At 40.2% G+C, this 124,955-nt stretch overlaps 1 protein-coding gene across 5 annotated transcripts; it reads left to right on the forward strand.

Annotated features, from left to right (window-relative positions):
- Window positions 1-29,773: 29,773 nt before the first annotated feature.
- dachd (dachshund d) lies at window positions 29,774-120,480 on the forward strand. Of its 5 annotated transcripts, none has more exons than XM_018702757.2 (11): window positions 29,774-30,612; window positions 76,827-76,942; window positions 83,367-83,519; window positions 96,736-96,908; window positions 97,047-97,182; window positions 97,340-97,471; window positions 110,187-110,332; window positions 112,422-112,569; window positions 113,218-113,376; window positions 114,764-114,832; window positions 118,865-120,480. In XM_018702757.2, exons 1-11 carry the CDS (start codon window positions 30,056-30,058, stop codon window positions 118,900-118,902), a joined length of 1,827 nt encoding a protein of 608 aa, XP_018558273.2. In that variant the 5' UTR covers window positions 29,774-30,055; the 3' UTR covers window positions 118,903-120,480. The 5 variants fall into 5 exon arrangements, with proteins under 5 accessions (XP_018558273.2, XP_050928246.1, XP_050928270.1 ...); XM_051072289.1 differs by having other exon boundaries at window positions 29,775-30,612; window positions 96,736-96,907; window positions 97,037-97,182; XM_051072303.1 differs by having other exon boundaries at window positions 29,776-30,612; window positions 113,218-113,361.
- Window positions 120,481-124,955: the final 4,475 nt, after the last annotated feature.

Consider the following 124,955-nt stretch of genomic DNA (forward strand, 5'->3'; position numbering starts at 1 on the left):
TAAAGTTTTATCATTTTGTTGGACAGGTTTGTGAAATTGAACTGGTTGTAATCTGTTTGATTTGGACAACTGCATTCATGACGAAGCTACTGACAGTTATTGTCTAGAAGTGTAAACGACACTCCTCATATAGTGCAGGCTTTGTGTGCTTCCAAAGCAAATTCAATACACCAGCTCAGTTTGCCTACATAGCCATTGAAATTGTGTGTGGCTATAGATTATGAAGTTAACCATTAATTTCCCAATCATTTTGGTTAAAGTGTAGCTATTTATCAACTATCTAACATATTTTGTAGCCTTCTTCCTGTGACAAACTGAATCTCTGCTTCATTTGTCAAACTTCTCTCTGATTTTTAATGGGGCCTATTAATTTAGCAGAGAAATCTGTCCCTTTCTGAACACAGCGTTGAAAGCTGCTGAACAGCTGTCCCAGCTCTGGAGAATCATATGGAAGAATGCATTATCGGCCTTGTTTGAATATTCCCTTAGATTTGGAATAATCAGGCAGCTATTCAGCAGCGAGTTGGCCACGCACAGATGCCAAAGCACAGCTGAGGGGAGCACAACGGTGTAATGCCGGCGAAACGCACACAAAACCAACAGCATGAAAAACGTGAATAATGCAGGTGTACTTTATTTCTGTATGGTGTATTTATCATACATAATAGCAGAGACACTTTCTTTTAGTCACTTTCATCTTCCCTTTTTTCTTTCTTTTTTGCCTTGTTCAAGGTGATCTTAGCTTTGCATATGGCTGATTAATCTTATTGCACAGTAGCTAACATTGATCACAGAAATGATTAGAAATGCATTAGTCAGCAGACTGTTTGGAGTGGTTGGGTTTAAGTGCTAGTGCCAAGCCATTTTCCATAGGTGTCCATGTTTTTAATTTTGTTATATAGAATTTTGCAAATGGATGCATGCATGCCGCCCAAATACAGCATCAAAGCTTTAATGCTTACAGACATAATTTAATCTCCTAGATGGCAGGCCTGATGGACTGTGTAGAGAAGGCATCCCTGCTAAATTCATTATGCTAAAAGTTGCTAGATCTCACTAGCTGATGAGAGAGAGACAGAGTAGCATAACCTGAGTTTGTAGTTTGTACTGTATAAGAAATCTTGGCTCTGCATTGCAGTGTTGATGAAAGCAGCCTCTCCGCTGTCAGGGTGTTTGCACTTTTTTTTTTTCCCCAGAGTGCTTTCACCAAGTTAATAATGGTACCAAAATAATGTAACCATAAGAGGCTATTATTCGATACTTACTTCTAGCACTGTTTTTCTTGGCACGAGTCAAACTAAGCATAGTAACCCAGTGCTCAATCACAGCCACTGACCACACCAAACACTGTGTTAGTAAAGTGTTAATGTGTTTAAAATGTGACACTGCCACCTAGTGAATCAATTTAAGATGACCTGTTGTTGCACAACTTGAATTGGACATTAAGAAGTACAAGCAATTAGGGCACCCATTTGCTTTGGGTCCAGTGCAGTTACTTAATCACTACAAAATAAGACAATACTCTGCCTTCATCCACACTTTTTGCAGCCCCTGTTCATTTTCCCTGACCTCCTCCTGACTCATGGCTCAGATGCCTCCTTTACTCATCAAACAAAGACTTTCTTTATTCGCAAAATTTATTTTCTTCTGATTTCAGAGGTCATGGAAGTTCAAGTTCACTCTAGATGCCTTTTAGTTTTTATATTTACTGTTCTTTGGTATGTTTTGGTGTATTAGAACTCCCATACCAAGGCTACATTACAATGACAGTTTGCAGAGCTCATAATAATGGCTGAATGTAAGTAGAAAAATAATAATTTAAATCATTTTTTCAAGAGTTACAAGTCAGGAGCCTGTGGTCAGAACACCATAAAGAATTGACTGACATAATATAGCATATTAAAAGTGACAAAATTAGAATAAAAAAAGAGTAATCTATCATGCTGCTTAAATAAATTGGTTTGTACAATTTTCTAAACAATAAAATGTGCATGATTACTTAGCAGAAGGACACCTTTACAATTAAAAAGCATGGCATCCTTTCAACAGCAGAGGTGCAACTCATAAGGGTCCCACCAAGACAACTCTTGCCACATGTTCAACACTCCCCATTAAAAACCTGGGGAAATTAATGAGCTTCCATTGGCACCCTCACAACAAAGGGATCTATAAAGCAGCCTTAATGTTCTCAGGGAAACTTTACTCTTCAGTAGTTCCCAATCAACCGGTAGCAGCAGATTTTGTTTTATTTCCCTTGTAACCTACGGGAGCTGAAAATGCTACTCACTGCAACTTTACATAAATGTTATCCTTGATTGAAACTGTTTTACGCTCATTCTTAATCAAAGATTTGTCGATAATTAACCATGTTGGGTTGTCAAAGTCTAATGATGTATAAATATACCAGTATATTTTTAAATAACAGCTGAGCAGTGTGCTTTCAAAAATCCATAAACCTGTAAAATATTGCAGAACAACATTTATTTCTTATTCATTCACAGTTCTACCAAAAGGGTTATGAAAAATATCATAAATGCTGTACATGGAGAACAAAACTCTCTCATGTTGTGAGCGTTGACTTGTACTTTCTACCTGCTTGTACACAATTAAGAACACTTAGGAATCAAAGAGCGCAGAGGTTTGCAGAAAGGTATTAATTAGAACTTTATTTATGCAGATGCTTTGTAAATTTGCATAAAAAGCAATTCCACAGATGGGTTTATGGCAGTAATGACTGTTCCAGTCTGCAATAAAACATCTGCTTAATCACAACAGAGACAGTCAATGGCTGCTGTGAAAACAGGCTGTCCAAGTACATCTCAAAGAAAGTACTGAGGTGAAGAGCCAGTGTGGACAGGTTATAGGAAAATATAGTAAAGAGATTTAGGGAAAAACCTGTTCAAAAGCAGCCTTAGTTAAAAGAGGCGCTCTTTTCCCAAACATTTGCCGGTGGTACTTTGAGTGCTCTGATGTTGAGAAAAATACCCTTATCGTGTTGGCAGAACAATCCACTTACTGTGTCTGAGAGAAGAGAGAATTTTGTTCCAAGTCAAGCCAAGTCTTTGTCTGTGTGTGCCAACTATTTTGAAAATATTCCACTTTGTGTCTTTTTAATCTATGAGAGCCACACACAGATACGAGAATGTGCACAAACACACACACACACACACACACACACACACACACACACACACACACACACACACACACACACACACACACACATACATACACACAGAAGTGTGGCTGCAAGGTCACTCCAAGTATTGATAAATCACCCAGCTGTGATTCCCTCCTGACAGCTCAAACTAACATCAAGCTGGATGGGGGAGAACAAAAGACCATCAAGCGGCCCTTTTCCTGACACTTTTATTCAATCACGGCCAGATTGCTTACGACAGCACCAGCAGCTGTTTCGTCTTCATCTTTCCCCATTTGATAAAGCGTGTCAAGTCATATTTCTGTAAGTACTTCACCTCACCCCATACTGTGCAGATCCGCAGCGATTCGGCATATGCACATTCCACATGAGGGGATCGTCAAATGGGTCAGGGAGTAATGACACCCCTCTGAAGGTCGCAGCACACTGGCGTGGGGGGTGGGAGCAGGTACGTGGGTGGGTGGGTGGGTGTTGAGAGGGGTGGGGGGGTTGGCGACAAAGCAACAAGCTGAAGGTCAAAGATAAGAACAGCCTCAGAGATATCTAAGATAGCCAGCAGAAATTAAACAATGAGGGAAAGGCAGTAGGGCTTTGATTGTGTGATTGTGTTGTTTAAGGGAGAAGTGGGGGTTGTTGGTGCTCTGGATTGTTATTTTGGGATCACCATCCCATTTGGAGTTCTTCTGTTGACGTCGTTCCCCATGGGATGGAGGTCGGTGATAGGACAGTGAAATATTGCAGATGCCTATTGTTTGTTTGTGATCAGACATCAGCCCAAACAGAAATGAGATTTCCATTTCGCAGCTGCCTTTTAATGTTAACATTTAGATTGCTTGAACAGGCCCCGATTTCCTGTGCAAGTGTCTGATAACAATTACAGGTGTTTCAGTTTATTGTAGAGAGGATGAATGCTGTATTTGAAAATAATGACCGCATCCAGGGATGAAGTACTCAGAACAGCCTAGCTCTGACTATTTTCATACAACTATTTGAGGTCATTAATTCTCGCAAGCACTATAGCTAAGGACACCTGCTTTATTTAGCGATAACTTGTGCAAGCTTTCACTGGCTGCTTTTAAACTAAATATTCATTAGTTAAAAGAATGAAACACTTACACTTTGTATTTTTATAAAGATAATTAACAAGGTTCTGTTTAAAAGCAATATAACAAATTACCTTCACATATGTTTTCAGGCATGTAAGCAGACTATATGGTTCCAAGGATGGCAATGTTGGTTTACTGACTTTTCCCTGACTTTTGGTTTTGAATGAAATATATAAACAACCACTGGATTGATTGCCATAAAATTTAGTACAGAAGAGAAGAATGAGCACAAACATTTTCGTCATCCTTTAACCTGTTATTTATCACCAAACCAAATACCTGCGAAACTAATGACATACCCATCAGCCTTTTGCTTAATGCTAATAAGCACTAAACTAAGGTGGTGAACATGGTAAATAGTATACTTACCAAATATAAGCATGTTAGCGTTGCTGGTGAGAGTGCTGATGTTGCATGTGGTGCAGCCTTAAAAAGCTGCTAGAGCGGCTGTAGATTACTCATTTGTTGAAGGGTAGGCGAAGGGAGAGAGTTATCTTTTGCTCTCTTTCATTTTTTTGCTTTCTCTTTTTGTTCCTCTTGGTGATTTTCAAAAACTTCATAAAAATATTCTGAATAAAAAATGTAGCCACCGACATGTATGTCTTCCACTTTCACTTATCTCAAACAGAAATAGCTTTGCCTGACTGGAAAATTTAGCATGCATCAAACTTCCATCATACATCATTAGAACAAGAGTCACACCACCAGAACCTGTACTGTAGCTCTTGAAAACTGTGTCACGGGGAGGATACAGTAACACAGCTGTTCAAGTCACACGCCTTATAGCACTTAATCTGAAATATGTCTAAGGATCACCTCTTCAGCATCTTTGGTCTGAGAAAAATTAGATCTTCTAAGTCAGGTGCTATTTTGGCCTGTGTGAATGGCTGCTAGTTCTGTGGAAAAAGAGACATTTAAAATGGGGCAGCTCACTCCACTCAGACTTGGCCTGGCTCCCAGGAATGCAGTTAGCTAGCATACAATCACTGCCTATTCACGATGGTACAGCTGCTGTGGACATATGTTCCCCACCAAAGGAGGAGGACATCAACCAGGCACACCTTGAACAGGTTAGCAGATGAATGGCGTTCAGTCCTTTGACAGTCTGCCCTCGTCTCATTGTATTTTCCCTTGCTCAACAAATAAGTTCCTCTCTGGTGTGGCCTAAACTTTTCCCATTCATTCATCCATGACAAACTCAGGGCATAAAACATGATAGCAACGATATTATTTTTGTAATTGTGTGTTGGATAAGGTAAATAAAAATCAGAAATCAGTGACATGGCTCAATTATTTTGGTGCTATAGAAGGACAATGATTCTCAAGGAACCATAATATGGAATATTAATAGCAAAACTGCATACAAAGACTTTTTTCCTAGCCCTCAGCAAATGACCAAAATGTGAGAGAAAAGATTACATTTATTCATGGCTGTCTTTCATCAAGAAGCTTAAAACCTAAACTTTGAATGTAACCCCAAATTATATGCATATTGAGCTGACCTCTTTCACCCTTTTTCTTAAAGCCATAGAGGAGGTGTGATATGCAAAAACCCACAGATCCTTCAGCTCATCATTTAGACGATTTCAGCACTTTTGGTTTTCCAGCCGTCCAAGGGTGATCACGTCAGTCACTAATAGATAAAGAAGGGGCTACTCCATTAGCATGGAGGTCATATGTGTAATGTAAAAATTCCCAAGTCTGGCTGTCTTTGCAATCGGAGAAAAAAAAACAAAGCGACTTACACTTGAAATTGACTTGATGCAATGTCAAACACTTCAAATCTTGAGACAGACAGAGCATTAGATAACTGCAATCCATTCGCACATTATCCATTGTTAACAGTCGTGCTTTTGTCACCCATCTCTCCAGCTATGACCTATTAGCTTTAGTGAAGTGCTCTGAGGCCACAGAGCCATGTGAAGGTTGTTCACCCATCCAGCATTGCCATTTACAGGAGAGAGACCCCAGAGCCGAGCTGCAGCAGCTCTCTAATGACTCTATCAGCTACACTGATGGGAGCAAATGGCACCCAGAGATTTCAACACATTCCCTGAGCATGCATTACATTTGCTCTCCATATTTTCGTTATTGTGTTGTAATGGTAATGCATAAGTATGCATGTAAGGACATTGTAAAACACTTGACACTACACCCTTGCAATATCAGATTTTTTGTCAGGGCCCTCCCATACACACACAAATACACACACACACACACACACACACACACACACACACACACACACACACACACACACACACACACACCCCAGTGTTCATCTAGAGTAAATATAGTATGATATCACTGCCAACTTAAGTTACAAACACATTTTTAACTGATCTGTTAGCTCTTTAACCTAAATACAGCCTTGTTCTAATTATTGTGATTTCCAAGGGAAGCAGGGTTGATCTTGCACCTCAATCCAACAATTACAGGAAACTATGTGTAAGATAAAAACAGAATATGTGGTTCCCTTTGTGAGAGATGGTGCGAAGTCACAGGAGTATTCATTAAGGCCTTTGTGTCCTGTTTGAAATAGTGCTGTTAAAGGCTTTAGCTGTGGGCATCTCTCTGGAAGAGATATAATGATCCTCCAATTAGAGACAGAATCATGAGACCTGTTTATTAGTCCTAATTCATCTCCTCATTGTGCTGAGCATATCAAATACCACAGAGGAAAAAAAATCAACAATTTGCCCACCATAATTACAGATCTATTAATAGTTTCACAACAATGACAAGCAAAGCTATTCACATCATTTTCTACTGTCAAGAACAATACAGCAGCACTGTCAATGTATCCATTAAAGCCTACATTTATACCAGCTCAGTGACATCTTGCATTTCAAAGATGACTCTGAGCCTCTTCAGATAAATTACACTTTTTCATTAACAAGAATGGTTTTGGTATTATTAATTCTAAATGGATTTTCAGACACCCCTCTACATTTGTAGCTTATCATACAATAGCAGGCTTTTGTGGCTGTAAAGGTATTTTCCATTAAGATGAAAAAAGAAAACTGCAACGCATTGTTGAGGTTTCTGTTTCAGGAGTCTACTGGTAAAAAGGATACAACGTAGCAACACGATGAATGAAAATCCATATACCCAGCTTGAAATACAAAAGTTAACATTTCACAAAGCTCAAGACATGTTAAAATCTTTGATGAAGATTGTTGTCCCACCTCCTTGAACAACCCTGATCCTTGTGTGAAATCATGCCAGCGATTTAGCACATGTTCCTCAGATTGCAGCTACAAGGGCAAAAAATTCATTTCAAACATGAGCCAAATTTCACCATCTTTTTCGAAGTATTTTTTTTCCTTCAAGTTTTTTTGCAACCTTTGATTAAAAAAGCAAAATCAATATTGACTCTCAGAGTGGGAGCACAGTTTATCCTAACTAGACACTAGACCTACAACTTAATACAACTGATAATCAAAGAAAACCTAACTGGTCCACCTTATTATCAGTGATTATCCAACTAAAGGTTGATTGTAACATTACTCATGATGGATTTAGAGGGCAGTGGGTTGTGGTTCAGTGTTTGACTATTTGAGCATTAGGTTTAAGTAATATTCTGTGCCTACTAAGGTTAAGTACATACTACATGTCCCCTATAATGACTTCATATAAGAATGTTGTTTGTCTTTTTGTGCAATTTCAATTGCTGTACTTCATCAGCTGTAAAGCTAAAAACAAACAAACAAACAAAAAAAATTACAACAACTTAATATAATTTCAGTTCATACAGCAGCAACCTGAAGTGTCGTGTTACTGTAATTTTGGATGGCATTTTCTTTTACCATGATAGACTCATCCTGCAGGACAAGTAATGTACTGTAGCCATAGTATTGTCCAACTGTAAATAAGTGATCATATTAGCAAGGGTTGGTAAGTCTACTGGTGGTGAAACTATTCGTATGTGTTCATATGCAGTGAAATTTTGTTACATTGATCATTGCATAAATTGTGTATGGGTGGTTTTGTGTTTAAATAGTACAAACATAGCACGGGTTGTGAGATAAATTGTTCAGAATTTGCTTAATAAGTTTAAGTGTTACTGTTTGTTGACCAGGATTTGAAACGTTTGCATATATATATTTTTTGACCACTATGGCGTTTGACGTCAGCGAGCAATCAGCTGCCGTCACGCACGCAAACGCAGCGTAGGAAGAATACGTAGGGATTGTTTTTAGCGAAGGTTAGCTAAGATAGCGTCCGGCTAAAAAACGTTTTAACTAAGTAAGCACATGCTAATGTTAGTCTGAGGTTGACTAAAGGCTAAAGTCAAAAGCCAGCTAACTTAGAGGTAACAGGTAGACTACTGTGTCGCAGATGTATTACTGGGTGGATAAAGATAATCTGCTGTTGTGACCGGGCTAACACTCCATACCTAATTACGCAATAGTTCCCACACCTGTTAAAGTTCATTAAGTTGTCAAACCTGAGTAAGCACTCTGTAAACCTAAAATATTGTAATTTTTCAGGTGACGGCTTGTATCCTATTTGACTTCCACAAAGACTTAACTCTCCCACTCATGGTTTGGTGAAAGTTTACAGACTCTGAAAACTGCAACAGCCACAAAGGAAAGCAAAACGGCCCACGGCAAAATGAATAAGGAGGACCTGCTACACCACAACTGTGAAACATTCTGGTATGTAGGTGATATACGTCTTTTCACCTTTTAATTTTTTGCCTTGTACATCACAGATTAGAAAAGGCTTCATTATACTAATTTTAGGGAACAGGACAGCTTCTGCTTGTTAAATGTAGGCCTACTGGTTTTGCTGAAAGCTTCGTCAGGATAATATGATGCACAGAAGATGTGATAAAACACTGGCCAAATTCGAATACATTTTATAGTCGAAATATTTTACAATCACTGTCCAGAAACAGTATAATGCCACCCGGCACCAAGACCCAAGCCTATAAATCCTAACGTGGTGAAACTTTACAATACTGCATTTTTGTTGAGATTATGCCAGTGAAGTGTTGATTCACCTTTATGGCTCATGATACTTAACTGGATGACTCACTTCGATTTTTACTGCATGAGTTGTCATGACTTTATCATCAGCCCCCTCACTTCATCACAGGTACTGTGGAGAAAGTCACTGATTTCTTGGTTTAGACAAAGTTTATCTGCATAAAAATTATTGAGAGTGACAATAATCACCACATGGCAAGGCTGTCTGGCAACCTGTTAGTGGTAATAGTACAGCACCATGTTACTGGTAAAACCTTATGACATTGTGCCTTTACAACTTTATATTTGATAATGAATCAAATAATTTAGAATTATGTTAAACTCAAATTAAACTCTCTGCATCCATATGGCAACAAGGGTCTATGTCATCTGCCTGTATTCACTTGGAACTTCTGTTAAGAACATTTTTTAAACATAGGTTTGCAACCCTATTGAATTAAGTTGTGGGAAAATTATTTAGAAAGCACATTTTATAATATTTTATTAGCGTAATTTCTGAAGTCATTCTTTGAAGGCAGTTTGTCATATCCACCTCTAAACTGGAGAAATTGTAACATAAGTCAAATGGGGTGGAGAAGAGTACTTGACTACTGGCTTTATATTTATTTTTGACTGGTCAGTGCTACTAAGTAAAGCAGTTTGTTTTTTCCAAAATATATTTTATTCCCATGTGTCTAAACATCCTGTAATGTATCCTGTGTTAAGTGATTCTGTTGAGGTTCTGTTTACATTCTGTTAATGTGTTTTGGGGGACAGGTTAGAATGCTCATCAGAGTGGATTTAATGTTGGCAAAGTGAATGAAAATACAGCTACAACTAGGTATATGTGCATGATATGGGTAATACTAATAACCTAATGGGACAACATGCTTTGAACTTGCAGTGTTTGGGATTCTGTGAGCAATGTGGCTGCTATGCCTTGTCGGTACACTCCATCCTCTCCTCCTGGTTTGGGATTGCTGGCAAGCTGCTCTGAACCCCAAAATGATGACAAGTCGACCTCAAGTCAAGGTAACACTCATTATCAGATAAAATAAGTTCATTGTTTTTAATGTTATAAAGCAGATTTGATACTGTGTTGAGCTCTGTCATACACATTTAATGTTTTCTGAAGAAGAATCTTTGCTGTCTCTATGACAAATAGTTCAGCTGATGACAGTAGAAGCAGAGACTGCTGCAGGCTTTAGGGGAAAAAAAATGTGTGGACTGCACCAGCACATCACTTACACATGGTGCAGGCTTTCTCCTGAACTCCATCATATTACCAGCCAGAATGAGGCCACTATGTTGGCACAGCAGAGAAAATGTGGGGTCGTCTTACTAGTAAAGTTGAACCTGGCCCAGCTCTTGCCACAACACAGTGTAACTTGAACAGGGAAATTCTAAAGTTTACCTTGGGATCAAGTTGTAAAATCAAGTCTTGTAGTATTATAAACCACTGTGTGGTGGCATATGATAAGCCTTCAAACTCATTGAGCTACTGTACAGCTCAAATCGGGCATCCTGGATTATATTTCCTTTCCACTTGCACTTTATAAAACAGTGCTGTTAACAGTTTGGATGCCCACCAACTCTGAAACCAGATTATGTCACAAATTTCCAGGAACAATTACAGTTCGTGTTTGTGAATGGTTTGCTATTTATATTAGCTTGTACAAAGCCATTTTCCTTACAGAAAGATCTTAAATTTGACCCAGCGGAAATCCTGTATCTTGTTTCATTTGTTAACGGTGGTGGTGTTCAATGTCACATTTTACAGACAGGTTGACCCGTTAGGTGCACCTCTATATAACTTTTCCATAAGGCTGTGGGAATTGTGGGATCAAATATTGCCAATAATGTCACCTGTAATATTATAAATATAGTGTCAGCATAAACACATTAAAGTAAACAGCCTTTTCAGTTCTTCTATTCTTGTCATGTTTTCATGACATTCTACTGCGGTAGAACACAGATGAGATGATGAGATGTGTAATATATGTAAAATACCCAGCAAACAGCCTTGTGGATAAGTAGATTAGTTAGATAAGCTTTAAACTTTATTTTACAAAGCACCTTAACTTATATTCAGTATTGTAGTGGTGTTTTATGGATTCATAACATGGTTCAGTCATAAAAGTTAATTATTAATTGTTAAGGTTGATTATTCTCACTTATTCTCACAATATGCCCACTATAAATGTGTTGGGGTAAATATTATAAGACAAATGCTGATACAGAGAGACCATGTGTTTACCAGGCATCTAAGTGAGATAGACTGAAGCCCTGCTGTCTGTTGGGACAGGGCAGCTCTACTTTGGACAAATTAATCTCCAGTAAAGATGACTTAGATCAACTTTGAAAAACACTAAGATGAAAACCCATAAAATGATTACGAACGGCGGCCAGAATGACAAGTATTATCAACAAAAATTAATCAGGTGCATCTTTTCATGAACTCAATTAATAATGTGCAACAACGGGGTCTTTTTTCCCTGGAATGAAAATTAATTAGCAGGGGAAGGTCACTCGGAGATGCTGACATCACTCATCAGGCCGCTGTGGCAGTTCTAATTATTTGTCTTCCAGGCTTGACTGATCAAAAATTATTGCCATACCTGAGCAACATTTAGAAAAAAAGCTTTGTTTAAAGCGCTTTTAATTAGACCTGCTATTTGATTAATGCCGTGTAAGCGCTCAGGATCGGCCCTCTTATCAGCATTTCTGACAAGTTTGCTGGGTATTGTTGTGTGAAAGACGTTTTACTGACGCTAACCGACTGTTTAGTATCTAATTCGTTCACTTTAGTTGCAATTAAAAAGCTATTTACTGTCGGAGCACTTGTTGATATTAATATAGATGTTGTAAACTTTGACAAAGCGGTGTATAGATACTTGAAATAAATGTGGCATTAAGTGATAATAAGTAACTAAACTTGCATTATGTGGATACTAATAATCTGCAGTATCACACACTAACACAGTGTTGTTATGAATTGTGCAATGATCACCCAAGTTGCTCCCTGCACATTCTTAGAGAGTGTGGCTCTAAGGTCCCACAATTTATTGCGTTGTCGTCAGCTATAATTAATAACAAAAGACAAAGGTCACACTAAGCCAACATGATTACCTAACCCCTGCCTGATAACATATCTAGGCCCCTTGGTCACATAGAGAGAAGACTTGTCAGAAAGCTGTATTATGATCAAGCCTTTATCAAGCTCTTGCGTTTTTCCACAGAGTTATTGTGTTGACTCGTTGCCTGAACTATCTTCAACCCTTACTACATCAATTCACATTACCTGCAAATTAGCAAAGTTCTACTTTCAAGCTCACAGTACATTTGATCCAAATAGACTCTAAATGCCATTTCTGTTCCTATTAACCTACGGATCGGTGTGGCAGATATTTTCATGAGGTTGCTGGGGAAAAAACACGAGGCTAATGGCTTGGTTGTGACAGCGCTATTCATGATGATTTATGATTCTGTGTTTAAGTTGATTACTCCACTGCTGACTCGGAATACTATTTCAATTAGTGCACTGAAGGTCACTCCACGAAATCCCTCCATAATCTATTCCTATTAACACTAATGCGCCGAGTATCCATATCTGTTCACCCTTGTTGATTCAAATCATCCCCACTCCTAACGGCCAGCTTGTTTACTAGTTTACTGGTTCGGACGTATCCTAGATGGTAATTTTCTCTCCTCCGTGTATCATTAATGTCTTCAGTCTTGACACATAGCTAGGAGGGACATCTCAATAGAGCTTGGGTGCATTTTTATGGCTTTTATTATTTCTAATTTGTTTTACAGATCAAGTGATATTTATGCTGAATGAAATTGATCCTGAAAGCCCTATAGGCAAACGTGGTAATATTGTGAGGTTAGAAAGCAACAACGTCCTATTACTTGTCATCATGAGAACCAAAATAGCCTAGGCGTGATCAAAATTTTAGAGGTTTAAATTAATTTTACATCACTTTCATTCATACTCCCACTCACCCATGCAGAGGAGGAAATTAGCTACCTGTATTTAATCTAATATGTTCCCACTGTAAGCGCTGGTGGACATGATAGACTTAATCAGTTCACACTGAATCAAAAAGCACACCAGACAGCACTTAGCGAGGAACAATGTATTAAGTTTCAAAGACAGGGTCTATGAGCATACTTTATTTTACAGGAGACTCTTACAGTACAAATAGGCTAACCATCTGATGTAGTTGCTTTAATTGCAACTGAAGATATAAATCAGAAATTGGCAACTAATTTAACACTAAAGGTTTATTGCATATTTGCCCATAAACTTTTAAGTTTCTAGTTGTTAGGTTCAGCAGCAAAACATTTTATTACATTTTAAACAAACAGACAAAAATCTGTAATGAAAAAGGTTAGAGGTTTAACAGCTCTTATCAGGCACAACAGGCCTGTAGGCCTGAGGACAGGAAACATCCTTTTTTTGAGAGAAGGGTAAAAGTGCTGACATTGTCAACAGTTGATGAGACTCTATCCAAGGGATAGGTGAAAACACTTGGGCACAGTGACATCAATTTTCAAGATGATTTAACTCCATGCTCCTGTGTTGGAGGAAAGAAACTTCAGACCCCTGATTTACCTCCGATGACAGCCACGCGGCCCCCGAAACAATGTTTCCAAGGCTACTAGCGAATGACGAGTGGTCACGTCTGTACAGCCGTCCCCATTGGTTTGATTTATGTGACCGGGATCCAATAAAAATGGCAATCAAATCAACCCAGCCACTTTACAGGTAGAGGGCTGTCTGATTGAGTTGTCGAAGGCATGGCTGAGGCTCAGAATGATTATGCCAGGAAACGGAGAAGGGTCCATCTCTCCGCACCCAACAAGGACACCATACATCTCCCCATGCAGCTTTCCTACTCCACTGTGAAATGTATCCAAAATAACTGCACACCTACTGCTTGCCTGCCTCCCCTCTCTGAAGGTTATTTGTCGTCTGAAGGACTCTCCCTGTCAGCGTATGATGAATACCATGTACACAGACAAGAGCAGCGTCAGGTCCAGGATTAGCCGGAAAACTCACTGATCTGTGAATAACCTAAAAAAGAGGAGCTGAAGATTAGCAATGATGCTTTTAGGAATGATCCATCAAACTCAACTACCTCAGTCACTCAAATGAATCATCTCACTTGATTCTTTAACCCAGGAGAAGTACGAGTGACTGCCGCACTACCTGCAGGTCACGGAGATCATTTTGAGGATGTTTATTAAATCAGTGCTATCAATTTTCTTACTGATCATCTTTTATCTGTCCTGTCCTTGGGGATGAGTCAAGCACACAATGATGTTAAAGGTTGCGGTATTCAACTTATGGCTTACCCATTCAACCTCCAGAGCTCTGCTGGCAATATTGAATTACAGCCATTGCCACAACATACAAATTGATACCTGAAATATGTGCCATATTGAGAGGGCCTGTCACTAAAGTTAAGTCACTTCTGTTAACAAAGCTACTGTACAAAGCAGAACAAAAAATGAGCAAACAATAATTGTGAACTATTTGCCTTGGCTTTGAACTAATGACAGTTTAGGCAGGCCTGTTTACTGTGCATGAGGAAGCACACATTCAGGAAGTAAATTGGATCAAAGTACAAGCAGCTGCTTAAGTACTTACTCGCTTCGATAAGCAGAGTGAAATCACCATCATTGTTGCATTAGAGTGACTTGCTTCAGTCACCGCCAGGAAAGGAGACAGGAAGAGGAGAGGGGAGCTGATAGTGTACCAGCTCCATGTGTCATGAAGGAGCCACTGGCTTACAGCCAACCTGAGAGAGAACAATTGAACATCATTGTGGAGTCTTTTTGTGTTGGAAACACAATCACCTTGTTAGAGAACAGAATGCATTGTACAACAGGTACAAACACATCCTCTGGAATAATAGCCAAGCACATTCAATTTAGCCAAATCAGTCTGCACATTTCAAGACATACATTTGTGAATGTGTTTTTTTTTTCCTTTGGCTCTAGCAATTACTACATTTTTATTTCACTGCAAAGTCACCTACAGCAAAAGTCACTGGGATACAAATTAGAACACAGAATAAGTATATATTATAATAATCAAACAAGCAAGTGCTATCACAGATGAAACCAAGGTCCTATCAATATTTTCTTTTTAAGGGTTAAGGCAGAGAGTGAAAACAAAAATCATCTGATTCAGAGAATCTGAAATGATCATCTGAAGTTTCCACTGAACTCTGAAGACCTTTCCTCTCCAGCCACACACGGAAAGTTCAAGGATTGAGCAAGTCAGTTGAACTAACATGCCATGGAACAGGAAATAGCCATTCATTGATTTTGTGTGTGTCCAGAAAGATCAATTTTATTCTTCCTTTGTTTTCAGACTACAATGCACTAAAGCTCCTGCAGCAGCAGGATGTGTTTCGTACAAGCACAGTCCAAATGAAGCTATAAATCAAGTGTTGGAGCAGAAACACATAATGTCATCCCCCATAGGCCGCGTACTGTACACCACCTCACCTCAAACTCTTCCGTTCTGCTTTCATTCTGTCTGTACAAACAGTCTGACAGTGTCTGGCAAGCTAATTAATATGATTGTCAAAATATCAAAACACTATAAAAAAAAAAACTGTTCAGAAGACTGTTCAGATTCACTACATTTTGGATCTGCAGGTGTCCTCTTACTCTTAACTCTTCAAGAAGTCATGTTTAGATTACAATGTATTGCATTCGCTTGTTTATGATCCTTCTGTTATACAGTTTGCTGATTAAGTGTACGTGTGCACGCGCACATGTGCGTGTCTGAATGAACTGACACTTCTTTAATTGTATTGCTCTTGTGCTATCTTAGTAGCTGGAGTTAACTCATAAAAGTGAAGTCTCAAGCAGATTCCCAGCGTCTGCCTATTTAAGATTCATAGAAAAGACCATCCACCCCAATCAATATCTACTTGAGATTTAAGTTGCATTATGTGTCCCCTTCACAGGCATGATTTAAAACATCAGCACAAAGTATTCTTAATTTTATTGCCTGCCGTAAATTAAAATTAATGATGCTGACATCCACAATTAACAATGAAAAATGCAGATTCTTATAATTACTTTAGCAGTAATATTGTTTTCAGCCCAGGCTCAAGGTGCTCCTCATATGCTCCTCAACATTCAGTAAAACACAAAAAGACAGCTTCATTACATTTTATTTGCTATAGGAAACAAAAAAAGGGTCTAACAAAAATCCACAGCTCATTTGGGAATATCTCGCCATGCATAATTAAGCAAATTTGATTGGAATTAAGCATGACTTCTTTTGGTTGGGTTTTAATGAATGCAAATCAGGCATCTACATCCCTAAGATTAATTTCAGCCAATTAAAAAACAAAGCTTGTTGGAAAGTGTAAAAGTGTTCAAAGCAGGGCAGCAAAGCAGTTTCTCTCTCCCTCTCCCGTTCCCTCTCTCTCTCTCCTCATCTCATCTTCATAACTTGCACTCAGGAGAATCCCCCCCTCAACTTTGATCATTAGCATGAAGTTACAGGCAAACAGTATGAATTCAAATGTGGCTGAAATGCCCTGCCAAGATCCTTATACCTTTTTAATCTCAAAGTTGTACCCCTTAATAGTTTCTTTACACAATTATTTTTAGAATACATTGTATTTGAGTTTTAACACTGGCTGGACAATAAGGATATGTTTTAGTCAGAAAGTTACTTAAATATAAATCTATATATATTCAAGTACTGATACAATGTGCTGGTTTCTCACTTGTGATGCAAAGGCAAACTTGAGAGCGTTAAATATGTCATTGTTCTGGGTTTTGACAGGACAAAATATGACAATTATTCTGCATTAGTTTGCCCACAATAATGTTAGCACAACCTGAAATCAACCTTTATCAGTGTTCAAGAGCATTCAATCCATCTGACTTAAGCACTCAGGAGATCTCATCGTGGTATTTTCCATGTGAAGGCACCATTGCACACCAGACCAGTGACAAATAACACAGCTCACACCAATAACAAATGTCAGTGTCAGGCAGTGTTTGTGGCTTATGTAGGTGTTAGTCTCATTATGACAGCCTTACATTACCCTCCGTCTTCAATGTTATGCTGTTTTTGCACCTATCAATGCTGCGCACAACAGCACTGAGTAAATCCTGATTATTTGGAGAGTCAGACGTAAACGCTAATGATTGAGGGCAAGCAGGCACCTTCAGGCTAATGCTAATCTGCCTGCACATTGCTCGGAGAACGGCGTGTACATTGATTTGATCTCTCACATCAAAAGACAAACAGTGGTGCAAGTCAGCACTTCCCCAGTCAATGTCATTCCTTGAAGTGATTCCCCCACACGTGCATCTTCATGGGCTCGCGGAGGGAGGGAGGGAATAGAGAATTAGGCAATCAGATCTATTGGCATTTCTTTAAAGGAGATTCATGGTGAGAGGAAAGGGTAAAAGTGAGGAAAAGTGTTTCCCCGTTCACCTGCTAGCCTGAGCCAGTTCTGTAATGCTTGCTGTGTTTAGATTGCATTAATCCCTCTGTCTCTACCTGTTACAGAGCTTTCATTAATGTTGTCTTTTAACATCAAGTCCCCTGCAGAGTGGGGAATAAGTTGAGAGTGCTCAGAACTCTGCAGAAAGTTCAAAGCGCCACAAGAAACCCTTTATGTGTTCCCTTAATCATTCAAAAGCCCATCCTAGTATGCCACTTGCGTAGCTCCTCCATATGACGAGAAGAATTAATATTTGGCCTCTGATGCATTCTTTTTGAAAGAATAAAGGAATGTGAAGGAAAAGCATTATCTATTCAAGGAGCACAGGGAATACTCTGACTGTGTCTCAGTTCTGTTGTAGCTGCTGCGTCTCATTTTGTCTATCACAGATCACAGGGCTGCAGACTGGTATGTTTCTGAGGGAGAATGGAGAGTGGGAAATTGTACTGTTTTATTAGAACCCTGTGGGAGAGTTTTGTAGAGGCAAGCATGCCATTGAGCCTATTTGCATCATGCTAGCAGTGAATAGATATGATAATATTGTGATATTTTGGAATCACTCCCACAAAAGTGGTTTATGTGATGATTTTTCTGCGGTGAGAGGCTTTGGCCCCTTCCTGATATCAGAGGGATAAGCCCACACAGCTGTTTGTATATTAATTTTTTTTCCCTAAAACATTACAGATCTATACTGTTAGACTTTAACTGATAATCACCAATCCAGTCAGAAAGACTTGCCAAAATATAAGAAGAAGAAGAAGAAGAAGAATCATTATTTTGCCAGTGTTCTCTATCATTTGTTCTATTTCACTTCTTAGTATTTCTTGTCTGTTAGTTCTCCCCGTGTTAATGTATTAACTCTGATGCCTTAGGCTTTTCATTTCATTCAGTAAAGCCTCATTGCTATAGAGTTGGCCTTATGCTTACTTTATGCACCAAGGACCACACATTCAAGTTCACTAGAGCAGACCTATGCGCCTTTTGAAACATTTGGACCGCGTTATTATGAAAGTATAGTGTTCGTACATTTGTAACTGCAATTGCAACTCAGCCATCAGTGTAAAATTTGCTATTCTAAGTTTCCTGAATGCAACCAGACAGAGAGAGCGGGAAAAATGTGTGTACCCTTTATTTTCACACATAATAACACAACAGAGATTATTATTCAGGGGGTAAAACCAGTGAATGGCTATTCAGTACATTTGTTTCAGATTGTCCTAGTAGAAAAAACTGAGAACTGGAAAAATTTTCACAAAGCCTTTAAACATTCTTTGCATTCAGTGGTGGCTTTTAAAAGCATTTTAATTAATTTTCATTAGATTGCATTGAACTATTTAAAAAGAGGGTACTGTCTGCAAGGTGTAGGGCTAAATTGCATGGAGTGAAGAGATGTTACTGAGAGATGGGAAGCCCAAGGGACAAGCAGGAGGACAATGCTGTCTCTTGGGAGAATTTTATGCTGCTGAAGTGAATTTGAATGCATAAAGGAGAACTCCGGTAAAAAGGAAAGGGGGGTACAGCAAAGCCTCTGTTCTCCTGGTCCCTTGTGTGGGAAAAGAGGCAGATTACGCTATGTTTTTTTTTTTTCTTTAACTCTGGCCCTATTCTCAATTACCAATTTTTGCATTTTAAAGTCTGTAATTTGTGAGTACATTTGCTCAACAATTGCATATTTTACCCCCACTCATCACCCTGTAAGTGTCAAACGTGTTGCTCTTCAATGGTAGTCCATTTATTTCTAATGAAAGAATCCATTACCACTGCACAAATCTGTTACAGATGCATTGCATTGCAGTAAAAGTGTTCAGCACAGATTTATTGCTTCCACTAAAGAAGTTACATGTTTCCGCCTAGTTAGTTCGTTTTTCTGCCTCTCTGTCGGCTAGATATCTCAAAACCTCAACAGATTCGCACAAAACTTGGTAGACAGATGGGTTTTGGGCCAAGAAGTGATGGAATCATATTCTGGTAGTGCTCTGGATGTAGGATTTTTGATAGAGGACTCCCTTATGTTAGCTGTAAAACTTGAACCTGACTAGATCTTGGTAATTTGTTTTCAATGTCAGAAATTAAAATGTTAATGTTAGAATTGCAAGAGGTTTCCACTGTCTGTGTGCCTCACAGTTATACATATGCCCTGATTATATATGTCTAAACTGAACTAAATAGTTTTCTGTGACAGCTTAAGTAAAAAACACAACATTACACTACACGGCAAAAAAACAAAAAAGAATGCAACGTATTCGTATCAGCACATTTTCCTGCTCAGGCAGGCAACGCCCCGCACATTCTCCCTTCTTAGTTTTCCTGTTTGGTCTGCCCTCCTTACTTTGTCCCTTATCTGAGCATCATTCATTCCTCCTCCGTGATCCTGCACTTGGCTGTGGTCTGCGTGGCTTGGCACCCTCCCATTCCTCCTCTACCACACTAAAGACACTGCTCTGCACTGTTCTTTGTCTTCAGCTAAACACAGAGGGGATGGGGTGTGTGAAAGCATTACTTTTTTGATATGCAGCAGCCTCACCTGTTTGCATTGCACCTTGCTATAAGAATGCAGCTTATAGTGCGTAACATAATACTTTAAGGTAAAAAATGATGTGCAAAACAATATTTAGATTCTATGTTAACTTTTTCTTTCTTCATAAATAAACTGTGTGACCTTTGTGGGCATTTGCAGTATCTCTCAAAGTTTAGTCAGTGGGCCCTAATTGGTCTTTGAGCCAAGGATCTCAGAGTAAATAAGGAATGGTTATGTTTTACACTATACAGTATGACTTACATGCTTTGCTTGGATGACAGTACAGTAGATAAAATTCAATACTGTATCAGCAACAGAGATAATAATTTTGTAAACAAAATCAGATGACTTTGAGGTCCATGACCTGAAAACATCTGAGAGACAGGCAGCGTCATGTAACAGTATGTTTTAAGCATGAACTAGATTGCAGTTGATGTGTTCTGTGTTCCTGTAGAGGTCACTGTTGTGTGGTACCTTTGTGTCACATTGGGACATTATCAGCAGCCCTAATGCCTTCCTTTATGGAGTCAGAAGCAAGTACTGTGACATTGAAATAGACTAAGGCAATGTGAGCAGGAGGAGGATTACAAACTTATTTTTTTTTTTGCCAAGCCATAATGTCTAGTACAAACAGCATTGTTTTAAAAGGAAAAGTTTGTTGGTGCCTAATCTGTACAGTGATGAACAGTAATTATTTTTTATGCCAGTGTTAATCATGCTGTACCAGTAGTAAGTTAATTTGGACCAAATAAAAAATCTTATGTACATATGTCTGAAGCCATCTTAGAATTGTAGGATTATTTTCTCTCTGGAAGAAACACATTATGTTAATCACAAAATCCCCATATTTGTGTATCTTCGGGATGATTGTAGCAAGCAATTATGACTGGGCTTTATTACCAAGAACACAAATGAGATACTATGAATGAGTTCATCCCAAGCATTTGTATTTGCCATTTAATTCTAAAATCCTTGTTTATTAAACTCCAGTTGCACATATGAATCAACTCTTTGGCATTAATCATGAAGTACAAGGGCCCAGATGGTACAATCTTAGCCAAGCTTGAATTAATATGAAAGGTTGAATCGCTGCTGCATTGAGATCCTCTCAAGGATCTTTGAAGAATGACATGAATAATCATTGTTGTTGGATGCATAGTTTATTAAGTCAGCAGAGCATAGTGACCTACTGCAAACTGAGAGATATTATAGCACACGGTGCTGCCCTGCCAAGACTTTTTGATGTATTGCAGCTTTGATACTAAAATGAAGAATGGCTTCTTGTACTAACTTGTAATATAAAATTTTAGTATCTTATCATGCACCGTAATATCAGTATCATATGGTGATCATGATAAATAAACATAATCATGACCACGTGACACACTAGCAATGGCTACACGTCACTGATTCCTTTCATTTTTACAGCCTTTTAATGCTGTTGAACTGGTGAGCAGTTTGCGTTAAGCCTAATTTGCCTGTTGGTATTCATGTTAATGATAAAATGGTCTGATATCCTGGATTGGCATCGTTGCTGATACTGACAGACATGAACGATCCATATTAAAGTGCTAGTGAGTAGCAGGTGAATATAGTGGAGCATTTAGCCGCTAAAAAGCCAAATATTTCCCTCGGTAGTTGGTAGAGACCAAAAACAGAGCTAAAAGAAGAGTGAATATTTGTCAAGTGGTCTGTCACTGCTGAATGTGTAAACAAGTAACTTTTTGCTAATAGGCTAGCCATATCAGCTTCAAAGGTGGCCAAAGAATCTGTTATTGGGTTTAAATCATCAAATCATCAATAAAAACATTACAATTAAAATTTACACATACCTGATCTAATCTCCTACAATAGGTAGTGGAGTTACACCTTCATGTTATCTTAGACACAGAAAAATATTTTCAATTTGCTCCACAGAGTAAGGAATACAGATTTTAAGTAAATTCATAGATCTTGATATGCAGTCATTAATTGATCAATAGTAACAAAGAAAACAGATTAATGTTTGAAATATAAGTCAACACAAGGTCAACCTAACACTTTTCATCTGTTCTAGTCATTGTATTATACTTGATTTTAAGGAGAAGTCCTCAAACCTCAACGAGCAGGTTGTTTGTCCCTATGACGACCGCCGGTTTCAAACAGGAAACAGTGTTCTCCTGCATCAAGTGTTATGTGTTTTGTCAACCTATCCATCCACTCAAATCTCCTCCAAGTGTGGAATTTGTTGCTCTTTAAGCTACGCTTCTGTCATAATTATAATAGCCGCTAGAGGTTGCATAACAATAAAATGTAACTATGGGTTGTAATAAGCTGCTGGCACAGATGACCAATGGGGTTGTTTTTCAATGGGGTCTTGTTTTTAAATGTCTCATATGTAATGTTACCATGACCAACTCCATGTATCTTATATCAATATAATTCAGTAATGATAAGAGGAAGAGGAAAATGAGGAGAAGAACTAGTACAGAATAGAATAACAAACAAAGGGGTCACATGGCAAAGCTGATGTTTCTACTATGTTCTGTAAATGACATTAAATTACACCTGAACATATCGAAACCTGTGCAGGTTTATGATTTATTAGATGAATATAAATCCTGTCACTGCTCATTATAACACACTATATAATCCTGTTTCTTTTCTTCTGTACCAAACAGTCCTCCGCTTTGCTTTAGCCTCACACTTAATGTATTCCATCTTAGCTGACTTCTTGATTCCAAAGGACATTGCATCTCATTTCTTGTCACTTGTCTCCTAAATTCCTAAAGGTACAATTAGCATTTTGTTTGACGAAATGTTGAAAGGTTCATAGATTGATATTTGCAAAAATGTAGCAGGGTGTTTTTTTCCAAATGCAAATTCTGACATTTATTAACTTTTATTACAGATACTGTGTTTATGGATTGTAAAACTCTGCATAGATTTAATGGGAATAAAGTAAAATTACAATGTTTAAACACAATCAGTATGGCAAACCAGCAAGTGTGTAATTTAGTGTTGTGTGGCAATGAAATGTTTTACGGGCCTTGATTTATGTCCTGTGCATGGCATTTCTAATGAGAGAGACCAACATTGCAGTGTGCCTGTGTTCCAGGAAACTACATTTACAGCAGATCTTTTTTCTCAAGAGTGTTTTTCCCCTGTGAAATAATGTCAGCACTTTCCCACCTTCAAAGTCCTTTTGTTTCCAGATCTATTAACAATTCTAATTGTACAGGAACACTTGTTAAGTAAGGCTGGCAAATAAAGCAGGAAACGCATTATTTCCTTTTAGTGCAGATTAAAGGTACAGCTATGCTGGGTTGAAACACATTAATGAGGTTTTAAATAAAAATGCTGGCAGGGAATTTACACTGCTGACTGGTTTAACTGCAGTAAGCAGTTGATTTTCCTTGATGTTAAAGGGGAACATTATTTCACCCACTAATGAAAAATACATCTTTCCACCCTCCTATCTGTTAATTAACATGTTTGTGTTAAGGGATTTTCAAAAAGGAATACAATCGCTTTCAATCTGATTAAAGTAAGTGATACATAATAGGAAGGTTGTTTTCCTTAGGTCCTTCTGTTAATTGAATAGCTTTGTATGACTTGGAATGTTTTTCCTAGTCACAACAATTCGCCTGGACCTAGCTGCTCGGGATGCCCCTATCTTAATTACGGATCGTTTTCCAAATGTGGTTCAATTTCCTCAGCAGGACAGTTTCTGTTAACTGCTATTTTTAAGGCCAATAACAACGTCAAAGCCAGGGATGATTAAAGCAATTAAAGTTTCCCTTTGTTTTCTAAGCACAGTGAGATAGGCCTGCCTGTTTGTACAGCATTTATTAAACATTTACTAAATGGAATTGAATCTGTCATCGATGAAGTTTTCCGAGACAATTACCTTTTAGCATGGCAAACACAGTTTCTCTCAGCTAACGTCTCACAGCTTATGGCTGTGATTAGCCATTTGATTTCATCAAGCCAAACTAAAATCCTCCAGCAGAGAGAGGGAGAGTGTGTGTGTGAGAGAGAGAGAGGGGTTTAAATATAATTTTACCATCGGAATTTCTCAATTAGCATACCACATTTTCTCCATTAGATAAACTGCCTTTAGAGAGCTGACTGGTTTAATCTGTTTAATGTCCGTGTAAACTATAATCTCCTGATTCTAAAAAGAAATCCCTTAAGGACATCATTCGCATACACTCTTCATAAGTCAGTTTTTGAAAGACATGATCGAGTGCAGCTTTTAAAGTAGGACTGGGTTGTTGTGCCTATCATGCTTTTCTTTTCTGTGGTGTATGGATTGTGCAAGTTGTGGTTTCACTTACTTGCATTTAGCTAATCATTAGTACTAACGCTTTTACAAGCTTGTCCTTGCTTTACTGTCACTAGACGTAGTTGCTACATTTAAGATTGTTGCAGTAGTGCATAGGTTTGTGTGGGTAGTCAGTCTTCCACTTACTGTTTCTACAAGTGTCATGGCAACAGCCTGTTGTCCCTGAAGTCATATGTTACATTAAGTCACTCCTCTTGAAAGACGGCAGTTGCTGTTTTCTGAGAGATAATTTGAAAGAGATATAACCACGTGACATGATACATGAATCAAACTTTGATCTCAGATTGAATCAGAAGTGTATCAGGCTGTTTTTACATGTACATTACTGCCAGTCAGTGCAGCACAGAGCTGTTATGGATATAGAAATCAGGATTTGTTGTTATCCTATTGAACGATGAGCAGAGAGAAATCATGTGTGTTTACATGCATATCATTGCCTTCCATCATACACTGCAGGCTGTATGAATTAGGGCCCGCAAACACAGCCTCATTCTCCTTGCATCACGCCAAGAGTCACTCCATTGATTACCCTTCCCCGCTCCCAGGAAATGGCTCATGCATCTCGTGTACATTATAACAAATGTTCTCTTTGCATTACAATTGAATTGTGATTGTTATGTTCAATCAATGGGGAAAGGTCACGGGATCGCTCCTGCCAGCGCTTTAATGGAGAAGTCGATGAGGATTCATTTTAATCACTGCGGCTGTGGCAGAATGAGCACAACACTGAGAGACTGTCAATGGCCCGGTAATTACCGCTGTTTATACAGGTTTCTGCTTTAGCAATTTAGATATCCACAAATCTCTCTGTTTCTTGCACCCCAGTTATATTGGAAGCTGCGTGGCATCAAATGAAGTACTGTAGGATGTGGGCCGTGACTACTCTAATTGTGGAACTATCGGTGAAGGCTGGCTCTTTGAAAATGAAGTGAGCTCTATTTGCTCCTCTTTTGAGCAGTTATATTACCAGAAAGCTGTTATTTTACATACTCTGTGTGAAGGAGCATTCTATTAATCCTAGTCCTGCCTTTTGCACTTGTATCAAGAGGTGGAAGATTGTGCATGGACTTTACGCATATTTACACTGCATGTCTCTACTGTAAGTGCTCAAATAGCTGTTCATTCTGAATTATCTCTCGCGTTATCTTAATTTAATTGCATAATGTCATTACTCTGGAAGAAATTGTGATTCTATATAAAGCTGAGAAGCTCAACAACAGAACTGATGTAGACTACATTTCGTAGAATTCTCACTCAATCTGGCATTCTGTCTTCCTTTTTTGACTTTTCTAACTTTGTTTTTGTTGTGTCTTTGGTCTGTTTGGTAAGCATGTGTTGTTCTAAATATGCCTTATACAAACTTGACTTGCACTTTATGCATAAAAGTTTGGTCAGAAGTACTTGAGGTATGTGTAAACAACTGCAAAGCAAAAAGTTAAGTTAAATCTGTTTATTCTCCTTAAATCATTTGGTCTGTAAAATGTCAGAAGATGATCAAAAACACCCATCAAATGTTTCCAGATTCCAAGGTGGTTTCAGATGTTTTTTTTAAAGTCCAAATTCCAAAATATTCAATTTACAGTGATAGGAAAACAAACAAATAAAAATCAACAAAAAACAAACAAAAATGAATCATCAGAATCATCGTGTACTTATGTTTAGAGTTTTTGCATGAAAAATGATTTATCAGCTGTCTCAACTGTAATGTCGACTGTGACAGTATCACATTTTGCCTAAGTTAGTGGTCTTAGACTCAGTAATGTAACAGCAAGAGGAAGCCTATAGCTTTATTATGAAGACATTGATGTAACCATCGAAGTGTAGAATATTACACCTTCGCACACCCTCTACCATCAGAGTGCTCTCTGACATCACCCTTTTACCCCAAATGGCATGTTTGTGTTGGATGGTGTCTAAGGATAGATGGGGTCAAGGCAGTGTAACCTTGGAGAAACAAATATTCATGATCAATAACTGCTTTATTCCAAGCATCTAAATGATTCGTATGTCTAAAGCTGCTTCTCTCCCCTGTATTTGCCCATGCAGAAAAACAGTTTGAAGATTTATGCGTACTAGGTAAAAGGACATTTTAAAAGACTACACAGTATCACTGCTTTCAAATGTCATGTAATCATAGGTTAGAGGAGAGTGCTGGGCACAGAGAGCTAAGTGATGTTACAGATAATGAATTGCCTCTGAAATATAATACATCGTGAGTATGATTCTTTGTTCCAAGCTCTGTACACCAACTCTGTACAATTAAAGTTATTTATCTCTCTCGTTTTTTAAGTTCATCAATTATATTGTGATACACTTAATGTCCATAAGAGGATGATGTATGATTGGTCTAATTATTTCTTATTCACCATGCTTTCTAAAGCATATCAATTTTGTTAATACCATGTAATTAAAACACGTCAGTGCGCTACAAGTTGCTGGCTGTATTAATGACTATGAAAATTATTTTAATTAAATAGCCAATTATAGAAAAATCCTAACCATGAGAATTGACATTTAAATGAATTCAATTTAAATTGCTTTTCAACATTGTTTTATCAAAGCTTTATGGGGTGAATAAATTATTACATCAAACAATATACTGTGTCATTGATCATACACAAGTCTTGTCCCATATCTATACATTTTCAAACACTCTCCTGATGCCATACATCATACTGGGTGATTACATTTTGACATAGTCATTTGTTTACCGCAATCTCATCCACATGTACTGTACTTCTGTGTACTTTTAGGAAAATTCTTAACTGTTTATGTGACTTAGTTTAGTCACGCTGGAAACTTCATTCACGATACTTATTTCCAACTATTTTTGCAAGGATAGTTTTAAACTGCTGATACTAAGTTCCACTCTGCTTAAAGGAAATATACCACACATTTTTGTCACAAGTAAACAGTTTCTCTAGTACTTTGTTTCCTTCCACAACAGGTTCCCACACATTAATTTTACATGCAGTAATAATTTAGCATTTGTGCAGATTTATATCAACAAAGTATTGTGGTGTTAAGGACTGTGCTAGTATACGGAGTTCATTTTTGTGTTGCGCTGTGTTTTCATAACTGGGGTCAAACAGATGCAGCCCACCCAGTCTGTTGAAAGGCCTCTGTATCTAAAACATCATACATATCCTGTGGTGCCTTTTAATACCTATTAGGCTGCTCAAGCTCACATATTTTCCTTTTTCCCCCCCTACATAATGTTAATGAAAGTCATTTTTCAGACATTACAAGCACAATGATTTGCAGTTAACCCATGCAAACAAGAGAAATAGTGGGCAAACTGTTGTGACATTCATTGTATATAATGAAATCTTAATATGGTGCATATTTAAGTGAAAGGTTAGCAACATAAAGGGCAAATGGATTGCCTGGCAATGAATTTTAAGCAGCTATTGATTTTACACTACAAGCTACCTCTTTCCCTGAATGATAATTTTGAAGTGGCACACTGCTTATCTTAAAGCTGATCTGACACAACAGGACAACAGGAATACACAGAATATTAGGGCAAGTGCAGACTGTGATAAGCAACCCTGTTCTTGATGAGTTATGGTTTCATATGTATGTCTCCAGACCCACTGGATAATTGGAAATCTGCTGAAATGAGCTCTACCAAGTTGGTTTACAGAAAGTAAAAACCCTTACATTTGTGCTCACTCCCAACTAATTTTAAAACATTGCTGCACTTTCTGCAAAACAAAAGTCCAGTTGTGGTTTTCTGTCATGCCTTGAATAACTCATAAAAGCTGAGGATTGTTTAGTGGTCCTTTCTAACAAAAGGAAAAAAAGTCCTAATTTTAATAAGGTGCATTCTGTTAATGAATTGTCTGATGTAGAATAATTCTGTTGCATATTTACATACTGTAGAGTTACACCAGCTGATTGATTTGTCAAAAAAAAAAAAAAATAAATGCACTGGACTTCATGATGTGCCACAGTGGTTTAATATAAGTGTAAACTCTACAACAGCTGAGCTGCACATGGACTTGACCCTTGACACTGTGCTGCACTTCCTCCCTCCCTGCCTTTATCCTTCTTTCCTCTATTGTCTGAGATTGAAATTGAGGGAAAGTTTGAGAGTTCACATTCCACCTGCCTTAAGCTTGGTTCAGTACTCAGCATCATAAAATAGTATAACCCTTGAACAAGCTGGTGATCTGTCTGGAGGTTGCACAATGTGTTTACCATGTCTAACGTTTCACATCACTGTGCAAGACACCCAAAAAGTAAACAGTCACTATTTTTTATGGTCAGTGTGTGTGTCTAGTATTTGCCAGTTTTTTCACACCACACCACTCAAATTCTTAAATGTTATTGGCTCTGGCAATATGAAGGTTTTGGTTTCTCTCAGGTAGTGCCCTTTTATCTACAGTAAATTGGGAGTTCATTAGCAATTTGAATGCCTGAGGACACATTGTTTGACATGTTCACCTGTAATTCTTACATAATAAAATAATAGTTATCTCGGGTATTAAACTTGAACTGGACATAATAAGTGGAGAACAACTATTGATATGAAGTACTGCACATGTAGTATGATATAAGTGTGTATGTGTGTGTAGATTGCCGTGTATACATACAGTATACACGGCAATCTAAATAGTGTCTTGCCATCTCCACTTTCGACTTTCACAGATAATGTGTACCTTGAACAGTGAGTCATAATGGCATACTCAGAAATATGACAAATATTTCATTATTAATACCAGAATCTGAAAAAAATACAAGTTTTAAAAATGTTTTAAACAGTAGCAACATGTAAACAACACAAAGTGCAAAGGTTTTTCTGAACGTTTTGATGCTTAGTGATAATCTTAACTGTTATTAACTCTTAACACTGGTGCAGGGGATTTGCATACTGTTGGGTAGCAGGTGAAACCTGTATGGCTGTTGAAGTGCAGTTATAGCCAGAAATAGCTAGTAACTGAAATTTCAGATGTACACAGTGACTGCATGTCGTTTTTGACCACAGGAAGGAAACAAAAAACAATCCAAAAAAAACAAACAAACAAAAAAAAAAAACATATGCAGATTGTTTTAAAAACCTATTATGATCTGATATATCCGGATTTCTCATGTGTGGAATAAACAATGAATCTTAACAGACCTGAAACATTTCAGTAGTAGCCAGTACCCAGTTATCTGTTCTTCAAAGGCTTTCACTGTCCCCTAGCTCCTCCCTCTCTGTACCGTGTGACAACAACAACTCATCCACAGAGCGGAGCTGCACTTTTCAGCTCATTTTCCTCCTGTCATTCCTCCTCCTATCTTTGATCATTGTCCCGCCGCTCAGCCCCCCCAAAAACCCTCACTCAGCACGCCTTTTTTCGGCAGCTCTTTTTACTTCCCAACTTATCTGAGGAGCGAAACTCTCGTGGATTCTTTCATTTAGGGGTGTCTCGACAGGCTGGGTTTTATACTTTGAACTTCGGCTACTTCTCTTCCCCTCCTGTAGGTGACCATGGCCGTACCGGCTGCTCTGATCCCACCAACTCCTCTGGTCCCACCGCCTCCGATCTCGACTCCCTCCGCTACGACGTCCCCGCCGTCGACAACTTCATCACCATCTCCATCCCTGGCCCCCCCATCCGGACCCGGACAGAACCTGTTCAGATCAGAGCTCCTCGCCACCAGCAGCCCGGGCATCCCGACCCCGACCGCGGCTCTACCCCCCAGCAAACCCGTGTACTCGACCCCGTCGCCTGTTGAAAACATACCGCAAAACAATGAGTGCAAGATGGTCGAGTTGCGCGGTGCCAAAGTGGCCTCTTTCACCGTGGACGGCTGCGAGCTCATCTGCCTTCCTCAGGCTTTCGACCTGTTCCTGAAGCACCTGGTCGGCGGACTGCACACGGTCTACACCAAGCTGAAGCGGCTGGAGATCACGCCGGTGGTGTGCAATGTGGAGCAGGTCCGCATCCTCAGAGGGCTCGGCGCCATCCAACCCGGGGTGAACCGCTGTAAACTCATCTCCAGAAAAGACTTCGAGACTCTGTACAACGACTGCACCAATGCAAGGTTAGTGGAGAGCTGTGTACGGCATTTTGATTTAAATGTCTTTACGGACAGCCGTGCGTAAAGGCGCAGGAGCAAGAGAGGGGGAGACATTTTCCCTTTATTAAACAAGTGGTTCAAGCGACACGATTAACTTATCAGTCGAATATCCTAATCGATTGTTACAGCGTGTGTAGGTGTGTGAATCGTGATCGTGTATGCCGAACTCCATCCAAACATTCAAGTAACGTGCTGCTAGTTCTCTTGTTGGACGGGAAGAGGCCAGCGCGCAACATCAGTGAAAAAGTTCAGTGAAAGTTTTTAACACGTGCAGGGCAAAGCTGTGCCATGATGGATAGCCTGTCTGCCTCTGAACAAATGAATCGATAATGCAGGCTACCCCTCTGCTCAGTTTCACAATGCTGTTGAATAAACTTCAGGTGTAGAGCTGCCTCTGCAAGAGAATTTCAGAAAGAGGAGCCTTGACATCTTTTAGGTGCCACGTTTTAATGTAAATCCTCTTTAATTTAACTCCCAGCTCAAATTTAATTTAAAATTACTGAAATTAAAGTAGGTTATAACTTATTATATGTCCTTGCTACAGGGGCAAAATGATGCCAGTTGTGATCAGTTTGATTTTTAGAAAGTAAACAAGACAAACCCAGATTATCAGGATTAGTTAGACGACATTTAATATTTTTTGTATAAATAGTTGTTTCCTCTGTATGATAGCCAGTACATTTCTTACAATATACTTATGGTTCCTGTTGAAAGAGTGTGCATGAAGCCAGTTTATCACACTGTAAATGCAAGGGATAATTTTCACGCACACACACACACACCCTCTCACACACACACGAGACATACACACACGAGAGTGTACCTTAATCAGACAGCCTAAATTTCTAACAAGGAAGTTAATACACAGTGAGTGAGGTAAACAACTACACATGTAGAAATTGATGCATTTCCCCATATTACTAAATCATATATTTTGAGCTTTATATATTTTAATATGGCATGATTTAAGTGGGGATCAATATTTGATTAAAAGCCATTTTTACTGTTCTGTTGCTCCTAGCTTTGATGTATCACTCTGTCTCACAGGATGGTTCAGCCTGGTCAAATTTACCATCTTACCTGTCACTATGATTGATTCCATATTGATCTCCTACCCAGAAATGAGCTGGAAATGCAAATATGATGGAAAGGCTCACATCAGTGGGGAATAACAATAAACACTTTGAGCCTCAGTTTAAAAGCATACATTATTTTTGGAAAAATTATAGTGTGAGATTAGCTTTAATTCAGACTTTTAGGAGCACATTTAAGTATTACAGGCATGTGAAAAAAAAACACACACTAATGCAGACACACACACACTGAAATTGCTGTGCAAACATAATTTTTATGTACAGTTTTGTGTAATTAAGATCCATATGTATGATGAGGTTGAACACATTTTGACTCTCAAAGCCTGGTGTTATATTACAAAATAAAGTAACTCAAGACATTTTGAAGAAACCGAGAGAAAAAATTTGATCACATTTTTCGTCATGTAGTTCATTTATTTAAATTTTCAGCGGCTTACACTTTTTAAACACAGTTCAGAACAGTCAGCCTCACACATCTCCATGCAGTATTTGGAACATGAACATGCTGCCGTTTCCATATTTCCATTCCAGTAGCAATCGTCTCGACAACTCACCTATGCACTTTGGTGCTTAAGCATCATTTACATAAAGCATCAAGGGAGCAGAACACCCCCCCCACCACCACCACCCTTTCCATAGAGAGAAACATACTGTGTGGTGATCCTCCTCTCAAGCCAGGCGTGGGGCTTCAGGTGACAAAGTATGTGGTTGAACTCTCCGGGTTGTCAATGGGGGGATGGCCAGCGATGGGGTTAAAGGATAATGCAGTGCCTCGCGTCGCTTTAATGACGCTAAAGTGCTGGGCTATTACGGGCACATGGACAGGACTGTAATTGTCTCTGAAAGCAGCCAGGTTCTCCCGGTGCTGGGCTGAAATCAATCACTCAGACCCGGCCTGCCCGCCTGCCTGCCCCATTTGGAGAATTACATCATGGAACAGTGAGGCATCCGCTGGATAAAAGGCTTCTGTTACTTAGAAAGAGTTGATTTTATTTGCTGGGATGTGTGCTTTGCTCCGTCTGTCATTGAATTGCTGCTGACAAAATGATCAGTCTGAGGAAACAGGACACAGGTTGCCCTGTAGGTGAAAACAAGTTCCCTCTCCTAAGTCGATGTTCCGTTTTGGACCGATTTCTGTAAGATAAAAAGTGTCTGAGTTCACCGGTTAACTCGCTCAGGTTACACAACAACAGCCTGCTGCCTGAGATAGTTTAGCTTTTCATCTTGCCCCATTACCACAATGTCACTACTCTTTTTATACAGTGGCAGAGTAGTAACAATGAAGTGAATAATACTCCTGTACAATGGGTCTTACTATTTCACATGCTGTTTTTTCCCCTCCCACGGTCTATTGTGTTAAAACAACACTACTCTCATTTTGCACACAGTGTGAATGTGAATAGCATCACAGAGCACTGCTGCATCCCGCTGTTTTAGTTTTGATGTGGACACAAACAAGCTCCAACCAAATTGTTCCCAACGATGCTTACTTTAGCATAACACTAAATGGACAACAGAGTTTTTCAGAATTGTAATGTTGGATTTTTTTTTTTTTGTATTTTAGTGAGAGTTTCAGAAATGAGAATTTATGATGAAAATTTCCTTCTACATAATTAAACAGTTTGTGTTTGAGCTATGTGTACTTTGACTAATAAGGACATAACATACTTTAGTAATTATTGTTAATCTTTAACGATACTAGGAATATAGTCATTCTCGACCCCTTCATTTTCTTAAGGACTCTCATGCCAGATTAGCAGTGTTCGCTCTTGCTCCCATACAGATCCAGGTTCAGTAATCTCCCCTACATTATGACTCTGGCCCTCCAGGAGCCCTCCAGGAGCCCTCTGTTCCAGCTACTTGTTTTCCTTTTCATTTTCCCTGCGGTGGGATGGAAAAGGTTCTTATTGCTGTGTGACACTTGAACTCTCTGAAAGGTTATTATAACACGGGGGGCGGTGCAGAGATATCGCATATCTCTCATTGGTCTGCTTTGTGAAGGCAGGCTATCCGATGCTGGGGCGCAGAAATGCAGCAGTTAATTGACAATCATTGTCTACCCCTGAAGGTTAACCACACGCCCCAGACAATGTCCCACCACTGGGAATGGGACGGCTTTTCACTTACATGCCCTTCTTAAATAGATTTTCCCCGGCTCGTTTCAGTCAAACAGATCTGACTCTGAAATGTTACGAGTGACAGGTCGCAGTGAAACGACTTTTTCTTTAACAAATATATTTAATTGATACTGAAATGACAGCAAGTGTTATGAGAGCTATCACCTCTCTTGTTCTTACTTCAAGAGTGTTTATGCCTAAACACACATATTTGCAAATGACGGTAATTGTTTTGTTTAGCGCTCAGTGTGAGCTGCCACTGAGGGTGCCAGCTTGTCTCTCTCCCTCCTCTCCTCTGCTGAGCTCTCTTATAATATATTTGTTTTCTACAAGGCACGGATGTGTTTACAGGTACTCAGGGGAGATTTCTGGATTCCATTCAAATCATTCCCAGTCAGAGTGGGTGCTAAGATACCCGTCACCCAGCAACCACATCCAAGAGGGAGCTTGGGCGATAATAACTTCAAAAACAGAGTGACAGATGCCTGATTAGAGAGAGAGAGGGAGAGAGAGAGACAGAGAGTAAGACTGAGAGAGAGAGGGTGAGAGAGAGATAATGGTATACAAAGCTGTTTAAAATCCAAATCTATTCAAGTACTTTCTTGAAAGTCAAATTGGCCTTCATTTTGTGTGTTGTTTCTTTATTGAAGTAAAAAAAAGCATTTAAAGTTCTCTCTCTCTCTCTCTTTTTTTTTTTTTTAACATTTTTAATCCTTCAGTGGGGCTCTGCTAAATTTGATTAGGTACAGTACATGTGCTCAAGTCAACTGTGCAGTTGGCAGATGGCGGCAAGGTGTTTTTTAGCAAACAAATAGTCTCCTTGAAAATCAGAATTGCTTTATTGACTTGACATTCGCTCAGCTGGAACAAGTGCAAATTAAAACATTTTTGTAGGAAAATCCACAGACTAGCTCTGTTGACAAAAGTAACATTAATTTTCTTCATTTCTTCTAAGATCATATTTTGGTAGCTTACAGTGAAGCTGAGCCAAGACCGTTGAAACCTCAGATTTTACTTGTTAAAGAGGCTTTGTTTGACACTGTCTAATGTCATTTGTGGATTTAGAGGCTATTTGCATGGCAAAGAGGCCTGTATTGTTAATTTGCCTGTCGGATGCATTAGTTGTCCAAGCTTCTATCTTATTTGCATGCCTTTACTGGATCGGCAACAGCAATTGAATTACCAATTAATTCTTCTACAAAAATGAAATGGTTTAAAATTGACATCAGGTCTTTCCATATTGATCAGTATATCAAAATGACCTATTTTAACTGTGTTCACCAACCATAAAGGAGTATTAGGTTTGATTTTATAGACAACAGACTTATGCTGTTTAAAATATATCTGTCAATATGACTTATCTAGCATGTTAAACTAGATTTGTTAACAGTGATTTTACCTTATGATTCTGCACTTGAGACTGATTACCTGACAGAGCAGCAATAGATTTTGGGTCACTCTGATTTCTGTTCTCCTTTTTCCCCAGCCAGAATTCCCCAGCTTGTCTTTACTCACGGGCTCCTTCACATTACAGCGCATTTAGGGAGCACAGCAAAAGTCACTGACGTTCGTACCAGGACGTTAAATGCTACTGACAGAAGTTAGAGGGAGCAGATGAGATTTCCTGATTGGAGAAGGAATGCAGGCCCTTGCCTGGCTCTGTCTAATATGGTCACATAGAGAAATTGATTTTCTTCAGAAATTAATTAATTTTTCATATAGCCCAAAGCTGGAGTTTAAAAAAGAGTGCACACTTGCTGGTTTCCTATTTTCCCCCTTTTTTAAAGAATTATTGCCTAATCATATTAATACTTTTGCCCCAAGGATGAAAAGATAATTGTACAAATGCATTTGGAAATATGTATCACTGAGTATTTATGATTAAATTATGCAAATAACTCCGCTCCCATCCTTCGTGGGCCCAGATTGTCTAATTAGGATTGATATGGCGAATAGATGTTGGGGAATCTGAATACAAGCATGTCCAAAGAGCAGAAAATTGAAAATGACAAGGCTGGAATCCTTAAAAAGTGTGTAGGCTTTTTTTCCCCCTTCCCTCTCTGTCTAATTCAGCGTAGCTGTATCAGGAGTTAATTTTCCCTGGCTTCATTTCTCGTCTGAGCTGACAGGAAAAGGAATCCATCAGGGAAGCAATCTCAGATGGGATTCCACAAATTTCCTCCACTTGTTTTTTGTCCCCCTCTTCATTTTCATGGAGGCTATCAGGGATGAATCTTCTCCTGAGTAAACATGCAGATGTTATTTCTTCATTGTCAGTGTTTTTGAAGCTCTCTACTCAATATGAAGGACTCCTCCTTAATAATTGAAGTATATTGAAGAAAGGAATGTCATCCAACAATAAGTCCTTTGTACTTCTGGAATTTCAGTGAAGTAACGCATATCATATAATCTAACTTTTTAAAAACATTTTTTACTCAAAGTTTGGGAACACTCTCTGCAGATACACCTTCCTTTATATAAAGAAAATATCATGTTTTTCAAATGACATCTGGTGTTAAGTTAGGAGTGAGCTGTTATTTTTAAATGGCAGGTGATTGCAGAGTAGATGCATGCAAAGACTCCATTTTTGTTAGCATTAAAAACTTTGATACCAAAGTAGTCAAATATATTAATATTATTTCAAAACTTCAGTTTATTGTAGTGTATTCTTGTTTATTAAAGCCCACACTAGAAATGTGCTGCTCAAATACAGACAGACAGACAGACACACTGTACACTGACACTAGTTTGAGCCAACAGTTACATGTAATTTAACAACCGCCTTGTTCCTTGCTGGGCTCAGTGGTACATCAAAGAAACGTAACCAGGGAGGAAATGACATCGGTTTCCACTCTCTCTTCTTCTGTTGTTAGCTTCAGATGAACAGCACAGCACAGGAACGGCTCCAGTGCCTCCAACAGTATCTATTAAAGGGCTGATTGTTATCTAATCTTTACCTGGCGCTAGCTGGAAAAGCCCTGAAGCTAATGACACTTGAGACTAGCAGCACATTCTGTGGTGGTTCAAAGCAGCTGCTCAGTCAATACCTTCTGATGAAAAACTAAGAAAATGGCCCCACAGCTATTTATGTGAAGTCTGAATTCACTTAGACACCAGAAACATTTTATGCAGTCAATTTGTTGCATTGAATTATAACTAACAATGTGCATAAAGTGAGCTCCTGTTGAGCCAGCAGGCTAGACACGAAGCTGCTCTTGTGTCTGCTTTTGAATTTTAGAGACTCTGGTGCACAGTTCTGGCATCACATAGTTTGTAGAAAGAAATTAAAATCTAAACGAAAAATATAAATTGAAGTTGAATTAAACCCAAATTAGTGAATAATTGTGATGACAAGTGATTATTTTAGCTTATTTTATTTCAGAAACACGTTTCTTTGGTCTAATACCAGTTTCCACAAATGGCAAATTTCCAAGCTAGACTCTTCTTACATTTATAGGTTATATCTAAAGGACTAGTTTTGGTGGCAGCATTGGACAGTGATCAGCAGATTGTTCCAGATCTGTCTTTCAAATGCTGAAAAAAAAAAAAAAAAATCACTATAACTTAATGCTAAATCTGCCCAATCAAAATTCAGTCATTAATCCTGAGGTCATTGTCAACTGAATATTTCTTAAATTAGAAAGTGAAGAATAAAGTAAGAAGTTATAATGTTCCTTCAGTCAAATTTAAAAAAAAACTTTTTAACAACATTATCTTGGATGTATGTTCAGGTTCCAAAAAAATAAAAATAAATAAATAAAAAAAATACAAATGTTAAAGACAAAAAGATCTTCTGTGCTGTGTATGAATGTATTATTTGCACGGTAGCTTTGATTTTTAATACAGAGTCATTTCAGGTGTCAGCAGTTCAAAGTGAACTAGGCAGCTCGTTCGCTGTACTGTAAAACGATAAGGTCTGCAATTCTGGCTTTTATCCATGGAGATAGCCACACCCAGAGCTGCTTCCTGACGGCATTGCACACCTGTAGAGGTTATGAGCGGGGTATCAATATCACCAGGTCAACACATTTTCATCTAACACTGACATCTCTCTTTGCCTTTCACGCTGCCTCTCTGCCTCTGTCTCTCTCCCTCTAAGCCTAGTGAGAATATCGGTGGGAGTCTTTATTGGTTGCAGCGCTTGGGTTTCTCTCCTCGTAGACTCAAATGTCACCGTCTCCCTGATGTTTCTTTAAAATCGCCTGTGCCACCACTTGCTGTGGCGCCCGGCTATTATTACCCTCCTCTTAAAGAGTGACAGTTGGGTCCTCAGAGACATGACACAAACCTCTGTGGATGGAGCTGTAGTGCTGTGTCAAGCCAATGCTCCTAGCCAATCAGATAGCACGAAACAGACCTCTCTACACCTGGTATGCTATGAGGTTAGCAGAAATAAATCAGGAGTACATGCGGTTCAGTTTCATAGTTTGAAGTGAATGCTGGTTGCCTCTGCTTAAAGAAATCATAGGATCATATTGTCAGATGTAAAAAAATCAGTCAACAGAAAAATAAAGTTTGTGTGATAGGAATCACTTTAACTTAAATCTTTAAACTCTGCACTGACCATGCATGTGCTAATGCCTTGAAAGCAATGTGTTCTAACAGTAACTTGTGTACGTTCCTAGTAATTTCACACTAGTGCAGAAAATACAGCGAGACATGTTCACTATGGGAACAAACATGGTTATGATAATAAAGCAGCCCTTGGCTGAAATGGTCTGTCTACATACATTAATCCCATGTAACTTTCACATTAGGAGTGTGTGAGTGTGTTTCCTTGTGTGCGAGTGTGTGTTAGATGCTCAATGAGAAAGAGAGAGCATGTGTGTGTGATGAGAGAGAGAGAGGGAGAGGGAGAGTGTGAAAGAGAGAGAGAGAGAGGGAGAGACACCCTTGCACAACTTCACATATGAATGGTCTTGTGTGAAAAGGGGGATGAATTGAGTCAAGCTGACATAGCATGCCAATAAGCTTTGTCTCATTTCCAATGCCGTATTCATTTGTGCCACAGAGAGATTTATTGCATGATTGACAATTATGAGAGGGTGACCTAGTTCTTTGTGATGGAACAAAAATGGTTTTCATCAGTTGCCTTTGCTGTCTTTTGCATTGTGTGTGTGTATGTGACGGTCCCTGGTAAAGAATAGGGATAGCCTCCATGCAATGAGATACTTTTTCCCCCCTCCAACTATTGAAACTCATGCATTTTTCTAGTAATGGCTTCATATATTTTGCATAGAATCACATCATCCACCATGTCTGTTCCACAGCAGAAAAAATGAATTTCCTACCCCATTAAGCAATGTGAGCTGTCCAAATGGATCACGTTAAAGTGACATTTTTACGAATACTCTTCAATCTCTAACTTTGGTGTAGAAATAAAAAGAAAAGGAAGTAATTTTGCTGTGTGTGAATATATAGATTTTCTACAGCTTTTCACAGCTTACTGTACTATATTATCAGCTGTGTTATTGTTGCTACTTGATCGCCCAAATCACAAATACACTCATGCTTTTACTGTTGTATCTGTCAGTAAAGGGCTTCATTTGAGCCATACATTTCCTGATACCTTTATTCCTTTATGGTTCATTCTACCTGTCTATTAGCTGTGTGTTTGTCAGTGTGTGGTTGTGTGTGTGTGTGTGTGTGGTTGTGTGTGTGTGTGTGTGTGTGTGTGTGTGAGTGTGAGTGCGTGCGCCCAGTCAAGCTTAGATTACTACGACTGTGAGGAGGAAGTCTCTGCTCCTCCTGGGACTCCTGCTTGACTGGCCCCACAAATGATACAAGCCAGGGTTTAGTTGAGAGTTAATATCCTGCAAAATTGTCCTGCACAGCCTCGGCAGAATGTGGATGATTAAATGACACAAGCATATCAAAAACATTTTTCTCAGACTAGTGGCTGTTAAGTGTCGCGCCGGTGCAGCCCGTCTCCCAAGGTTACCATTAAAAAGAAAGGAATATTCAGTGGGAAATGGGTGTCATTGAGCTTTGATTGTATGTGCGTGTGGTTGTGTGTACCTGTATGAGTGTGTGTGCGTGCATACTTTAGATGTTTTGTCTAACGCCCTGTTTGAGTGGTAATAATATCTCAATAGGATTTCAGGGTCTCATTGAGAGGTTTGGTAGAAGGTTGAGAGGACATATGCTAATTGTGCCTGAGAAGACTCGTCTCTCAGAAACATATCCCACTAGACTTTTCCTTGTACACTGGATGCCAGACTTCCCCCAGTGACAAAAAAAGGCTTGAGGCTCCAAGCGATCCATTTTATCCTTTCTTTTTCAAAGGATGCAATGCTTTGTTTTAACCTCCGCAGGAAAGGAGATGAAAGGCAGTGTAATAAAGCCAAAAGGTCTTTCTGTAGTTATCAAATGGCCTTTCACTCCTGACCTTTAAGATGCCACAGTAGGAACTGGAGACAATGCTAGAAATACAGATCGGATTGCAGAGATCAAACGCCTCTTTGTATAGTTTACTTGTATGGAGAAGAAAGAACAACCTTTCACAGCTCATCATTTGAACATAGGGAAAATAAAAACCAGAAAATATTTGGAAAAGAATGAACTGTCTTGTCAGCACCTGCACAGATCAAACACTTAAAAAGTTAAAGCAATGCAGCATCGGATACATCAGGGTTCTGAGGCATTTCTTTATTTCTTCCTTAATCAGATATGCTCTTGCCACAGCAATGAGCTTTGTATGAGGGCATTCATAACCATCTGGGAATAGGCTATTGAGTGTGTTTGTGTGTGTGTTTGTATGCGTGTAAACATACATTTACAGTGCTCTTTGCAATGCTCTTTATATTATATATCATTGGTGTATAATAGAACCTTTTTACACACCTGTGACATTTGCCTTTCCTGTTGCTGCATGTCAAGTAAGTTACACTTCTATCCAGAGATCACTTGGTTTATGTTGAGTTTCAAAGCTGTATTATTTGTAGTCTCAAATCTTAAAGCCTCAAGTTACACATAAAATGATTTTGCATTAATACGGCTTGCTGCAGCACAATTTATAGTTAAGGGTTACATGTGTGATGGGAGAGGTTCATGATCAGGTTATTCAAAATGAAAAGCTGCAGCACTGTAATGACAGTGGCCTACAGTACTCAGCAGTCCTTGTTTTCAATCACATCCATAGACGGGCTGAATACAGAGACCGCTAATCATGCTCTTAACTGTAGAATGTTATCAGGATGCAGGATGGCACCCAGCATTCCTGTCATTCTCAACATTCTAGAGAGCGGCACTTGCACTTTGTGCGTGGAGTGTCAGTGCCTGTGGACCCTGAAGGGCTCAGTGTGAGAGGCCCTGTCGGGGCGCTGCAGGGCCAGGCCTGTTGACAGTTCCTTGGCACTGTTGTCTCAGCAGGAAGACATCAGTTGGAGCAACAGAGAGTCTGTGGATGAAGGCCGTCTGGTCAGCAGAGAGAATGGAGTTGGAGAAGATTAGGCTTCACCCACGGGTCATTGTGTTCCCAGAGCAGGCCCAAGCCCATCGGCCTCAGTATTGTTAAAGGGAAAGGTCAGGTCCAACGACCAGGCTAAGCCTATTAAACAACCCGCACCGCTTCTTCCTTGAAACCTGACTGTGCTTTCCTTTAACTACCGAGTAGGGGGAAAAATCAGCTTTGAACAGCTGAGGTCGGCCATATACTGATGTGAACTGGAGACCACAGCTAATTGAAAAGAATATTACTGTATACTCATATGAAAGCATTGCAATCATGCTTATGTATAACACCAGACAGCTATTTCATATTGCATGTTTCATTTTTTTTACGTACGGCTAATTGTTTTACAGAGCCCTCCAGTTGGTATGCTGTACGGTATGTGCGCTAGGCTGCCAGAGGTTTGCTCTGACAGATCCTACCAGTGTCGAACAAATCCTCACATTTATATCCGCTCAGTACTAAATGCTTATGTACCGCATTCATAAGGTCGTCTGAGCCCCAACACACTCCCATAAGTCTCCTTTAGCTGTAGTGATGGCTGGTGTCAGGGATGTCTGCTGAATGAAAGGAAACACAGGCAGATAGCGTTTGATCCGTGATGGAGATGAGTCCACATAGGAGTAGAGCTAGTGATTAATAATGGTGCATCTGGGTAAAAAGGATGTCATCCCCTGGACGTCTAATGAAAGCTCTTGAACATATCTGGGAGAGGCGATATGTTGACAGTGGATGATGCAAATGAGGCTAAATGTGAGAGGAAACCTGAAATGAATCACCCTGCTGTCTCTGTGGCGTTTGTGTGAGCGTGCACGCACGCGTGTGTATGTGCCCCGACTAGCAGCCAGCCGTTTACGCCGTACAAAGCTCGGTGTGACACTCTCCCTCCTTTGTCTCAAACTGCTAACTGTATTTAATTTCACATCTTATCGGGCCGGGCTTTGTCTGTCTGTGAGTCTCTGCACAGTGGAGGCGACCCCCGGAGATAAACTCTGTCAGGCTCTGGGGTGATTTATTAAATTCTGATTTCTGTGAAGGACTTTAATGTCGAGGGGGTGGGAAGAGCGGGAGGGTGGACGGGGTGTTGGCGGGGGGGCGGGGGAGTGGTGTGGGGGAGAAAATATGTCGCAGGTGTCTCTGCCAGCTCCGGGCACTGTTCTCTCTCCATTACCAGCATTGTTAGGTATAGAGAGGCAGGAGAAAAGAGAGAAGTAGGAATCTATGCTGAATTTCCTGTCTTTGTTGTGGCAGTGGGCTTGTTTTTTCCCTCTGTTCCAGGCCAGAACAGCAGTATCAAATCACACTTGTTTGGACTGGAGATAGCGAATGGAGTGTGGAACGCAGGTCAGTTTCATTGAAGGCTGGACCCAGCTCGGGTTATATTTTCATGCTAATCTTCCTCATGACACCTGAATGGGGCTCTAACCCTCTATCCAAATCTATTAGGGAAAATCCTTTGACCCTATCGGCCTCCTTATCCCCCCTGATATTTGAATGAAGCCTGATGTCAAGAATTGTGTAACATTTTTTGACGAGTGCAGCAGATTTTATGGGCAGCTATTACAGCCTATCTGGACCCAGTCCTTCATTTTAAAATATTTTCTTAAGCACACCTCGCAGGTCAATTGTGACTGTGCTGAAGCTCAACATGTTAATTTTAATATGATTTTATTCATCTCAAATGCATCAGCTCCTCCCCCTTGAAATCTATTTTACATTTCTCTTTCATATCACCTTAATCTAAATTGATGTGTTATCATACATGGATCTCAGAGGAGAGGATCAAATAATGACTGTCAGTGGTGCATGGTGAACTGTGTTTTTGAACGTAATTTGGTCCTCTACATTATAAAATACGCTTTAAAGCTAAGTCACAAGGTGCTTTTCATATGACCCTTCCCTTTTTGAGAATTGTTTTTTAAACAGAGAACAGAGCTGTAAAAGTGATGTGTTGCCTCCTCTGATATCTGTGAAGCAGTTTGATCAAAAGGTAATATTGGTGAGGGGGCTTTGCTGGTTCTTGTCTCCTGCACGTTGCTTCCCAAAGGGCTCTTTTCTCTGTGACACCTCGATTCTCCAAAGCGATGAGTGGATGATAAAGAGTTGTGGATTCCATATATTTATTTATTGCTCGTATTGAAGAAGTTAATAGAAGACTGTGGGCTGTGATGCGTGAAGGGCTGCATGGGACAGGACTTCTTGTCTTAGATGCAGAACTATAGAAAGCCAGGCTGAACGCATACATCAAACCACACAGACGTGCGCGTGCACAACCACCCACGCACACACACACACACACACACACACACACACACACACAGATGCTCTATATCAAATAGTTTACCCCCTCTCTTTTTTTTTCCCTTCCCATTTCTCTTTACAAACCAGGGCGTCTTCCACTCTTGGGGTAGCTATTAAATCAAACCTCGAAGATGAGTTTGCAAAGGCAGAAACTCTCAACAATCCTACTTGTTCCTCTGCAGAACTAAACACCCAGAGCTCAGTAGCCCCCCAAAAAATAGCTCAACAAGATCAGTTTAAACACACTTTCTGCCTCGCAGAAGCAGAGTTTGTTTGACCTAGTATGCAAACCCTGGTTAGCAGGTTTGATTGAGTGGGGCCGGGGATCTTAGGGCCGGCTCCTCTGATACCTACGTCTCCCTGTCTCCATTGTTCTCTGCAAGTCAGCATCTTTTGTCTTTGCCACTGATTTGTCTTTTGATCTGTGCAAGTGATTTATCTGCATGGAATCGTTTTTCTCTCTGTTCCCCCTCAGGAAATTTGGAATGAGGCTGGCCTAACCTTGCCAGGGCCAAACAAAGCCCGAGAGCTGATCTCATGTATTTTGATGCTGTTTGTGAAAACGACACACACACACACAGCTCAGACTTTGAGAGAGATGAAAAAACAGAGAGAAAAAAGCACCCTGATGGTGTCTGTTGTTTTGTGTTTTTCCTCCAACAGATGTAAGTACCTCGAGCACAATTTCCATTTGGAAGTGACATGTTTTTCAAACTCGAAATTATTAAATGGTTGTAAGTGGAATTAAGTGGATACTTTTCATGCAGGCTACTAGACCACTGTGTACAGAGACCCTCTGGGAGCGCAAACTCCTGCTCACTGTGGCTGAGATCACCAGGTAGAGCTGATGGAATGGGGACCTTGATGTCTTCTGACTGCAACAGTTTTCCCTCTGTTTGCCTGGTTAAAAAACGCCAGAGGTTCGGGGGATCGGAGTTGACAACCCTGAGGGGATTGGAGCTGTTTGCCTTGTGTGCTTTTTTTTCCACCCGCCCTCATGTGCAGCTGTTATAGCCTCCTCCCTCCTCCTACCAGCTGCCAGAGAGAGAAAGAGACACACACACACACACATATAAAGAAAGAGAGAGAAAGGGAAAGAGAGCCTTAGTGCAAGGGAAGGGTAGGAGGGAGGCGGGGGGAGTAAACACAACCACTCAACACCTGCTGCCCGGTGAAGAGAAAAGGTGTGTGTGAGAGAGTGGGGAGAGGGGGGGAGACAGAGATAGGTGGTTAGGGAGAGGAGACATGAGTACAAAAGCCTCAGAATGTGTTAATGTGGGAGTGAGGACTGTGAAAAAACAAAGATTAGAGGAGAGACAGGTGGGGGATATGCAGGTAGGCTACAGTATCACACTCAAAACCTTTGGTATTCTAAATGCTCCCTCATGCACAAGGTCTGGTTATCTTTAGTTGTAATCTTTGAAAATATAAATAGGTATCTTTGTTCCAAAGGCAGGCGTCTCATTGCTCCAGATGTTTACGTGCTTTGATCAACATTGTTTTGGGGTTGAGGCCCAGCGTGTTTGTCTGAGATCTCCTAGAGAGGAAACTTTTCCTCAGCAACGCTAATTATTTTTCCATCACCGCTCCGTCACCAGTGAGAACTCGTGTCCACTTCGCCTTTCAGGCAGCAAATAGAGCACGTAACACTAGGAAAGGATAATGCTGTTGTGAGAGTGTTTGCACAATTAATGTTGCAAAGATAGCTTTCATTTTTCAACAATTTCCTTGTGAATTTAACAAATACTATGGCGTGATACCATTCAGACATCAATGATAAGATCGGCACTGAAAGTTTGTGCATGCGAAGGTATTTGATTCCTGTCCAAAATATGCATATGCATTTAAATCAAATGGAGTAAGCAATCTTTTTAATCAGCCATTTTCTCTGTATCAGAGAACTGCAGAGTTCCCCTCTGTTCCATTTGGGACTGAATTGTCAATTGGCTGACATTATCTAAACAAGAAATATTAAAACTAATTAAAGAAATGTCTCTGTAAAATCTTGATAAGGCTGAGGTTATTTTTTTTTTCTTTCTTTCTCTCTCTCTCTCCAACTGCTGCACTGTGCTCTGTTAGGAGACTTGCCACAGGCTTGTCTGTGCAGAGGAAGTTATGAAACTCCTACTGCCATATCATTTGCACAAGGAAGTTTCAGCCTGTTCCTCTGGCTCTGTTGACTGGAGTCCATAAAACAGCTTTATTAAAAATGACACCATTCCATGTATTTGCTCAGTGGCCGCTCATCTAGATTAGGTCACATGTTGCTGTGTAGTGTGGCCAACAATAGCCAGAGTTTATGACAGATAGCAGCTGTCTGGGCTGACTGCGTTGTGATAACATATTGCATACTGTACATCTCTAAATCTGCTGCCTTCTCATCGAGATAATCTGCTTCTGTTTTCAACAGAAAACTGTCTCGACCACAATTCAAAAGCAAGTCAGTGCTGTTCCAATTTCCTGTAACCAACTGCACGATAGTAAATCATGAAGCTGAAGTGACACGGCAAACGCTGTACAACTCAACAGAATTTGAGGCTTGTTCTGCAGAAATTGATGTAACACTGTTACTCTGTATTGCTCAAGCTGAATACTTGAGTTAAATACTTCAATGAGGAAATGGCTGCATATTTCTCAACCAAAGCACAGTTTCATCTTGATAAAAGGCCTAAAATCTGTACCATCATGATAACACAAAGCATAACATCAGTTGTCTGCAATGTATGTCTGTGTGCGTTTACAGGAGTGCTTGTGTGTGCATGCCCATGGATGTATAACACAACACCACAGAGGGAACACAGAAAGCGGGGTGGGGGGGGGGGGGTGGTGAGCATTCAGAATTATGTTATGGCTGCCTCCTGTTTAGCTTTTCCCAGAGCCCCAGGCGACTGGAAAGCATCAAGGACACCTGGGTGCGACTTTATTAAAGTATGAAATGAGAGGTCAGTGACGCGACGGTCCCACACATGACATCCTGCTGCTGGCCCTTTCTTCCCTACCGCCTCCCCTCAGCCCAGGGCTCTGATGACTCCTCTATGAAAGTCTGTTTCATTAATCCCCCTGAGGGACCCCTCAACTGCTCTTTCTGCCGCTGATACAAATTTAATTCCTGATAGGTCTGTTAGATGGAAGCCGCGTCTATCAAGGCTTTTAATTAATGTGGCACTACTCTCGGTGTATCGCAGTGTTTATCTGAAATTCATGACCAGGGCGAGGACGGACGGGATTGTTCAAAGATGGCTTGTTTTCCCTTTTTGGTTGAAATGTGAATTTTAATTAGACACGGTTGTTACTCTGAGGGGTTGTAAAAGGGGGCTCTGTGCTTGTTACAAGGAGGCATGTGTGTGCATTGTGTGTGTGCAAGGTAATGGCAGGCTTTATCTATTCACTTACTGTCACACCTTTCCAAGGTGTTTATTTTTCCTTATTAATGCTCCAGTATTTTGAAGGAAAACAATGTTGTGAATAGGTTCAGGAAACTACCTACAAAAGTGCAAGTGACTAAATTCTTTGGGCTTCACTGTAAATCCAGAGTCTGACAATGGGCTGGCCCGACAACTGTTTGTATTGGCAGGCTATTTCCAGCCTAATAGCTGTACAGTATCATTGTCAGCCTCTTATCATGGCAGGCACAGCCCTTTCTGACACACTGACACCTCAATGGTGTATGTGTTTGTGTATCTTTGTTTGCATGCATACATCTCTGTCTGCAAATTATATCAATGTTTATGCATAGTTTTTATTTATGTATATATTTATGTCAAGCTGTTTGTCTAGGAAGAGGATTGAAATGACGAGTCTCCATAACTCCCTTTATTTAAAATTTTCCCCTTTTTAGCTGGCTTGCCCCTGAGTGTGTGAGGGAAAGTGTCACAGAGAGAGGGGAGAGACCGTGAAAAGCCCATCTCTAGCTGTATCCTTACTCTCTAATAGCGGGTATGGTGCCTTGAGATGGTTCTGATGGAAGATTATCATTTGCGCAGCACACTTGTTAGTACCATCCTTATCCCTGAGTCTCGTTCGTGCTGAGGCTAATTTGTATGCTGTCCTTAATGGTTGTGTTTGGGTTAGTTCTGAGTAGCACAAAGCCTTTAATTGTGAGGTTTAACATTTTGCAATTAAAATCTCCCCTCATTGCTCTGAGGAATGAATGAGCCGTCTTTGATGTGCTTTAATCAGCCAAGATGTATTGTAGTTTAAGAAGCATAAAGATGCCAGATACATTTCTGATTTTAAATTGACACACTCTTCCACCTTTGAAGATGATAGTTTTTTTTTCTCCCCGCTGGCTTAAAGCAGCGAAAGCTCAGTCCCTTGAACCCCACTCTCAGATTCTGGGGCACAGATCTCTATCTCCCATTCTAAAGTGGCCAAACAGGATTAGGAAAAGGAGCGCTTCTATTTTACCAGGACCAAGGAAGCATACACAATGATTCACCAGAGCTTGACTAAAGATCTTAGATGCACACTGTGACTGTATCAGCTGTTATTTTCTCACCTGTTAGCAGGGCTTTTAGACATCCTCTGTGAGACATGCTGATGCGATCAAAAGAACATTTTTAAAAAGCATACTCCAATACAAATTGTTATTTAGATGTTTCGATTTTCTTTCTGTGGTTTTTTTTTTTTATTGCTAATTTCTGTTGCGCCATTAGCAAGTGCTGGAGAATGTAGATTATTGTGCCTCTCTCCAGAGGTATCCTTGTTTTGCTGTATTGTTGTTGAACAAAAAACCTCATTAAGATCAGAGGGAAAAAGAAAAATATTCTTATTGGAGAAAAAGAGGTGGCAGTTTGATGAAGGCTGATTGGGAGCATCTGGAGGCTGTTTTCAGAGGACGTACCCCGAGTGAGCAACCCTGGCATTTAAGAACGGCCTGCTCCTAGAAACTAAAAATCTCCCAGCAAGCAAATTAACGGGAGCAGGGATTTGGTAATAATGGAGGTTCTCGGCTTTTGTTTCACCGTGACAGATGGACAGTGTGTGCTCAAATTGAATTTGGCTTTAATTGCATTGTGGCGTTTATAATTTATCTGCTCCACAGATTTTGTTTACAGGTTTATGGGGTCTTGAAATGCGTGTTTGTTCTCTTTCCCTCTCTTCTACTTTTCCTCTCTTTTCTCTCCCTCATTCTGTGTGTGTGCGTGCGTGTCTGTGTGTACGTGTCGGCCAGATCCTTTTTCATCCTCCACTACAGCAGGATAAAGGACACTGTAATTCTCTGAGAGTGTGGTGTTCATTACCGTAGCAGTTTGCCCTCCAGGGTGAATGTGTTCAATAAGCGAGATTGTCTTTTTTCCAATATACACTTAAACGGTATAAGATTGCAAATGTAAGCTTCGTAGTGCCCGTCTGCTCCAATGCTCAATGTTCAAATCATTTGGATCACTTGGATAGGTGAACACAATATAATCAAATATCTCTCCTTTTGAATAACTCCTGCCCATCCACACAAGGACATGCGTGATAGCAGGACATACACTGGCAGGCACATGCACACACACAAATATATATATATGTGTGTGTGTGTGTGTGTGTGTGTGTGTGTATATGTGTATATATATATGTGCCCACATTTATCCAAAGAGAAAAGAGCCCACTTGACTTATTTTCTCCTGGGTCCCTGTGTAATTCTACATATATCGAAGTGCTTCTGTATCCAGGTGGGCTGCTTGGTTGCTTCTTCTCTTTCATGCAAATAGGGGCAGATTCTCGAGAAGCTGAAAAGCTTGTTTGTGTTTCTTCAGAAGAAGACTAAACATAATATATCCAGTCTGACATACTAAGCTCGACAAGCTACTCTGCAATACAGTGATTACTCAAATCTCATTCTCGACATGAATATAAAGCCAGTACTTTGTCTCATTAATTTGTGCAGTATTTTAGCTTTCTTCTTTTTTCTTTGTACAGACCTCCTGCCGCATCTCGCAGTGGTGATAAAGATTATATGCTTGTCTCCTGCTCCATCTAGCTCTTCTCTCCTCTCCTTATCCTAGCCTCTGCCACCCTCTAATTGATGCACCCCTGCCAATTTACACTTCAGCCCTGGCTCTGACCCCTATTAACTACCTGGCCTCACTCTCCCAGGGAAAGCACTGCGTTCAGGGAGAATCCTCCACCCCCAATCAACTCCTCTTAAGACTGCCGCTAAACACATTTTCATACTCAGCCAGCGAGAGAGAACTCCACTTCACACTCTGGCCAACTTTTATCTGGATGAGTGAAAAGGATAAGCCAAGCTGTGCTTTTTCCCTAAACGCATGGTGTCCCACACCACAGCAGTTTATCATGGGCAAGCCTCAGGGTCATTTGACAGAGGTTATTTATTTATTTATTTTTTCCCCTGTCCTCAGATTACTGTCCTAGTAACACTGCACCAGCCACTTGTCATTGTCTGTTTTTCACTTGTCCTAGATCGGGAGTATTTTGAGGAATGTCCGCTCTGTTCTCTGTACCTGTCCCAGAAGTCAGCCCATGTGGGTTGTGAGAAAGAAAGAGAAAGTGATCTGTGTGCTTCAACATCATTCGAGCGCCTGTGTCTCTATCAGCTATGGCTTATTTGTGGTGGGCTTAGCCTGGCATTCCTACTCTGCGTTTCACTTGACCTGATGTTATGTCATCACGATCGTTCTCCAGGGGTCCAGACTCTGTGCTGATTAAAGGACAGCAGATAATCATGTGTGTGTGCTTGTGTATGTGTGTGTGTGTGTGTGTGTGTGTGAGCTGCTGATTGTCTATGTTTATATTTAGATAATATGGCCAACTGAAGTGGACATATTTAGAATAGGAATTGCTGGGATGGGGACACTTTCACAGGGGTTAGTCACGTAGTTACATTTTTGCAGCAGACATGGTATGTGTACAAGGTAATGAAGTAGGGAATCATTCTGTGTTCTTGATTAACAGTAATCACAAAGCAACTGAAGCGTGAAAAATGAATTTGTTTCTTGCAATGCAGAACAGTTTCAGAACACACACAGCAAACTTATTAATTATACAACGCTGTTGAGCAAGCAGAATAATATTTTTAAATGCTGTCATGTTTTGTCTGCTTAATTGTAAGGTATTGCACATGGTTTCTTCCCATTAAAGTTGAAGAGAGAAAGAAAATCCGGCAGTTAGTTTTAGCCCCCCCACGCCCCCACCACCACCACCACCACCCCCCAGCTCCACTGAGTAGCATTGCGGCTGTTTAGCCACTTTTCTCTGGGCAAATTGTTTTTGTGACCCATGGAATGTTAGAGGAAATGCTTCTTTCTCATTGGCGGTCCCCCGGGTGTGGAGGCCATGGCCCCTGTCATCGGCCCCAGTGCACACACAGACACACACGCGCGCCGACACACACGCGCAAACAGGATCACTCTTTGCTGGAGGAAAGCAATCCACCACAGGAGAGGGACCTCCAAGCCTTTTTATAGCACCAATACTCCACCCCTCCACCCCAGACTCCCAGACGTGACATCACAACAATCAGAGATCATTTTCATGGGTATCATCATAACCACACATGCACACCAAGATACTCACAGTCTCTCTCTTGATTTCTTTCTGCATTGTTATTTACCCTCCTCCTCTCTTTATTTTTGTTTCGCCTTCAGCTTGTGCACAGAGTAATCATTAGTTAACCCTTGCTTTTCAGACCAGATAGCGTTAATTTTTTTTTTTCAACTCCCTGAAAGAGAAGTTAAAACGTAATCATGAACAGTCCCAATTCGAAAAGGATTTCCCTAGAATGATGAATGAAATATGCTCCTCAGATCAATTAAGTGTTTACAGCCTGTAAGAATAAGCAGCACAATAGAGAAGCTGTCTCTTCTGGACCCCGGAGGCTACCGTAGCAATGTTTCATTAAGTGCACTCACTCCTGTGGCCCCCTATAAACACACATTAATTAAGGCACACAGAAACACAGTCTCTGAGCTTGCACTATGGTAATGATGATATGACCCCAAAAGGAGAGGTGCACCAGGGGTCAGGGAATAAAAGCAGGGAGCGTTTAATGCCAGAGCTTGGCTGATCTGCAGAAACACGGTCTTAACTGGTCCAATTCAAATTAGGCCAAGATTTGCTTAATTGGCTAATTTAGATGTGCATGAATGTAGATTCATTTCCAGCAGTGAGTATGGCCAGGGTGTGTTTTCCCCTCCCATAAAAATAATGATGAGGGTCAAGATGACAATTTTCTCTATGTCAGCAGTCATCACCTGATACAATAATTCCTATGTACAGACAAAACAGCCTAATATTAATAACTTAATAGTCTGTGTCGTATTTTCATTATTAAATTTAGAGAAGTTTATTATGCACTGTTAGATTGCCAATAATAATTAATAATCACATAAACACCATACTGATCTCTCATACTTAATAAAGAGGATCTGAACATATGTCCTCTGACATGCTACCATGTGAGATTGAGGATTTCCTGAACTGGAGAGCTTAATTTTAAACCTCAGTACAAAACATACCTTGTAGACATTCTGCAACTGACCTAAGTTCAGTCCTTACTCATCTCTCAAATCATTTTAGTTTCAATAGCAGTCACCTCCCATAGACAGTTTAGGTAGATTTGTCAGTGGCAAATGGGTGTCATCAATATGATTCCAAACATTGACATTTTCTTTGGTGGGCTAAGTGGAAAGTCCCATCCCATCCTCTCAAGATCTGCAGCTAGAGGCCAGGGGGCTGGTATCCATCTTCGTAACAGTGACTATGTTGGAGGAGGAGGTGAAGGAAGAGGAGGCGAAGAGATGGAGGGGAGGGAGGCAGCATGTCAATGAGCCTGCCCAGTGTCACTGAGCACCACACAGAACAGCCATCTGGAGAATCAAAGACTCCTACCATCTGGCTGCCTCACCCACTCTCTACCCCCACAGAATAAGAATCAACCAGATAGTACTTTGCCGTAACACTCCTTGGCCTTTTGCAGAAAAAAGTCAGGTAAAACTGCATTCAAGTAAAGAAAAAAAAAAAAAAAAAAAAAAAAAAAAAAAAAAAAAAAGAAGGAGAAAAACACGCCTGTCGACATTTTAAAACATGGTTAAAGAAAACAGGTTTTTGATTTCCTGTGTGTACACCTCACTTTTCTTGTGGGAGAGGGGATGTAAGATAGCATTGACCCTCATTCGTCAAGCCATCATATGTTAAAATCAGACTTTAAAATGAACATATGCTCATTCTACGCCAAACCTGATATTTACTAATTCTGTCTTTGTTTCACGGTTTAAATCAGTCTCACATCTGCTCAGAAAACACATGTTCACTTTTCAGATCTGTAGTATATGTTTGAATAATGCATAGAAAAGTTGTGGAATAACAATATTTAAGATTATCCTCATGCTTTATAACAAAAAATGACCTCATCTTTTTCCTAATCATATTTCATCATTTGGATCATTTGACTGTAGAGTCTTTCCTCTTTTCAGTGATACTTTTGTCTTTGATTCTTTGCAGATATAAGAGATGTCTAAGTCTTTAGTGAAACTTGAAGTTCTGCTTAAGGAGCTAGAAACTGTAACATAACTAAAACTTAAAACTTAAAGGAGTCCTTCAACATTGAACCAGTCTTGCTGAGTGGGCCTTCAAAGGCTTGATTTAAATTATGTATGCTCTGTAAGTATGTATTTGGCAGGAAAGAGCGGGGTGAGGAGGAGGGATGAACGCTGAAAAGTCGTCAGCCATATTCCAAAATGCCATTTCCGTGTTGCTGAGGTACCATTGTTTACAGGGCTTTGATGGAGAGGTGCCCTGATCGCCACTAGCTGTTTCTCTCCCTCTCTCTTTTTCTTCCCCCTCTTAGTTTGAGAGAAATCTCCTGACGCTGTAAAATGGGCAATGATGACATATGTGGATGCAGGCCTGTTCATATCTTTGTGGGGCCTTTAGGGAAATAAATATCTGAGAACATTCAGTGAAATGAAGCTCACTCAATAAATCACCATGACACAATAAACACTTCTGGCACATGAACACCCCCCTACCCACCATCCCCTGGTGCCCAGCCCCCTCACACACATACACACAAACACGCACACATATGTACGCACACACTCTCCTCTCAGACACCACCTACCTCTCCCCGCCTCTTCTTGTGCTACCAAATGGTGCCTCCCCACAGGCCAGTAAATCAAATCCCAGCACAAATACAGTGGGAATTTATTTGGAATGGGCTTTTGTTCTCTTTAACGCCTGATTGTTAGGCCGACTAGGTCGCATGATAAATTTTGAGCAGGTTGTTTCTGTGCAATAGCTGTGTGTTTGTTGCCCCTTGTACCAAACATGAATCATACTGCCTTTAAACTCCACTCCTTTGACCATTTACACCCAGTGTAGATAATAGTTATTTAGCTGGAGAAACACAAAGGAAATTGCCTCACAAAATCTATTTTTCCCCCAATATTGTCACTCAGTGGGTCTCTACAGTAGATGGTGATGCTTTATGTCAGTCATCAAGTGTCTGTCCATACACCTGTTTTCATGTACATTTTCAATTTGCACTTTAAAAATGGAGAGAAATGCTTTGAAAAAAAAAAACAACTGTCAAAATGTCGTAAGCAGTTTTTATGCTCTGCTGAGGTGGAAAAGTTGGTGTATTGATAAAAGCAAAATATAAAATTGCTAAGGAAACAAGCTAAGTGAATTAATCGTGATGTACATGAGGCATGTGACTCAAACATCCACCAAAGCTTCCACTTCACTTAAGAGACAAAAAAAAACCCTGTGGCAGATGAAAACATCAGATCTGGGTGGAGCAATGAGGAGACTGTAACCTTCTGTTAAACAGAAAAGCCATATTTGCATTTTGTTTTCCACATTGCTTTTGTTTGTTGTCTTGAGGTTTCACTGGTGCTGTTTTAATTACATCATCTGGTTGCGCTCTCTTCTTCAGGAGTAGCGTAATGGCACCCAAATGGAGAATTAGTGCCATCAGTTGTTTGATGCGCTCAAATGATAATATTTGCAAAACAGTAGTGAATTGAAATGCATGTTTATTTGGCTTGAATGTTTGTTTAAAACTCTTTGCAAACTCATCTGTAGACACAAGAAACATTTTGGTTTAACTAGTCAAAAGAACAATATTGCACATTTTAGTGTACTGTATAACTTTTTTATAAAATGAATTAGCGAATGGAAGAAGAAAAAGACTGCTGGGGTGTTAACAGACAGGCCTGACACCTCCTGAGTGACACTGTGAGAGGGATGGAGGACTCAGCTTTTCCCTTTGCTCATAGACACCCAGTCAGTCTCATGTGGCAGCCGGTGTTTATGCAGAAGTAATATAAGCATTAATGTAACAGGCTAATTGGTTTATCAGTGTTTGCTATGGTAACCCACATAGAAACAGCCCCTTAAACAATTATATTTTTAAACTGCTGGCCAGGATATATTTTGCTTTATCTATGGGCACCGTGGATATGATTGCTCACTGTTATAAATGGCACATAGTTAGTACACGGAGAGAAAGACATTGTTTACACTAGGCCTCATGCGGTGAATCTGTCCAGTGTAAGGTAATCTGCAGTAATAAGCTCCATTTGTTTTGTTTAGCTTTTAAGCTGAGGGAGAGAGGAAGGGAGAGGGGAGAGCGAAAAAAAAAATCTCATTTCAAATCCTACCCACCTTCTTATCTCTATTTGTTCAGTTGTTTTTAATGCCACATACTGAAAGAATTTCAATGGCTGTTTTGCCATGAAGTCATTTGTTATCCTTCAGCGGGCTTTCGTCTCCCTATTGTGTGACAGCCCCCGAGTGCTTGAATCCTCCAGATGGAGCAGGTCAGACACACACAGACTCACTCACTTACATGCAGAAAGACACACACACACACACACACACTCACTCACTCACACACACAAACATGCACGCTCTCTCACAGGCAGGTTCACACACTTTCTTTTCAGTGGTTGACATAGATCTACTTGGATTGTGACATATACGGAAATGATAATGTCATTTTTAGCAATTTGTCTTTCTCCCACTTTTCTGTTAGTTGGAAATGTGGCTGTTAAGAGCTGCCTGGCAGTTGTACAGCCCATGTCATGTTTACAAACAGTCCAAATGAAAATGTTTCACAACAGTATTCTCATTTTACACATATTGTCAGTTGGCCTGTTACTCACTTACAGATTTTCCCTCCAAAAATTTGTGGATGCCTCACAGAACAGATGCATCTGCTTTGTCTTATTTGGCAATTACACTCATCTAAGGAGTTATGCCCAAAAAGCAAAACACAATGAATGCGAAAGTCTTTATTCTGGAGATGAAACACATTATGCTTCCTCTCTCTTACTTAGTTAGTAAGTTATACTTTCTGAAAAATAGGTTTCTTTTATCATTATACTGACTTTTTCTCTTGTTTGTGTCCCCTTTTATCTCTTTTTCCATGTGGTGTCCTGCTCCTTTCCTGTTTGGATCTTCTGATGCACAGGTTAGTAGTCCTTATGCTACCAATTGTAAAGTACACCTAGCTACACCTACACTTAATTCTCTGATACATTATTATTTTTTATTTTATGTTTTAAAGAAATTATTAAACATATAGTACACATATTATCTGTCACGTAATTTTTAAACTGACAACCTTTTCCATATGTTCTAATTTTCACTGTGTAATATAACACATATTCTCTGCAAGAGACAGATGGCATGTACATGTGCAGTTTCAGTTTTTTCTGCATTAGAGAGAGTGTAAATCAGGGTTACAGGAAAATGTATAATAACATTTTGTGCATAACAAACAACAGGTGCAATTCAGTCATTCACTTAGATTTGCCAGTGATGGCAATAAAGGTAAGAGTAGGTTCCATAACAAGTAGAACGTAATAACCCTAACAGCCATCCTTAAATGATTTGATTGACTCATGCTAGACCTCATCGCTCTATTTTAAACCTAATGGAGTCTGGGTATAATTTGACCAAGCCTTGATTGACAGCCCCTTTCTCTATCTCAACAGTAACCCCTGACGATGTACATTAGAGTCGGATTAAAGCAAGGTGCTAACGCATATTAAAAAATTAAGCCAAGCCAGTGGACTGGCAAAGCTCCCTTTTTTCTCCCCCGTTTTTTTTTTTCCCCCCTCTGTTCCATGCAACTCCTTTTGGACGGTCCAGCATTAAAATTTCAATGGAATCAAGTAGTGATAGGGACTTGTTAATACAGCTGCAAGTTGCCCTTGTGAAAGAAATCAAATGACACAGTGCAGCAGGCCACAGTGAAGAGACTGATAGGACATTATACTGCTTACACAGAGCCAAAGAGCCTTGCAAAAAGGAGGCAAGGATATAACATCACATACAACAATGTAGCCTTCATAACTAGGTGCTTAATTTGTCAAAATGCCTCACTTTTGTCTAGGGCATATTTTACAGTGCCTCAAGCCCTTGGCATATTTAAGAGGACCATAGTAGTTTTTCCTGCGGCAGGATACCAGGCTTATTGTACTGCTTCAGCTGCTGTAAATAGTAGTAAATCTTTAGTGTTGCATTTATTCTAGCATGACACCAAAGCCTCCCACTCAAAATGATTTAATGTAACTTATTTGATTCTGCTTCCCTTCATTTGGGGATTTTGTGAAGAGTCTGGTTTGAAGACAATGTACTAACAAAAGATTGTTTTAACAGCTGCATGTCTTTGATTACACGCTTCTTTGAAGTATCACTTTAACTTAGCCTTTGAACTTGGATAGAGATCAGAAATGAATCTAGCTTCTTTTTGATGTAAGAGGAGGGGATTTTATTGTTGAAATGTTCATAAACTGCTTCCAACCGTTTAGAGAACAAGCTCAGTGTTGATTTTTAAATTGAGGCAGGAGAAGGGGAGGGAGGCACAGGGTTTGAAGAGAGGAAAAGAGGGAGGGTGCTGGTCTTATGTTCATGTGCACCCAATGACAAGGAAAGGAAAACAACGGCTTTTATTTTCCTCTATAGAGGAGTGTTCTCAGATACAGTCTTCAAGTTACTCCAAAGTCTCAAGACCCGCATTTGCTAGTGTGGCTCATTAGGACAATATGCCATCCATATGTTTCACTAAATGATCGTTATATCAGTTTTCCCACTTGTAAAAGCATTGTACGTGCACAGAATCTGAAGAGTTAAACCTTCCTCCAACAGTTATACTTAATCTGCTTGTTGCTTTTGACAGCAGTAATAATGTGCATTTGAGGTACTGTGTTGTTTTGGACAAAACTCAAATTCTATTAAGGGATTAAGTAATTGAACACTAATCTAAAGGACTTGAGGTTTCTCTTCTTTGGTAATGCCTTTAATCTTGGCACAGTTTTAGAAAAGGCAGTGAAGTACTGAGTCACAGAGGGAAAAGCAGATTAGTTCAATTTCATGTATTTTAGGGGAGAACTACACTAGCTTAGATGGATTACTGTTGAATCACTGAAATGAAATGTAATGACGCAAATATTTATTTGCATAAACATGCGGCTGTGTCAACTTCGTCTTTGTGTATTAACGACAAAAACTGAATCATGGGAATTATGTGTAGTGTCTGTCTTAACACTAGCCACAGTAATGTAATATTTTGTTAAAAAATTAAATGAAGTTTGCTGAATTTGGATCATGAAATCCCCAAACTATAAATTTCACACAATACCAAATTTAGAAATATAATACACTATCAGCTGTAGGCCATTGTATCTTTTTTTTTTTCATCATTTCCAAATTAATCATGCTCCAGATCCACTCCTATTGTTCAATTTTACTGTTACCAGTAACAATAAAGAGACAAAAGTTGAAGAAATTGCTTGCCCTACATCTGTCATTGTCATTGAAAGACTGGCCATAATACTTTATTTATATTCTGCTCTGGAGATATGTGGTTTCTGTTGTAAATGTTCATTGATTCAAGGGCAGACAAATATACCCCCAACACCCTACATGACCCACATAGAGCAGTATTGCAGTCCACCATCCATTAAAATAACATGATAGATACAAATAAACTATACTCTATGTTTCGTTACCCTTGTAGTTAACTCAAATTACATTTTGAATGTCGTCCATTCAATCTCTTCTCGTCTTTTGTGCTTTCTTTGATATAAATAGACAGACATTCAGGGGTCTGAAGAGTGGAAGTTAGAAGAATAAAAAAGGAAGAGGAAATTTAGATATTTTTAAATGATGTCCTACATTTTGTCAGCTAAAATCAGGATATTGCCTGAGCGGGGAGAAGCCATGTTCTTCAGTTGTCAAAAGGCAGTAAGTAATGATTAAAATAGCAGTGTGAAACGCGGGGAGATTAAAGTGATGCTAATGATAAGTGAGAGAAGAAAAGGGCAAGCTATATTTTAATTCCTGGGAGAATGGTTAATGACTTCTATTGCCTGAGATTAAACTAAACCTGTCTCATCAGCTTTTTCTGCTCGCTGAGGAAAAAAAGCCCCCTGCACTTTAATTTATTAAACTCTTTTAAGGAAGCACATTGATCTACATAGGTTAAACTTTCAAAATTTGGGCAAAAAGACGCCCCATAAAGCTGTCATGCAGGGCAAAGCTGTTGAGTTGCTCAAGGCACACTATAAAGAATTCATTATCTCCAAACTGCCACATTTAATCAGAAAATATCAATTATTTAAAAGGGGAGGTTTGCTCCTGTTTAGAACATCAGGTTTTACTGACACACTGGATTATACTGACACACTGAATATATTTTTCTGTTGTCACTGCAGTGATGCTGTAGACTTTTACATTTTCCACACCCTTTTTTTTAATACCTTTGGCTGAGTAAATGTGTATTTGGCCACTGTAAAGGGGTCCATGTAATCACATCAACAGTGTAATATCATCCAACAAGTAAAATATTTATCTCCTGTTTTCAGCTTGCTGGAAGGACTAAGACTTGTGCTGTGAACATTTTTCGCATGGCATTAACACAGAAGCACTGGTGACCTCTGTAATGAAATGTATGGTACTGTTGACATGGCATTACAGCGATTCAACACTGTTCATTAATCTTTGTTTTGCTAGAACCCTTCTGGCATGTCCTTCGCCAAGGTGCGGAGCAATGCCAGAAATTGTAAGGCTCACCACATATTTCTGATGGCAATTAGCATGCATTCCAATCCACTGAGCCCCTCACATAACAGCCCAATCCTTACAGCGGCCAGAGTCTTTATCAGCACCCGGGTGATAGGAGTCATTGAACATTCTGCTGACAGCAGATTATTTTTGTTTTTATACAGATGTCAGGCTTGAGTAGGTGGTGTTTTCCACTCTTACTGTGGGACTATGGGCCCCCTTAGACTCTTATCATTCGCAGAGGACAGAGCAATACAAAGTTTTTACCTTTTCTCTCCCTTTCTCCTAGTGCCCTATTCGTCTCTTCCTGCATCTTCCCTTATCTTAACCTCTGTCATTTCAGGTCTAGAAATAGGTCTGATATTTAAAGCACTGATAAAGAGTAACTGTCATCCCTTAGAGGACAAATAACAACACTCCACCGGCGCTGAATCCTGTGTGCCTCTGAATTCTCAGTGGATCTGTCAGCAGGAAGCAGGCATACAATTAATAAGCCTTTTACCTCTAATATCACAGTTCTGCCAAATGGGGAAAAATTCATACAGATATAAGGGATCATTTCTATGAGGAGAGGAAGCCTGTTTTCAAAGTGCAAACTGATGGCCCGCGTATTGTCGTAGTAGCCATGATTCTGATCGATATCATCAATGGCTACTGCTGCCGTGCAGAATTTGATCCAGGAGTCTCATGCTAATGTTCACGGCTGTGTCAGATACAATGTAATCTCTTCTTTTGAATCAATGAGATTTTTTTATGGTCTCATCGCTTTTCCAATGGAGGTGGTAACACTATTCTTGAATCCCATAATCTGTAGCACTAAAAAAAAAGCTTTGAACAGGTTAACAGCTGAGTGAACACTTTAATCAACATTTCAATTGTACAAACTTGATAAAGGCCAGTTTTCTCACCAGTCTCAAGATATAAACTATAGAGTAGATTTGTGCCTCTACAGGGTTCATGGCACTGCGCACAACCGTTAGGTTTTCTTTTGACAAATTAAAATTTTTCTTTTGACTGTTAACAACTTAAATCTCTTATATTTGCCTGGAGTCAGAGGAAAATGTCTCTGTATTATTTTGTTGACATATTCAGGATGAAATGATTTTTCTGCCCCCCACCCTCCTTGTTGTGTGAAGTAATATCTCTGTGTTTCTGGGGACACATTACAATAATGCATTAAGAAATCACATTAATAATGCACATATTTTGTCACATATTTATAACTATCCCCCAGACATCAACATGTCACAGTTGTTGTTAGATCCCCTTTGGTTTCAATTAAAATCTCGCTGAGGCAATAAAAATAGCCAATTAAATTGGAGCAGGCTCTTCAGAGGTACAATTGGTCTGATTAGATTAACCTTGAACATCAATTAGGGTTAAAAATAAGCTTAAATGTATATTAATAACTGCCCACTATATTTGATGCTAAACTATGCTACAGTTGTACCACTCATTTCCCCTGTATTGATTCTGTAAGTGACATTATTTTCACTTGATTAGCCTGAATTATCATTTATTATCTCTCATGCTTATTTGTAGCTTAATTATTTAGACCAGTATTTTTTTTATAGCACTCTCGTTGTGAAACATTGAGACTTCATTATCTAATTACAGGAGTGTGTTTCCAAGTTACAATAGACAATAGAGATGTAATGATGTATAACAGGCATCATTTTACATATCAATCAACACAAGTCTCTAAAGCAGGGTCACAATCAAGCTTTTACAGCTGTACAACTTCTCTCTCAGTCACTTATTCTCTCCTCTTTCACTCTCTGTCACACAAATGCGTAGAGATACACACTCGCTTGTCTTTAATGGCTGTGGTGTGTCAAGCTTTTCTCACCACCACTGCCTGGCTGCCTTCAGTTATAATATCCCACCTGGTAACTAAGAGCTGAGCAGCCAGACGCTAAAAATACGCCTGACGCTAATGTCACACCCCTTTGCCATTTCCAGCACCCGGTTCCCAAAGCCCAGGCTGGTGTGAAGGGAGGGAACCGAGCAGACATCTTTGTAATTCTTTTAATAACATGTGTAAATGGGCAAGGGGCCTATCGGTCTTTATCAGGCCTGGTGAGTGGAGCAGAGCAGCTGATACCACCTAGGGGCTGGGAAACGCCTGATTCATCTAACAGCCCGTGAAGCTGATTAATTTCACTCTTCATTAAGAATGTGTTGTGGCATCTTCTCTGGACTTGAGCATATCTCTGTACCACCACACAGTCTCTTGGTCATGTTTTTTTTTTTTTTTGCTTCTTCTCCAGCCTTTTTCCTCACTCTAGCTCACCTTCCTTCTTTCCTGGGCAGCGTTAGCAGCAGCGGCCACCCTCCTCCTCCTCTCTTTGCGCCCTTGGCAAATGAAAGGTCAAAGACGCTGCAGTGATTAATGAGCAGTAGACTCTGGGATCTCTCTGTCAACCCCCCGCCAGTCCCCCTCCCCTCCTGCCCTCCCCGCTCCTTGCATTATTTCATCTACTAATCTCGCGCAACACTACTTAGTTAGTATGTTGCAGAGAAGACAATGCTGTGTGTCTCTGCCGAGCTGCGTAGACACCAACTCCGGTGAACTTTTCTGTAAGGCATAAAAGCAAGGGAAGAGAGAGCATTATGGAGGAAGAGGAAGGGGAGGTGGGGGCAGTGCTCACAGAATGTTTTTGGGCCAAAGAAAAGGTGCTGTTGTGTAAATGGTGGGCTCTCAGCTCCGCTTTTCATCTCAAGATGTTGCTACCAAGTCTAATGATTTTAGCAGTGTGCTCTCAGCACAAAAAAAACTCCACTTCAGAAGCTTGGTGGTTTTATGGTGTAATTGAATGTGAACGTCACCGCTCCTTTCACAGGATAGATGACACTTCATGGGCTCAGACCAACTGTTTATTTGAAAAAGTAATGAAATATTTACTCTCCATTGCAGTACAGATTAGCAGCAGTAATTGACTGCGACAGAGGTCTATGCACAAGTATGTGCGTGTTTTATAGCAAAAGAGAGAGAGAGAGAGGGAGGGAGAGAGAGAAAGAGTTAGAGGGCCCCTCATGTTTGAATGCAGATCTTCAGCACACAATAGGCCTGTTAGTGAGGCTGAGTTTCTGCCTGTCACTTTCTCTCCACATGTTGCTTTTTCTTTCAGAGATAAGTGGGCCTAATGCTGAACAAATAGTGGAAATCAGAAGCCACTGAGAATCATTTGCCTCTCCTTTTCCCATGGCTCCCAAATAGACACCCAGACTCACAGACGGAGGGAGTGACGATGAGAGGGAGAGCGAGACGGAAAGGGGGGGGGGGGGTACAGAAGAAGAAGAAGAAGGAAAAAAAAAAACTCAATGAGCAAAACAATTTTGTCACCACAAGCAGATCCAATTGAAAAGTCTCCTGGATGGGGAAGAGCTGGAGTTGTCAGATCAGGCCATGGCAATGAATAGATCCAAGCAGGCTAAATTGGCATCAGGTGTGGGCTTCCCCTGGCTGGTGATAGGCTCTCACATTGTGCTGGCTAGACATTTGGCCATTTTCAAATATAATGGGAGAAATGAATGCAAATGAGTGAGTGGACTGAAATGTATTTAAATGCAGATTGAATGGGGGGCTCTGCGTAGCGCCTGATAACAAGTTGCTTTAGGAGAAGGGCCACATTGTGTTGGATCATCCCTCCAACCCCCACCACTCTGATCCCCACACCAGCAGTCCTGTTCTCTCTCCCTCTGTCGCACTTGTGTCTCATAAGGGGCCATTGTTCACTGGGTAAACTCTCTCAAAACTATTTACATTACTCATTTATTTGAATTTCAAATATTTTGGGTTCATTTACTTTCCCATATATAGCTGACACACATGCAGCCTGCCGCCTTGGGCTATCCAGTTAAACAATAATTGCAAAAGGACAGGGGTCTGTGGCATAAAAGGGAAAAAAAAAACATGAAGAAAGAGCAGGAAAGGGAGGGGTTCAATCATTAATGATAATGCCGCTTATGTCCATAGCCTCATTAGAAGCAGTATAGCAGCTAGTAGCATGTGTTTCACAAACAAGTTCCCCCTGCCCACTGCCGGTCGACCGCTAGCCCACGGCGATCCATCTTCTCAAACGTCTCCTTCCCATATTTAAGGAGCTCTCGTTACAGCCTTTCCCAGACCTGTGAATTTATGGTGCACTCCAAGCGGTTAGCATAATCACCGGGAATGCAGTCATTTCAGCGGGAATGTGGGAATTAGGGCAGGAGAGAAAAGGAAAGCTGTTGGTGTGTTAATTGAATTTCATAAGAATCCTTTGCAGCAGCTTTGCCTTGTTCACAGGGCAGTGTGGACACATTGGAATCTGAGTGGAATTCATTCTTTTGTATTTTTTGAAATTTATTTTCTTCAGTTTTCAAAGATATGATAGAAAAAAAATCAAGCATTTCTCTATATAAACCTTGGTATTAATCAGCAGCTAGAGACATAGCTTACTTTTACAAACTGTTAATTTTTCTCCTGTGTGATCTCAGGAAATAGAACAAGTGAAGAGTACCAAGAGGGTGCGTTCCCCTCCTCAAATAACAGCTTTTTATTTTATCCTCATCTGCATTTAAAATACAATTTACATGCAATTAAATTTGATTAATTAGAGACACTAACCTCTGCCCGTCCTGTGTGCACATAATATGTCGTGCATTTCAATGTCAACCAAACCATGTTTACTTCAACTTTGTGTTTATCAAGAGCCATCATTATGTTTAGCTTCCACAAAGGCATAATTTGAGATGTTAAAAGAAGCAATTTTTAACTATATATTGACATATTGAACCCTTCAAAATAGTGACAGTATAGGCTTGAGGGAGTTTATTCAAACAAACAAGTTGTGCATAACGTGTTATGTTCACAGTGCACTCACTACTAACTTAAAAATAATACAAGATAATTTTCTGAATGCCAGTTATTTAAAGTTGGCCCTGTTAGCATAGGGGGCAGCTGGGGCAGCGACTGCAGAGATGTTTCAGTGTCCAGAAGTTTCCATGCAGTGATTAATAGGAGGGGTAATGTAGTGGGGAAATGAGTAAACACTCCCTTGCTCCTGGCTTTGTGCTTCAACGGCTTGATGACAAGGGCAGAGCAAGGTGAGAATTAAACAGACCCGCAGAAGAAGAGAAAAAGAAGGAAAAAAAAAAAGGGAGCAACGGACTGGAGGGAGGAGTGAAGCATGACAGACCTGGGCAGTGAGTGGGAGTGAGGAAAGGGCGACTGGGAAGAAAGAAGGCCACTCTGACAAAAGTGGAAGTGGAAGTTTCTCCTCAAGAAGAATAATTAAAAGCGCTCAAGGGAGGGCAGTTTTAATTTCACATGTAAGGGGCTAAAGATTTCATTTAAAGGCGCGGCGAGTGGAGAGGAGGTTAATAAGATGAACAAAGCAGGGAATGTGAGAACATACAGTGTGAGGAAGCACGTTGGACTTTCACCTGACACGTTTTTAATTATTGAACCTCTGATATTTCTCTGTTGAAGAGAAGGGGTAAAAAGAGAAGATTAACTGATTAATGGTCATGGTAACCAATTACTCACTCGTGGGGAAATAGATGTAACTTCAGCACAGTAACACTTCTCTTCAGCGCTAAACATCACAGAGTGTAGCATCGCTTCCAACACCACAGCTAAAAGCATACTTTTGGTTGTGCCGGCGGTCTCAGTAGCTGCCTACTGGGAACACAACCAGAGCAATGTATAATGCCTCCTTCTAAAAAGTGAACTTGCTTCTACAGTTGAATATGTGCTCTTGATCACTGAAATCTCACTCCATTAGTGCTATCTGAAGTTGATGTATTCCAATTATCATAATAAGATCAGCTTGGTCCCATACTCCATGGGACTCCAAACTCTCTTACTGCCACAAAATGATCAAAAGGACTTTGTGAACTAGACCCAGAGTCCCAGCTGTGGGCTGATTTGTTCAGTAGCTGTAAAAAAAGAACTTTAATTGAATATGATGTATTTCTTTTTCTCGTACTTTTGGACGCGGGCTGCTGGAAGAGAACAACAGAGATATGCCAGCTTGTCTTATCTTTGCTAGATATCGACCCAAGAATACTTTTCTTTACTTAGAACAGTGTTCAAGACTATAATACAGTTCAGTGTTTGCCAAGCTGCACCCCGCTTATAGACTTCCTCTCTATGATGCCAACAGCATGCTCCATCGTCCTGATGTGTCCCCGCACTCCTCCCTCTTTATGAAATCATTAATATTGTCAGTGTAGAGCATGGGAATGACTGTTGCACTGCAATCCCAAAATCCTTTTCCCCTCCCGCCGCCAAGTTGCACTGCTCAGACACTGCACACACACTGAGTTTGACACTTATGTATTATATGTTTATCAGTCTCTAATGAAACACTGACAAGTTCCTTGCACAAGGGATACTGTGTTCCATTAATAGCCCTTAACGAACCTTGGGCACTCACAAAAAGGCTGGTCCTATTGCAGCTGACAGCAGAGGGGCCCTCAGTCCCGGCCCCCTGGAGAGGGAAGATATTAAGCGTTAGCAACGTCTGCACTCCCTCCCTCAGTCTCTCTGTCATTCCTTCTCTCTCTCTCCCTATATGCATCTGTCTCCCTTGGAAGTAAAAGGTGTCTCATTCTATTTCTTCAGGCACACATTACTTGACCACAGTGTTTAGCGTGGAGCCTGACAAAGAGAACATTGTCAGTTAATTTGTCAGAGACTGTTTGTGATTGATTTATTCATCGAGGGCTCAACAAATGTTTGTACTGTGATGAATCCCCTGAACCATAATTTACCAAATTAAACTCAGAACTCTAATGAAACATACACACACATACCCAGATATGTATGCACCAGTTGATTAAAACACTATTTATTTGACTTAATTGAAGATGTCTAAGATGTATTAAACAGAAACATTGTAGTCACACCTAAAACCATGGAAGAGATATTGTAGAGAGGCAGTGACAGATTTTTTTTTTAACCCAAACTTTTTGTTTGTTTAATGGTGGACAAAAAGTTCTAACATTATTAGTCTCTCTAAATTTTAAAGAACTGGTGAAATTCCTGTCTGACATTTTTTCACTCACGTTGATATAATACGAGATGTAAAATTGTCACTTAAATATAGAATTTTTTTCAGCAAGTGTTGTGTACTTCTTGCTTATTGCAGTGTTTTGCTTAATAACACTTTCACTGTCTGTTGCCTGATTATGTAGTTCCTCCATTTTTTTTTTTTCAAACATGAGAAACACTTCTTGCCTCAGCTTTCCTCTGAAAAGCTGCATCTCCCACATGAGACCCGAGATCTCTCTATTAGAATGTGGCAAAACATTTGTTCTCACTAGAAATAATGGTCTGTAACATCCTCTAATGTGATTCACAGTTTATTTGCAAGTCCATCGCCGTGTTGAACAAGGGGCTATGGGCGCGTCACACATATGGATAATTTTAAGCAGATGCATCTGGCATGGCTACCATGCTATGATTAGTTTCCAGAGCGTTTGTGAGTGTGTAAACCATTGCCGACATGGATGAAATATAGCCTAGGTTCACTGGGAGTGCAGAGAGAAGAAATGTACCCCATCTGTAATACACTGTGTAGACTAATATCAGCTCCTTTTCTCTGATATTGCAGTGAGATATCGATCTGGTAAAATTGTCCCATATTGGAGCTGTCTGTTGTGATATTCATCATGCTGTCACCTCTCCCCAGCACCTACGCGTTATTAGAAACCCGGGTTTGAAGAGGTTGAAGGGTTTTAGTCTCTGAGATGTAGCAAACAATTCATCATGAGAGAGAGGAGGGGGAGAGAGAGTGAGAGAGAGAAAAGAATTCAGGTGAGGTGATGCTTGGGTAAGATTTATGTCTAGTCAGGCTGTACATTAAGAATTATATCATCAAGCGAGAGGACACCAGCAGCTTCACTGCTATCTGCTGAGTAGGCCTATTTGCTCTCCTGCCAGACTTAAATGGAGTTTTTTTCTATCTCTTATGAAGCTTTTAAGAGAAATCTGAAGTCCAGAGGAATGTCGTACCTCACCCAAACAAAGTTATTTGTGAATCGAGCGGCAGCTTGTTGAAAGCAGTTGTCGTGTGTGTGGGGATTTTATTGAGCCTGATGATATATTTTGTGCTCAATGCCAGTCACTCATCAGGAATAAAACCTCTAACTGGTACGTGCCACCTTCAGTTTGGCCCACTTCAGGGTGGGACACAAGTTTGAGTTCTTGTTATTTCCTCTCTTTGCTTGTAGTCAGAGATTCTTCCGGAAGGATCACAGAGATGTACACAGACGGAATCCAATTCTTCCGTCTCTTGCAGAGGAGTCAGGCTTTGATTCGACTTTAACTCAGTACAAATGCTCGTCTGGGAATGTGCATGCTGGGGGCTCCCTCTGAAGTTGTTACCCCCCCCACCCCCCTCCTCTCTGGGAAGTGTGTGCGCTTGCACGCTAAGCTCTGCTCTGTTAGCTGCGATGTTATTGTTGTAAACAGCATTTAAAGCACAGCTGGCCAAATTGATCAGAGCTTGCGTTGGAGTGAACTTGAGCAGCCGAGAGTGGGGCTGCATAAACAGGGCTGCTTGTATCTAAATATGCAAACACTCTCACAGCAGTCGACACTCAGGGGAACCGACACTGTTACTTCTGATGGGGAAACAGTGCAAAACAGTGAGAAACAGGCCCCAGCCCTAACCTTTCCATGTATACAGAGAGAGAGAGCGAGTGAGCGAGTGAGAGAGAGAAGACTGGAACATTTTTTCTGATTATGTAAACATTTCTTTTCCTCCCTAGATCATTTTGGACTCCTCCAAGTATTTACTTTTCATTAATTATTGAGAAAAAAAAGAAAATCAGGGAAAAAAGTGAATAAACAGTAGATAATTTTTGTTTAATGTTTCACACAGGATTCCAATCCTCAGTGCAATTAATGCTAATCACCACGGCCTTCCTGTTTAGCTTGAACTTGGAGTGTGTTTGTGAGTCGTTGCTGTCTCGCTGTCTGCGTGTTTTGCTCTGTCTCTCTTCCCTTACACACACTCTCTCTCTCTCTCTCTCCTTTTCCCTGCTTTCTCTTCCACCTCCATCTCTGCTGTTAGTCACTGTGTCTCCTCATGTTATGATTACATCACCCTTTCTGTCTGTTGTGTCCATTTAGACCTGAAATTAATCACATCCGACAATCTGGTGGTGCTATTCCCAAAGTTCAAAAGCTTTAGTGGTGAGAGAGTGATATATATAGAGAGAGCGGGAGAGATGGAGCGCATCAGGCATGTTGGAGGTACTTACCATTTGTAGAGTACAGTATATTAATTGCTTATCGGTTTTTGATTTCAGAGTCATTTAGAGTCAATCGAACGCATAATTTTCACAGCTATTGTTCTTTGGGGTTTGTTAATCGTCACCCCACTGGCAGAATTAAAAGCAAATTAAAAGCCTTAACTATTGACTCTATCTGAAGTCACTCTCCACAACAATTTCACAAAACAATGGGGAGGATTAATGAAAATGCAGCTTGATTTCTGTTCTCCAAAGCTTTTGCTATGGGGAACCAATTAACTACCCTTCAGGATGACTTTCACTTCTAACTGCCGGTCTGTTCCACTGCCAGAAACTGGGATTAATTCTCAATTAATCCCTCCACCAGAACAACTCTGCCTTTGTCTGCTGGGGAGGACATGAGCATACAACACCGAGGTTACCCCAAGTCTGTTTGGTGGAGGAACTCCACCCCTCCTAAGATTGATACACCCTGTAGACCAGCTCTTCTCAAGCTGAAAATAAGAGCCATTAAAAGGGAATGGTTGACAATGATTTTTGTTTTAGGATTTTGAGCTTTATTAGCCATGCATATTAATGAGTCAATTAATTCCATTCGTCCTCACGAGTGGTCTGTTTGTTTTTGCCTGACCTTTTATCTTAGATGCGTTCACGCTCCGCTTGGTTTAAGCACTTACTCCATACTGTGTTTCCCATAGCCTCACGTCCAAAAAGGGAGTTTTTATGTGTTTAGCACTAAGATTCTCCCCCTCTCTTTTGTTTTCTCTCTGCCACTCTCTCTCTCTCTCATCCGTCCACCCTCCCCCTCTATCTTTCTCTCGCTCTTTCCCCTCTCTGTCAGAATGCCTGCTGGATGTATTCCTCTCTAAATGTGACAGGAAATATGCTATTATAGCATGCAGAATATTTGCCTGATGGGATTTGCAATAAAATTACTACATTTCCTTTCCATTAGGATCACTAAAACCCCTCTCTCTAATTTATGATTACCCTGGCAAAAAGACATGTTATATACATAAAGACTAAAGTAGCCCCCAGTCCACATTTAGCCCGTCCTGCTTTCAAAGTTAGTTGAGAGGACAGGAGAAATAATTGAAAAGTGCAGCTGGACTGTGTACAATCTTGTAAGGGATGCCTAGAAAATGAGATTAATCAGTGCACAGACATTGTGGGGAAAAGTTTGCAGTGAATGCCTGACAGTCGTGCTCTTTCTCTCATTTCAAATGTTGGCAGGCTAGCAGGCAGCTCCAAGGGAAATGCGCTCCTTTCATACTTGAGTAATTGATGAATTGTATGCAATATGCAAATGAGAATCCATAAATCTTATGAATGACAGCTTAATTTATGTGAGCCTTAATGAATGCAGGATTAGATTTTAATTAAATATCCTCAAAGGCACCCTGACTGGGTAAGTTTTTAAAGCCTTGTTTTGAAGACTTGTTTCATATGCATCGCAGTTCATGAAAAAGAGAGATCAGTGAGAGTGGTTAGATGAAATTTCCTCGCAGTTTTAAGATAAGACCTGTTCTGTTTTGCTAACCAAAGGCACTTGCAATTAATAAATATTGGAACAAAATCATATCTACCAATCTCATTTAGGCTTTCCTGGAACTGCTCATTCTCATACATTTGATTAACTGCATTTACTTTAAGCGCTATCTGATTTCTAACATTTGGTACAGTATCTTTTTAATTAAGAGAATCATCCATTAGGCATGGAAAAGTCAACCAATTAGGCTTTCCTCATCAGTTCCCGTGATGTAGGAAGTCTGCTTACTCATTATCAGAGTCTGTTGATGTGATACTAAACAATCTTAGACTCTGTAGTTATGGGACATACAATTATGAAATCAGCTTTTAACATTAATGATGCATGGGAATAATCAGCAATTTATCGTGTCTTAGATCTTTTTTAGATTCTATTTCACAGCTGAGAAGCTTCAAACGGCTCTAATAGAATGTGATTACAAGAGTAAGCTCTTTGGAGCTACTGTTAACAGTGGTTTCCTCTTAAAGCCTGGCTGTGGTTTCATGACACAGGCTTTAAGGGCAGTGGAAGGAGTGTGACTGGCTCCGAGTTCCTCCGTACCATCAGACACTGTGATGGTCTCACCCAGCGTGGTTCTAATCAGGCCTGAGCCCAGACAAAAACACCAGGAAGGCACCCACTCTCCCAACTACTACTGATCTCAACCCTGCACATTAGTCCACACAGGGATCAGAGCACAGACAGCACTTTAAAAGGGGTTTTAGTGGGATTGATGCTAACTCTCTCCTGCCTTTGATTTCACACCATTTGATCTGTGATATATTGTTCCGTAACAAAGGTTCACAGTTTGCAGGCGGATGCAGCTGTTCCTACCCCTAATAAATAAAAGTGTGGTTTTTTTTTTTCTCTCCTCACACTCACAAACTCGCTGTAATCCAGCTATCTAGATCAGATAAGTGCGTTGTGGCTACCTGTGCGAGGCGGTGTTTGACAGGTGCAAGGGGAAGCTGATTGAGATAATCCAAGAATAGGTTCAATGCAAATACAGATACAAGATGAAGGTGAGGATAGATGGATGCATGAAAAAGATGGATGAGTGAATGCATTCCCATGTATCACACTGTGACTCTGAGATTATGATCATCACAACCAATAGACTGTCAAGGTCAGCAGGAAATATAAATCATCTTCTTTTTTTCCCTTTATGTTGAAGGCAACGTAGTCCTGTCATGTTCAGTGGTTTTGTTTTGCCAGATTGTGATATTTATTATTTCACTTTACTATTATGAATCAATTATTTTCCTTATTGATTAATCTGACAATTAAAATACTTATATTAAATGATCCTATAGAATGTCAGAAAAGGGTGAAAATGTGTCCTAAAGCCCAGATGGCATCTTCAGATGTCTTGTTTTGTCCAACCAGACAAAAACCTAAAGATATTCGATGTCAATGACATAAAATAGAAAAAAGCAGTAAATCCTCACATTTAAGAAGCTGGAACCAGAGAATGGTCAACATTTTCCATTAAAAATGACTTAAATGATTAATTGATTATTGACATAGTTGAGTGAAAAAAGTTTTTTTTTCAATCATCTTCAAAAGGAAACATGTAAATAATTAATAAAATACTTCTTGGTTCCTCATCTGTTAGTTTGCATACACAGTGATGTTATCTGTGCTTCTGTGTTTGCCAACATTATTGTCTCCTCCATGGCAGAGTTTAAGGCAGCTGATCATGTAGGGAGCCAGAGAACTGTGATCACATTCAAATCAGCTGATAATTAATTATACATGTATGTTATCACCACAAATCCACAGTGGGATATCAGTATTTGTTCATTTTCACTCTACACTGTAGTTTAATTTTAATTCTTACACTAATACTTGCATGTCAGTCTTCCTTCTATTGCTGTTAACCAGCTTTTCCTCCAAGGCAAAGAAAACAAACTGAGGCTGTTTCTAAAACAACTAATTTCTAGGAAGTTAAACATTTCATCTTTTCCTCTCATGCTGTTATCTTACGTGTGGGGATTTAAAATTTGTAGTAATACACTACAGCCATGTCTTTCAACAGACATTGTTAACCTCTCAGGGGATTTGTGCGCATATTTTCAAACTGTTTGATTAAACCAAATAAAAAAAACAAACAAACTATAAACTCAGCATATTCAAACCCCTGATGGTCTGAGGCCTCTAGATTTCTGCCTGACCTGGCACTTAAAAGGTAAGGAGCTGCTTTGTTTTATCAATAAGACCTTGTTTTCATGGCTGGTCACCACCCCAGCAAACCAATCAATGGGGCATGCTCTGCTATCGCTGTGAGAGAAATGAAAAATAAACCCCAGATAATCCTTCAGTTAAAAGGTTACTCAGGGCGATAAAAGCTATTTTGTTAATTTATTTACTCTCTGCACTGGAGAGATAAAGAAAAGGAACAATTAGGGAATTCTAGGTGAGAGATTTTAAAAGGGCAATGACATTGGGTTAATATTTTATAAGGCCTGATTGGCAGAGACCTGGAGAGGCCTTTTGTTTACACAAGCCCCAGACGGAATGATTCACTCGCTTGTTTTGGCCGACTGGGCGGAAATGGAATAAATATCTTCATCCTTACCTTTTAGAAACGTCAAACAAAAGCCTGAGATAAAAGGTTAATGGCTCAATCATAACCAGCAGGAAATAATATTATGCTCTTTCTCTGCAAACTGGAGTCACTATTGACATAATCAGGTTGAATTCCTAAAGATATCCAAAGATGGGAGGAGCAGATGATTTTTGTGTGTAACTAAATCCACTAAGGGAGTGTTCTCACTTGGGCTAAACATTACATTTGTGGTTTCAATTGATTTATAACAGATCATAATCACTGCATTAACGTCGTTCTGGGTAATAAGATCTCAGTCACTGCTTCCGTCGACAGAAAAGAGTCTGATAGTGAGATGTCAGAATTTTGCAGCGAGATCTAAAACCGTCCTGATATCTCATGCGATATTATACCTCTTATTATACCTATCACCTCGTGTTGGCTTCCTGTAAACGGGGTGAGAACGTGAATTTAATTATTGTGCTTTTATTGCATTGTAGCACTGAAATTGGACTCGTGTGGAGTGTATTGTTGGGCCCCGTGTAATCTGATTGCCTGTGCAGCGTAGTGTGTTGGATAGTATCAGGTTCCAGCCGACTCTGCTGGGTCAACACACGGCCGGGCCATTAAAGGAAGTCTGGTTCAGGGAAAGTTCACCACTATTTTCTTTTCACCATGGCAGCAAAACAAGAAAGAGAGAATAGATTTGTAACATATTTGTGGCCCCAGCCCAAAGCTGGTGGGGCCTATTTTGTTTCCTTAATTGAAGCCAGAGATATCACTGGCCTGAATATCTTTAGTATAAATATAAATAAAGCAGGGAATAAGATTCTTTCATGATTGACCTCCAATACAGAAATAATATTGTCCAAATAAGTCTGATTTAAAACCCAGAGGTTCTTTTTTTCTGGAACATTTTAAAGAGACAAGGGGAAAAAAAATGAAAATAAGGCAAGAAAATTCAGAAAAAAAGAAAACAAACAAACAAAAAAAACAGCAGATAAGAAATGAAAAGCACCAGAATTCCAATCATAAATCCAGTTGTGCTATCTTTTTTTTCCTGCAATAATGGCCTAGTTTGGAGCAGTTTCTGTGCCAGGCTATTTAGGGAATCAGCATCTGCTGCTTGATAAATAGCCTGGCTCTTTTGTTTGAGGCCAGGTTGAGTTCCTCTCTGGACCCAGCTTATTAGCCTGGATGGCTCTGACCATTGCATATCTGTTTGGATGTTAGCATCGTGCCTCAGCTGTGGCGTTTCAAGGAACGAAATTACATATTGTTTAGGAACATTATGCCAAACTACATGATTCACAAGGCTTTGAAAAAAAAGAAGAAAAATAATCACTGCACCCCCTCTGTAGTAAAGTGTAAGCCATTTCTGTAAATGTAGACACCTACCCAGTCATAAGGAAAGTAAAAAATAACTTTCATTTCTGAGAGGCTTTCCTGTTGCTTGGAGGTTCCTTAGTTCAAAGTGTTTTTTTAGTTGGTGTATTGCTTTCATGGCTAGCCAGTGTTATTTGTGTGCAGAGAGTAGCTGAAATGTGATCCCTTTAAACACACGGACAGATTCTCTTGCAGCCTATCTTAACTTTACCTTTACTTAACTGGGTCTTTGTACCTGGGTTCACATCCTTTGACATGATCTAAGGTTGATGTGACATTTTTTTGTCCATTTGAGGGCCTTTTTGCTTTTAGTATTGTTGGTAAAAAGCCTTTTACCCATCACATACCCTCTATTGAGGTCTTTCATAAATAATTCAGCCAGAGTACAAGTGAAAGTGATGACAGCAAAACTGTCTGCGATCTCTCCCTCTCATAAGATCAAAGAGGTGCTTCTATAGAAATAGGAATTACATTTCCAGACGTTCGTGGGTTGAGCGGGCACTCATTTCTCTTTCTGCCCCTCTTTCTCTCTCTCTTCCCTTTCCTCCCTCTCTTTCACTCTCACCACCCTCCTCTTACCTTCTGTCATTCGCTCTCCCTCTTGCTAATTCTTTCTATCACTTGCGTGTTTTCCCTCCAAAAGGACACAGTTGGGTGAAGGTCTGCTTTTACTCCTAAAACCTCCAGAGCTGGTATATGAGAGAGTCAGCACATTCAGACAGATAGAGCGAGTGCACTCTATTAGCAGGACTGAGGTAAATAAACCTCACAAGACACGGCTGAATAAATTCAACTACTAAGGCTGTGTGGTATCTGAACTAAAACACTGCATCACCCTGTAGATACTGCCTTTGGGAAATGTAGTGAAATGTACTGTAACACAAACAACTCCATATACTGTACTGGTTGATAAAGCCCAAAATGAGTCATCAGATGAGCTTATTAGTAGGTCACATTCGTTAATTTCATTGTAAACCTTTCTTGGATATAAACAGCTTATAAACTTAAGGAAAAAAAAAAAAAACATTAGTCCACGATCATGTTAAAAATCATTTAACCTACAGTACATACAGTGAAAACATACAACAGAGTCAGTGTATGTATGTGTTAGTATATATATATATGTGTATGTGTGTATATACACACACCGTATATTTTTATGGCGAGAATTTCCATAGCATTAAAACAAATCATTCTTGCAACAAACTTGAGAGTGACATAAGTGTATAACAAAGTTAGCACACCCTTCAAGCTGTATTAATAGAATAATAACTAACTTGAATGCAGTCCTCGCAGAGCGAGAACAGCGGCTTAACAAATACGTCCCAGGTTTTATTTCTGGCCGTGTCATTTTTATATAAAACATACCCATGTTTGTTCAGGTTTCCTCCCATAGTTACAGCACACTACAGGAACCCTTTGGTGTTTTAAAGATGGATTAAACTCAGTTCATATTGGAGAGAACTTAGTATCCTGGTTAAGCTTGAAATGGACTATTGTATGTGAAATAATGTATGAAGCCAATATGTCACCTGAGTCAAGTCACCATAATTCATCTTCGGCTGAGACATCCAGTTCCTTGTTCATAAAGAATATACCTCTATAGGATCTTGGTCCCCTCATTATATGCTCATTGCATTTTTTTTTTTTCACCCTGTAGGCTTTTCTTTGTAACTATAAGCCAGCAAAGTAGGTATTGATTGCAACTCGAAGCTGTATTAATAAGTGAATGAGTAAGATGTGTGGAAAGTCAGGGGTGTATCTGCTTTGGAGGCCTTTTCTTCTCCACAGTAAGGTGGCACAGTCATTTATCACGGCTGGATCTGTGCCCCTCGTTTGGTGTAATAAAACTCCCCCATCAGAACCGTCCAACAGGTCTGAATCACTCTGTCACACCACCTTCCAGCTAAGGCACGCATTAAATCAAGCAAGCAGAACATTTCCTAAGGCAGCCATTGCCTTTTAATTTCCTGAAGAACCTTAAAATATCATTCATTACCAGAACTACACATATTTGGTTTTTAAAAGTCTCATAAATCAATAGTGGCCTGACTGCAATAATTATAACAAGTTAACATGTAATTTCCAGGCCGAGGGCCGCGCACTGGATTTTAGCATATGCAAACGAGGCAATTCAAATAGTGTGGGGATATTAATACGGAGGAACAGGTAACGAGGTACGGGTTATGAATTATGCATCAAAAAGTGGTTGATCTTCAATAAAGGAAATGAATTCACCGTGTAATCTAATTAGTTATGGAAGTCTATTATGTTGAGCTGCAGAAAGCAACTGTCCTTGAAAAGAAATTTATTTACAGTACATGTTAGCTCTTTGGAATGGAATTGCATTCTGGAGTGCTCCAAATGTTAACACCCCCCTCCCTGCCACCACCACCGCCCACACAACCCCTCCCTCCCTCTGCCAGTCTCCTCCAAGTCTCTCACCCGCGTTCTCCTCCTTCTCTGCCTGGTGTTTCAGCTCCAGACCCGGCCGGCCTCCGAAGAGGACCCAGAGTGTGACATCACCAGAGAACCCCCACATCATGCCCCACTCAGTCCCCGGCCTCATGTCTCCTGGCATGATCCCACCCACAGGTACGGTGTGGTCTTAGTCTGTAGTGCTCTGTCGCTGTGGCTAAGGCTCTGATTCACTCTGTCTGGGTCTCTTTCTGTCTCCCTCTTTCTTACTGTCAAACACACACACACACACATACTCACACGCACATACACAAAGCCTCCCTACAAGTGGCCTCCCCGGAGCTTGTCCTCGAAATGGCAGCCAGTCCAAAGTGACACATGCACCCAACCACCAGACACCAGCCGCTCACTCGTTTACCAAAAACAGATCCTCTGCTCAACCCCCGGAAACCAAAAGGGGGAGAATAAATTGGAGTGGAGATCTTTTCTCTCAGATTATTCCAGTAGATGTTGCATTTTGCCTTGAGTGCATTCTAATTAGTGCGATTAAATCCACTCCACTGGTATATGTACATAGGCAGTAGTGATGCTAAAGCAAGCTTATCGCCACAAGAATCAACAACAACCATTTGTGCCCTAACTTACCCCTGGGCCAAGTCTTATTGCAACTAATGCTTTTGTTCTATTTGTGGCTGGCTTCATTGTGACTGCTTTGATGTTGGTGGCTGTAAGTGCTCTGATTTGCATATTTTGCTCTCCTTTTTGATATGTATTTAATGATATCGTACAGTCGAAAGGAGCTCTTTGAATGCTCACTCGGCATACGCTACACATTGTATTTAACCAACTATTAAGTGTAGTACTTTACAAAGAGATAAAACACAACAGCTGGTTTTCCATGGTGATCTTTGGTGTATAACACTTTCAACAGACTAGTAATTATCTTACCTCACACATTTTTTCCATCCAAACAGTCTGGAAGTGTTTTTTTTTTTTTCTTCCTTCAGCAAAGTGGCATATGTGAGGTGTTTGAAATTCAGTATTAAACACAGAAATGTACTGAATCCTTGTGACTCAGTATAATGGAGGCTCACAGGCTAGTGCTTTGAACTCTGGGAATAGGGTGAGGTCACTGGCTATCTGCGCTGTAGTATAGAAGGCGAACTTAAAGGCCGAAGTGAACACAGAGGAGGACAAAGATGAGAAAGACCCGTGTTATTTAGTGGAACATAAAGCAACAGAAAAGCCTTTTGATATCATCCCCTTTAAGCCCAGAGGGACTCTATGATCTTGACATTTAGTCAGGGTATTCAGGGGGCAGAGATAAAGTAATTGAGGTTTTTGGTCTTCTCATAACTGCCTTAAGCTTCCTAACTGTGGAGAGACAGAACTTTTCCATCAGTTTCTGTGCTCTAATTAAACCAGTTATTGTTTTGATGATAGTATTAAGCATTAAACGTCAAGGAAGATACAAATTTTGACAGATTAATAATCAAGTATAATTGACCACACAGAAGTTAGCATCTAAGTAGGCGACTAATTGATCTCCCTGTCATGTCCAGATGTACTGATTGATGATAAAAAACCGACATGGAGAAACTGTCTTAAATAGTTACACTATCATGTCATGTCATATTAGTTCATTTTTCAGATGAGTTAGCGCCTGCACACACAGACGGAATATGAGCCGGCGGCTTTTTCCGAGGCTTCACCAATACTCCAAGACTCCACAAAAAAGCCACTGCACATTTTAATTTGGGCTGCAGAGAAAGAGTGAAACACCCCATGAAATGTTTTGTTCACAGAAAAAAAGTCAATTCTCTCCTGGTTTTACAATGCTGGTGCTTTTCCCCCAGCCCCTTATCACTAAGGAGTGGTTGACTCTAGCTTAAATTTGGCAAGTTAAAAAAAAAAAAAAAAAATTACCTAGGCTTTGTAGGAAAGAATGAGTTTATAGAACCAGTGTGTAATTCTTCACTTCATCTTTTTCAGTGAAAAAAGTAATTTTATTTGCTGATTTCTTCATGTATCATCAGGATCAGCATTTTTTTTTTTTTTTTGGAAGATATCAGACATAGTCATTAGGCACAGACTCAAATCATATTAGATTCAAATCAACGACCATATTCAACACAGTGGAAAGATGTCTTCTTCACACTCTTAAGAGGACCAGAGAAGCCTATGTGAAACACATTGTTAACATATGTATCTTTGCCCTTGACACCAGTTCCATTTAGAAAAGGACATCTTAATATGCTTAGGGTTCCATTTAAGGAAATACCCTCATATGTGTGAGAAAGCACACGTGTGTATGTGTGAGTGTCTGAATGCGTGCATGCTTGCATTCAGGCCCGGCGGGGGTGTGGGTGTGGGGGGTTGCACTGGAGCCTTTCCAGTTGCTGATGCATTACAGGCAGATTGGCCCTCAAATCGGATTATTTGCTGTGGACTGACACCACACTGAGATGACATCTCCTTTAAAGTGGAGAGGGCCTCCACTCACACTCTGGCCACTACTTAAGCAGCAGCTTCAATATAATTCATTTATGTCCTGGATATGGCTTCAACCTTTTGAATAACACAAGAGTACTGCATTTACCATTAGAGAAATGAATGTCACCTACATCTTACCAGGGTGCATCCTGTACTTTACTGATAAAAACAATATTTTTTAATGCTAGATGGCTCTGCCTTACTGTACAAGTGTGTGGATACCAGTGCCTCAAAGAGCTGGATCTTCTTACAAGTGTAGAATGTGGAGACATATTGTAATATTTATGTTCTTTTGATGTACAATTAGCATGTCAGCTTCAAGAGTGGATCATCTAATCTGGTGCCACTTCAAGCTGCTTTAAAATAGATCCAGTTTGCACCAGGTAATAGTGTCAGTTCTTTGTGCCTTTACCCCTCCTCTGTCAGTCCGCTGCTTGTCATAAGGTTAGTGCGCTCTGTAATTGATACTAAATTTGTCATGATGTGGATAGCACAGTTCAAGTGGTGCAGTGTACCTAAGAGTCGCGTTGTTCCCAACCCCAGTTTGTCATTGCTGTGCTGCCACCAGTCCATGCATAAAATTAGGTGGCCATGCTCATTGACATGGAGTGTCTCTTCTCCACTTATCCTGCTTGCCTGATAAATAAAGTGTGTTTTCATTGTTGCCCATGGTGCAGTCCCAAACAGAGACAGAACAGAAACACAACAGATAAGCTCTGGTTATTTTTTTTTATTTTTTTTTATCACTGCTAGAGAAAGTCATAAAAGTCAGTCTTTTGTGTACTGATGTGAAGTTAATCTGATTTTAATTTAATTATACGAGTTAGTTGCGGAGGGCACAGGCATTGGGGTGTTTGTTGTAAGAATGTTCTGACATTGGCGCAGGTATGGGGCAGCTAGCATGTTAATTAATGATGAAGATCCTGACAATATGCAGAGGCATGACAGCGTTAAGCCAGTCGGCTGCTGCTTCCTTTGCATATTAATAGATCCTTCATTATTATTTAATATGACAGCTGCTCCAAGGGCTACCATCAGACCTTGTCTCTGTTATTTGCTGTTTTGTGCTCCCCATGTGACAGTGCCATGCTATTCTCTATTTGTTGAAATGTTCCCTTTTCTGTTCCCTGACTGGTGTGGCTCTCTACATGCGGCTGTGATGCGCTGTTTGTTTTGTGCTCAGGAGGATTCTGACTTGCCTGTGCGTCTATATGAGAAAAGTGTCTGAATCTAAAGGTGACTTTGAAAGAATATATGAGGCTGGATTGTTTTGTTTGCATAGTAATGAATGCAGATTAGCGCTGAGTGGGATTGGTCTTGTTGACGTTTAGACTTCTAGTGGCTTAATAGACTTGTTGCTGGGTGCCAACATCTCCCAGGCTTCCTCATTACATTCACTGTATTGAGGTGTGTGTTATGTGGATATGACAATTGATCTGGTGAAATGAAACAATTATCAGAACAAAGATTTCGATTTATGGAGAGTGTCACTTAGCCAAACATGTGGTGGAGGTCACAGCAGAATGATAAATGAAAAATGGAAAAGTGATCATATCATCTGTTTCACAATAAAACAAATCAATTGCTTATCTTTTATTTACTTAATACACATTTAATCAAAATCTGTTGCTTTCTTCTCCATGGATTAATTTACTTTATTTATCTTTTGTTTGATTTTTATTTTTATATATTTTTTTTGTAACATTTCAGCCCAGTTTGCTAAAGAAAAAGGACACACAAGCTGCAGTGCAATAAACTACCGTGTTCTCACAGCCAAAGTTAGAGAGCATCAGAGAGCACCACTGCGGCACTCCTTTGAGCGGCACCTGATTTGTGGGGGGAATTTATCACACAAACAGCCCAGAGGTGATTTCAATATTTACTCGGCAGTCTGTTCTGCATACGTCTCATTTGGAAAACAGTTGACTCTTGCCCATTATACACAAATGAAGGCTGACCTTCAGACTGGGCAGAGGCCACATTCATTATGTGGAAAAGTATCACCTTCTTATGAGGCAATGGCTTTTTTTTTTCCTTGCTCTGCCTATGCATATGGAACAGCAGCCAGGGCCCACTGCAAACGAGAGGGCCCTCGTTGACATGATGTATACTGTACGTCAATATGGTACTGATGTATTTTAAGATGCAAACAAGGCTTTAAATTATATGCACCTCCATGTCAGTGGCTCAGAGTGACTCTCGCCATCTGCCTATCAGCTGGGGATGAGAGGAGAGGGTGCCCAGGCCAGTATGTTCTTGTGTGCTTGTTTGTCAGTGTGTGCTTGTGTCTTGTGTGTGTGTGTGTGTGTGCGCATGCTCGCATGTATCTATTAAAGCCACATGTTTGATTTCTACCTCTCCTTGTACTTGTGTCTCCCCTCAACTGCATGGCTAATAGCTGCTCTTGAGTCCCATCACGAAGATGTGACAGCTTAGTGATGATAAACGCAGACATTGCCTTGTTCGGCATCAAACGTAAGGCAAACCAGCATATCATGTATAAGCAGCCTCCGTAAAAGGGCAGGTGATATACCGTATTGTGGATACGAGTGATTCCACTAATAGGTACATATCTTTTTCTTGCCATGCATCTTTGATTTTGTTGCTGGGGTTGGCGAGAAGAGTCGTGGGACTCTCCTGAGACGCACCAGGCCTAGAGGAGCTTTAGCACTATCTGTCCCTGCTGTGTGAGACCAGCCTCATGAATAAAGATTTCAGTCACGTTCAATACACCAGAACCCTGGAACTACCACAATGACAAACCAATGCTTTATGATCTCTGCAGTGTGCTCAGCATATGTATATCTATAATCTCAGACTTACTATATCAATCATATGAAGTCCGTTTTGATCGAAGTGGACGATCATGCAAAATATTGCTATTGCAGTATATATTCAGCAACGGCAATGGAAATGTGAATGATTACTTAAAATGTGATGTCAATAGTCATTTAGTCTGCTGAAGAAAATGGCAGCGTTGAGCCTGAGAAGAATCCATTTAAATTCTCAGAATATTTGGCATGTTGTCAGAAATTGATGGAAAGTCAGAAAGTGATAAGCATATTAAAGAATGTATTACAATTGTTGCATTGTATAAAACAGCAATTGTTTTATTTTGGTGCTGATGTGCCCAGTCTCGCTGCCACTTTGTAGAAGTTGAATGGTCTTTTTTGCCAGTTTCGTCATTATTTTCCTACCTCAAAGGTCATTCTTTTTACAATATAATGACATGACACTTGATTTCACACATTGCTTCCTCTTTCCTTAATCATTTCTTAAGTTAATTTTCACATATGGCCCCCTAAATCCTGAATAAACTCAAAACCATTTACAAGTATTAAATTAAAATACTTGAACCTATGGTACATTGTTTGGAGTTTTCCATTCTGCATGATGACTGGCCTTGACTCTCAGAAGAGCCCTCTCATTATGAAGCACTACAGTATATAACCATGAAGAATTTGAATACAAGTGTTAGGCATTGTTCAGGGTGATTCAGTCTGATGAATACATTAGACTGTATCATTGAAATACCTTAGCTAATAAGTTTTTTTTAACACACAGTTCTTGCTCTGTTTTTTTTCCCCCAAACATTTCACACAACCTCTTTCACTTCCTGTTTTGCTTTGTCTCTGAACCCTCCGATGTCACACTGTATCACTATGCTTCTATTATATATACACATACATTGTGTATTATAAGTTGAACACACAAAATGCTGGCATGGTGCACTATTATTTTGACTGCATCTATTCCCATTAAGGTACAAATACATCAATAGAGTGGCGAGGAGTGCCAGAGTTGGTGAAACATTCATAAAAATCATATTCTGCCACACACACAGGGATCCATCCCATCAGCATGATAACCTGCTGTGAAGATATCCCCTGTCAGAAGATGAAAAACCAAGCCGTGATCTCGTAGGCGCTTATTCCACAGTGTATAAAATTATTCATTGTTTTATTATTTCAAAATTCCTTTCCATTGTTTTTTTTTTTTTTTTTTTGCCAGGGCAGGTTTCTGAAAGGTTTTGCAGGTGCAGTGGCTCAGCCCCAGCAGACATGTAGCGGTCTGTAAGCGCTCTGTCTCCTCTGCCTCCTCTCTCCAGGCCTGACAGCAGCGGCGGCAGCAGCTGCCAACGCAGCCATCGCAGAGGCCATGAAGGTCAAGAAGATCAAGCTGGAGGCGATGAGCAGCTACCACAGCAACGCCAACCACCATGGGGCCGACGGAGAGAATGGAGACCTCAGCTCCAGCGTCGGTGAGGATGCCCTTCACACACACGCACTGTCACAAACACAAACACACCCTTACTTACATAAACAGGAGACAAATGCTTGCTGCAAACTACTGCCTGAGACACAAACACACACATTAAGGCTGATACTTATCACCATTTTAAACACAAACTGAGAGAACTCATACCTCTTCCATTACCCCACAATCATGCATTATTTTACAGTTTTTATAAAATAAATTTTAAAAAAAGTTTGAATATTTTCAGTATGATCTGGATATCAATCCGTGCTTGCATCAAGATACTGATTGAAACTAGATTTGCTGATGACAGTTTTTTAGAATTCCAAATCTTTATTTAAAATTAGTTTGTAGGAGAATTAATTTTAAGTGAGTTTCTCTAAGTTGATCAGGTTTAATTGCCAGAATACCATCAGAGCCATGGAATGCAGATTTTTTTTTAAAAAATAATACATATGTTTCATGGTCATGTGGCAAAATGTGTTTTACAAATGGGCATGTCTGCACTGTTGCTTCAGATTTACACCAAAAGGTTATCCCTTGTTCAGTGACCCACAACTTAACTTTCTACATAATTAAAACCTGTAATAGTTGCAGCTATTGATATAAAAAAAACAAAACAGATTTGCCAAAGGTAATGACAGATCTTATACAGTTTGCCCTAAAACAAAGATTTGCATGACACTGTCTCCACTATGCTGTTATAAAATACAGTGACACATTTTTTTGTTCAGTTTGTATGCATTGTAAATATTAACTTTGGTAAGGTAAGTCTTGATTCCCTTCAAGTGTTACACTGAGTGTGTTGAAAGACAGGGCAAAAAACATTCTTAATAGCTAAGTAAAACTGTGAACACAATTTCCCAAAGCTATCAGCTTTTAACAAGGTCTAATTGAATTGCTGTGAGAGCGTTGGTTTTTCACTATGTGCCATTTCAATTAATTATTAGCCCTAAAATGCAGAAGGATTTTCGTAATATCACACAGAACCACTTAGTGTATTAAAGAGAATGATAATGTATGTTAGTGCGGATTCATGAGCCCATTCCAAATTATAGACCAAATGTAATCCCTGTAGCTTTGGTTGCTAAATGGAGGTTTTGATTCACTTACAGTAATAAATGGCTCGACTCCTGAATACATTTCAACAGTAATACTTGACACCATGGAGCTTATGGTGTGCGAGATGAAAACAGGATGTGTTTCTAAGCAGATTTAACAATGCAAAATGCATAAAGTGTGAGGTCATCACTCTGAGAGAATGGAGTGTGTAAAAAAGAGAATACGAGCATACGAGGTCACGGAAATAAAGATAAATGTGAGTACCAACTGCAAGGCTGTGGCAATGGAGCTAATAAGAAACTGTTTTATCTTTTTACAATTTAAATTGTAACCTTGAGCCCACAGCCAGCCACACAGGCTCCCGGTAGAATCATAATTCTGGCAAGGGGGAGCAGCTCTAGGTGTGGGTGCATGGGCCACAGCATTAGCTCTCTGAGTGAAATATATGGCAGTGACGCCTCTCGGCCCCATCCACAATCAATTGGATTCTTTTCCTTTAATATTTACTCGCAGCGATGAGATGCTCGTCTGCATGGTGATGAACAGTCTGCCACTGGCGTTTGAAGGTGACCTGTCAGTGAGTATGGACAAATCTCTCGCTCGCAGAAATGTAGAAAATAAATCATTAGGGGCAGGCAGTCAGACAGGGGCCTCTCTCTCTCCCTCACTCTCCTCGGATTTAAATCAGCTCAGATTTATGATTTGAATTAATGCTTCGTTTGGTCAAAGGAATGGTCGCAGAGACAAATGATGTTTGGTACTGAAACCATCCTAATATTGATTACTGGGTGTCGCAGCAATCTCTTGTTTATATCAAGCACTCTCCTGTGACAGGGTGGCCACCAGGAGTCATCCTGATAATACGCTGGAGAAATATGGCCCGCTCTGCACTGCAGGGCCATGAAACACAGCTAGCAGTATGCTGTCCTCTTCATCTATTCCCAGGCTTCCACTCACATGTTTATTTTTAATGGAAGCATTTTGTAATTTCACAAAAATATGAACTGACTTAAAAGAAAGCATGATTACAAGGTTTTACATTCCAAAAGTGTTTCACTCTGGCCTGTTTTCACAAACTATTTTGGACCTTGAATACCTAATATGTCCAGCTCTCAAGCCTATTATCCAATAGCAATCTAAACTTATAAATCACTTGACTGATATAGCATGGAGTGGGCAGAAGGACAACTGTATTTGGCTGTAGCTTTGTTGGGACTGGACTGACTGTGGTTCATAGCACTGACTGGGGTATGACTTCATGGTGTTTTTAACAGGCTCAGACCACAGCTGCTCTGAGGAAATGGACCGGGGTTTTATAATCATCCAGCTTAAACTAAGACTCACACAAACGGATGTGTTTACTTACACAAATTATGTTACCAACCATGATAGGAATTGATATGATAATGAGCATGCTCGTGATAATACCACTAAGGACATAGATCCATTTAATCATAAGGAGCTACTACATAAGCCCATTGAAAAAGATCCTCCTCAGGCTAAAATACAGGTGCCTCATCTCAGTGTTTGTCTGAAGCATATCTTGTATTGTGAAGCGCTTAAAGCAAAGCACCGTGGAGACAGCCAGTGAAGGACACTCTGTTCTGTTTGTAGAGTTGGATTGCCCGTCGCTGTCTTTGTGTTGATGTAAACTGAACAGGCTAATGTTTCTCCCTTGCATTAAATATTCATCACAATTAGACCTTCCTGTTTGCATCAATGTTATTAATTATAAGGAAAAAACAGCCAGTTCGACTCTCCGCCAAAATAACCAAACATCCTGAGTGAGAGAAGAGAAGGGAAACTGGTATTTTTGTGGGAGTATATGAGGGAGAGACAGATTAAAAAAATATTGAGATGTGGTGACATAAAAATGTAAAGAGAGACAGAGTGAGAGATGTGTCGGGGTGGCTGTCTGATTTTTCCTTACAGTCTTTAGCCGGGCAGACAGAACCCTCTCAAAGCACAATGTGGATTGTTCCTGCGCCTCTCAGGAAATGCCACAATTACAGATCACAGACCAAGCAAAACACGTGTGGCGCAGGGCCTTGAGGGGGATAAACAGCCCGCCATTCCCTCCCAGTGCACTGACCCCAGCCACAACCTTCATTACTGGGAGAGAAAATATTGTCAGCTGCCCACTAACAAACACCTGCCAATTTCAAGAGAAGGAATTGCTTTTTTCAGCTGCAGAAGAAAAAATAAAGTGTTTCTTAGACCTTCAGCAAAGGAGTGGGAAGAACGGATAAGGCAGCGTTCACCCTTGTCCTTTTTTCTCTGTCTCGTTTATACTCTGTCTCACTTACTTCTCAGTGTTTCACTTTCTGTCTCTCTTTGGCCACTGGGTGCTGCCCTGCCACTCATCTGACTCCTCACCTACACAACTCTAATGGAGCTGAAATCTTGTTTGTAATTAGATATGGGAATTCCATTGTCATCAGCCAGATGATGCCACGACATGCCAACCAAACAACTCGCCAATAGACAGTACAGCAGGAAAAGGAGAAGACACAACATTGACTGCTAAACTTAAGACTTCTCTCAATATTGTAAATTGTTCCTAAACCCATAACACAACAATTAAGCTCTATAAGCAGTTACATTCTGCAGCACTGCTTCAAAACCTGAAAGCCCTTTGTCTCACATCTGTGGCTTCAGTCCAGACCGCCTGTGCCCAAAAGGGAGTGGAGAGCCACATGCTAGGCTGAAGCTGGACGGGTGGTGACAGGTACCTGGAGTGTTGCCTGACTGAGAGTTGAGAGGAAGAGGTTCTGGGTGAGATGATGAGGAAGCATCATTCTCTCTTCCCAGGGTCATCAGGCTAATTTCTGCAAGCCCCACCCTCACGCGTGCATGTTTGCGTGCGTGTATTTGTGTGTGTGTGTGTGTGTATGTGCGTACATACGTGAGAGTGTGTGTCTGTGTGTGTGTGTGTGTGTGTACATGCTTGCGTGAGAGAGAAAGAGGGGGCCTTGGCCCCTGAGAGCGCTCTGTGAGGAGACCACAGCTGTACACTCCCAGCAGCTAATTGGTCCTTATCTAGCTGTCCCATTCATCTTCATTTTTTACCAATTACTGAGCATTATCTGTGTTCTCAGTTGGGTATGGGACTTAATCCTTTTTGGTTAAGCTGGTGCTACAGCTTGCAAATTTCAAATGGAGGAAAGGGGGGGGGGGGTAATGTGGACGGGGGGGTAAGGAGGGAAAGGTGGAGGGGAAGGGGAGGTGGAGGGTGGCAGAAGTCATAGCAAAAACAAACTCTGAAACTTCCCATCATCCCTCACTGGCAGGAAACAATCAATAAACAATGACATCACACAAAGGAGAGAGGAAAAAAATGGAAGAGATCAATTATTGGCGTTATAATTCAAGTCCTTGTTTGCAAACGTTGCAGCTTCATTGATTAGGCTGGTCTTGTTGCACTCACCATTATTGACTTGTTAAAACCATATTTTCTCATCATCAGTGGTTTTGCGTTGGCGGTCACACAGATAACAACGCTTTAAGGGGCATCATTAATTATTCAAGATGTATTCATTTTAAAGCACAGCAAGTCCAAATCATCTTGTTTACTCTACAAACAATACAAGTATAGTACATTGCTCATCCAGAAGGTACATCAAGACGCTGCAATCTGGGACAGTTAGCCTTAATTTTCTGAGATCAATGCATAACTAGGCTCCTCTCTATATGGGGTCCGCGTTTGGCCATGCTGCAGAGCTGAGTGGAGTCAGCCTGGAGACCATGCACTAATTACTGGAGTGTTTACTGCTCTGCTGGATAGCATTTGTACAATTTTGGATCATATCAGTGAGTAAATGTGCTTTGCACCAGACCGATAAATAAGACATTAAGATGACAGTGTATATAAATGAAATTACAGTGGAAAAAAAAATGATAGTTATCAATTATAGAGTAAACACAAGTCTGAAATGGGTAAAATTAACAACCCCACACGTATGTATACTTACAGAACATAGAGGCATGCTTGTCAGCAGACACAGACAGTCATGCTCACAAAAGCAGGACACATATAGAGACACTGCTTCTGCACTTTGATAGGGATCTGTTTGGTCACACTCTCTGCGCCAGCTGTCAGCCTAGCTCCACTGCTGCGATTTAATTAGTCTGTTTATGTCCTTTCTAATAATAAAGCTCTCTGGGTGGAAGGACACATCCAACTAGCTAGCTGCGCGCTCCAACCTGCTAGCTGCACTAGTGCTGGTGGCCCAGCGCAACTAAATGTGGGCCATGATGGAGGATGGTGGCTACTTCCTGCTCTTCTAGACAGAACAATGGCCCTCAGGCTCAGATCTAGTATCACCCCCTACTCAATCCTAACCTTAACCATTAGGGGATAAAGCACATACTGACCTGATATGAGTGTCTAGGGGCAACTTCATCCATCTTCCTCTCTAGCTCTCTTGTGGGAGCTTTTGTCAGCCGAAGCTCTTGAGAGAGACTAGATTGTAGCCATAGGCTGAATAGAATTCATTTCATGAACATATCATAACACCTCTTTCACTGTGACAGATTATTGTCTTGTCTGACATATGCAATTACAACGTGGTTTGTTTTGATTTTCTTTATTCTGATATCAAGGCAGAACTGGACAAAATAGGGTCTGTTTAGGCTGCCAGTGTGTGGGATAAAGGGGAGTAGAGGGTGGTAAGTGAGTCAGACACTAAGCTAGACAGAGAGAAGCAGAGCAGACAGACAGCCTTCCAGCCTGAGTGAAGAGCTTGATGGGTCTCTGTCTCTCTCTTGGGCTTTAGCCCTCACCATCTCTCTATTAGTCTGCCAGGCTCATGGGAGCCAGGTGACAGATAAGTGAAGAACGACACACACATTTTAATAGACATTTCAAAAGATAAACCTGATAATGATTTCTCTTTTTAATGAAGTCTAATGTCCTCGTTCTAATTCCAGTTGCGTCGGCTGTTAAGCATCAGCGTAATACTTGAATATGCATGATTGGGAAATTGTGAGGCACACTGATGTAGCTACAAAATACACAAACGCAGACAACTGCAGAAATAGATTACAATAACTGGGGGAATTGATTAAACATTATTTCCGTAATGATCCATATCAAGTTCTATCATCTTTGAGTGGCAGCGGAGTTGCAGCGTTATAGAGAGGAGGAGACATGAGGAGAGACAACACGCTCGACAAATCTCATGTCACGGAAATATTTGTTTGATTGTCTCTTGTGGTTAGTTCACAATAGCAGGAGCAGAGCTATAAAAAACAACTGACCAGTTGAGTTGTCATCCCTCATCAACATTAGGCCTCATTCTTCATTAATTGGATAGATTAATTTGGAGCGCTTTGATGCGGGGGTGATGCATGCGTTCGGCTGTCCCCTCCTCACTATTCTCTGTCAGGTTGAATTTAGCCAGGGAAGGGGCTGACCTTTGAAAGTGAAGAGATCAACACAATTTGAAAAGACAATGTCACTTGGTGTAAATGTGATACGTGTAATAAATGACATTCAACCTTTCAGTGATGATGAGCTTTCGCAGGTTGGAGTAATGTGAAATATACACAGCGTGTAATTGCATAGATTGTAGAGCAGGTTTTCAAATACACAGCTAAGATGGTGCAGCATTAGAGCCTGGATATCATGTGCTCTCATTTTACTATGATTATGTCAAAGAGGACACATTAGCATTGAGTAATAATATTACAATGTACACAATAACAATAATGACAATACAGTGATGACAACAAGAAAATGACAGTGTCTTTTGCTGTGATTACGCTGTAAAAATTTTCCATCGCTCGACTGTGCAGTAATCAGGGGAAGAATCGAAGAGCATTTGTGTGATCGAAATAGTTGGTTCTGTTCCACAAAAGCACTCTGTTGGTTGCCTGAAACGAAAGGTGTTTCTTCTCAATTATGATATGGGAACCCTCATCCAAATAGAGCTATCAGCCATACTGAGCCCAGACATCTTCGCCATCACACAGCCGCTCCTCTGGGACCAAGATAAAGAGGGAGAGAGCAAGCAAGTTCAAACAATGTTAAGGAATTTCACAATCTCAGCATGTCCTTCACAGTGTGAACAAACAGAGGAAGGTATTTCTGGATAAATTGTGTCTAGAATCCCTAACAAAATATTCCTTCCAACAAAATAATTGAAATAACGGTAACAGAATGTTATTTTTTTTATTCAGCCTGTGTACTTAAATGTAATTAAATCCAAACTAAGTACATTCTCCGGGACTATTGTGATATAAAAATCACATTACAGTCAGATACATCACTCAGTTCACCTTGAACTCATTAGCACTGCAACTATAAACTATACACTGCGTTACCGATTTTCTCTCATGAGGCGATTGTAATGGAGGAAGTGAGAGCGCAGGAGGTAGTGATGCTAATTTTGTAATTAAAACAGGATGATCTGATGACCACATGCAAACTGATCCCCCCCCCCCCAAAGTGATATGACGACAGAGTGGGCCGTGATTGATAACACTCGTCAATATATTTCATTTCAGGAGCCTTAGTCAAATGACAACTGGTTGTCATTGACTGAAAGCAATCTTTTTAAAAGGGGAGCCTTTGCTAAGTATCAGATGAAAATGATTCCTCTGTCTGCTTGGGTGTCACTGTCTGTAGGAGCTTTATTGATTGGGCTTGAATATATTGCACCCGCAGTAGTAACAGCTGCTAGTAATATCTCTCCTCTCCTTCTGCTCTCCTCTCCTGCTCACAGCACTTCTCTGTGCCACGGCTTATTGTCAGCGATCGGATGTTGGTGCTCTCACACTGGTGTTGTGTATTTATCAAGAGTGATGTGTGACAAATGTAAAGTGAGCCTGGTTCAGACCCAAATTATAGAAGCAAACACTGTTTGCTAATGTGTCCTGAAGGCCTTGGCTGTACCGGCCACCCCCAGCCATGTGCATGATTGCGTTAACTAAACCCACCATTGTCTCCCCTGGTCTATACGCTCAGTGTTATCAAGCACAAGGATGTTGGCATTGGTTGGTAAAGGTCATTTACTGTAATGAGATTTGCCACATGCAAGCATATGGCTTGATTATTGCCCTGTTCGTTAACATTTTCAGCAAAGAGACAAATAGACAGCTAAAACGGGGGCTAGTGAGGGTGGGGCGATGGCGAAACGTGCTTAGCATTTTCTCTTCAAAGATAGGAAGAACTTTTTTCACAACAGATCTGTCACAGGGATGATTGATCTTTCAATTTCATAAGGAATGCGTGCCATTAGAGCTGAGGATTTAAATTATCCTATAAAAGTTGCCTGCCTTAGATTTTATTCACTTAAAGGACAAACACCTCTGTCTGTCTCCTTGATAATTTCTACCACATGTTACACTCCAGTGGTTTGGGTAGGAAAGCAATTATGTTACCTCATCAAACCAGAAATGTTTTCTTATCATGGTTTCTCTTACATTACGTTACATTAGGCATCTTGGCAGGAAATCTTTGCCCACCTGAATCATTGGAAAGTGTATCTCTTTATCCTGGCAAGCTAAACACATTTTGTTTGTTGATGCGAATGAGCCTGAAATGTATCCAATTATTATGCCTCTTGGAATGTAAAGCATATTGTTTGCATGTGTTTTTATGTCTGGCCGGCTCCATGTGTGCACGTACCTATACACAATTATCTACACTGCATCACTGTCTGAATGTGTACCCATATGTTTTCATGTTTACCTCTCCTTGTTACAGCGAGATGTATTCTTTTTATGTGTCTGTTTGCATGTGTGTGTGAGTGTGCCCGAACGTGAGTGTTGCAGCAGGTATTTAACAAAGGCAAGATGTTTGCTTTATTATCAACATTAACTGCATAAACACAAAAGGCTTCAAAGTTTCATTCAATGACACTGAGGGGCTGTGGGTGGCTACATCAAAGCTCAATACCTTCCTCTCTCCCCCCATTTTAATGAGAAACAGGACTCACCAGCCTTGACTGAACCTGCCATCTGTGTGTGTCTGTTTTTTCTTGTGTGTGCGTGTGAGAGCAGTTGTGTTTCTGTGTATATGTAAGCATGCACTTGCATTGTATAAAGTGGCACCACGATGCCAGACAGCATATTTACGGAGGCTGCGTCTTTATGTTTGATCTAATGGCTGTAAGGCTCCCTCCAGCTCACATGGCAGGGCTTCTGATTTTGGAGATTTAACAGTTATAGTAAAGATGAATAGCTGATTAGTGCTACGGAGAAACCTCTAAATGTCTTGCTGCATGACAGACACTTTTTCATGAGCCATTCATTTCCTTTTAGGACTGGTGTGCAAACCCTTGATACGACCACAACAAAGACTCCATGTGTGTGCACCACTGTCTCACCTTTGTTGGAGAAATACATACACGACATGGGGGTATTTTACAAGCGCAATTAGGAGGAAAACTGAGATTGTTTTGCAGCAGCAGACTGCATATGCATTGTGCACCAAGTCAGTCCATTTAACTGCCTGACTGGAATGGTCGTGTTCAGTTTGACAGATCAGAAGAGGAAAATATATCTCAACACTATGAAAACCAAAGGCTTAGCAGTAAGCAAATCAGCCTTTTGTCTTGTTCAATTCAAATCAAAGGATAACCAGGAATGTTTGTTTGACAACAGCATTTACAATGCATTGTTCTGAGGCCCAGAGCCTCCCAAACAAAGACAGATAGGCTTTAAACTAGTCATTTAATTAGCACCGGATCCACAGCTTTGGCTGCGCCAACCAATTATACATTCCTGAGGCATGTGCAGGTCCTATTTCACGGGAGCGAGAGGCAGATCCTCTCCAGCCCTGTCTCTTACAGTACATCTCTCCCCTTCCATTTAAGAGAAGGTAAATAGCCCAGACAGACAGCTTCATTAGCCAGCGTCTGAAGAGCGCGGGGCCGATTGTCGCTTAAATAGTGCGCTTTTACTGCAGGCCCAGCCGGCGACCTCCGATCAATTACAGCTGACATTATTGTTTGTCGGGAGCTTTTTTCCTGGACAGAGGGAGTAAAAAACGAGATCAGGCCTGAGCTTTGGCTGGAAATGTAATCTTCCCCCTCTCTTTGGTTCTTTCGCTCCACAAACAATAAATCATTCAGTTGAAGAGATAATAAAGTGCCAAGTAGGAGCTAGTTTAATTTTTGTCAGGGGAAATCTGTCCACAACAGACTTAAGGGTAAGGGGCTGGCTGCTACCTCTGTACCATTTTCAATGACAATGGCTTAGTTCCTTTTTTCCTTATTTTCCTCTGTAGGGTTAGATGGCCACAGAGGCTGAAGTCCTGTTTAGATGAAGATTAACTGCAGCGCAAATCACTGTAGGTTATCATATCTGTCATCAAAATAAATTACTGCTCTCTCTTTAATCATTTTAAAACATTCAACATTCAATCTTTTTTTTTTTTTTTTTTTTTTTCAGTGTGATTCTTTTAAGTATCGGACCAACCGTCAGCCATACAGTTTGGTCCTGATGTAACAGCTTTTTAATCATGTTGTTACCAAGGGCTGTTTTAATTCGTTCAATTCATCCTCTGTGATTCAGATCTTTGCTTATCCATGCGTGAACTCCCAAGCACTGCACGACATAATAGCTGAGCTGTTTATATTGGTATTAAGTGATTTGTAGTTTTAATGATGGTAAATAGGAGTTCACCTTTGCAGGTCCCTCAGGCTTACTTCAGGTAAATTACTCCAAATGTATTGTTTATGCCCTTCAGGAGCGAGGTGAGCGTGTGGGAATTCACCTCTCATCAGGTCTGAGCTTCTGTATCAGAGATAAACAGAAACTGACAAATATGTTTCTGAGTGTTTGCCCACTGGAATACCTACACAATATCCAAGTGAATAATAAGTCTGACTGATGTTTGTTGATTCTGTTTTGAGGAAGGAAATACACAAAAATGGCTGCATATTATTACTGAGTTAAAGATTGTTCAGGATGGGGTACTTTTTAATCCTTTCATTTAACAAGATTGAATCAAGCAAATGGGAAGAAATTGCATATGAATGAAACAAAAACACTTAACTGTCTTGCAAAAATGCCAGATTTGTTGAATAAACCAATATCCTCCTCACCTGGCTCCTTTCAGCGACAAATAAAGGGATTTGGTCGACCCTTGTTGGTCTGTGGCACATTCCCCTACAGTGTCCTGAATGGGCCTTTATGGGAGAAACACCGCTTTAGGATGGGGTGACATGAAAGGGGCTGGACAGGCACTGAAAGCGAGACTAATACCCACTGGAGGGAACAGAGGTCCAGTGTTTCCCCACCAGGCTGTCTTTCAGGTGGAGACTCATCACTGAAATTCATATACCATCAAGTACAAGCTATAACAAAGGAACCAAGTAGAGGAATGTGATTTCCAGAGTTGACTTGTGCTTTTTTTTTTTTTAGGTGATTCCCTGCCTTTACTTTTCACACTTTATTGAGTTGGTGAAAATTTGTCTGCTTAAGTCCATGTGTCTACATGCGTGTAGCTGTATTTGATTGGGTGTAATGTATCCACCTCAAAGGCAGAATAAGTCTCTTCACTCTGGCCCTTGAGTGGCCTTGAAAGGCTGATAGGTAGCCTAGACCTCTTCATGTTGTCCTACAGTAAGTACCCCCGCAATCAGGCCCTCTGTGGTGTTTTTTAATTGAGCTTAGCCTGCTGAGTAGTAATTGATTCAGTCTGAGCTACAGCAGAGGCGCTGATACAAGGTGCTGCTTGGCTTCCGCCTTTCTTTAATCTCCCCTGCTTTATATTGTTTGGGAATACTCGCCACTGAGAAACTGCATGCCATCTTTCTTATGGAAATCAATGCTTCTTTTGGAAGGAGGGGAATGACAGAGAGGAGTACTTCTCATGTCCTTTCATTTTCAACCAGTGTCCTTCTCTTTAGAGGCTTCGCCATGCAGATCTCCTTGCCCTTTGGCTACTGATGTTTTGTCAGAAAAAAAGAGTGGAGTTGTTTTGTGGATCAGCTTTCTGTAGTGCAGTACCCCCCCCCCCCCCCCTTCTTTCACGCAGCTTTTTACCTTGAACCGGGCTGCCAAGAAAGAGAGAAAAAAAGGAGTGAAAAATCAACAGAGAGGCTCAATCAGATCCAATAGTGTCTATGAGGTTTTCTTTAAAGCATTTGAGGAAAAGCATCTGAGTGGTGGAGGAATGAGACCAAACTGTTCCCAGTCACTTTTGATCCTGCCAGTTCAAAGTCCCCATAGAGCAGAGGGGGAGGGAGGGGGGTGCCTTGGTTGGGGGGGCTACAGACACCTAGCTTTGACCTTCTGTCTGCGCTCATGTCCTTTGAAAGTTGGCTTGTTTTCATTAAACCATTCACAGTGCAGGGCCACAGTTTGACTAACTACTAACCCCCTATGGTATCTTTATTAGACATTCTTTACATTTTCAGACTACTAATGTCTTCAGTTTTCCCAATTAGGCGTCTATTGCCAGACAGCAATTGAATAATTTAAAACATTTGTAAGATATCTCTGATGTTGTAATGGAATAATTTGTGTGAATATAAAAGAGAAAGAAATGAAAATCCCATTATTGTGTGAGCTGAAAGTGACTCTTTTTGGTCTCGCTCTGTTCTTTTTCCTTCTCTCTGGTCTGGAATATAGGCTGCTATAATTAGCCTAAAGTCATTGCCATACAGTAGTCTGACGGTACTTGTTTGTCATTAGCACATTTAACTAGTCATTTGGGTAATGGCTTTCAAGATTGCCTTTGTTTTTACTGTGATATTTTTTATATGTAAATATTGAGACAATTTCCATAATGTGCCCTTTTTATTCATCATAGAATAATTGATGCAACTTTACTGCTGTGTAAACTTTGGTCTTTGAATGACTGTGTATATAGTTATCATCCCCGTTTTCTTTATTATTATTGCAGTAGAATCTATTATTAACATATATTGTAAAACATTTATGTGTATTATGTTAACATGGAAGAATACCCAAGAAGCAATTAATTTGAATTATTCAATTTTTTTTCCTGATGGATTGCAGTGTAAAGCTTTAGTGTTATTGGACACCAATTTTAAAGGGTATCTCAGTGGTGGAAATTACTGATTACGGAATTAACAGCAGCAGGTTTTGAGTTTTCGGACAGAGCCTCAGAAGTTTCCCCTGTGATTATATATCACTCATAATATGCATCATTGAGTAACCAACGACCTCTTCATGTGTCTCAGGTCTGGAACTCCCCTTCATGATGATGCCACACCCCCTGATCCCAGTCAGCCTGCCCCCAGCCTCTGTCACCATGGCAATGAGCCAGATGAACCACCTCAGCACCATTGCAAACATGGCCGCTGCAGCACAGGGCCAGAGCCTGCCCTCCAGAATGGTCACTTCTGTTATAAAGGTAAATTTTAAAACAGGAAAACAGCAACAACATAATACTAAACAGTTCAAACAGAACCTGCTCTTCCCTGTGGTGTAATGTTTCAGTCTGTACTGGATATTTATTTTGGGTGTGTTTTTGTGGCTGCTGGGGTTGCAGGAACGTATGCCGGACAGTCCCTCTCCTGCTCCTTCCTTAGAAGACAACAGGAGGCCAGGCAGTCACCCATCGTCCCACCGCAGCAGCAGTGTGTCCAGCTCGCCAGCCCACACAGAAAGCTCCTCAGACAGGATACGTACGTTTCTGCATTGCCTCACCACGCAGTTAGTCACACAGAATAAAAAACCAAACACGCTGTGCAAAATGTTGTTGTATTGGCTAATTTACAACGAAGAAGAATCGAAATATATCTTCTTAGTAATGTCACTCCTGTTTTGTTGTCCTCTCTCCAGCGGTGCACCACAATGGCCTGTCCATGAACCAAGCCCTGCTAGGCCTGTCCCCCAACATTCCACCTGGACCTAAAGAGGGAGACCTGGCCCATGACATGAGCCATGAAGTAAAGAGGATGCATGCTGACAAAGGTGAGTCAAGTCTTTTTTTGGGAAAAAAAAAAAAAAAAAGTTTGATAGAGTGGTGTAGTCTACAAAATACATTCAGTGTAACTCACAATATACTACATTTTAAGTTGGGGACTGATAATTTAGCTTTTTGTTCCTTCAAATCAATTTTCCCAATTAATGAAAAAGTCAGACCCAAGTGACTGACTATTATGTTCATGCAGCACTGGACAGGGTCTATTAAATGTGCCTATGATATAAGATGTAATTCTGGGAATAAAGTCTTATAACAAAGGCCAATACTCAGAGTGTAAGGAGAGCAGAGCAAGTCTGTAAATCTGAAGAAAAATCTTAACGCCACTGTCTGTCACCACTGTTTGCTCAGTTGTGACACGAAACCCACATTTGGTTAATGTGTCACCAAAGGCAGAGCTGCTTTCAGAGTCCATTGTTTGTCAGAGTCCATAAAAGTTTAATCAACTAAGATAGAAGATTTTTTTTGTACCAACTGCAACAGAGGGAAAAAAAAAGAAACTGTTGATCCATCAGAAAATAGTCTCCATGCCGAGAGTAATTTTTCACCAAAAGAAACCTTTTATAAAATCTTATAAGGTCTTGAATATTGATAATTCAGTTTGAGAAATGCTAAGTCTTTGACAGGATTAACAGTCTCCCTATTTTTTATTCTTGCTTCCAGTTTATTTCAGTTGTATGACTGTAACAGTACTAAAGTAGCTAGTCAAACCCTCTAAAATGAAACTCTTCAGTTTAATGTGAAACAAGATGTCTATACAGTCTAAAAATGTGTCTATGCTTTACGTTTAGAGCATACAGTTTGTCAGCCCTGTATTATAAATGCTCTGATGACATTTAGTTTGACATCTTCTTACAGTAAGAATCTATAGATAGTTGTTTTTAACAGTGTTCTGCTTGGCACCTGCATTTCTTAAAAGGCTCCCATCACTCTCAGCAAAGTTTCACTCAGAACTTTATGTTCCCATGCACCCATGACCTCTGCTGTAACAGGACACTGTTCACTGCAGTTACAGTAAACAGATGTGGACAGCCCAAAATATTCTTACAGTAACAAAAAGGGGGAAAGAATACAGTAAGTACAAGAGCCACTAATTATACTGCTCAGTCTCCCAAGCTCTCTAAGTAATTACAAAACATTAAACAGTGCTGCTTCTGATTGTTAGCACCCAAAATAGGTTTCTTCTAATCTGATTTGGTGCAGATTTTGAATCATTACATTTTGCATCACATCAGAATTTTACAGTTTTTTAAATTAATTAATTATAATCCATTTTTGATTTTTACACAAATATGGGAAATAATGGGTCCTCACATGGAATATGCTATTTCTTATCATCCCCACTAACCCTAGTCTGGAGGGAAGAATATTCAAAATGTTAAACGTCAATCACATTGTCCAGAGTAAATGTTTTTATTATTAATTGCCGGGCTTATTTAATTATAGTTTTGCTGGGCATAAAAAAAGAAAAGGAAAATGAAAGAAACAGATAGAAATCTACTAAGCGTGGCGGATTAAATACAAAATGAAGCAAATAATAGATTTTAGTATTCTCTGTTGGTTTTAGCAGAGCTGTGCTGTGCTGTACTGGGTGATACAGGGTGGGGTGAGGCTGATAATGATATTAAAACCACTATGGAAATCATTGGGCTGTATGTTCCCTGTTGGCAAGGCTGACGTGAAGATCAGTGTTAGACCTTCACTCACAGGGTGTGAAGCAGTGAATAGTAATAATTAGCAGGATCATGAGCTGAATTTATGGGTCACAAACTGTCTAACTGTCTGTGTGCGCGCGAGTGTGTGTAAGTGGGTTTAAGAGTGTCTGTGTGTGGGGGGAAAAAAAACCCAACAATTTAGACAAACAAACAGAGAGAACGAAGAAGGTTTAATCATGTATCCACAGACTATATCAACTGAATGTTTCCTCAGTAACAGAGATCTTACATCTTAACTGAAGTGCCTCCTCTATACTCAGATAATCAACACAAATGGACTGTAATTTCTTCGCAATATTAGAGGAGAAAGCAAATGACCAGGCAATCCACACCAATTCCAGATAGTTGACCCACACACATCTACTCGCAAATACACACTGTATTATCTTCGAGATTGTCAATTCCTAATATGTCACTGGACTTGATTAGGATTCTGAGCTCTCCAGTGTGTGCACCAGAGGTCTCAGGCTGTGGAAAACATTTTTATAAAATAACCCATTAATGCAGAGGAGTGCAACTAAATTAGTTACCAATTTGCTGAGCATGAATTAATGAAGAGAGCTTCTCCCGGCTCCCACAGTTGTAATTTTCATAATAACCCCAGACCTTTATTTGGCAGGTTGTTTAGTTTTTTCGTTTGAAGGTTTTCATTAGTCTAATGAGGACTGTGCAAGGGCGAGCAGTCAGCACAATTTACATGAGGAAGCTATCATAATAAATGAGGCAATTTGAATAACATGCACAGGTTTATGCAGCGAGATAAGAGAGATTGTAGCAGCCAGATTCAGAGGTAACCAATACATTAGAACCAACTAATAACCAAAGTAATTCCAATAAAAGCTTTAAGTGAAGGGAATAAAATTAATGATAGATATATTGAACTGTAATGATATGATACATGATGCATTAGATTAATAAAATAAATGTGTTCCATTGTTAAAGAGGGGAGAGGCCTCACCATCCGAAGCTTTGTTTATGGTGAGCTTTTTAATTAGGCTTGTTCATCGCATCAGTTTGTTTAGATAAATGAGATAACATTCCAATGGTTTAATGATATCTCTCCACTTGTTTGATCTTTATGATCCTGGCAGAGCATTAAATTAATCTCTTGCAATGCACTCTTAGAAGAGAGCACAGTAGACGCAGAGGAAGGATGCAGTGCCCCGGCTCATATGGAGGCGATTTAAATAGCCAGACACCTCAGAGACAGCCACTATAATGTCACATCACTCATATCCTATGAACATGTCTCATCTTTTTCATGTCATCTCTGGTGATGAAGGACAAAGGCTGTTTGTTGTCGTCTAAAGAAGACCATTTCCAAAGTTGTGTCACCCAGTGCAAAGTAACCAGATGGTAGTTTTTTTGGGTGGGGGTAGGGGGGGTGGGGTGCTGTTGTTTGAACTTGATTATTTTTTGTCCAAATTTTGCCTGAGAAAAAAGGGAGATTAGATGATGTGTGAGAAAAAAGGCTAGTAGAAAGCTAAGTGTTATCTCACATGTGACTAATTGAATTGCTTCAAACAGAAAGTCTGTGGCGATAGCTTCCGACAAGCCTCTGTCTCGTGAAACAGCAGGTAGCTGACAAACAAGGGGAAATTTGAAAGGTACGGAAGCCTTTGGCTGTAAACTCACTTTGGACATCAAACACTTGACATCATTTTATTTCCTTGGGGAAAAGGTGTTTGAAACACAAGCCATATGCATGTACGTTGAAGTGTAAGAGTTTCTTTAAATACCATGTGGCGGCTTAAGCATTTTGCCAACAACAAATTTCACCACTTTACCTCAGCTTTCCCACTGCAGTTAAGCATGCCACATCTCTTTTACGCTGAGCTAAAACGCCTGACAGGAGATTCAGAGGCAACTACAGTATGTAAACTGATTCTGTAAACCATATTTTAAAAGCGGGTGAATCACTGGTAATATGATATTGGCACTTCCCTGATAAATGTTATATATCCTTGTTGACACAACAGGAGATGCACTCATAATGTCCTCCCAAGCACAAATGGAAGCTTGTGGTGTATTATGTCACCTAGAGGTGCATCCTTTCATACCTGCTATCAACTGTGCAATCGCTGATGCATCGACCACAATGGACAAAGCCGATTTGCCACGCCTTTTCTTTGTCAGGATGCTGCCTAGATGTCCAGTTGATGTGCTTAGGGCTGGTGCACTATGCGTCGTCTGCAGTCCCAGTTTTAAGTCTGAATGATGAAGTGCAGCAGGTAGACACAGTGTCACAGTCTATTACCATGCAGCTGCTTTGGGCAAGGGCCCTTGGATGGCTTTTGGGCTCATGTAGAGAGAGGGGATATAGTTTGAAAAAAAGATGAAAAAGACAAAAAAGTGATTTTTAGCCTTTGTAGTCTTTGTTCTGTTCCTTCTGTGCATAAGCATTTGCAATGATAAAAGGGAAGATAGGGGACTTTGGGTCAGGTAAAAGTTTCTGCATCAGTTTTGTGCTCTTTTTGCGGTGTAAATATTTCACTGACATTGATGGTATCTCCATACAGTATCATTAAAAGTTCGGTATGTTCTGTGTAAGCTCCTTCTCTTCATCTTTCTGACTTTAATGCATAGTGTTTTGTTCAGTCCTCCCGATGTCCTTGGCGTTGCAAGCTTCAAACACATGCTGACTACCTGACTTTCCCTAAGTCAGGAGGCAAGATCATTAGCCATCACAACCCTGAAATGTGACTTGGCAGACAATAATGCTTTATGATCAAACAACTTGTCAGTGCGTCCTGTTGAAATGAAAGAGTGCAAAAAAATAATTCAATAGAGGATCAATCAAATTTCCCCGGCCCATGTGAGCGAGATTGCTGATGGTGCAGAGAGGGGCTATTCCTCGAGGACATGGGAGTTCATTTGGATATTTGTTCTCCCCCTCATGAATGTTCCATTGCGTGACACCATCTCCTGCTAATCACATTTCACTGAAAAGGGGGGATGCTTTTAGGGACGTTGAAAAGAGAGAGGTTCTTTTTAATCTTTGAAATGCCTCAAAAGTGACAGAATGCTTTCTCCTGCCAAGACGTGAGCCTCGGATGGGGAGATAAATATGCTGTGGTCAGCTAAGTGTATCTAGTGAGCAGAGAGGCAAATTTAATAATGCATTATCATTCACTGGCGAAGGTGAAATCTCCCTGTCCATCAGAAGGCTGAGGCCTGTTTCATGTTACCCTTCACTGCAAATGAACAAGTGCTTTACTCAGCCATACCAGAGATGCACAGTAGGCACCAGTGCTCTGCTATATATGCTGCACTGGACTGTCAGGAAACAGGTCTGTAATCAAAGCAATCATCTGTTGGTCTTGACTGGAGACATTAGTGATCACAGTCCTTATTCGTGATAAAACTGTTTTGAACAATAACCTTCTTTTTTTTTTGTTTTTTCTCCCTGAGAACACAAGGTGCGCTTTACATATCTGAGCATCTGCTATTATGCAGATTATGGGAACACATTTTCCCCGAATGCCCTTGGACAGCAGCATTTAACAATTATGAAGATTATGTACAATGCAGAAAATTTGTGATTCAAAACAATTCATATCTTAGCAGTGGCAACTGTTGCAGACAGATAAGGTTGACCCTGAGTGTGTATTTCTGTACTTTTGGAGACATTCTGTGGGGTTGTTTGTATAATTTAATATTTACATGTAAACAGTAATTAAGTGATGCTACCGACATGCCAGGGCCAGGCTCTGCCAAGGTAAACACCAGCCCTGGTAGTTTGCCACAGTCCATCATGTTTACAGACTTGCAGAGCCGAGTGCTGTTTGTGTGCTCTTCCTTGGCAAAGCCCATAAAACACAACCAATTGGATGCCGAGTGTTGAACACAGTCACTCTTATCGTCTGGCAGTCTGCTCGCTGACTTGAGGACATTGTGAGTCAAACCTTTAAATTTTCACTCTGCGATAATTACGCTGCTATACTTGAGCTTTTATATCCTTTCACTGAGAAAGTAAATCATTCCTAATAAAGAGAGGAAGAATAGGGGGCGGAGGGAAAAGTGCTTGAGGACTAATTCTCTTCACTCCCTCCCTCTCTGCTCTCTATTCTGCTTTTTGAAAGCCTTTCTCTGAGTATTCCAGTCACCTTGACTTTGCAGCTGCAGCCTTATAGTCTGTTGCTTATCCTGCCTAACCCCAGCTTGTCAATTAGGTGTTTAAAAATTAATCTCTTTAACTGGAAATACCATGCCAGCTTTCTTCCGTCTGTAAATGAAGTGTTATTAATTCACACAGCGCAAAGCCAGTGTTATGAATAATGTTATCAAAACAGATTTCCACACGTTTAACACGTTCGCTCCTATTAAAACCCCTTAAGTATTTTTATAACTGTGAAACCAGGACTACTAATGGATTTGCATCCATTTTTGAGCGTCTACACCAGGCAGCCACGGAGCAAGTGCTCCTAAGCCAGGCCTTTTAAAGTTTACATTTCCCATTTCCTCTTTTGTTCTCTCATCTTCATTTAAAAGCAGCTCAGTATATCCAGTCTGGATTAGCGCCAGCCATCGTCAACGCTCGTTCGGCAGTAACAGAACGGCAGTGCCTCTCCCTGTAGGATTGCAATGCCAGGCAATGACACCAATGTGTCTCCCTGTCCCCTCCCCTCCCAAACCCAGCGAAGCTCTGATCTAACAGCAGGCTATCTGGCCAACCACACCAAGCTAATACTTGTTCCATTAAAACCTAGTGATTACGGGGGATTTCCTCTCTGTTTGTTTGTTTGAATGCTTAATTATCAATATGTAATTGGCGTGTGTATTGTGATGTTGGGTGCATATTCGGTGGCATATTTTACTGGAATGCACATTGCTATCGGGTAGAAACAGGACTCCCCAGTCACTGTCTAAGTTAAGCTGCATGAGAAGTTGCTTTAATGAATTAATAAATGCTAAACAAAGGAGAACTAAACAAAGAGTGAGAAATAAATGGCTTGATGATTAGTGGGTCAGAGAGATTAGTGGGGTATACAGTACCAATGATCCCCTTCTGAAATGGGAATGATTCAGGCAAAATACCCAATCAATACTGTAGGCCAATTTAATCTCTGGGATTCTTCTGTCAATAAATGGACCTGGTCAACTGAAGTCAATATGCAAAGACAATCTAAACACCCTCAAAGTGCCTCACTATAATGTCCTTCTCCAAGTATTATCTTCTTGACAGTTTAGGCTCATAGTCAATAGGTGAATTACAAAAATCTATTCAAGTGTGCCTGGCTGTCATTTTCTGTTTAGAGCACAACAAGTATTATTTACCCTCCAACCGGAGCCTTACCCTCCTGGTTTATCTAAAAACTGAGGTCATGGATTTAGCGCTGTGATCTCTAACCTTTAACCACCTTGCCTCGTTCTGTTTCGACCACTCTAGCTGTGATCGTCTCTCTACAAAATGCCATTTTGTCTCCACCACTGTTCGCTTTAAGAGCTCATTTGAAGGTGTGCGCTGGCAGAAACAAAAGTCCTGTGTGCTTTTATGCAGTCATCACAGTCAGCCAAGCCTGTAATCCTCAGAGGTCCGATAATGACATAGCCCCTGCATTTATTACATGGAGGAGAGGAGAGAGGGAAAACGCTGACTTTGAACAAATGAACACTCTGACCTTTATGCAATAAATATGACATGGGCCGCATAAAAAGACAAGATATCTTCCTCCTGAATGGAAGTCAACATGGATTCTGCTCCCTTGCCTCTTGCTCTCTCTGTTTCCATTTCTCTTTCTCTCTCTCTCTCTTTCTCTTACAGTTTTTTTCTCCCCCTCTTTTTCCAGCTAACTGTTAAACAAATGATGAAATCTATTTTAATTGTTTGCACCATAACATTGTAATCTGTGCTCCAAAAGCACAATTTGTAGCTCATCATTTTCTCTGCTATTGGTAATGCTATACATAACGTACATTGCAGGATATTACAGACAGTCGTCTGGCAGCATTTTAATCTTAAGGCATGATTAGATTCTTACATTTTATCATTAGCACATTGTTTTAAAGCGATGAAAATACTCTTTGTCCATGTCAGGAAAAGACTGTTTTTAACAGAGAGCATCAACCTTTCACTGTGTCTTTTGTGATCTCAGCGTGATCCCAATTGAGCATCGCGATTGTCTTCTTTTGTCACCTCAGACCCCCTCTCTGACAGTAAAGGATTTATGGTTATTTCCTCCATGCAGCCTGTCCATCTGTGGCTCTATCTTCATATGGCCTTGAGAATACGATTCAATTTATTAAGGCAAAGCAATGGACTCATTACTTTAAAAAGGTGGCAAGAGAGAGAGAGTGAGAGAGAGGGAGAAGTGACACACTGAATTGGTTATTAATGGAAAGGCACAGCCATAGGGCAGTTGAAATTTAATGATATCCTACAAGAAAATATGAGGGTGTCACTCTCCAAAAAGTCATGCTAAATGTCAACATTTTAAGGTCCCGGCGCTAATTTTATGCCTGTGCACAGTAATGTTTTGGAGAGCATTTAGGAAACACGGCCCAGTGGCCAGCCTGATTATCCCGCTCACCTTCTCTCCTCTCTCCAAATGGGTTTGTGCAGCAAGCGATTTCATCTCTAAGTGAAGGGAACATTAGGGAGGGGAGAAAGAGAGAGCGATAGAGGAAAACACGCGGTTTGATTTTCATGCTGTGATAAGAGAGTGGGAGCCAAATGTTACCTGTTAATCTAGCCCAAACCGACCGGGGCTCTTGACTTTGTCCCCCAGCAGGGATGGGGCAAACACTCATTTTCCTCTCTCCGTGATGAAAAGGAAATTAGCTTAAATGTGATGAGGGCACATTAGCGTGTGTGCCGTGCATGTGTGTAATGGGTGTGTATGTGTTTGAAGGTTTTTGTTTGCATACATCTTTCCTCTCTCATCACAGTGTATACATTACATACACATATGCACAACATATGCAAGTGATAGTCAGTCTAAAGGAATTCGTCTTGTGTGGATCATCACACACATCCTCACAGTATGTCCAGCAGGTTTTTCCTTAGTTTGGGAAAAGTCAGTCCTTACCCCACGTACTTTGATGTATACTGTCATGTACAATTTTGCTGTCCAGGTATCATGAATAATTTCAACCTTTGTTAACACTTCTTTCACAGCTAAAGAGTAAAGAGATTATCATTTAAAAACAAGAGATATGAAATAATATGTACAGTTATTAAAATAAACCCATGACATACTGTACTGCCCGTTTAAAACTACCAGAAAGTTAAAGCTGAATTTATTTTGCCTGAAAGACCCTTCAGAGTACAGACATCATTTGCAAGATAAGCCCAGCTCATGTTTTTTTAAAGTGCTCAAATTGCATGCAACTACTTTTTTTGCCCAGCTCTGCATCACTGCATTTGTACCAGAAGACAGATATTTCCCTTGACAAGATTTTCCAAATCCAGCACTTTAAGTGCAGGTGGAATAATGCTGTGTTTGCTGCTAATGGCTGTCCGAGAGGTCATAACTACTCCATTTGAAGGAGGCTGGTTTCTCCGCAGCCCTGGCAGGTCAAATCAAATGTAATTGTGCAGCGAAAAGCAGTGCCTTGCTTTGTGTTGGCTGTGCTGACAACCTCCAGGTTTAGCATTCAGTTCTCCTGCTGGGAGGAACACAGGTTTGCAAGGACAAAGGCTTCACCTGTCAATATATCACACTGACTGGCCAGCCAAATGTACCTCTGCTCTCCCTCTCTCTTTCCCTCTCTCTCCTATCTCTCTTCCCTCTCTGTCAGTCTTTCATTCTCTACACACCCATTCTATTCCAGCATCCTCTTCCTCAGACTGTGCCTCACCTATCTATCCATCCATCTTCTGTCTTCAGCCATCTATCTCTCATCCCTGGCATCCTTCTCGTCCTCTTTCTCCCTCTCTCTTTTTGTGTGTGTCGTTCTGTATCTTCCTCTCCTCCTGCTCGCACTGCCTTCGTGTGAGGACTCTGCTGAAATGTCCTGAGGGACCCAGTTTCAAACACAGGAACCAGAAACATATGGCACATTTTCAACTCCCAAGGTCAATTACAGCTATTTATCCAGAGATTGCAGCTAAATTTCCCAAGGTTTCTTCTAGATTTACCACAGATTGCAATGTGTGTCTGTCATATTTTAAATCAGGCCAGTTTCCTCTTGCTTTTCTCCACTCCCCACGACTTTCCATCAAATATTTCAAAGGCTTTCAAGTGGGTTTTAGACATGTTTTATCTCTAGTTATCATGTGCCCCATCTTTTTTGCCTCAGCTTTGCTAGGTCCAAGTGCCGCTTGCAACACAAATCTAATAACATGTAAATTGGAGATAAGCCCAGATCCCTCCAAGTGATATTTTTTACATTCATAGTTTGTCAAGTCAATTCCTGGGCCCCTGTTTTAGCAGCACAACACATGAGGAGTGAGAAAATTAACTGGATAGGTGATTCATCATTGCTAGCACACTGTCAAGGACTCCCTCTGCAGCTATTGAGAGCAGGGTGGAGGAGGAGGACGGAGAGAGGAGGGGGGCGTTGTTTTAAATTATGGCATTTCATTCAGAATGCATTGTATTTACAGCGTCCCATTTTTATTTGTGGCTCCTATTATCCGCCGAAACAGTTGTGCATGAAATGTTATTTGTGACAGGGGTGACCTGCGAGTGTTTTTCCACACAGTATTTCATAGTCAGGGCCTTAACTGTACCTTTACCGTACGGTAAGCACAAGAGGCTGTCACAGCTGCTGTTGGCAGCCTTGCTAGTGGAGAAATATCACCTGGAAACAGAGTACTCCATTCCACCGGCCCCCATCACTCCAACGCCTGTCGCTGTAATTAAGTTGAAGTCAATGATTCTGGAGCGATGGTGAGAAATAAACATGCAAACACATGCCAGCATTTGCAGCCAGGCACTGGGAAAATAGAGGAGGGGGGGGGTCGTATTGGCTGGGCGATAACATTAGAAGCACAGAAACTACAGATCTAGATCATGTTCGCCTGAATTTACATTTGAGTTTCATTAAGCCAGCTTTGATTATATTGATTGAATTAGCTACTTATTAGCTTCCCTTTCCCTTTTTTTTTTTTTTTTTTTTTTTTTTTTTGAAAATGCCGCTATTTATGCATAGCTCCTGGTGGAAATGTTATCTGACAAGAGGTGCTGTACGGTAGTTGGAGTCTGTCGAACAAAACACGCTGTTTGCTTTTCCCAGAGCATGACAGGTTGTTTCCCCCGCAACAAAGCCATCAAATATTCTGTGTGATCCAACATTGTGTTGGAGGGGAGGCCTGCTGAGTGGGAAGCCGGAGTTTGTTAAAGCAATGATTTATGATTAATGCCAACACTAAATAAGGGACAAAGTGCCTACAGTACAAATCAATTACAAAGCTACAACAGCAGACCTTTCCCCGAGGTCTACTAACGTCTCTAGTTGTTATGGTGATTTTATTGGAGGTGGGTGATGCATGCATATAATGCATGCAATACATCTATATCAACCAGAGCTGGAGCCAACTGTAATGCTTTTGATCTTTGATTAGTTATTTTATTGAGATAAAATGGGACTTTCATGTTATGCCACTGTATAAGGAGAGTGCATTTTATATCTCCACCCAGACGCCCACCTCAAAATGCAGACAGGACTGCACCAAACAAAACAAATTACCACAGGAGTGGCTTCTTAAAAGTAGGCAATTCATTATTTTTATGAAGTCAAATTATAAACAAATTTTAATCCATTAGGCAACCATCCATTCTAATTAATCAACAGGAGTGAACTCCATCTGAAAAAGGAGAAAGGTTGTTTACTCTCTCCACGGACCAGCGGTGCATATTTCACCATCTTCCCCTCTCAGAGAGAGGAAAAAAAAAAAAAAAAAAAAAAAAAAAACGTTCTCCAAATTACAAACCTAAACTGTGAATCCTAACACTCGACTTTTGGCGCAGAGATGTTTCCAGGGCATTTGCAGATGCTTGAAATAATCTCCAATGTTTTTGCTCAATCTGCTCTGAGGATGGGTGAAATAAATACTTTAAACTAATTAATGTAAGACCAGCTGTTCCCAGCACTTGGCTGGCGTTGGTGAATATTGATGGGAGGGAGAGGCAGGGCTGTTCAGCTCCACTCGCTGTTTGTACAAGATTCAGCCTGCCACATAAACAGATATGAATACTGGATGAGAGCAGAGAGGTGCTGTGCACAACACAGCCAGGGTTCCACATTACAAATAAAACTTTTCCCCCTTTCATTAAATTAACAATTAAACAGCTGATGGTGCAGACTTCCTGTGGAGACCTTTTTAGACTGGATGTGTTTAATAAACTGTCTCCCTGCAAGATGGTAGCACTTACAAATTGTTGGCGTGATAAAAGCTCACCGGACAAAAACATGTGTCAGATCTGATGGGGCAACAAACGGCAGTGTCTGACATACTGTTTTAGTTTGACCAGGCTTTATCTATGTCTGCTGGTTTGCCTCCCGATTTCTCCCCCTCCCTCCTCTGCTCCTCTTTCCTCCTCTGAGGCCCGGTGAAGAGGCTGGACAGCAGATGGCAGGGCCCTACCCCTCTGCCGGTGATGAATGGAGAATGATGTCATCTTAGGTTTGACAGGCACCCGTGCGTGCATACACAAAGGAAGCCTGAGCCTCTGGGGTCGAGCTGCAGGCCTGCTTCTGATTTTGGAGTCCACATGACATGTCTTACATGAGGGAAGCTGGATTTATGTCCTGGTTCATACTGTTTAACCCCACACTCAAGCCTTGAGAAGAAGCAATACAAAAGAATTTCCAAAGGGCTAGTGCACTATATAGTATTTCTAAGAAAGGGGGGAACTGGGGTTGGCAGCTAGAGATCAATACAGACCCAGTCTTTGCTACTGGTCAATTCAAGTAATGGTCAGTATGTGTCAGCATGGCCAAAAAATGCTCACATATACTTAGCTTGTGTTCTGCTTACACAAATAATAGTGTGTTTTTTTCTGAATGATTAATCAATTATCAATGCTGCTATTTTTCTTTGCAGAGGACAACCCATTGTGCACCCCAACAGCAAGAGATAGCTACGAGAGGTTGTCGTTGGCTGGACAGGCTCTACCACCTGGCTTCCCCTCACCATTTCTCTTCCCAGATGGCTTATCATCAATAGAGACTCTCCTCACCAACATACAGGTATTGTCAACTCACTTGATATGTGTCCTCATGACAAGACAGAGTTAACTTATTTTGACACAACTTCCTTAAAAACACACTGCTAGGAGCGGTAACTTCATCATCTTCTGACAGTTTATACAGTAGAACAGCTTTACACTGCACCTTCAACCTTATGTAGCCAGGCCTTAATGTTGTCAACCTCAAGGAGGTCTGGATTCACGTACATTGAATGTTTAAAGCTTCCCATCAACAGTCGATATTGGTTTCCTTTGACAGTAATGGTGAACTTTTCATTAATGTATCTATCACTGTGATCTTTTCATTCTTGAATTCTATTCACTGAACAAGACTGTGAGATTCAGTGGGGTTGAAAGCTCTGGAGATAGCTAGAAAGATAGTCTTGATTTAAAATTTCTTAACCAAGTAGTTCTAGTTAAACTAAACCACACCATCACTACAGATGTAGCAGAGCCAAAAATGCTCATATGGGTCATTTTGAAATCCAGACATTTTGACTGTTGAGAAGTCTATTTTGTCATCAGTGCATGAGGACTAAATCCATAAGAAAATACCCTATAGAGATCCTATGTGTAGCCAAAGAGAAAAACTAAGGAGGCGTCTTTACAGCCAGTTGAAGCTTAATGACTCAGTCTGGCAATTAAATATATCGCTGCCATAGCTCCTCTGCAGTTTTAGGCTTTCTATTCTAAATTATTAGTTAAAGTCATTGTCATGATGGACACACTAATAAGAGCTCAAATCTACATACCTTAACAATACCCATCTACTCAGGCTGCCATTTAGGCTTCAGCTCAAACACCCTCAGTCAGAAAGATGAATGTATTTGCCTTCTGTCTGAGTGTAATGATGTGTGTACACTGCTGCCCTTCTCATTGCACTTGTACCGTTGGCATCAGAGTCCTGCTTCTCCTTTGGCTCCGCGTGGTAATTAGAAAGCCACAAGTAAACCCGTCGCAAGCTCCCACCACTCCACTAAGTCATTTTTGATAATGATCTTCACGTTGAATATTTATATACAAATCAACAAAATGAAACCAAGCAGAAAATTAAGATAAAGCAACTTAGAATAAATTGGGGTCAGAAGAATCAACAATTAGTAAGATATAGCCCAGTGCATTTGATATAATTGCGTGTGAATGGGGAGTAATTGTGATGAAAATGGCCACGGTACTGTATAACTTACACTTCAGAACACAGTGTCTCTCACTTTAGGACTGTCAGGAGTATATTTGGAATGGCAGTAATGTAATTGATACATGATGAGATACTTGTCATTCATATTATTCATTCCTGCTGTGCTCTGTGAGGAGCCTGAAAACGTGCCACAGAGACGCATACTGTGTTTTTATACCAATCCACTTACAGTTGTCAGCTGTGGAGTTGAAAGAGAGCAATATGAAACATAAAAATGTAAGGAGTTGCAACGGAGTGTGAAGAAACTGACCTCGCCCATATAAACCTTTTACTCTCTACTGAACAGACTAGAGCTTTTGTCCAAAGGTTACCTCTCAAGTTTTAATTTGAAGGTGCTGAACTGTGTTTCCTGTTTCTTCCTTGGATTTTATCATCCACATCTCCCAATCAAACAAACTTATTTTAGCTTTGGTTCCAGCTCCAGCATCTTGAGTGCACCTTCACTTGTATTTCATAGCTTTGACCAAAAGGGGTCAGACATATCCAGCACTCTCACATTGTTGCTGACTTTATCCATTCTTTAAAAAAATATATTATTACAGAATCTGTGATTGATCCGTGTTCATGTTACTAGATCTTGTGCGAGCCGTGGAGCAGCTAAAAGATAACAACATTCTCACAGATAAAAGGACCAGCAAAGGTGGTAATACGCCTGAAAGGAATCATGTAGCAGCAGTCAGCTTTTGGCCCTCTGTTCTGCTTCACTACCGTGGGCAGTACAAAGAGCCGCTGTGACATACTTTTAGTGTGGTTTGCTGTCACTTCATCTTGAAGCCCTTAAATAGCCCACATCACTCTCTCTTTCCCTACTCCCCACTCTCCCATTTTCCGTATGTCTCTTTGTATATATATTTATGCATGTGTGTGTATATGTGTGTGCGTGCGTGCGCAGGGCCTGCTCAAAGTGGCAATTGACAACGCGCGGGCTCAGGAGAAGCAGGTGCAGCTGGAGAAGACAGAGCTGAAGATGGAGCTGTTCAGAGAGAGGGAGCTCAGGGAGACTCTGGAGAAGCAGCTCGCCATGGAGCAGAAGAACAGAGGTACTGCCTGACAACTACCTGGCACTGAATTCTCCCTTTCAGCCATGCGTGTGTGTGGGCATGTGTAAATGTGTGTATTTTTGTAGTAGTTGAGACTTCACAGGCCTGTGCACATGTAGATGTGATAGTGCTTGTATCCACATACACAGTTTTGCATGTTAAATGTTTCTTACTGAAACACTGACATAAGTCACTGTGCATTTCTTTGGTTACACAAACAGTATTCTGTTTAGTACCAGTTTTCTCGCTAATAGTCAGTTAACGTAATTGGAAATACACATTAACTTAGAGAAATTCACTCCCAGTCTCATGTTAAATGCATCAGCTTCATATGCTAACTGTGTCGTTTATGTTTAATGAGAGAAATTCATGAAAAATATCCCAATAAATTTTTCAATTTGCTTTAATTCCCTCTAGCAGTTTGCTAAGCCGCAGTCAGTATTTGCTAAGATTTCCTTTTAAGGAAGATCTTTATATAATATAAAATATTTAGGTTTAATTGATTTGGCTTTTTCTTTAACAGTATGTCTTTTTAATGAGGTGATTACCATCATTTTCTGCTAGAATTTGATATCTACAATAATCAGATTTTGGTCAAAATACGTCCCTGAGCTCATTTATTGTAACTGTGGTCTTTCCCCATCTTAGCAATCATTCAGAAACGTCTCAAGAAGGAGAAGAAGGCCAAGAGGAAACTCCAAGAAGCTCTGGAGTATGAATCCAAGAGGAGAGAGCAGGCTGAGCAGACTCTGAAGCAGCCCTCACCCTCTGACAGCATGCGTTCACTCAACGGTCAGACGCTCCACAGTGAGACACTATTACTATGCATTTCCCTGCCAAGTCTTTCAGACAGTTAGTGAGTTTTGAGGCAACAAATGGGGAGACAAAAGCAAACGTTCAAAATGTTAGATGTGATTTTTCAGGAGATAAATGTTACCTGTTATATCTAGATACCTCAGACAACTTGATCCTCAACAGAATTGTTTTATAAACAATGTTGATAAAATAGCTCACAATTTAACAATACCTTATTATTTGCTTTACATTTATAGCAGCAGTAAGTATAACAATGCTGCTTTGGACAAATTGCATATCTCATTTGAACTTTCCCACTGTTGAAATTTACATTTGCTTTCCATTCTCATTGTGCCTTTTCATCACCAATTCATCTGTCGATTATGATCTTGATTAATTCACTAATCATCTAGTCTGTGTGATTTCTGTTCCTAAAGTAGTTTTAAAAAACAAAACAAAAACAAATCACAGTTCCTCAGAGCCCAAGGTGACGTCTTGTTTTGTCAGTCGGTCCAAAACCTGAACAGAGAAAAGCAGCAAATCTTTAAATTTGAGAAGCAGGAGCCAGCGGATGTTTGCTTGAAAACAATTAAGTGATTATCAAAATAGTTGAAGATTAATTAATTCTACTTTTTTACCTCTAATCAACTAATCAATTAATTTACTAATTGCTGTGCACATAGTACTGTATACTCAGCAAAACATCAGAATCTCATGTGCCAAGTGTGGTGATATAATACATATTTACAAATAACTAACTACATATACTCAAGTACTCAAACTACTAAATATAGTTGTTCATTACTTCAGCCTGACAGCTCAAGTTACTTGTTTGCAGAGTTCATGATTTACATAGAAGACAAGATGAGCTCCTATCTGTTTGAACTAGCCAGAGAAGAATGTTGTATCTTCAAAGAAAACTTCATTTTAACATGTTAGCCTGTTAGGCAGATCATTTTGTGGACATAAAATTCAAATCTAATGTACTGCATTTACTGTAGTGATGTTTCCTTATCAGTTCATTGGTGAAGTCTGCCACCAGCAGTATTACAGTACACTATTAGACCAATTACAAAATCAAAATATAACTATGAATATTCAGTACCAGTCCAATTTTACCTTGGACACCTTTTACTACTAGCACATTTACTTTTATGTAAGCAAACAATTGAATGCAAGGTCACATTTTTAATGGATAATTATTCCAAAATGTAATATCATGGATTTGAGTAGCTTTTCATCCACTGCTAATAATGTAATTCATCCAGTACACACATGCAGGAGGAGATATAGCTTGAAGGCTAAGCCTCTTGTTTTGAATGAACGATGCTGTGAAACTGGCATTGTGATAGGTGGATGTCAGGGATGTTTAACGGCGGTGATCCCTCTCTTCTCTCAGACTCTCTGACCCCTGAGATGGAGAGTGACCGCAGCAGTGGAAGAACAGATGCTGAAAGGACAATACAAGGTACAGGGGCTCAGATGAGACAATAAATCTCTCTCTCTTTCTCTGGCTCTCACTCTTGCTCTCTTTCTCTCTCTCTGCCCCCCTCTTCTCACTCTCCCTCTCTCTCTTACACACACACACACACATGCACACACACACACTGCTTCAGTTTATGAACATTAGTGTTTCTGTGCCTGCTGTTCAGGCATACAGCTCACCATCTGGGCCACAGCACTGGGTCAAGATCATTGGTTTTCTGTAGAAATAATATTATTCTTTTACTTGACTTTTAGTGGCTGTGATCCCTTTAGGAAACAGATCTTATATAGACAAAAAAAAACGCAGTACAATACAGTAAGTAAAACAGTACAACAACTAAGCTAGAAGGACACAGAGAAAGAATGAAAGAAGTGGTTTGTTTACTGCTCAGGAAGCCTTAATGAGTCATAAAACCACAAAAAGCAGTGGAATCCCCCCTTTGATAGTAATAAACGGGGCAAATCAATCCATTTTATGAATAAGCCTTGTACATTTTTAATGGTTTGTTTGTTTGTTAGCCTTGGGGGTGCAGTATGTGTTTGGGGAAGGGCGCTCTAGTGATAACCTCTGTAGACTGTCTGCTATCTGTGTTTACCCAGATACAAGACACCTTGCAGAGGTTGAATATCCTCATTATTACTCGAACGTCTTCCTTTAATACGCCTCAGCTGCGTCTGCTCAGAACCGCCCTTATCAGTGGGAGAGGTCCCAATTTATCTGGGAAAAATGCTCCGTGTAATTTGCTGTGAAAAGTGGAAAATATTCATCTTTGTATGCAAGAATAAGTTAGCTCCCTTTAATTCTTTAATGTTTGATTAGTCTACTTGAACTGATATTTTGTGAAAGGGCAAAAAGAAAAGGAAATGTACTAAGAGAAATGATGACTCCTCCTTAATTAAATGTCATTTAGTCACTGCAGAGATCTGAAACAGTTTGATGTCCAAAAAAAGGAAATCCATATGTCATCATTTAAATACAAAGATAGCTTCCAGATACAGCATAATTATAGCCCCTTATTTCATACCAAATTAGTATATTTAGCCACTTTAATTTTCTAACATTTTTCACTTATATGAATAGCTGACTCTTTGTTGTGTAATTGCATCAAATTAAATGTGTTAAAGTTCCTCACTTATAACATCAAAAGCCTTTGTCCTGCTTAAATGTAAAGTCTAGGTTGAAATGAAGCCGAATTGGATTTTCCTTTTTTTCTTCTTCATTTTTTTTGATTTTATTTCTTCATCTGATCCCTGCTTGGCACAGTATGATGCAGCCGTAGAACATAACATTTTTGCGGTATCTCACTCACTCTGATCATTGCCTTCAAGAGCGAAATGAAGGAGGAAACTGAATAACAGGCTGCACTTTCTGTTTTTGTTCAATTAGAGAAGCATTTGTCTGCCACCCATGTCTCCTCTGCTCTACTCTGCAAGCCTTGCTGTATAATTAACCTCAAATGGCAAAAAATGATGTTGATAAATTACACAAGCAGAGGGGGAAAAAACAAGCCTATCACTCGCATGAAAGCCGAGAGAAATGTGTGGGTATATTCTCAACTCCAAACTCAGGGAGGCGAATGGAGAGAGAGGGGGGAAAAAAAATAATGAGGGCATAATTTTAGAGAACTAATTATTTCTATTTGTCTTTTGTCACACTTCTCTAATTCTGCGATATTAACACAGTCTGTGTTTATTAATTGCTTTTACAGTGTTTTGAATCGGGTCCAAGAGGGAGCGAGGCTCTTTTCACAGGCAGGCAAGCTACTGGGACTGTACCTCGCCAGTACTGCCTGGCAACGTTGCACGTTCAAATATCTTCCCCCAGTATCTTCTCTGGTTCCCTGCCGCTTCCCACTCGATGTGTTCGGCAAGTTTACACGACCCTGTGCACAGAGATAAAGTTCTTTGTTGCAAGATTAAACATCAAAACAGTTAAAGTGAAATTAAAATTAAATGAATGAATGTCACTGAAGCAAAAAAGACTGTAATTAATGGATCCCTTAATTGTCTTCATAAAATATTTGCATGGGCATAATTTGCATAATTTACATGTATTAATTAATCTTTCAAAGGAATTTTATGCTGAGAGAAGCCAAAAATTCCCTTTGTTTTATTTAGCATCTAATGAAATATTTATTCTCTTTAATGAACTTTTCATCTTGATTTGAATATAAAAATACTAAAGTTTTAACATATTTTAATGAGACAGTCTTTCATAAAACGGTGTGTCAAGACGTCACCAATTTTTCTATGCATGTACTATAAAGCAGATGTTTCAACATTTGTACTAATATTGCGCGCTAATTTGAAACAGTGAGACTTGCTTATCAAGCCTCCTCACCTATTCCCTATCCTTCATGATAATTTTATCTTTTAGAGGTATAATGCTGTGATGTCTGACATCCTCTCAACAACGTATTAAATGTCACCATCCGTCAAATAATCAGATTCTTTCGTTTTCATTAACACCCCCATAAACTGCTCCGACTGTGAAGCTGGGCAGGCAGGCAGGCAGGCAAACAGAGTGTGAGGTGAGCATGTGATGTTTCATCTGCTCATGTTATGAAAGGCGTACACATGTGTATCAAGTTGTGTACGCCAGCCCGCACTCTTAGCACTCTCCAGCCCCCACCTTGGCTTTCACTTCGCTTATAGCACTGCATTCATGCTGTAATGACTTTTACACAGAACTCAGTAGTTGTTGCTTGAATAGAGGCAGCCAGAGTGCAATGCCTTTGAGACCTACGGCAGTGCTGGGTAATTAGCCTGTGTGTTTGTACACCCCAACCCCTCCTCCCCAACACACACATACTGTATACACACACACACACACACACATACAACAAGCCTTTGTTGTCTCCACTGTCTGTGCACAATTCATAAAACACAGGCTAAAAGGGAGAAAATGACTAATTGATAAAATATTGATAATGTAATAAGCATGGATTATAAATTCAGCAAAAACAAGTTTACAGTTTAAATTTTGACTAATAAAATAAGAAAAAAAGCTATGTTCTCAATTATAGAAACTAGCCTGATGCTTCAGTGTGTTACCCAGCAGAGGCAAATGTACTCTCAGGCTCTAACCAGGTGTATTCTCTATATCTCTGAAGAATAGGACTCAAGCATCATCTCTGATGTCCTGCACGGCTTGTGTCATGTCCAACAACTTGTGCTTGCTAAATGTCTTTGTGTGCGTTCCTCTTTAACATTGAATTATTTAGGCCCACTGCCATAGAGAGGTGTGCTTCTTAAAGGCATTACTGTAGCATTCTCCGGCAGAGGAAAATGTGAAGGTAATAAACGTCAAACATGCTCCTGAGCTGTGCCTAACAGATGCTTTTACCAGCTCAGCGTCGGAGCAGAGCTGCTCGCTCAGGCGAACACTTAGACAAGAGTGTTCGCTGGAAATGGACAAAGCTCGTTAGGTTGGAGGTGTCTGGAGATAACGCAGCAGAGGAATGTCTGCTGTTTTCAATAAACACTATTTCCACGCAGGAAATGTCACTTAGAGAGCGCTTTACATCATGAGTGCAGTAATATGTTCAAACAAGCGGATCAGTAGAGATGTCTTAAACACATGCGGCACACAGATCTAATGCCTTGAGTATGGTTATCATAGCTGCTTCTGCAGTGTGTGCTTTGTTGGTAATAAAATATGCATGTAACAGTGTAATTATATTTGTAGGTCCTGACTGATGCAGCTGTATATAATCTTAAATACAGTTGCAAAACTACTTTGAATTAATGTATTAAATGACATAGTTTATGCATTTTTATTTCTTATGTGTCGCTAGTAAGAGAGAAAGTGTACATGATATTTAATCATTTGTCATGGCTGCTAACTTTATCTTACCCTTAAATCGGTTTATGAATCCGCTGCTGAAACTGGAAGACTAGAGGGCAACATTTCAAAGTAACGTTTCATCAACAATCACATCCTGAATAGTACATTTGCGTCAGCAGGATGTTAGCTGTTGGCTAATCCTTGGCTCCTGTGTGTCCTCTGTTGCAGATGGAAGACTGTTCCTGAAAACCACAGTGATGTACTGATAAGGCCGCGAGGAGCTAGAGGAAATAAAAATTTCAGAAAAAAAGGAAAAAAAATTTAAAAAAAAAATAAGAAAGAAAGAGAGAAAAGAAAATCCATGAAGATTCTCAAGAGCCCTTATCCAGGCTGATTTAGTAGTGGAAAAGAAGTCAAGCTGCTTGTAGGAGTTCAATGGAAATGCTGTGTTCACCCAAATGCTGGAGGAGGTTGTGTCTGAATGTAGAATAAGAAGTCTTTTTTTAAAAATCACAGAGGCCAACATGAGATGAGTTTGATAAAGCGGGTTTTGGCATTAACGGGTTGGCCAGCGTGAAGGATAAACATATATATTGAGCACAGTAAAAATGTACCCATGGTACACTGTTGGTAATAACTCATAAATTCACAGCACTGAAGATTTTTATACTGTATCTCAGCCAGCGAGAAAGCTTCGAAAAAGAAATTCGACTGAAGTTTTGTTTTGTATTTCAAATTGAATTTTGAAAAGCTAAAAATGACACGTGGAGATGAACCTTGTGGAAAAACAAAATGTGAATCTATCCATGTGTTCATCAAAAGAGAAGACTGATGTTTGATTTTAATGTTTTCTAAATTAGATGACAATACAATCAAGTTTCCTTTTTACCATTGTTGTATATACAAGATCTGATGATAATGATAGGAAAACTCACTCTATCGAACCCAAGTGGATTGATAAGGTATGTGTATATAACGTTAAGAGGTATTGTGTATGCAGTAGAGCTATTAGGCAAACAATACCACCATTTATATAAACCTACAGTTTTGTTTTGTTCTATTTCTGAGCCATCATTCTTTCCTATAGCTGCCATTTTGGTGAGAAAGCATGCAGGCATGTAAATGTTTGTCCTGGAATTATGATATTTAATAAATCCTATATTGTGCTGAACAAAAACTAGGGTTGACTCACTCAAGCCCAGATGATTTTGAAAACATAACTATCAAACATTTCACTTTGAAAATGAAGACTTTTGCTGTCAATAGTACTGTAATCTTTGTAACAGAGGTAATATTTCTTGGAATTTACTGTACATTTGTCATGAGACACACTCAAAAATCAGCACCTCTCAATGCTTTTATAAAAAAGAAATGTCCAGACTAATTACGGTCACGTGTCAGCTCGAGAAACAATCAGTCATGACACGTTTCGGATCAGAATGCCATTTAATTACATTGCTCAAATCCCTGTTGAACCTACACAAATGCACTCCTCTTTTTTTTAAGAGTGTTTCATGATATCCCGATGAGGAAAAAAAAAAATCATAATAAGTTATAATTTTCCTGTTACTTTTCCCTAAAGACTTCTGAATTTCGGTGCTGAAACACCTGTGTATATTCTCTAGACATAAGCTGATGTCAGTCCTTTTACTGCAAAACAGTTTAGACCCTATGTGTTACAATCAGGAGAGGAGGAGAAGGAGTGTCCCATGTTCACGATGTGTTTGTTCTTTTTGTTCTCAATGGAGTGTCTAGGTCTGTTGTCACTGATAACTTATATAGCTTCTCGAATCATCTCTTCATTGTATTTCAAATTCAAATAAAGTTAACATGTTGATGATAAACTGTGAGTTAACTATGTTGCCCGAGGTCTTGAACACGGCTGTTTGTTGACCACGCTGAGTGAGTTTTGAGGTGGACGTCCCACATTTTCCACACACAGCCACTGACATATAAATGCCACTTGAGACGGGCCAACCTAACAGTTCAAGATAATCTGATAAAAATGGAAGAAGGTGTTGGCGGCAGCTGCTTTCTTTGCAAATCTGACTCGTTGTGTTTCCAGCGTCTTCGTTTTTTTGTTTTGTTTTGTTTTGGTTTTTTTTTTTAGACCTTTACAATCAGCCCTCAGTCTTTTAACTAATTTCTATGTATTATGTATGGCCTAAAAACATTGCAGGTATTACTGTGCTGTAGAAAAATAAATGAGCATATTGTTCTTCCCTTTATATTGCAGTAAAAAGAAGAAAAAAAAACTGTATGCGTAATCAAATGATGAAAATATCTTGTGTAAGTTTCTCCTTTTCACTGAGCGTGGATGCGAGTGTGTATGTTTGTGTGTGCGTCCTTTGACTTGCATGTGTGAGTGTATTAGTTTTTTTTTTTAATGCGTAGGCCAACACTAGTAAGAAAAAAAAAATGTAAATGAGAGTGTGACCAAGCTCACTGTAAATAAATTATTTCATGTGTACTTTCAAGTGTATGACACTAATTCACAATATATCACCATAAAAATAAATATTACAACTTAACCAGCTGTACATGCTGTAGGGTCATGCATCATAATATTCACCTTAAATAACACTCAGCTTTTTGCCTTTTAGGGAGTTGTTAAGACAATGTTCCCTTTTTTTTTCCTTCCTAATGTGACATTATCTGTTATTGTGGCTCTGTTTAGACTGACTGCTCTTGAGTGACATTATTTATTTTGCTGTAAAGACACAATAGTTATCCACCGGGATCATTTCAGAATAACTGTAACAGGTACGGCTCTTAAAACGCATAAAAAAATATGAAATCGACATTGAGAGACAAATTTCTCTAGTAAGCAATTCTGAGTGAAATGTGTTGACACAGCATGCTTGGGCCCATTCCCATTTTGCATGCTTTTTAAAGCATGGCCGTAGAACAGCCACAGAGATGAATAATTGACTGATTGCTGCATAATTCAATGCTGCATTGTAAAAATTCAAGGCCTGAAATATTTCAAGCTTTTCTTCTTTTTATTAAAAATGAGGTTAAAGTTTCAATCAACCTTGAAAGAACAATATGACACACAATGGGCAATCAATCATGAAACCATGCTCCTCGCTGAGTTCAGGCTCGCACGGACTGTCGCGGGCTCCTCGTGAAACTTAAGCTCGCTCCGGAGTGGAAGAAACTCTTGACGTGACGTCCACTTTGTCCATTTTATGACTCAGTCCTTCCTTCTGTGTTTTTTTTTTTTTTTTTTGGTACTTGCTCGCCTCCAATGAGCTTGCGAGAAGTGGGCTGTTCACAGCTATTACTCAGATATTCTGTTTATTTCTCTATCTGATGCCTTTTTTCTGCACTGGCATCTGAGAGAAGAGGCCCTGCAGCTACATGTTTCATATCACTGCACATTTTGTAATAAATTCAATTCAGTACAAATATGACCATGAGGCACAAAGACTTTAAATACCAAATGTGCATTATAGCTGTGTTGTTGCATTTCACTTCACTGTAGTGTGGAAAGCGCAGTGCTGATTGCATATTCAGAGCACTCAAAGCTGTGTGAGCCGTGTGCTTTGGTTACTTGGCTTGACGTGGAGATGTGCTCATGAAGACATCATCCAGACATGATTATTCCGCATGATCCTGTCTCTTCTTTCACCGCTGGCCTGATGTCACATTGCACAATTTGTTGTTGTTTTGTGCTCGCTTGACCAGCTGAGGAAAAGTGTTTATCCTGACACTGCTGACAGATTTTTTTTTTTTCCCTTCACACTTAAGGTTAAAAAAGTTTTGCACGCAAGAAACGAAGTTGTATTTATACTTCAGCGCAGTGTCAACTGCAGCGTTAACCCTGAACCGAGCTAATTCTTCGCTCATCATCACGACCAGGAGATGGCCATTTAGTGAAAGCAGTCATTTTGCATGTCTCTTGATAACTCAGTGGTGCCCTGAGTCTGTGGAGAGACATTAGGAAGGTGCGGGCTGATCGTCTGAAAGATAGGACTAATGTCACCTAATCAGATAGACCATTATGTATTAGCGAAACTACAAAACAGTTTTATCTGACAAGGGCCAGGCCACATTACCTAAATTAACATTTTGCAAGCGTGAACATGGAAGACCACAGAGGCGAGGGGAGGGCTATAGGACCGCGGCCTGCGCTTAGACATTCGGCAGTAATTATTAATTTATGATTGTCTCTGGTCTTAATGAAAATGAAAGCCAGGAAAGAGAACAGGGAGGGATAATGTGGCGTGAAATTGAGTTTCATTTGTACAGGGGCCACCTTTTAACTCTGCGCTTCTTAGGCGGAAATGGAGCCGAGCGCTTCCCTCTCCCTCTCTCTCTCTCTCTCTCTCTCTCTCTCCCTCTGGAGAATGTATCTCAGTGTTGTCCTTTTTTTTTCTTTTTTTTTTGTTATCATGCTCTCTCTGCTTTCAGTCTTTCAGTCAAAGCGTGTTCATATCCTCTCATCCTTTTGTGATATTTGGGGGCCAACACGCCCTTTAACATCTCCATTACTCGTGTGAGGCCTTTTCAAAATGACACAAGGCTCTTTGATGTCTGATAACTATGTCAACAAGTTTCTTGAATGGAAATGTCTCTGCACAGAGCTTCTTTAATGTCAACAAGGCGGCGCAAAAAAAAAGGTCTTGGACCAGGTTGGTATGAGAGGGGCCAAAAGAAAGAAAAATTGATTTACACAAGATTTTATGGTCTATAATACTCTGCTGATACAATACAAGGCAGAATCAAGTACTTAGTGATTTGTTTTTTTATTTCTTATTTTACTTAATAATATATAATAATACAGCCGAATGCTATGGAGGGCGAGTTCAAGGCTTATACTCACACTGAAGTTATAATGGTTTAACAGCAGGAATGACTGAGGTGATAAGGGCCTTTGCACAAACATATGTATGCATGATGTCAGTTATGCAATTTATATATTATTTTGTAATAATTTAAATAACACTATAAATACAGAAACTCTAGCCACTGTCAACTTGTTTATTACCACTATTTTTCATCGTCTGAGTAAACCAAATGCACAGGAACAGCTACTATACTGGATAATCACTTATGGCTACAAGTGGTGAAACAACACAGTATTATCAGTATCATAAAGTTGATATGGCAAACAGAGCAACATTAACATTGATTTACAGTTGTGTTTCTGGCCACCTGGAAAAATCTTTTAGCTCTGTTTTTGGTCTCTACCAACACCTGGGGGAAATATCTGGCTCTTAAGCCTCTTAACGCCCCGCTATGTTCACCAGCAGCTGTACAGCAGTGTCTTTTAGATGTTTTTTTTTTTTTTTTTTTTAACTGAAAACTGCTACCTGCTCCAACCGAGAGTGGTGAGAATAAACTACGACAGTAAACTTGCAGGCTGTAAAAACCAAACTATGGATGAATGATGTTGTCATCTTTGAAAAGAGCCGAGGGGAACTGTCAAGTTGGATTCAAGTTGGTAGCAGTACCAGTAGCTGTATAATCCATTGTTAAAGAGAAACTGATTACAGCTACTGTAAAGAGTTCTTATCATTAATACCAAGAAACAAGACGTTTCTAAACAATTCGTTATACGCAATTACCATTCATTTTAATTACATTCATTACCGCAACAAACATCAGAAAAGGCAGTAAATTTATAGAATAAATCCCAACAAAATTCATTGGTTCAATATCAATTACTGACATTGCTCTCACAGTAATCATGCTGTCATTTTTTCAAATTAGCTGCAACCACAAAGCTTACATTAGAATTTTTAAGCAGCCACTTTATGTCATGATACATCAGTGCAATATGTGATTTTGAAGTTGTTTCAAATCTGAAGTGGCGTCTGTAAGCTTTGGCAAAATTACTCACAGCCAGAGTATCCAAATCACCAGGGTTGGTTATATTAAGTCAATTACATTTTTACAATTGTGAGCGAGGGATGGTTAATTTAGTTTGACCCAAGAGCCCCCCGACACTCCCCCAGATAGCAGATGGATGAGACGAGTGACCACAGGCGTGAGGGTGTGTGTGTGAGAGAGAGAGAGTGTGTGTGTGTGTGTGTGTGTGTGTGTGTGTGTGTGTGTGTGAGCCCTCTGGATTAGTCTTCATTTGGTGCCTCTGTCATAAGGGAGGGGAGGACTGAACCACTGCGTGGCGGAGCAAAAGAAAACACACAGGGTCAGGCGAACGCACACAAACACAAGCGCACACAAACACAAGCGCGCGCTATTAACCCCCCCCACCCACCACCACCTTCCCAACCCCCCAGCTCATCAACTTTATTTTGCAATCTTCCCTCAGAACCATTAGAATACCCTGAAGAAATGACTTTCCAATTAA

This window comes from Lates calcarifer, linkage group LG1, assembly GCF_001640805.2.
Source record: "Lates calcarifer isolate ASB-BC8 linkage group LG1, TLL_Latcal_v3, whole genome shotgun sequence".
NCBI classification, from domain to species: domain Eukaryota; kingdom Metazoa; phylum Chordata; class Actinopteri; family Centropomidae; genus Lates; species Lates calcarifer.

Excerpts from the sequence above, each read along its gene's own strand:
- dachd (XM_051072289.1), top strand. The coding sequence starts at position 30,056 with ATGGCCGTACCGGCTGCTCTGATCCCACCAACTCCTCTGGTCCCACCG. Across the intron at positions 30,613-76,826 it reads AACGACTGCACCAATGCAAG|CTCCAGACCCGGCCGGCCTC; the intron begins GTTAGTGGAGAG and ends CTGGTGTTTCAG. Across the intron at positions 114,833-118,864 it reads TGCTGAAAGGACAATACAAG|ATGGAAGACTGTTCCTGAAA; the intron begins GTACAGGGGCTC and ends CCTCTGTTGCAG.